The sequence below is a fragment of the Phalacrocorax carbo genome, chromosome 6, assembly GCF_963921805.1.
Source record: "Phalacrocorax carbo chromosome 6, bPhaCar2.1, whole genome shotgun sequence".
Classification (NCBI taxonomy): Eukaryota; Metazoa; Chordata; class Aves; order Suliformes; family Phalacrocoracidae; genus Phalacrocorax; species Phalacrocorax carbo.
This window is the reverse complement of record NC_087518.1, coordinates 57,183,205-57,307,443: the sequence shown is the minus strand read 5'-3', so window position 1 is coordinate 57,307,443 and position 124,239 is coordinate 57,183,205. Positions and strand designations below refer to the sequence as shown.

The following is a 124,239-nucleotide window of genomic DNA, read 5'->3' as shown; positions in this document are numbered from 1 at the left end:
CAACTTTATGCTTGCTGTGGAGGTTAACACACTAAAAAACAGAAATCCTCCAGTAGGAAACTACTTACTGTGTTGTTTTATGCAATCACTGTTGACTTACTCCTTAGGCCACAGATGTGGAGCCTTGATTTCAACTGAGACAGCCCAAGAGGGTCATCCCCTCCAAATAACTGTCTGTTGCTGATTATAGTCCCCAGCTGTTTTTTCACCAGAAATTGCTGTTCCCTCAGAACTGCAGTCTGGTTTATGTGCGATGTCGCTCCCCAGTTTGGTGACACCAAAATTAACCTGATCAGTTTAAACACTTTTGGTTACGCAGTTTATTTAGTCTGCATAGTTTTGAAAGACCCAATTTGGGACCAACCAGCATAAGCTCTTTCCCATTTAACTTGCCCTTACAGTAAAGCGGGATCTGCTCTGCACCTTGCAGACTCAGATCCTCAGGGAAGTTGTTAGATCAGAAGATCAAAGGCAATTTGTCTTTCAGCACACTTTCATTCTGGACCTTTTCTTCTCATTCCTTTCAGTCTCCTTTCCAAATGTGTAGCCTGAGGTTTGCCAGTGCTTTATCTAAAAAATTTATTCCCAGTATCCCTCCAGAAGGTGCAAACATCAGCTCTGTACTACTTGTAGCCCCTGCCAGCAAAAATGTCACAGAATCATTTCCTGGTAGCTTGAGGAATCCATAACAAAACCTGCCACTGCTACATCTCAAGCTGAAATTTGCCTTTTGTTTTCTATAGAGCATGGTAAAAATAAGACAAAAAGGTCTGTTATACCAAAGTATATCTATCCAAATTTAATTACAAAGAGGCCACCTCTGGAATTTGTCAGAAAAGACTTCCATTGTCATATCCATTTTCATTATTAATGGCTTGATTCCACAGGGGAAAAAAGCACCAGTTTTGTCTACAAACCATCACAACATAAAAATATATAATTTTTAAAAGAAGTCAAAGATACAGAGACATAACTTAAAATCAGCCTTGGCAGTATGAACAATATCCAAATAAATGAATATTAATTCGTTTATGGATACTGCTAAGGAATGCTAGAGCTATCCACCACCTGCTTCGCTCTGCAGTTGCATTCACATTTCTTAGAGATATACAAAATGTATGAGGTCATTTAAAATTGGAGTGCTCTCAGGCACCTGGTAAGATTAGATCTTTAGGGGCAATAAAGCCCATATAATCTGAACTCCAGGATCAAACTAATTGGGTATGATACCTTTTTTAAAATAGTGCCAAGCACACACAGTAGCTACTATCTGATAAGCAAATCGTTACAGCGCAGCCTAGCAGGCAAAGAGAAGAAGAAGTCATTATTTTTGAATGAGAATCAAAGTAAATAATAAATGCATACAGCACAGCCTCATATGAGGAGTTCCTTGGCACATATTTGGGTTGTTTAATCATAAAAAAATGCAGTTAGACACGAGTCATACAGCTCACCCTAAATGAACTGAAAAGTCTTATGCGTTTGTTTAATACTGCATACTGTGAGTAATATAGGAAATTCTCACTGAGTATTTCCAGCTTCCTCGTCTGCTCTGAGGTGACGCGGCGTGAGTCACACAGAGTGGGAGCAGTCAGGTAGCCACACCCTCTTCCCCCATCCAGATGCTGGTTGGACTCAGCCTTTAGGAATAAAGTCAGGCCTGCCTGTGAGATATTTGGGCTGTATTTCTTCATCGGTATTATCATATATTGTATTTAAGATGGCACACTAATTTCTCAGAATATCTCTTCAATAAATATTTGCAAATGACAAGATTCATACTATTTTTCTTCAACAGGGCTTACAGCCACAACACGGCAGACTGTAAAGTGGCAGCATGGCAATGGGTTGGGGTCTCCCACCTGAGAGACCCCAAATTATCCACGGCTAAGAGGTGTGTGGGTGTCCTGCCCTGGCGTGAGTACAGGTGTGAGTACACTGACCTGCTGCAGACATCAGCGTGTCCTCCTGGGCTTTCTCTTGTAAAGCACGACTGTTAGCACAGCGTAGTTGTGAAGTTCTGAGGAAGAAAAGGAATAGAAAAGTTACTATGAAGAGCATTTGTGAGGAAAGAAATTCTCTGTCTGCTGTCCAGTTGCTTTTGTGATCAGAAACACAGGCTTTCATCCATTTCTTGTTAGTAAACAAGACTGTGTCAAAGACTTTTATGTCCCACCAGTAATTTAATATTTTCCCCTCTTGACAAAAAAATCCTCAGGGCCCTAAATCCAAATAAAAAGGAAATTGCAACACATATGTGCTTTTTTGAACTGCCGCGTGTAAGGTTTTACTTTTATGACTTGCATAACACCACTTTGGAAAGTACTGGCTATATCCCAAGGGAATGCTGATCTAAATTTTATGTTTTTCATCTCTGCTTTGATTTGACCAAGGTACAGGTTCATTAGAGCCTTATCTACTGCAGCTAGGGTAGAAAACTCCAACAGACCAAACAGAGCTGAAGTCAGCTGATTTTCTGTGGACTGTTAATAGCGGGATTTGTGCATCCAAGTTCTGCCAAGTAATTTTCTCCACTTCAACTGAACTGCCTTTCACTAATCTGTTTTGAAGTGTAGAGATTCCTGACTACCATTGCTACTTTGCAAATAACATGCAGCTGGATTATGTTAAAAGAAATTAGCCTAAAAGTACACTAATTCTTACTTTTAATGAAAAAGAACGTGTTAAGCAGTGAGACCAGCCATGCAAGACTTTCATCAAAAATTCAGGATGCATTACTGTGCACTTACAAAATGAGTGAGATGCTTCTAAACTGAGGTTGGGTGCTTAAAAAAAGCCAGAAAAGTTTAATGCGGGTGCTGGAAAACTTACTAATTTTAAATATGGAAGTAAATATTACTTCTAAGTATGAAAAAGAAATCTGGAAGACCTCACCATACCTAAATTTATTACTTTAGCTGAGACCTGGGATTCAGGATGAATCTAATGTTATGGATCATTGAATCATAGAATCATTAAGGTTGGAAAAGACCTCTAGGATCATCAGGTTGAACTGTCAACCCAACACCCCCAGGCCTCCTAAACCATCTCATCTTTTAAGTTGGATCTGTTATATGTTTTTCATATTACTTCAGCTGAAATTTAAACCCAAACTGTTGCACCAGACACTACAGAATTGTAACTAAAAGAGCAGACATTATTGCCATTGCTGTGTTAGTTAAACTGGAGTGAATCCTATTAACTCATGTGCTCACAAGATTCTGTTTTACCAAGAGGAGCCACATAATCAGGTGTCTTGCATGAGATGAAATGAGGGAGCCGGTTGGGGCAGACGAGACACTAAAACCGCCTTTATTCTTCACTGTCTCAGCTGATCTGGTAAACACTGAGCAGCACTTAATGGGGTAAGGACTCAAACAGCGCTTGTTTCATCAGCTGAGGATGAATCAGCAGTCTCTTAACAACATCCCTTCAGCTATCTGTATCATGGTCCTTGAGTAGTGATGTCGCACAGAAGCCCGGAAAATAGAACATTCATGGATTTCCCCACGACGTCTGCTTTGTATTCTGTGAAAAATATGGGCATCAATGTGATGAACGGAGGCTAAAGTTTTTTGGCTTTTTTTCCTTTTGAACAGCTCTGTGACGTGGCAAGGTTTGGGATCTGCTGCCCTCCGGTGGATGCCTGGAGAGGTCCTCTTTGCCTGCAGGAGCACCGTGTTTGAGGCCACGAGAATTCTCCAAAAGCATGACAGAAAAAAGGCAGAAAGTGTTAAGTTCTTCGTGCATCTTATTTAGGATCAAAAATAATAGCTGGGACTTATTTCTTAATTTTGCTGTTTTGTTCTGGTTTTGTCCGAGTATTTCTACATCCAAGTAGAGATGTTCTAGTTCGCTCTATGACACTGGCTCTCTTCAATCAGCTTTCACTCTTTCGTTTTATATGAACATATCTAATCGTCACATATATAACACAACACATTCAGTAACGATATTCAAGTAGTAGATGTATCTATCACTTTTGATAATAACTGCATTCTGCATGCTAATCCATCTCTGTATTATTGATACACTAGACCTCTTTCTAGCACCAACATTTAAAAAAACAATGAAGACTTGCTATAGAAAGTGTTTTCTTATTGTCTTGTAAAGTTCTTTTTAAACTATTTACCTGTATTACTGGACATTTTAGAACATGAAATGCATTTGACATGTAACGTCATGCCGGGCCCCTGTAAAAATCAGATTTGTGAGGTTCTTTCAGCTCTACAGTGGTCTGAAATACTGGATGTCGAGATCACTATGTTACTTAGAATACAAAATCAACTGGAGTTATACAACCTCTCTCTCTCTCTTAAAGCTCTGAACAGTGATGTTGATAGTAAGGCAAACTGTTTTTGTAAGGATTTACAAAAAGCAGCAAAAATAGATTGCAAAGACACTTCAAATAGATTTTTTTTCTCCTAACTGAATAATAAAATTTAGTGATGATGAGGTGCTGATTAAAGGGAACTTTTTCATTTTCAAATGGAGACAGTCTCTGCTTGTCCTGGTTGTGAAGAGAACCTTAGAAATGCAAATCCTGTGACTTTGTGGAATATCTTAAGGAATCTGGAAAACCCCATTCTTTTCCTGATAAGGGGTTAACTTAAGTATGAGATGATTGTTAGTGATTTGGACACTTCATTCCTTCCAGAAAGACAGACCTGAGAAGGTAACTCGTTAGGCCAGTTTACACTGAGTGCCATTTTTTATGTTGCTTGGGAGATGCTACATCTATGTGTGCGTGTAGCTCCATATCAAGAAGTATATGAGCACGAAGAGATGAGAAAAAATTCAAAAACTCCACCAGAACTTGAAAAGCAGGAGACATTTCTAAAACGTCCAGCCAAGTTGCTGTGCCTTGCTTTGCAAGCAGACCTCTCACCTAGCGCAGCCTTTCGCCCACATTGGCAAGACCTCTGTGCGGTGCCACCTCCGTCACCTGCCTTGGCATGATGGCCAACGCTGGGCTTTGGCGGATCACCTTCCCCTCGGGAGCGAGGCCTGACAGCCCATGGCAGGGTGCGCTGCCTTCCTGCCACGTTTTCCAGGCCGTACCCACCGATGCCATCGCCTCCGTCCCGCTCCTCGCTCCCCTGGCGGCTCTGGGGCACCTGCAGGAAACCCGCCATGGACAGCAGGCTCCCACCCGTCCTCCTGCTCCCGATGGGGGCCAGACTTCATGGAGTCATAGGATGCCCTGAGCTGGAAGGGACCTGCAAGGATCATTGAGTCTCACTCCCGCCCCTGCACAGGACAGCCCCAAATTCACACCATGTCTCTGATGGTGTTGTCCAAGTGCTTCCTGAATATCGCCAGGCTGGTGCCGCGATGCCTCCCTGGGGAGCCTGTTCCAGGGCTCCACCGCCCTCTGGGGGAAGAGCCTTTCCCTAATACCCAACCTAACCCTCCCCTGGCATATCTTACTGCCATTCCCTCGGATCCACTTATGGCCACGCAGTTTTACACTCTCTTCAGCCGCTCACCGCCCTGTCGGCGCCCTGCCCTGGCCGGGCTATGAGGGAAGGGCCCTCTCAGCCCCACTGGGGCCGCCATTTCCCTGAGGGCCTTCCCGCCCTTTCCCCTGAGGCAGAGGGGCGCCTGCTGCCCCCTCAGAGAGGCGGGGGAGGCGGGCACTGAGCTCCGCCCTGGCGGCTCCACGCCTCCCTCCGCGGGCGGGAGCGCGGCGGCCGGTAGAGGCGGCGCCGGGGCGGTGAGTCGCGGTGGTGCGGGCAGGGGCTGGAGGCCGCGCCCGCGGGGCCTGTCTCCGCCGGGGGGAAGCGGCCGCGGGGCGGGCTGGGCCTCGCCAGCACCTCCGCCTGAGCCCGGGGGCGGCGAGTGGCCGCCGGTGGTGGCCCTCAGAGCGGCCGGGGGCCGGCGCCGCCGGACCGGGGAGTGCCGAGCGGTGCCGGGCCTGGGGGAGCCGCCGGCGGCGGGGTCCCTCCCCTCCGTCGACCGCGGCGCCTCTCGGCGAGGGAGGGGGCTTTGGGCGTCCCCGGCAATCTCTGGCCTTAAAAACTTTGTGCTGCAAACGCGGAGTTGCCTCAGGTTGAAAATATGCGTGGGTAGAGGGCGACAGTGAAAGTGTAAGTGCAATGCGAAGTGGCTCCATGGCAAAGCTGCTATGAGAAGGGAAAAAAGTAAGAAAAAACCTCACAACCTCATCCCTTTCCTCATTCCATACTGTAAAATTTATTTCTCTGCTCGATTTTCTCCATTCTATGTAGGTTATGGGAGAAGAAATGACAACGTGTTGACTCCTACGACAATCCTTCACATAGAGCTGCTTTTAAAGTTCAGCTTTTTAAGTTCAGTGCCCTTAACAAGAACACCCAGCTTCCCTGAGTCCAGCAATTTTAGTAACAGTTCTCTTGGCTTGACATGTCATTTATTACTTTTAGATGGTAGGAGAAAATGCTTTGGAGAGGCCTCAGTGGGATGGCACCCTTTCTTTCGCTAAAGCTTTCATCCTCTAGACACATACAAAAAGAAAGTCTTTCAGAGGTGTCACAAACTTTGGCTGAGGTGTACCATTTTCCACGTTTGCATATCCAACAAGTATTAAACAACACAAATGTAACAGAGATTATATTTTCATTTTTGTGGTGGCTTGCAGTGTTTCTAGTAACACACTTGTCACTGAGGCTGCACAGTAAAATGAGGCTACTTGTTACTTGGAAAAATTGCAGCAGTTTAAGGGGTCAGACTATAAGTCAAGCTCAAAGCCATTGTTTTTATAGAGGTGGTATAACTGAAGCTCAAAATGAAGAAGCAGCAGCATTTAGCTTCAAAAGGAAAAAAAGCAATTCATTACAAATATGTATATCTTCTTATAAAATGCCCCGATGGTACAGCAGCATCTGAGGTCAGAGATGACCAGGAGGCTGGGCAGCTGCTGTGAAGGGACCAGAAGAGCCTGCAGCTCAGGGGTTGTGTCTGTTCCGGGGTGATTATAGAGCACAGTCTGAGCTAAATGATCATTAGTACACAGATGTATTCACAGAGTTCCTGTGACAAAGTCTAATGATATCTTCCAGTCTAGTTTAAATCACCAAATCTGAGTTTAAACCAGATTATCAGCCATGAAGTGTCTTCCTCCCAGCCCCACTAAAAAACATTTACTGTGTTAACCTTTCTGGTAGCCTTCCTTGCTTCTCACTCCCCTAAAAAACCCAGGAAACTCTTGTCCTTTTTTCCCCTAACATGTCCTTTTTCCTGTTTTCTTTATGAGTATGCAAACCTGAATTCCAGGAGGACTGACTATGAGTTAAAGCGTGAATGCTTCAGAGCACTGAAAAATTGGAATGGGATGAAAAGTATTCCTCACTGTTAATTTCTGGCTTAACAGACACAACTCTTGGCCAAAAAGGCACTGTCTGGCTCCAGGACTGAAAAAAGAGACTTTAGTAAGACTAAGAAAGGAAAAAATTAATACCTTTTCATTCTTCCACAAAGACCAGTGCGTTTTCTGTGTTTGAAGAACCTTACAAATTTTTTGAAGATACTTGAAACAGGGTTTGCAATACCCCTGTAACTGCCAAGTGCTATGTAACTCCCCTGAGCTGGAAGAAACTTTCTATCTTGATGAAAAAAACTTACCATGTTATAAAACATGTCATTGATGTCTTACACATTCTCGGTCATTGCCAAAACACATACAGAGGTAATAATGAAGCATGTGCTCATCCTAAAAGTAACAGTATATAATTATCTTGAGCCTGTGATATGTCTTAATATGTCATATACAATTATAGTGGGAATGTGTGCGTTTGGAAGAAAACCCCAAACCGTAGGTCTTGCTTTATTTTGGGATCCACGTGGGAGAGTATCTGGTTATATAAAAGAGGCCTTTGCCTTTACTTCCTAGAGCAGCTTAAATGGAAGCATTTCGTGATGCAGAAGACAGAAGAGGAATTTTTATAAACAAAAAGTCATTAAAGTATTTTATAGGAGGCTTTCCCATTTAGTCTGAACAAATGCTGTTCAGCATTCGCTGGAAAAGCATCACAAAGATTGAAATGGATTGGGACAAATGTTACATGCCAGTGCCTTCACTTTCCTTACTGCGGCTGTTCATCAAAGTCTTGTTTCCATTATGTTCCTCATACAGTTTTCACAGTATCTACATTTCCGTGGTGTTAAAGGCAGATATCATTTTTTAATTCAGGTAATTCAGGTAGTTGCAGAGATTGACCACGCCACAGTGATACAGCTCCTTATGCTGTGTTGTGGTTTGGTATGACTGCCTTGTGTCAAATACATACCACACTGTGTTTCAGTGCAGCTGCTAGAAATATTTACACCTGTTAATAATTTTTCTTACAGAAGTTGCAAGTTAGTTTTGCATATAAGGGTTGCAAGTTTTTAATTTCATTTTGCTGCTCCTCAATACAAAACGAAACGGGAAGATGTGCATGTTTGTCCCTCTGTGCTAGGTACTGCAAGTATTCGCAGTGTCCTGCAAGAGCAATCCCGTCTCTGGTCTGCCCCTGGGAGAACAGCACATATTGTCACAGACACATTTTAAGATAGTATCAGAATATTACATTAGTAGTTTTTGTAAATGTACAGGAGGATAGAAATAGAGGCCTTCACAATCTTTTTTGATTTCACGTAGTTATGAAAATTATGTCAAATAGGCTGTACTGTTAGTAAAAAGTAACTTAAAATTTATTTACATGTCTTTTTAAACAGATACGTTTATTTTGTATCTTTCAGAGTATCTGCTGACTAGTGTCAAGGATTTAGTTGTTTATTTTTGCTAGTCCTCAGGCCAGCAGAGTTGAGGAAATGGCCGGTGTTTCTTCTTGTAAAAGAAGTGTCAATGAATTCTATACCGGCAGGTTGCTAAATGTGATGGGATTACATGGGTGTAACTGAGTTAGCTACAACTCGGTCGGTACTGTGTGAGAAGGACCCTAATTTCAGAATTGAGACTGAGTTTGAGGCACTGGAATAAGAGAAAGGCAAAATCAACATGCTTTTAAAACGGAGCTCATTCAATGAGACATCCTTAAAAGGGAGTATTGGTTGACCTTTTCTATTACTTTACATTGAAAGTGTAAAGAAAACTTTCTTATTGGACTAAATCAATTCTTAATGAAAAAAATTCATAGATTACTTTGATTGAATTACCTTCTCTACTTATATCTGCAAGACTTGCATGGTATTGTATTTACAGGCATTCCTTTGTTTCTAATAAAAATAGTATATTTTTTTCTTTGTTTTTTTGTTTTCTTCCCCTTTTCAGGTAGCAAAGTCTGGGGGAAAGCAGGGGTTATCTATTCTTTAATGAGTAAACTATGGAAAACAAAGTTAATAATTATACTGCTGTGGCTACTGTGTTTCTGATATAGGCCTGTGGTTTACATGTTTTTCTCTTACACATAGCAGTCATTTTGACGATATCATCCAGTATAAATATTTTAAAATACATTCTGGAAGTAGCTGCCTGAAGTACCAGCTCTTATGCCTTTTTTATAGTTTTTGATTAACAGGGCTTGTTTTCTCTAGTCAGTAAATGATCTGTTACTCTACACAGAACGTCCTTTCTAGCTGTGTGGTTTCTGCTGCACTGGATATTTAATCTTTGCCAGGCCACTGTGGCAAAACTTGGTACAGTTAAATGAAGTGTGTAGGCCTGCCTCTCTGGTGTGACTGGTGACCTTAATTATCTGTTTCAGAATAACTGATTTGAAACACTTGAAAATGAAGGCCAGTTTTAAAGCTGTGTGCCTTTTAAAAAATTGGGCACTTTTTCTATTCTGTCTAAACTGGCAATTGTAATAGTAACTTTTATTACACAAATTCATTTTCACAGCAATTTTGGAGTGACTTTGAACCTTGAATTGCATTTAGTCTTAACTGTCATTCAAGGAAAGGAAGATCAGTGCTGCCAAATAGAGGAAACCTTCCTTCTAGACGTCAGTCAGAAACGTTTTGCAGCCCTGTCAGTTAAAGTTTCATATTCTGTGCTTACAAATGTGATAAGGTAATAATTTACTTGAACTTATTTCAATGAAACAAAATCACTGAAGGGAGGAGAAGCGGATCTTATCTTTTAAAATTGCTTAGTGATGTGTAGAAACTCATTCCTGGGATCTGTAAGTTTTTTTTTCAGGTCACTTATTTATTAGGCAGGCATGCTTTTTGCTTCACAAAGCTTCTGTTGCCTTGGCGTTAGAACATACCAACTACGAAGAGCTTTGATTTCCAGATCCATCACACTTTCAGCCTCTGCAGTAAGTATTCCCTTCAGCTTCATAGATAAAACTATTTCGTGCAATATTTTGGAGATGTGCTAATTTTCCAGTGTTGCCAGCATATATGCGTTAGCTGTGTTTCCTTTATTTCTTGTTACATTGACCCAAACATTAAGTATCAAGAACAAAATAAGATATTTGAATCAGTCAAATATTTAACCATGCTACCATAACAGAATTTGGCGACTATTGCTTTGGGTATCCTTTTCAGTCTTTAAAGCCACATCTAGCACACATCAGGCCAGAAGAATTGCCTAGTTGTTAGGGCACTAGAGCTTGAGGTACAGGAGGCAGGTTCAATCCCAGATTTATTGCAGAATTTTGGAAAGTCAATTAATTTCTTTGCATCTCAGTTTTCCTTTAATGAAATGTGAGTAGCGGTGCTTCTTGATGCTGCAATAACAATGGGTATATAAGTACCTCACGCTTAATTTTATACAGAATCTTCTCAGTTTCCCATCTTAACTGCTTATGAGATTGAGTAACTTCATTTTAAGTCTTCCAGTTTTGTTGAGAGAAAACAGAGGTTTGGAACACGGGGACTGGAAGTCAGGCTCTGCATTGCATGTAGAGCACTGGAATGTAAATTGTGTTCCCAGGTCAGAACAGGAGTTTATGTAGTCAGCAGCTTGGGTCAACCAAGGCAAATGTCAGATCCTTCAAAACAGATGCGCAAACCATTATACTGGACAGCTGAGACATATTTTGCCCGTATGAGAAGTTCTTTTAGCGTGCAAGTCACTCTGAAGGTCAGCTTTTGCCTAAGTCAGTTTTTCGTACGCTGTAAGTATTTGTATTTATTTAATGGAGCTCGATATTCCCACTAAATGTGCTGAAAACTAATGCTGTTTTGTTGTGAATCTTCCTTAGATCTTGGCTTCAGTTGTAGTTTTTTGTCCTGGTTTCAGCTGTGTTAGAGTTAATTTTCCTCCTACTAGCTGGTTTCACTGTGGTTTGGATTTAGTATGAGAACTGATGTTTTAGTTGCTCCTAGGCAGTGCTTACACTAGTCAAAGACTTTTTCATAGAATCATTAAGGTTGGAAAAGACCTCCAAGACCTTTAAGTAACTAGGGAGAAAAGACCAATCCCCACCTCGCTATAGCTTGCTTTTGAGTAGTTGCAGAGAGCAATGAGGTCTCCACTCAGCCTCCTCTTTTCCAGACTAAACAACTCCAGCTCCCTCAGCTGCTCTTCGTAAGACTTGTTCTCCAGACCCTTCACCAGCTTTGTTGCCCTTCTCTGGACACGATCCAGCACCTCAGTGTCCTTTCAGCTTCCCATGCTCTGCCGGGTGTGCAAGGATATATTGTGCATCACTTGCTTTGTATATTATTACAAATTGTATATTATTATTACTACTGCTACTACTACTATTTTTCTTTATTTCGATTGTTAATCTCAACCCATGGGCTTTCTCACTTTTCCTCTTCCAATTCTCTCCCCCCTCCCACCGCGGGAAGTGAAAGACTGGCTGGGTAGTGCTTAGTTGCTGGCTAGGGTTAAACCATGACACTTATGACATTGAATTCCTCAGTTTAATTTTGCACTATGTAAAAGTATTTACTTCTATCATTATTAAACATATTGCCATTCAATTTAATCAGAATTTTCTTTGTATTAGGAAGAAAGACAAATACGAGCAGCAGCTGGCTCTCTATCAGGTGCTTTCCATGATAGAAAGTGTTAGGGAAAACAGGAGGTCAAAGTTAGAGCTGGTGAGGACATACCTCTCCCGCTTAACACTGATCTTAAACTCATGGAAATCCTAGCCCTGCACCTAGAAATGGCTTGAAGATTATCAAGTGGTGTTATAACTGGGCTAAAACAAAAAAAGAGTCTTAATTTTCATGACCTTCGGGGAAAAATGCTACTTAAGGTATCCTTAAAAACATCATTTAATTGGTTGGCTTTCTCAAAGTAATAAGGTGGACCTGAACCCCACTGTAGGCTGAAACTGTGAAAACCTGAAAACTAATGCAGGTCCAGCTATTCTGTTTTACAGCTAGTTTCAAGGCACAAGAAAAAATAATTAGGAAGACTTGAATCATTAAATATTTAAATTTAAAATAGTATGAGACCTGTAAGGTGTAGGCTTATTTTACTTGTCAGTACATTTTTAGCTAGGGAAGGTTACTTAATGCGGTTAAGATTTACATTATAGTTAATTATAGAAGTCCTGCAGTTGGTAAGCGTTTAGCTTTTAGCAAATTGAAACCATTTCGAGAAGAGATGATCAAAGGAACAATTTTACTGATGGCAGTGTACAGAATTCTCATTATTAACTGGTGAGACTTCTTACTCCTTGTAGTATGAGAAGTAGTCTAGCATGTGAAAAAAGATGTGTGAGGGGCTCAGTCTAAGTAGTACCTGTGTTATTTGTATTTATGTAGTACAGCCAAATATTAATCACATTTGCCAAGACATACACTGTAAAATCGGATTAATCTGCTAAACCATATGTGTGTTTTTAAATAGATGCAGTACAGTTCACCTAGTCAGAACTCTTTCTTAACTATGGTGTATGTTCTGTGTCAAGAAGTACAACTTCACCTGCCTAGTTGCCTTAGAGGTTTTCTTCCTGAGGACAAATAGAAGGTGTCCTGTGCTTGATTCCTCTGGTGTTTGTGTCTCATAGATGAGGTCAGCATCAGATCTGTAGAGCAGAGAAACATCTATTTAATTTTATAGCTTCCCATTCTTAAAATCATTATTTCATGTGGTAGCTTCATTACTGTAAACAGGTTGAGTGCAAACATGTTCCTACATAATATCTCTACTATGAATCGTTCCTATTGGTTCAAAGTTGAAACTTGGAGTGTAATGGTAACACAGGTATTTTCTTCTCAGAGGATGGTAGCTAGAGTATGTTTTTTGAATCTTTCAGACAATAACAATAGCTAGCGGTGGTAGAAGTCACTAAAATCAATAGTCTGACTCAAATTGGAGTGTCTGGAGTACTGAGGGACTATGTCATTCCTATGTAATTTTGTTCCAGTATCAAGCTGGTTTACAAAGACAGAAATGGGCTTGCACTTTTTTTGTTTGCACATAGAAAATATTTTTTCCCCCTAACTTTCTTTTCTCTTTTTAGCTTAAAAATACCACAGCTATCAATAAGTTTTTCTCTGCCTTCATAGAGAGTGGTCATTGAAAGTCTATTCTAAAGCAATTTTATCAAACCTTAACTGAAGTTCCGAATATACAGCAAAACCATGTTCTAATGTGGTTTTGCTCTGTTGTAAGTAAATACTTCAAAGTTTTAAAAGTCTGAATGAAAATAGGAAATGTCTTTGCTATTATCCTCTTATCCATCAATTTAACAAATAAAAGTACACAGAAAATGCACACTTTCCAAACTGGATTGAGCAGGAATTGGGCTAGAAATAACACAGTCTTTAAGTTGTTAGTATATCATAGAAAAGAAAAAGAATGCCTGTACCCTATTTTTTTCTTTTTAGGTCATCTTTTAAAGCTATTGAGCTAAATTCTGCCCCTGCTCCATCCCTGCTGAAAGTTCAGAGGCTTTAGATAATGACAAATAAGAATTTAGGACATTTTTGTGTATTTTATTCTTAGTCTGAATTCAAGCTATTATAGAAGCTTTAATGAAAGAACATGTCTATAATTTTGTCTAACTACTGAATTCAGCTGGCAATGGTGTATTTGAGAAGCATGAAGGAGGGTTTGTCGTGCAGAATCCAACAATATAGTACTTTGTCTTTCTTAACAAAATCCTTCTGTCTGTATGTTTTGGTCTTGCAGACAATGGCCTTCAGACACAAAAACACAAGACGAATTGAAGGCCTCGATAGCAATGTGTGGTAAGTAAAAGGAAAATATCTGTAGGTTTCAGAAAATGTCTTTGGCCAATATATTTTCTTTCCAAATTGATAATTCTTGCCAATAAGAAGGCACACAGCATTTGCTATCTCTGCTCAGATGTATTTGGCACTTGCTTAGAAGCAATGAAACAAATTCCATTAAAGGTGTGAATTAATTCTCATCCTTGAGCTTTAAATATTTGGCTTGGGCTTCTCTTCATCTAGTAAATCACAGAAGACAAGTATAACTCTTGGGCATGGTAGTATAGCTGGCTTTGAAATTTAAATGTTAATTTTGTTGAGTAATGTATTCCAGTTACACTTGATTTGTGTTTACCAGATGAGTCAGATTTCTTTTTAAAGCCTTTATACTTGTCTTTATAATTTAGCTCATTAGTTTTAATACACTTTTTTTCTAGGTATTAAATTGGTCTCAAAGCAATATTGCCATCACTGGTAAATATGGGGTTTTGTTAGTTGGTGAAAACACTATTTTGGGCTTACATTAGTTGTACGTATATATGTATATTTATATACACAAGGTGTTTTGGTCATTCAGCCTCAAACTAATTTTTAGCAATTTGTATTAATTTTTGACAGAACTGTGATGCTATGTGGCGTTTTTTTAGCATTTGGCATTGTTGTTTGGTTTTTGGTTTTTTGTTTGTTTTTAAATCTCGTTAACATTTGGGTAGTGAGGAAAGGGTAAAATGCAAAGCTTACCTGTGAAGGGAAGAAAAGAAAAATTGTTCAAGAATCCTAACGTTCATATCTGGCAGGCTACTAGGAACAGTTAACGAACAGCCTGGAACAGTCTGCTGCCTAAAATCACACAAAAAAATTCATAGCATTCTGAGGTGACTGGATAGTTTAAATGACGCCTTCACTTGACAGAAATTAGCCTTTAAATCATTAATGTGCCTGTTCTAATTAGGTCTACTTCATTTTGCAAGGAGGGTAGTGTTCCATTTCTGCCCATATCCAGAGTTACTGTGCGTTCGTGTGTGCGCACATCTGAGCACGGTTTCTGCTGGCAGAAAAGTTATTCAGTGGATGCAGAAAGCCAACCTTTCTTGGGTTCCCTCTGACCCCTGTGGTTACTTACAGTCATCCCAGCCCCCACCTCTGCATGTGAGCCCTCTACTTAAACCTGTTCCCACTGCTGTGAATTTGGCAAAGTGAAATACATTTTTTGCCTTTCAGTGCTAATGAAGGAAGAGATAATTTTATCTGGTATGTTAACTTCAAGATGTTTTTTCCTTTTAGGGTTGAATTTACAAAGGTGGCAGCAGATCCCTCAATTGTTAATCTTGGCCAAGGCCTTCCTGATATATCCCCTCCAAGCTATGTTAAAGAAGAGCTGGCAAAGGCAGCGGCAGTTGACAGACTGAACCAGTACACACGAGGCTTTGTAAGTACTGTGGAACCGGAGGACCCAAGTTCAGTGGAGAACATGCTACAGGGAAAAAATTACTTTGCCTGAAATTAGTTTTATCTGTAGGTCACACTGTTATGTCCCAAATTTAATTAGTCTGGAAGCCTTATCTGTTACTAATGGACATCCTCTGTTTGCGCTTCTTCGAGGCAAAATCTTTCAGCAAGAACAAAATGGTAAAGCGCATGTGGGATGGATTGTCTCTGAAGAGTCAATACACAGTTTAAAGAGTGTAAAGTACACATTTATCTCTGATTTTGGTCAGTGTAAACATGAATCAGATAGGATAACGGCAGAATTAAATACTTGATACCAGTGGAGACAGTGCCTCTAGGATCAATAAAAGATTCACCCATAACATTCAGTAGATTTCGGTGGAGATTAGGAAGTGATGAAAACAGTAAGTTTTTGCCCCTGGAAGATAGTCACTATCCATTCTGTAAGTTGGTTTGCAGAGTTTGCGTCTTACTTTCTGTAAGTTACGCAGAGCTGCGTGTGAGTGATGGCATTTATCACTGTCCAAGGCAGGATATTTTAGTATGACCGCTTCCTTGTTTGGTTTGTCCTTCTTATATTTTGTGGTAAAGATAATCCATATTGCGCAACGGAGAATCATGTGTCAGGATTGCCACAAGACCCTAAGGAGTCTATCTAATATTTTTCTAGATGACTGTGTTATGCAGCAGCGATAGAAAAACATTAGATAAACTGGTAGGCCAGCAATTGCTTTGGTAGTTGTGGCATCGTTGTGTATATATTCCGACATAACTTCTTTCCTATTCTCTGAGAATCTGCATGCATTAGAACTGACTGGGAGAAACGGGCCAGCAGCTCCCTAAAGAAGAAGCTACTGCAGCGAGCAGGGCAAGGGCCCTGTCTTGTGGTACCTGAGGAAGGCAGGCTCAGAGATGGTGGCTGAGGTCAGCCCAGATCACCAGGCAAGCTTGCAGTGGTGAGGTGGGCCTGAGGTCAAGCCAGGAAGTCAATCCACAGGTCGGGCCTGGCAATGCTAACCACGGTTAGACATAACCCAGTGATCACTGGGCGGGTCCTGGGTGACAAGGCAGGTCTAAGGTCAAGCCACAGAATCAGTCTACAGGTAGGGACTGGGATCAACGGGGCCTATGGCCAGGTACAGGCATGGCTGTAACTGAATTGCAGACCAGCGACCCTACAGCATAGCACTTACAGGGAGCCCCTAGACCAGGGGTGCAGCTCTGGGTAGAGGCCCCAGTGAGGCTGGTCAGGGCCATTAAGGCCTACAGGGGACTCAGGGCCCCAGCAAGAACAGAAACAATTAGAAAAAAATAAATCCCCAGTGAATGTAGCCTCATTGCCATCCTTCTTTGGGTCACTTTAATCACCTTTAGTTGTGTGCAGAGTCTCTGCAAGTCAAGTATGTGTATATATGTTTAACTTGAAGGTATAAAGCAATTGTTTAGTGGCAGACACACACCAAAGATGGGTGGGAATTAGTGAACTTCTGAGCATTAGTATGTTCATCAGCCACAATAAGGTACCTGAAAAGTCATTGCTTACCAGGCAGGAGAGGTTTTGGAGGAGCTTTGGCGCAGGGGGAAGGCTACAGGAGGATGGGCTACAGTCTACTTTCCAAGAAGTATTCACAGACAGATTCTCTAAAATAATTTGCAAATCAAGCATCAATATAATTTTCCCAATGCATGCAATTATTCAGTATTTACTTATTTCACTTTGTTCTTTATTTCCAAATTGTTTGGTAATTCCTGTGATAACTATGAATGTTTGCAGGTATATTTTACTCATAGTAATTGAAGAGGCATTTTTACCAATATTGCCATTTTCAGCCTTTGCACTTCCTCTACAAACTTCTGCACTTCTAAGGTTTTTGAGCACAAATATTTGTGGTAGCGAACGGGGGAGGGATGAGTATGAGTGATGCACATCCATCTGATAATTGAGACGCTGTCTCAGCTCTCTGCAGCGCTTGGACCTCTCCTTGACTGTAGGGCTGTGGCCTGCAGAGTGAGTAACCTAACGTGACTTGGGTGGTGCAGCATTCCTGCGTAGCTAACGCACTCATGGCTAGAAATGGCTGTCATTTGAATCAACAATGACTTGTAAGCCTTTATTTATGGTAATGTTCTTGTTTACAGGAGGGTTCATGTTTCTGTGCCTTCTGTGTAGAGGTACAATGTCCAGTATTTTGGAGAAGGATTTTTCTTACATAGCTGCATTTTCTCACGGAGCTGTTTTATATTTCTACCAAGTATCCAAAGAGAAAAAAGATTTTCACGGCAGGAAACCTCTAGTCTTCCTGAGTAAAGAGAATTGTGCCTTCTTATTTCCGTATTGTATATGATCTTTGTTGCATGCTTGTTTTCTTGTTCTTTGCACATTTTGAGAAGAGTACATTAACTCCCATGTCCCCGTAGGAGCCACAAATGGTGAATGGCGCTCTGGGATTTGGGATATGTCTATATGAATCATCAATCTGATCACAGGTGCTGTTTATCAGCAGTATATAAACAGAATAAAAAGATTTCCCTTGCACCAAGTAATTGTTAGTTGAAAGATAAGGAAAGAAGCAGAAGGAGCTTCAGACCGACATATGAGCAGGTGGGAAAGAGGCTCTGAAGAGGGTGAGGATGAATTGGTGTCAGAGTATTCCCTTCTCTCCTCCTGTCTCTTGTCCTAGAGCTCCTACAGGCTACCTGGAGCTATCTGAGATGTGATAATAAGATAGAAGTTAAAAAGCGTCAGAGATACATAAAGAATTTCCTAGCAGATACGAATAAATTGAAAACACTTTTCTTCCCTAATGTGCAAAAACTTTAAACCAGGCTACCTGTTAACAGCCATTAACACTGAGGGCTCATCTTGTCATTTTCTATTTTGAAATGTGTTACATAGATATATGTGGAAGCCCCCCAAACATAGGCTTTGTATGTTGTCAGGAATCAGCTGCCTTTGTTTGCTTTAAACAGGGACATCCGTCGCTGGTGAAAGCCTTGTCTCAAGTGTATGAGAGAGTTTGTGGAAGAAAGATTGATCCTCTCACAGATATCCTGGTGACCGTGGGAGCTTATGGATCTCTCTTTAGTGCAATACAGGCATTAATTGAAGAGGGAGATGAAGTAAGTTTTTATTTGAAATATTCACACATACTTGAATGAGAATTTGCCTGGTTTTTATTCATCCACTTTTAAATAGAAGTTAATTTTGGGGCTTCTTTTTTGATCTCCATTAATTTAGTTTGTTACAGCTGTACATCTGAATTACAGTTTCAGAAGCTGTGAACAGTTGACTATCCTTTGGATGTCTTCCTATCATCACCAACTTACAAACCCCTTTCTTTCATAGTTATGGTACCTGTAGCAGTTTCTTTATCACTATTACCATTAGGTGACAAAATACACACCGGTCCCTTATTTGAGAAAACTTGTGGGCTGTCGTCTGCAACTGAAGACTAAGGGTGGCGCCAAGTATTGTTGGTGTTTGAATAATCATTGTGTATCAAGTTCTGTTTTGGACCATTGCATGGTAGCAGGAAAGCAAAAAAGTCCTTTAAAGGATTGTTCATTTACTGTACTAGCTGTGATGATTCATCCCCTCACTTCCCTTTTTGACAATGATATTAAAAGTCATTTGGGGGATATTTGTTTATATCTGTAGTGGACAAGAACTTCATGTTGTCACACATTTTTCTTTCAGTGTTATGTTGCTTTCACTTGTATAATGTATTCTCATTTGTATCTTTTCTTCCTTTTCTGTTGCTCCGATATTCACTTGTCTTTTTTTTCTAACAGTTCTCTGCCTGTGGGGTTTGTGGTTATTTTTAGAATCATAGAATGTTTTAGGTTGGAAGGGACCTTTAGAGCCCATCCAGTCCAACCCCCCAGCCATGAGCAGGGACATCTGCAACTAGATCAGGTTGTTCAGAGACCCGTCCAACCTGACCCTGAATGTTTCCAGGAATGGCGCCTCTACAACCTCTCTGGGCAACCCGTTCCACTGTTTCACCACCCTTACTGTAAAAAATCTCTTCCTTAAATCCAGTCTAAATCTCCCCTCCTTTACTTTAAAACCATCACCCCTTTTCCTGTCACAACAGGCCTTGCTAAAGAGGTTGCCCCCTTCCTTCCTATAGTCCCCCTTTAAGTACTGGAAGGCTGCAATAAGATCTCCCTGCAGCCTTCTCTTCTCCAGGCTGAACAGCCCCAACTCTCTCAGCCTGGCCTCAAAGCAGAGGTGCTCCAACCCTCGGATCATTTCTGTGCTCTCCTCTGGACCTGCTCCAGCAGGTCCATGTCCTTCCTGTGCTGAGGGCTCCAGAGCTGGACGTAGCACTGCAGGTGGGGTCTTACCACAGCAGAGCAGAGTGGCAGAATTTTCCCCCTATTATCTAGCCACTATGCAATTTTCCTTAAATTTGTCCTCTTTTTCTACCTGAAAATTTTCTTCTGATAAAACCTGAGCACTTAAGCCATTGTTCTTGGCGTGGAAATCCTGGAATTTCATTGACAGAATCAGGGCAGCTGTGCTGTGGGTCAACAATTTCCTGTTGCTATCTCCCATCTTTGCCTTCCACCTTCAAATCTGTGTGCAGGACCAAAGATTTGTAACATTATATCTTGTATGTGTAACTATAGAAGAACAGCCTGTGTGTGTTGTCAAAAATGAGTAGTGCTTATCATGCTTAGACTGAGGACATTGTTATATCATGTTCTAAAAGGAGGAATGTTCTGCAATATTAAATCAGGATGGAATGCTAGAGGCATTATCAAGTTATACCACCAAAGTAAATCTGTGACTATGATGGTATCATGCACAGTAAATTCTCTGTTTCTAATACTGATGATTGTAATTTCAGGTAATAATAATAGAGCCATTTTATGATTGTTATGAACCAATGGTAAAGATGGCGGGTGCAAAGCCTGTTTTTATCCCACTGAGATATGTGAGTAGCTTTTTAAAAACTATTTATCATATGAAGTTTTTCATCCAAACTCAATACAGTTCAATGAACATCTTCCAGGCAATGTTTTTCTGTATAGTTTTTCATAATATCCAATTATATAAAAACTGAGATAAGATTGCTAAAGTGTAAGTCTGACAAAATGATAATCCAGAGCAGATAGAATATTTTATTAGCACTGGAGAAGGTGGGAAGATGTTTCTCATCTACTTCAATTTGTGCATTCTGAAAGCTGATCAAAATTCCTTTTTTGGATGTCATCAGAGAATATTTTCAGTGCAAATAAGGGAAGGAGGATCACTTATCAGTGCAATTTCTCTATCTGCTGGTTTTCAAGAGATTTTGTTTCTGATCCCTTCAGCAGCTCGTACAATGACAGAATAGAATTTCTTTTCCAAAATCTGCTTACTAAATAAGGAGCGATCACACAGCAGACGTATTTGCTATACCTATGAACACATTATTGTTTCCTTTACTGGTAAAAGGAGTTATTTGGGTATGGGTTAATTTTCAGATTGGTACTGTTGGGATTAGGCTGGCAGCTTCCAAGGATTGTTCTGGATGCAAAGTGTTCGTGCTGTTCCTGTTGCCTTGGGTGATGGGCAACCTTGCTCGGGGGGGCTGAGGGGCTCTTTAGGCAGGACCTTTGCAAGAACACCATGAATCAGAACAACACAGAGTGACAAAACCTCCAGTACTGCAGTGGGAGTAGGTAAAACTGTTCCTCTGGGTGCCCTCCTTCTAAGGACATTTTGAATGACAGGGTTCCTCTTAAGTATTTTCTGTTTCACACCCTTGTTTTTAGTCTGTCCCCCTCCCAGTAACGTGCAGGTGTCAGAAAGTTAGTGTGGCCATGCTCTTCGTTCTCTGTAGTATCTGGCCCAAATACCTCAGCAACTCCAAAGCTTCATTGGTGCAGATTTTTAACTCTTTGGCCATTTTCATATGCACAAGAAGGAGGAAAAGACCTTGAATCTCTCCAGTGTTGATCAGTCTTTCCAGCCAAGCATGCACACGCTTGTTCTAGTGTCTGGGAAGGCCATAAACTCTCCTGCCATGTGACTGGGCTTCCTGCATTACATACTGTTATACTCAGCATGTGTGTAACCATATCCTGGAAACCGGTTCCTGGGGAGGCTTTAAGACAGACAGTGGCCAGGAGCGGACAGACACTGTCACAAGAGTTTATCGTGCTCTTAGCCTCCCTGTATGTTCCTAGAATTGACTTCTCCCAGGAGAGCAGGACAGATTGGAGAGGTTGTCAAGGACAGTTATGAAAGTGTCTGAGGGTGATAAGCTGGGCATCTCTGCTTAGGATATAACATGTTGTATTCAAGTAATGCATAAATGTCTTGGGGTTTGTTTTTTTTTAGAAGAATGATGGAAACTCTGCATCTAGTGCTGATTGGGTCTTAGATCCTGCTGAACTTGCAAATAAATTTAATTCCAAAACAAAAGCAATTATTCTGAATACACCTCACAACCCTATAGGCAAGGTAAGAGTCCTGCTTTAACACTACTGTAATTCCAGAGTATGCCTTAAATACTATGATTAATGCATTATCCCTTACTTTCTTGTGTCCCAGGTGTTTACCAGAGAAGAGCTCCAAGTAATAGCTGATCTCTGTATTAAACATGATACCCTGTGCATCAGCGATGAGGTGTATGAATGGCTGGTGTACAAAGGAAACAAACACATTAAAATAGGTACTGATTTTTTGTGGCATCTTAGAATTGGTTGTGGAATGATGTTGTAAACGTGCCTCTCGGAGATAATGGTTGGTGGAAAGAGCTCAGACTTCAAGCTTTGACTATTTTACAATGTTTAGACTCTAAGGAGGAATCCCCCTTCCTTTTCTGAAAAGTATTTTAAGGAATAATTTCTAAGTATAATTTCCAAAAGCTCTTAAGTGACTTTGGAGCAGATACCCATAGAAACCAGCCACAGGACTGATGCTCATAAATCAGTTATGGTCATCTGAATATCCCGTCCTTATTCAGGTACTTTGTTGGCCATGACAAGTGTAACTGCTGTTCGGGTATGTATATTGGACTGTGCTTTGCTGAAGAACTAATAGAAGGAACAGAGATTAGGACTTTGTTCTCAAAGCATTGTAGAGATAAGCAATGAGGGAAATGCATAATAAGGAATACAATTATTTTTGCTCCACTACTTGTAAAAAGGGAAAAAAGAAGCCTAAAGGTTCGTGTGGAGATAGTGCATGCACACTGTCCCTCCAAAGTGCAGAGACAGTGTCACATAATGGACGCTGAATTCAATGAAGTAAGTTGCTGCACGGGCAGTGTGAAAGCATGCTAAAGTCTTCAGGTCTTCCTGATGTTACGTCCCTGTCCCTCTCCTTTTACTTTTCAATCCAAGTTTCCCTGAAGTTAGTGGAATCACTCTCGCTGTCTCAGAACAAGTGAATGTAGTACAGGTTACTCAACTCCTTCCCCAATCCTATACTGCTACAGCTAAGCATTTATGGAAAAGTTTCTAGTGTGGTGGTCTTGGTTTGGATCTGCTGATGCATTTGAGCTGGCTAAAGTCCAAAACATCCTCTTTATATGTACAGATATTTTGTTCCTGATGGTAGCGTCTTGCATGAACTCTCTGTTATGATGGAATTATTGTCATAATGAAGGCATGTCAGTCGTGTGCAATAGGGACATCCAGTTGAGATTAAACAGTGAAATCAAGAGACGTAAATATAACTTACACGTGAAAAACTTAATTTTTCCTGGCTTTACAACAGGTTGAGTGCTGAATAACTTTGCTTCTATTCTTTGATTCCATATATGTAGAGTGGCAATAAAAGAAACTTTCAATTAGTGGAGGCTACACTGTTGTAAGAACTGAATCTTATAAAAAGGAAATTAGATCTAAAGAACCTTGCAATACTTATTAGCTCAACTACACACAGTTGCTGATCATACAGCTGCAGTACATGGATTGTACTGGCCATGCATAGGCTATGAGTCTGTTTTGAAAGTGGCCTAATTTCATGGAAGCTGTGGTACCTTGACAGTGATACCTTCTGGAACACCTTCAGACATGGAAGAAGGGGAACATTTTGTGTACATTGATGTGATAGTAATCTGAGTCAGTGCATCCTAACAAGTTACCAGAGTAAGTGGTCATGTGTGGTTTATCATGTCCCAATTGCAAAGTAGAATGAGTGGAATTAAAGCTTTCCTCATGGGCTTAGCAGGTGGTTCACGGAAATAGCTGTCCTCAGAACCAAAATTTCTGTGGGTGACGTAAGGTAATCTGTTTTCCTTTGCAATAGCAGCAGGTCTGGACACTTGCCCTTAGTGAACAGGTGGTGAATTCTTAAGACACAGTAACTCTACTGTTTGTTAGTATCAATATTGTCATTTTAATGCTTCAAAGCAAACATTTCTAGTTGAACAAAAGGCAATCTGTAGTTTAGCATAAAATGCAAAAGTACCATGTAATGATAATTCAAGTTAAAGCCTGGACAGTTAGTCAGCTAGGCTTGGGTACATATTCTTGAACAGATCCCATGATAGCATCTTTAATGTTAGTGTTAAAAGGACTATAAAACCTTCAGGGTAACACTGTAAACAATAACATCATTTTGATAGAAGAAACAGTATCTGCTCTTTTTAACTTAAGTTTCTTAGATTTTTTTTTTAAGTCTACACAAGATAATACAAGAAAAAATGAATGTGTTATTTCACTATGTAAAAATTCCTGTGTTTCTGTATTAACCTCTACATATTCCATCAAATGCAGTGACCCTTTTTTTGGTGAGAGATGCAAAATGGAAATTGCATCAATTTACAGGGTCTGATGGTGGTACCTTAATACAATTTAACAGAGGTTGCTAGACACAGATCATAAGATCAGTACAGCCTTTGTGCTGTCACTGAAGCAGTTTTCCATAGCGTAGAGCACTTCATCATGTTTCTCATCATTACCTGACTTCCCTAAAACTGTGGATCTCCTCCAAGTAATGATTAGGGTTGCACTGGCAGATTTAGAGATTGCATCTCATAACTGAGGGCTCTGAACAAGCCTCTCAACAAGCTGAGTGCCATCCCAGGTAACAGGCTTATTATATGTCTTAGCTTGCACCTCATTAGTTTTTAAATTGTTGTTGGACTTGGTTACAGTGACATATAATGATGTTGCCATATGGCCTGGAGGAATTTCCCTCTCTATTTAAAACTTTCTGCTTGTCAAAGCAGTGGAGCTGCTTCTCCCCCTGTGCCCTTTTGCTGCTGCTGCTGTTTGAAATGTTGTTACATTCCATCTCCAAGGTTGAATTCCTGTGACTGTGTGGCAAAACAGTCTCGCTAGAGGGTATTAGCTTTGAAATTCAATTCTTTTTGCAGTCTGTGAGAGCTGGTTTGGTTACCTTTAGGAAGTGATCTATACTCTTGACCTAGCTAGCTAGAAGATGCATCTGTTTAAAGTGCCCTTTTGTTTTCAAGGTCACAGAGGAGTTGAAGGAATATGGGTGGGCTAATAGGAATATGAGTCTCTTTCCTGCTGTTTTGTTTCTCTTCTTGTCAAGTGTGCTCAAAAAAAAAAACAATATGTGTTTTCAGATAACTGCAAAGACTTATACCATGTAGATAACTGCTGCAAAAACTTCCTTGTGAAATTCAGCAGTTTTATTTGGAAAATCTTTGTTCATTGGTCTCCCCGGAGGGGATTTAACAATTGACAGATTCATTGGTAGAGGCTCTAGCGTACAAGTGAGGTGGGGCCGATGTTGTTGACCCCTGCAGTTGCAGCAGTGGTATGACCTTGTCTACCTTTGTGTCTCAGACTTAAGCATGTCTTGATTTATCTGGGTTCTTTTTGAAAATTAATGAAGTTCAAGAGTCCAAATAGAGCTCCCCTGAAGCAGTGTACAGAAAAAAAATTGCAAACTACAGGAAGAGACCTTTGTTCTGTCATCTTCTTGGAAAGGAAACAAAGGATTTTGGTCGCCAACCAGATACAGACAGAGAAACAGAGATAGGCCTCCATGCACGCCGCAGTCCTGGCCGGTCTCCGTAGCTAGATGCTATTGTCAGTTGGTCCCAGGCCTGTTCAAATTACATAACAAAACATAATTTATTTACTCACTCTGCTAGTTTTCTGATCCTTATGGTGTTTGGTTCTGGGTTAGAAGTCTTTGTAATTCTTTTCTTTTTCTGATGTCTGAGACAGCCAGTGACACTGAACTGGACAATTCTATTAAGGTGACTTGCAGTGCCGGAGTTAATATTGTATATGGTGCTATTATCTGGCATCAGAAATAATGCTGTCTTGAGATGAATGGGTAGCCACTTCTTAGATCGTATCTTTCTTACGAATAATTATGCATTTTAGCTGAGGATAACTAACGTGTAGTTTGCACAAACTGTGCCTCTCATTTTCTGCCTCCTCTTTCTCCTTTCATTAATCCTTACCTTCTTTTCATGCCAAAAAGCGTTGGCCCGTATATCCTTTCTCATTTGTTACAATTGCTGTAATTTTAGAATAGTCTCATTGCTTGCTTAATATGCTGCAATGGTGTATCAACATATAGCTCTGAGCTAGGGGCAGTACGGTTTTTCTAACTACATGGAATATGTGAGTGCACCTGTACCCAATTAATTTTATTTTATATACAGCTACACTGCCAGGTATGTGGGAAAGAACAATAACTATAGGAAGTGCTGGAAAAACATACAGTGTAACTGGCTGGAAGGTAAGAAGAATCAATATAAAAGAGTTCAGTTATATAAATAACAGAATGCATTTATTACACTAAAATAGTCTTTTTTTTACAACCTGTCTTTTGAAAGCTTCTGGCAAATCTCTGTGTCTCCAAAACATGAAGATAGCATTCAGTTGGAGCAATTACCTATCTTGAACACCCATGTTTTAATTCTTTTCTTGTCTGTTGATTAAAAAGCTCTTGTGAGAAAATGATACTAACAGCATAAACACAGTATGACTAGTTCAAAACCAGCCAAGATTCTTGGAGAAAACATGGATATTATCATATTTTAACTTTCCAGTTTTGTGGTGATATTTTCAGATTGTGATAATGGTATGTTTGGAATGGCTTGTATTTCTGTAAAATACTTAATGATAATATTTTGCTTGTCTTTAAAATACATATCAGAAAGTAAACAAAAATATGTAACCATTTGGCAACTAAAGTCTTTCTTCACCTGGGCTCAAACTGAACCATGACATATATGATCCGGTAGCGAGCTTTTGTTTTATGCTCAAACCACATTTGACACAGGAGCTTATGAGATGGAAAGGTTCTAAAACAATTAGGAATAACATTCCTAATAAATGCTGTTTGATTTTTAACCCTTGTTGTATGAAGGGTTAAAAGTTTGCACAGTACCCTATGAGCGACAGGGATAAGTGAAACTACAACTGTTGTCTCAAATCTAGAATTTTTTTAATGGCATCATTCAGTAAACTTCGTGTAAACAACCTCTTTTCTTAATTCCTTATCAAAACAAATTCACTACCAATTCTTAAAATAGGAAAACTTGAGATATTGGCTAGTTTTAATTCTTTGTTAATTTTTAGTAACACCACTGCTGTCAGGATAACACGTGCGTGCTTTCTTCCCTTAGCTTGGTTGGTCTATTGGCCCCCAGAACCTGATCAAGCATTTGCAAGTTGTTCACCAAAATACACTCTATACTTGCCCAACTCCATTACAGGTAGGTACAGATGGAGCAGAGGAGCTTATTTTCTGGTGTAGCGAAACTGTAGTCCTCACTGTAATAAAACAATAATCACAACAGTGAATTTTTAATTGTCAAAATGCATATTCTGGGGTGCAAGAAGAGGAGACAAATGTGATCAGCTCACCAGACATTTTTTTTTTAAAAAAAAGTCAGTCTTGCAGATTCTTTCTTCTTTCACCTACAGACTGCTTCTTGCATAAAACATGATAACCTTAGTGGTTTCCTAGCAAATACAAATACGAGTTGTTGTGGTAAGGTCTTGTTTGACTGAGTATTATCTCTGTCCACTAGTCTCTAGTATTCCCTGATACACTCCTATCAATAATTTAAACTTAGCTTCAATTCAGATTGTAAAGCCTTGTGTCAAGGACTGTGACTTCTGTATACGATTAGTCCCTAGCAAATGATTGGGTGCTGTGGGTGTTGCCACAGCACAAAGTAACAAACAAATTACATGCTTGGATGTAGCCTGTGTAATTTGTATAGGCTGATTTGCTTAATAAGGGCCAGAATTGAAGAAAAACCCACGTGATTTCAGTAGGAAGTGTGCGAATGTGTGACTTTACTGACTGTCCATGAATAGTTTGAACATTGATTATGTTTCCAGGAGGCTTTGGCACAAGCATTTTGGATAGACTATAAACGCATGGATGACCCAGACTGCTATTTTTACTCACTGTCTCGAGAGCTGGAAAGCAAGCGTGATCGGATGGCTGAGCTACTTCAAGAAGCTGGACTAAAGCCTGTCGTTCCAGATGGAGGATACTTTATGATTGTTGATGTTTCTACATTAAGTTAGTATAAAGTTTATTAAGAAGGGTGTGGAAAGCAAATACTAATCTGAAAATGCACCTTTCATTTTGAACTACGTTCGCCTTTCATGTTTGCATAATGTTGTCAGAAGTACTAACTGGGACTGAAATTTTCTGTTTGACCTTAGCCTGGGAGGTAGATTTTTTAAGCTTCAGCAAAGCTTTTGTTTGTGATCCTAACTACTGTCCGTGTTTCGCAAAGCTTTGGCAAGGTTTTAGGGAGGATAAAGGAGGTAGATAAAAAATTTCTATTTTCAGAAGGTCTGTGATTATGAAAAAGTTTGAGAGCCAAGCACCTGGCTTAATATCCTGGTTTGTACCATGTGTACTTTCCCCTTCCTGTTTGGTTTGTTTGTTTTTCTTAATCTGAAGTCATACCCTGCAGGCTCTTTGAGGCATTCTGATTTCTGAACACTAAAATGCTACAAAACCTTTTGGAAATTCAGGTTATGGTAACTTTGGAGGAAGAATTCCCACAGGGGTACATTTTCTAGTTCCACATTTTTCACTGAGTGGTCCTAATGGCACTTGTCATTCACACAGAAATGTTTAAACACAGCTGGACCTCGCCGTGCTACCACGCATCAGAAAGTTTTAGATACCCCAGTTTCACAGATGAGAAAACTGCAGTTGCAGCAATTATTGCTGTCCATGCAAAAAATACACTCTTCAGTACCCTCCATAGTCCTGATCCCTCAATAAGCCAGATCTGAGGACTTCTTAGAGTACTGCATGGCTTTCTTCCAAGCTACATGTCTAAATTTGCCTTGAATGGAAAGCAAGTGCTCAGGTCAGAACGGAAGGGTTTCAATCTGTTGGCCTATTTTAATTGTTATAGTATAATTTTATATTTTAAAAGAAAAAAGCATACATCTTTATTCTTAAGTATTAACTATAATAAAGTGCTGTTAATGAATGCCTTCTCAATGGAGTCTAGGAAATATTACAACATATTTGTTTTAAATTTAATTTTTTAGATGTGGATCTCTCTGATGTATATGAGAAACAACCTTATGATTATAAATTTGTCAAATGGATGATAACATCTAAGGTAAGGTGTCTTAGTCATACTCTAGTTTCAGAAATGCTTTTCTATTGAAAGCAAGAGCAGTGCACCTGTACTTATTAAATAATGTAGTAGAGAGATTCCATTCAAAATATTGGTGTTTGTAGTAACTGCTGGTAATGTGGCGAAAATATTGCTAAATATGCTGAAAATGTACCCTGTAGGTTTGTGTTTCGTCCCCGCACTTTTCTTTCAGCGTGCTTAAATGCTAGTTGTATAAAAGTACCTTTGAAGTGTTTTGCCTAAGAAAAGTAATTTGAATTTAGTTAAGCCTAGCTAGTGAATACAACCAACCAAACCTTGTCTTTCCCTCACGTGTTGGGAGGGAGAGTTCTAGAAATGGCATAGTAAAACTATCATGCTTAAACCAGATTTTTTAATACATATATCAAATAAGCAAATAATATTTCTGTTTTATGTTTCAGAAGCTGTCAGCAATTCCTCTTTCAGCATTCTGTGGTCCTCAGACAAAAAGGCAGTTTGAAAAATATATACGGTTTTGCTTCATTAAGGTAAATTTGTGTCCTGGGAAGCCTTAAGACTCCTAAAAATCAATGCAGTGCAGAAATCTGCAAGAGACTGATTGTTACATTGTGCCCAGGAGGTGGGCATCTCCTGAGTTGGATGCTTTTAGGAACAGAAAGTTAGCTTGGTGTAAAATTTGGCACAAGTAGCTTCAACTGTCTTTTTGCTGAGGGGCTTTAAACTGTAAACGCAGGTGGCATGGCTAAGACAGACAGCTGGTGGAAAACAGCTGGGTGGGTAGGTCTTTTTTAGCTTACTCTATTGATTTCTAAAAATATTCTTGACCAGTGGTGACAGTGAAAATGAATGACACAGATACGCTATCAATTAGGGCGAAATCTGTAATCCGGAGCAGAGAATAATTGTGTAACAGAGTGGTATACCCCATGCCCATTCAGCTTCCAACAGCACAAACAGTGAAGAGGTCACCTTCAAGTTCAGCTCACTTGCTGGAAAATAGATAGGGCTTCACACGAGCTCCAAATTACAAAAGCAAGCAAAGACACAGGAAGTTTCTTACATGTTTTTTGTGAATTGGCAGACTTCTGCTGTTTTGTGAGCACCTCCTTTTCACATATTCTTCCTCCTGTTGAATCTGTTCCTGAAAAGACTGAAAGACTTTGGGGACAGTTACATAAGGTTTGACAAACCTGCAGCCCTAAGATGTTTCCCAGTTGTTCTGTAACAGAGTCAGCATAATGGAACACGTGCAACTCTCTAAGGATTGGAGGAGCCTTAGCTTGAACCAGTAATGAAGGGGAGTTTCTGCTTGTGTTACTTAGCTCTTTTGATGAGGTATAAAAAGTATGATACAAACTGAGCTGGTAACAACTGGGATGAAACTTGCTGGTTGTACGTGTGGCTTGGCCAGGATGAACAGCGCTAATCGTATCAACTTAAAGACTACTTGTACGGCTCACCAGGTTGTAGCCAAGCCGCACAACTGGCCAGTGGATAGATTACCCATATTTAGAGGGTTTATGTTTAAGTAGTTCCCAGCATAACTTGGTTGCGTAGAGATTTAAAAATCCCAACTGTACCCATAAAGATTAGGAAATTATGCTAGCATGCTTCCAATATAAAGCTGCCAAGTACAGCACTGCATAAATGCCAGGCATTTATATAAGAAGTATTGCTTTCATTAAATTTGATAGTATGAATGCTGAGAAAACATGTCATCCTTTAAATATACCTAATAAATATTTGCAAGGAATCAGCATTGAATTCTTTGGGTAGTCTAGATTTGTAGCGATAACTGTTAATGAGAAACTGACTGACATATTTACAGGAGGCAAGTGAAACTGCCAAATATTGATTTGGGATGATGCAATCATTACTGTTACTCTTTTTTCAAGATCTCCATATTTGCAGTAACAGCGATATATCTTATTTTGCAGAAAGACAGCACGTTAGATGCAGCTGAAGTGATCCTGAAGAACTGGAGTAAACAGACAGCCTGATATTTCTTATTAACTCTTCCATCCGGTATAATTATCTAATAGTAGGGGGTTTTATTGCAAATTTAAGAACAAATTACTTAATACAGCACAGAATTAATATGACATTGTAAATAACTTTGTGCTGCCACCTGCTGAGGAGTTAAACCAATGATTCATTGAAATATTTGTAATGCAACTCAGAGGTTATTTTCAGTCTTTTCAAAATCATTTACTTTTTTTCCTAAAAAAAATTAAAATCTAGGGAATTCACTTCTTTTACTGAAAGGCAAAAATCTGTAGGACTTTGTGCAAAACAAATAGATGATATAGGTATTTTAAAACTTACAAGAAGGAAGTGGGAGGTGCTTCTGGTGTGAGATAGCATAGGAACTAGGGGTGAGACTTAAAACATCACGGTTTGTGAGACCCAATTCCCTGCAGTGGAGGAAAATTAAGATATCACAGAATCACAGTCACAGGTTGGAAGGGACCTCAGGGATCATCTAGTCCAACCTTAATATGCCTCATATTAGATAATGGCAGTGACTTTCTACATGCCTACCTACCCACCTACCCTGCCCATGCACGAATGGCATCAGTTTAAATAAAGTAATTGAGGTAAACCAATACAGTGTTTATACTGTAGGCTTGATTGAAGAGTTATAAGTTGCACAATTAATATTTTATTTTCCTACAATAGTCATATGTGCTGTTCAGTCCTCAATAAAATTATTGAAGTGGCATCTAGAATAGGAATTCTATTTACTCATGTCTACCTATTTATTTATTTATTACATGGATGAATCGACAAAGCGAAATAGAAGGCTTTGCTTTAGAGGCTCCTTCACAATCAGATGCAGAGTGGCAATTAAGCCCGTCATCCCTTTTCTTACCATGTTCACAACATTGGTAACTTCACACCAAACTTATTTCAAACTCTTTAGATCTAGGGGGAACATGGAGATGGGCCTAATGTTGTGCTGTGGAGCTCAACTAACTTTGTTTCAAGCTCAGCTGATAAAGGACTGTTTCAAGAGAGATCAATACAGAGAATTCCATTTTAGCTGTCTCCTATTTCGCTTCTCTCTGCGATCTTTCCATCTGTGGATGGGTTTCCCATTAGCAGAAGCAATCCAGGTAGGTAACCTTTCAAGGCTGTGTGTTACATTCTCTACGTTGTTTCCCTATTCTTCTCACAGGCCGTACGGCGGAAAGCCTGAACAAATTAAGTAACTAGTTTTGCAAATATTTGACTCATTCTGCGATCACACAGCTGGAATCTTAACTGAATTCCGTCAGAGCCGTGGCTGGGGCTTGGCCTTGGGCTTTTGGGACTCCATAGCTGGGACTTCTGTAGTCTTTGTCCCTCTCTTGCACTGCCGTTCCTTGAATCTCACCAGAAGGTGGTTTGCTGGTATTTTTAAGGTGGCGTGTAGGCTTTGTGTAGAAAAATCAATTCAGTAATTAAATGACTTAACTGAAATTTCAGCATGAATTTCATGTGGAAATTCCTACACTAAATTCCAGGAGGAACTATTTTTTTAAGATATTAAATTTCTGTGAAATCCACGCTCTATTTTACAAGGTGTTTAAAATCTGTTTATGTAAGTTGTACTGGGGAGCTGTGCTGTTGTAGGAACTAAGAGGGCGGTGCAACTGTCTGTTGAGCTGCTTGATTCTTCGGGAAATGAAATTGTAAAATGGTGTGCTGCTTTAATAGAAAAATAAATTTTTATAAAAATAAGCAATTTTTTCTAGCATAAATACATTGTAAAAACATGGGCTTCTATGAAATGTTTGTATGATTATGAGAATCAAAATCTTCTAATTTCTTTAGTCTCTGAAATGATACAAAATAATGAAATACATGAATTTTGGTTTCTTGTCCTTGAAACAGGTGCTTCTCAATGCAATTAAACTGTACCCAAGTAATATTATTTTACTCATTGTTATATAGAAAAAGTTTTAAAGATCATTGCATCGTGCTTCTCTTGAAGATGACAGCAACAGAGCACAATTCTGTCGGTATTTTTAACGCCCTATTTCTACAGTCTAAGATTTCTCTGAGATAGTTGGGCTGTTGGCATGTGAGCACATACATGCTCGGGTTATGTAGCCTCACAACAGTAGTGAGGTATTGAGGGTTCTTCCATGCACCTCTCTTTACAGTGTTTTCATGTTCCGTTAAAAAACCCAAGCACCTCAGTGCTTCTGAAAGACTTGATGTGAGACACACTCATTACTGTCATCGGCAAATGGGAGCGCTGCATTGTGTTTTGGTGCAGAGTCTTACTCATCCGTGCTGGTTTTGTCTGGGACAGAGTTAATTTTTTCCATAGTAGCCTGTACAGGGCTAAGGTTTGGGTTTGTGCTGGAAACAGTGCTGATAACGCAGGGATGTTTTCATTCCTGCTGAGCAGGGCTTGCACAGAGCTAAGGCCTTTTCTGCTCACCCCACCCCACCCTTGAGCATCACTTGTCTTGCTTGGCTTATTTTCCTCTCTGATATTTTTTCTCTTTCCCTTACAATTTAAAAAATTATTTCTTTTTAATTACTAAACTGTTTTTATCTCAACCCAAGAGTTTCCTTCCCACTTTCACCCTTCCAGTACTCCCCCCATCCCACCGGGGAGGGTGGAGTGAGCGAGCACCTGCAGTTGAACTGCCTGCTGGGGTTAAACACGACCCTCATGGTATAGCACCCACCGTATTAGGCTTGAGTAGTTGAAATCTTTTTCTTCCTATTTTGTCCAGGTACTGTGATGAGGTAATCTTTCTGTTCCATCAAATGGCTGAACACATAAGGTGCAGCACAGAGACGAATTAACATACCAAGTATAATTCAGCCGCTCTGGCTATTTATTGTTTCCTTTATTTGCTCCTTTGAGGCATTTGAGTGACATCTGCTATTTTAATAAAATGACCGTTGGCTAAATCAACAAACCATTACAAAGGACCTTTAAACGTACGAGTACGAACCAGTGACTTGTTTTCATTAATGTGCTGTTCATTGTGTTTGCAAAGGCATCTGACTATCCCATCACATTACCATTGGAGTGACGCTGGTAATATTAGCAATGTTAAGAATTTCAATTTAATTTCACACTTTATTACTGACAGTAGCTAGCATGAGATACTTCGGGTGAAATTTTAAGAAGCTCCAGAATGACCAATTAAGTGAGTTTTAAAATAGGTTTATTGTTGTAACTCCAGTGATGGGAAAGAACAGAGAGAGACTGTTAATAGCAGCATTCCCATCTGCCACATCAACCACTCTTTTTTTTCTGTGGTGTGTGGACAAAGCACTTGAAAAATTGCTGCAGACATGGAACAAAGACATGACCTATCATTTTTTGCAACATTTCTGAAAATGATTGTCTTTCTGTGGTAGAAATTAAACTCTTTCCATTCGAGTTAATGAGAATAGGGTCAGGAGGGACCCGCTGTTGACAGTGATTGCCAACAGAAGATCTTTTTCATAGAACAGATTATACGAGAAGCCAGGACAAACCTGGAAAGCTTGATGGGACTGGTGATGCTGATGGGGCACATCTGTGGCAGACACTGCTACATAGACATTGCAGAGGTAATGGGGAAACTTAATATCGCATGCTGTACTTGCGTTGACAGTTACAGTGGGGTTTTTTTCATTTCATCTTTAGGGTTTATTAAGCATTTGTGATAAAGGTCACAAATGGTGGAAAAAGAGAAGCTTTAAATTTATATCTTTGCATCTGTATCTTCTAATAGTTCAGCTTCCTTTTATCCCAAACAGTATGTATTTTTTAAAAAATCTAAGGAGTGTGTTGGCAAGTTCAAACTAGCTCATTTTTAACCAGCACGCAACATTTTAGTCAGCAGAAAAGTGTTTAGAAGTTGTGTGATAATGAATTTGAATCAGTATTAGCAAGTATTAAGGGAACCTTTCAACCCCGCTGAATTTCCTTCTTTGAGGTAGCAAATTGAAAAATATTCATGTTATATAGTGGAGACGTGGCCTTAAGTGACGTGAACAGGCATTTATATCTGGTCGACAGCCAATTTGCAACTGTTCAGACTTCAATACTCATCACTTTTAAGCATTGATGTAACGGCACTTTCCAAAATCTGTAGACCCTGCTGTCCTATTCATCCCTCTCTTTAGCAGTGAGGAGAGGCTCATACCAAAGGAATAGGGTTTTACCCACTGTTTTACAGCTTGGGCTTGAAAACCTGTTGTTGCTGCTCAATGTACAGACTGATTTTGCATATGGATAATTTGTTGGGGAATTAAGAGTCTGGAGTCCCGTGCTGGAGGGCTTTGGTTTTGCAAGAGTTCTTGTGGGTTTCTCCTTCTCCTTGGCCTGACGTTTGCTGCCAAGGTTGGGAGGCGAGAAGGGGAGCTGCTCATGCCATGCAGGAGGGCGGAGGGGAACGAAGGGAACCCACACTACCCAGCAGGCATGCGTGTGTGCGTCTGCTTGAGTCAGGCTGCGCGTCTGTGCAGGGCCCGTTTGCCAGGGGCCCCCATGAGTCACAGCCGCGCTGCCTGAGGACGCTGCGGGTCCTGCGGGAGGGCCAGGTTTTGCTCATGGTTGAAATCAGCTGAGTGGCAAAGCAGAACAGCTGTAGCAGATGATGTCAGTAAAGGGAAACTAAACTTTTGTCTTTTCTTCCCCTTTCTGGGAATTGGTCTATGCGTGGCCTCAGCTGCAGAGCCAAGAACGTTTTGTGTCCCAGACACTTCTGTGCAAACTCCAACAGCTTCACTTAAACTCATTTTCTGTGCTATTTCACCAAACCGCTGCAGTTTGCACAGGAACAGCTGAACCGGAGGCACATCCCAGGGGCCGCTCTGCTTTGGCGCAGCAGCGGCAGGGGTTTTCCACAGGGAGGTCTGTCGGCTCTGCTCCTCCTGCTCCTGCTCGGGCGCTGGGTCTGGCTTGCCGAAGGGGGAAGGCTCCCGCTCAGCACCCCAGCATCGTGTGATTTATTAGAACAAGATTTTGGTCCCTTGGCTGCCCTCAATGCCAGGCGGTGCAGGCCGGCTCCCTGCCCTCGCCATGCCCTTGGGTGGCAAAGCCCTGCTATAAGCAAGCCGGGGCGGCCTGGGGCCTTCAGCTGGACGCTGGGCTCGGCCCAGAAAAGCCGGGATGCGATAAACAACCAGCCCTGCTTACAGGCCGGCCCTACCCGCCTGCGCCTTCGCGCCCGTTTGTCCCTCCGCGGGCCCCGTAGCGAGCGCCGGCGCGCCCCGCCCCCCGCGGCCGCTATATAAGGGCAGGCCCGGGAGCGGCCCGGCGGCACACGGCGCTGCGGCGGGCGGAGCCGACATGGCCTCCACGAGCCGGTACGGGGCGGCGGGCGCTCGGCGCGGGGGGGGCCGGGAGGCGGGAGGGGCCCCGCCATCGCCCCCCGGCCCACCGCGCGGGAGGGAAAATGGCCGCGCTGCCCCTTGCTGCCGCCCTCGCGGGGGGGGGAACCGGCGGCCATCGCCCCCTGCCCGCCCTCCGGTGCCCCCGGCGTAGCGCCGGTCGCTCGGTGCGCGGCGGGCCCGGACCCGCTCCGGTGTCCCGTGTTTCGGGGCCGCCCCTGTGTGCGGCTCCCGGGGCGGGCCGCGGGGCCTCCCTGCGCCGCTCGGTGCGGGCCCGGCCGGGTCGGGCGGCCTCTGAGGGGCGGCTGGGGGTGGGGGGGGCCGCGCCCGCCGGTGGGGGCGGGTGGGGGCTCGCCGCTTCGTCTCGTCGTTAGTCGGAGCCGCTCCGAGAGGAACGCCAGCGTTTTAGGAGGTTTCGTGGCGATTTGCGGCTTGGTTCCGTGGCCCCTCGTTAAGCCGAGCTCGGTAGCGCCGGCCCTTTTTCTTGCAGGGCCGAGCTTAAGCTCCGTGCCGCTGAGCGCGGCTCTGGGGTCCTGCAGACACGCGTTTAGGCTCTCGCCCTGACCCCCTGCCGGCACTGGTCAGCGGCCAGGCGGGTCTCGGGCTCCGAGTCAGTCTTCTTCCCCTTGTAGATGTGTCGAGGTTGGATCCCCCCCGCGGGTCAGGACCGAGGGCAGGCCCGCGGAGCGCGCTGCGGGTGACTGTGCCTCCCGCTGAGCCTGCCCCGGGCCCGCGGGAGCGCTTCCCGCTGGCCGCGGCGCGGCGCGGGAGCCGGGCGGCCCCGCACGCGCCTGCCGTGCGTTCTCCTTCGGCGCGGCTGGCTTAGCGTATCGGGCCCGCGTGTGGCGGGGCGCGGGGTGTGTACCTGGATGAAGGAGTTAAAATCGGGATAGGAAGGCAAAGCCTGAAACAAAACGCTCTTGGTGCTCTCTCAGGCTTCTGGGTTTTATTTTTTCTCTTTTGCTTAGCGTGTCGCCAGCCTTTTGCGTAACGCCAAATGTCAGATGATTGCACATGCTTCGTCAACAGTTTTGTCTTGTCATATGAAACTGCTGGCTGGGAGCAGTGGGAAGGAAAGTAGTTTAAAGAGCTTTTTTGTAGTATTTTGAACGTAATTTACATCTGAAGGTCGTGTGTGCACATGTTCTTTCTGGAGGGTTTAATATTCATAGTGATGTTGATTTTCAATTTTGGTTTCAAGTCTTAGATATTTTTCTGAACCGTCACTGGATCAAAATGCTTAGTGGTTTTTTTGTACTTTTAGGTAGAAATACCTAAAAAATAAAAATTAAGATGGGAAATATAGATTAGGCTGGAAGAATGGACTAGTGGGAAAGGGGGGATCTTGGATTAATTTAACTTTTAGTGGGATATTTTCTACAATTGAAAGGATTAGAAGTTGTTTTTTGGCCCAGTGGGACTGAGGTTGGTGGGTACTCATGATGAATTTTTTTTATGATCAGCTTTCGTACCTTCTGCTTTCTGGTTCGAGCAAAATGGCTTGGAAGACACAGACCCCAATTATATCTATTCATTGTTCCAATTTTGAGACGATTGGTTGTAATAGAATTACTGACGGTCACTGGTAGCTTTAATGAGATTTTTACTTTTAAAGCGTTTGGTTAGAAGCAATTGGTTGTTATTCCAGTCAGTAACTAAAAGCTGTTGTGTTAAATAGTGCTAATGCGTTATAGGAAGTGCTTTATATCTGGTGAAGCTCTTGCGGGGGCGTGGGTGTGCGAGGCAGAGCCCTGTCAGCGGGAGCAGCTGTCACACAATCCCCTTCGTGAGCCGCTTGGTTTTTATTAAGATCTCACAATGAAGGAGTTGCTTAATTTAAAATGGGACTTTTTCTTCAGACACTTGAAAACAATGAAACAGTGGTAGAACCGGCTGTTTTCTAAAAATGTATATTGTGTGCGTGCTCCTTCCTGAACTGAGGCCCTGGTAAGCCGTGCTGGTCTGATTAGGATGAGAGCGCGCTCGTTTGGAGGGAAGCAATCGCTGCTAACTTCTTGGGGAAGTTCCTTCGGAGCTAGACTGTGAGTACACTTAACCAGGGCTCTTATTTAGCGTTGCAGCATTTAAATAAAAAGCGAAGTTCAGATGTTTAGGTTAGTATCTTGTCATTCAGTAGCTGTAAGTTCTGTGTTACTAAAGCGTCTTTTCAGCAAGGAACTCGCATACTTTTGGGTGTGCAGCCTGCTTGATTAAAAGTAATTAAACCTGATTTTTTTTTTTCTTAGTTTGGATGTACTTCCGCGAGTCACTTGCCCAAATCATCCAGATTCCATTTTAGTAGAGGATTACAGAGCTGGTGATATGATTTGTTCTGAGTGTGGACTAGTAGTAGGTAAGTAGCTATTTGTATTTTCATGAATTACCATATATAACTTAAATTGTGTGTGTAGATTTGTTTTCCCACAAAACTGGTATATGATAATTTGAGTATGAAAAAGTTTTTTCCTGATGCCTAAATATTTTCTTTTATGATACTCTGTTTGCTAAAAGCTTACTGTTTTGAATAGTCTGTCTTCTGGTAACTTCCTGCATTATGAAAAGAATAAAACTCTCTTTAAAGATTGGAAATTTAAAATATGTTGTAACACTGAATTGGAATATTGTATTGTCTGGTCCAGTATTCTGTCTTTAATCATGGCTGTTGTTTTAGCCGGGAAAGTATAGGAGATGTAATAAAAGCTCTTTGTCAAATAACTTGCTTATAAAAAAACAAGAAGTCTGTTTCCCATTAGATAGAGTTATCTTCTGCCCGGAAGGATTTCTCTTTATATCCTTGCCAGCACCTGTTTTTGTTAATTACTTCTCCTAAGGCCTTTAACACTATCCAAAGTTTCCTCTGGAATTTTGCTGAGCTCTTACTTGGTTCGTGTGGCAATAACTTCCACGGGCTAAGCTGTATTGCTAAGTATAATGGAATATTTAAAATGAGAGGCCTTTTAGGTACTGTCTTTGTTTGAATGAGAGAGGGAGAGAGAGAATCACGTTGTCTCAGAACATGCTGCATATTCATTTTTATGTATCTTCTAGGATCAGCATCTTATTGTGCATCATCTTGTCGTTAATCCTTTTGCATGGGAAACTTCTCACGCTCGTGTTATGATTATTATTTAAATCTCATTTATTTCTGTTACGTATGTTTTTTTAGATACATCATGACCAGAAGGAAATCCTCTGTTTTGAGGATTTGTTCAGTGGTGCTAAATATTTTGGATGGTTTTATATCCCTCCTAGACTGTGGTAATTTTGTTTTGGCTCTTGACTTGCACTGAATTAAAAATTTTTGTATAGCTGTTAACATAAAGCTAAAATTTTAATAAGTTGCAGCAAAAGTAGTACTAATTTAACTAGGTGTCTAAAATAATTGTCTTTTGTTCATGCAAAAAGCAAACTTCCGTGTATCTTATTAAAGTAAATGCTAAAATATTTAAACTTGAGTACCAGTTTCTTTTAAAATTACGAAACCATTTAAAAGGCTCGGAGGGGGGGAGGGAATTGTTATTTGATTTGTTAAAAGAAGGGCTGGTTTAAATTGCATAAATTCTGATAAAGAGAAAAGAAACATAATAAATTTGGTGGTTTAAAAAAAATCAATATTTCAATCAAAAAAGCAATATTTCCTCTTGAAATATGGCAATAGGCTTCTAAGTTACTGCATAAAAAAATAGTTTGGTCCATGTTCAGCTCTTTGCGTGGCTGCTGTAGAAGTTGAACCAAAGTTGAGAAAAGCCCATCTTGAGGTGTTCATAACTTTGGAAATAATCCTGGCTTTAGAAGAGGGAAAAGTTTTGCTTGATACGTTTCATTTTTAGAAGCTTGGGAGTTTACCAGAAATGTCACTTCATGTACCTTCTGTTACCCTGTCACAAGGTATTCTTGCTTTAGAGATTTACCTGGTCGCTTCTGAATCAGTAGCACTGGAGATTTTAGGTTGAGGTGTCAGCATTTTTGTTGGGCAGAATTCTTAAAATAGTAATGCAGACTTTTGCTGAGTCAAATTTTTACAATGTGTTTAAAATGGTCTCGGTCCTCTTTACAGCCAACATTACTGGTAGGGTAAAAAGTGTTTTTTCTTTAAGCTGCAATGTTTTTAAGTAGGCCTTTCTATGGATTTATCACTAAAAGGCTTTGACATTCACTTTTGTCGTGCTGATTGTTCCCATTCTGTCTTGCCTTCCTTCAGCAATTTAGTTTACCTGCATATATCCAATTCATTAGCTAGGGTATCTAGCAGCAAGTCTGGAAAACGAATTAAATCAGATGAAGATAAATAATTGAAGAGTGCATGACCAAAGAGATGTGGGAACATTCAATGTTTTTTCTTCTGGTGTGGTAAGGAATTTAGAGGAGGGGAAAACCAGATCCACTTCCTGATGCCTGTTTCCTGGAGATGCCTGAGAAGTAGGGATGTTTTAAAGGAGTGAAGACAATATTTTGTTGCGAAACAATAAAACTTATGTATTTGTGGCAGATTCCGTGATACATGTTCCCCTTAAGGGAGTAGTGCTTTCATTTCCTGTTTTTGCATAGAAAAGTTGTGGATTTGTGTTTCAAGGCTTACGTAGGCCATGGTGGGTAGCTGATGTGAAGAGGGCCCACCGAGAATACGTTTTGAGGTGGACTGAAAGTTAGCAAGATCTGTCACTGAAGGGAATCAACTGGAACAGTTAAAACCCAAAAGACTCAATATACTACATAGCCAAAGACGTGTTACAGGTTTACCCAAAAATGTTGTGATTTTGGTGTTTGCAGAGCACTGCTGGTGTACGTGAGGCAGAACGGGAAATGCTGAAGTTGTGCATTTATTTTGCTGTTCTAAAGTACATAGTGATGTGACTTCACTGATTTATTTTTTCTCAATTTGTACAATTTCTTAAATTGTACTACTTAAAAGTGCGATTTGGCTGAAATCAGAGTAAAGAGTCTTTGACTAAGTTAAATGTGTTTCCGCTTGATGTTTTCCTTCATTGCTATGGCACAGTACTGAAGTTCACATTTGTGGAAAAAGTGTTAAATGTAAAATTAAACATTGTTAAATGTAAAACCGTGTCATAGGATCAAATAGCTGGTGCAGGGATAATTTTGAGGTTTTGTAATTAATCTTCTGGGAATATGAGATGAAATTGGTGGTGTTAGTATTACGACTGAGGCTGCATTTGTCAGGTCTGTAGCCATAAGGGTGAAGCAATGGAGGAGCTGGTCTCTTCAACAGGTGAATTCCATGCCTTAGGCAGAGCTGTGTATTGAAAGTACTGCTTTTTAAGGGATTTTTGAGAAAGACATTTTAATCAAAGTTGTTTTGTACTCATAGACGGTGTTCTTAGTGTCTCAAGAAGATTGGAATTTTAGGTTAAATCCAGTATGCTGCTTTTCCTTTGCACATCATTTGTCACTTGCTCTATTAAGAAACTGTGTTTTGTTGCCGTGCACTATTAAAACAATTAAATCTTGTCATGGCAGTATGGCTGAAGCTGGTGGCGGTTTTATTATTGCTTCAAAATAGAGCTTCGGTCCTCTAGAAACTCTCATCTGCCTTCTCACTGTTACCTTTCCTGGGTTAGCCTGTGTTCCCTCTCTTCATGGTAACTGTTTCCAACTTGTTAACTTTTTCCTCCTGCTTATCGCCTTTCGAATGAAGGGCAGTTGGGGACCTAAACTGCAGTTTTCCATGGAATTTTTATATTAATCTGCATCTGAAACTTTACAAGTTTATGTCCGAGTTTATCTGCTGTCATAAGTCTTGTGTTTTGCTATACCTACTTTTCTCAAATCATTCCAGGATACGTGGCATGGTAAGTGTCCATGTGCTCGCTTGAGAATTCTTAGGGTTTGGAAAAGCAGTTAGTTCCGTGCTCATTTAAAATGTTGACCATGTCTCGTTCTTCAGACAGACTTGGTGGGGTGAGAAGCATTTTGTTCAAGAACACAAGGCCAGTAAATCCTCTTTCTGGACAAGTAAATATTTTGCTTACTACCTTGTAGGCAGTAAACCAGGCTGGAAGTTAGCCAATGTGCCAGAAAGGGTTGAAGAAAGCAGAATTGAAATGGAATATGAAGCACTGAATTTTCTTGATGTAGCAAGGCCTGAATTTCAGAGGGGCGTAAGAGTGAGTTTCGTGGCTCGTACAGCTGTGTAGCATCTCAGCTAGGTAGGAATACCTTTCTGATCTAAGACTTTTCTTAAACTTCTGGATAGCTTCATTAAATGTTATATTAGCATGCAGGAGTTGGAGTGGTGAGGAGCTTATTTTCAGCATTTAGTAAGTGTGTTTTCTCTAACTGGTTAGCTCTGTCTGACACGTGTCAACCTGTTAAAGCTTTGAATCAGATTATGGCCTATATTCAGGTGTACACAGAACATGGAGTAAACATCTGAGTGTTCACTTAAAGAATTTTGGGGAGAGATGTTTATTGGCTTGTGGTCAGCAGTAAGGCTGTTATAAAATTCTGTCAGAATATTCGCTTGGCTAAAGCTTCTGAATTGTCGGAGATCTAAATGGTGCATCTTAAATTCAGGTATGGTCTATGAAGAATAGGTAAGATTTAACTATACTGCAGATATTTTTTTCCTCTATGACATAAAGAACAAGTAGGAAGGAGTTTCACGATTGCCTCTCTGCTGGCCAGCCCATTACTCAGGGTGTCTGTCATTAGGGATAAGATTAATTGCGTCTATATGTAGATGCTTGTTTTCTGAAAACCAAAGAAACCTTTCTTTTTTTTCAGCTGTTGGTAATATCCTGCAAGTGGAGGAGGTGCTTAAGTACTCCTGACTTGGATCCAGTAGAGGGCAGTTGTCTATTCTAGCATCCTTATACCTCCAAATGGTGAAAAATGTTTTCATATTTGGGTGTATGTTCATGGTTACTTCTTTCTGTGAGTATTATCAACATTTAAAACTGAAATGTGAAATCTCAATTTAAAGTATTACTTAAATAAATAGGCCAGAACCTTCAGATATGGATGTGTATCGGTACCTTAGATCTGGTTACTGCTTCTGCGCTTGGTGTCCAGAGCACTAAAAAGTCCCTGACAAAACCTAGGCCTCGCAAGTAGAACTCTGCATCCACAGGAAAGCTAATTATTAAGGATGCTGATACTTAAAGACATTCTGAATAGCTGACTTCTGCATGAGCATTCGTGGGGAATTTGTAATCTGAAGAAAGCCATTTGCTAGCTTTTTTAAGTCAGCGTTTCAAATAGTCTCTGTTTTAAGCCTAACCTATTTCAGCTTTGAAGATAAGGGTGATAGTTTTAGCTGTTTCAGCAATAAAGCTTGTAAAAGGGAAAACTTAGACTTTAGATGTCAAAAGTCAGCATCTTTTGTCAGGCTTCGTAATAATAAGCACTGCTCTTAGCAGGGTATTTCCTGGAGATTTTCCAGTTAGTGGGTTCTAGGCTGGGAACCAGAGGTGATTGAGAGCTGCTATGAAGAATGCTTCCATTAGTTGAAGCACTAGATTTATCTAGTGGAAAAACAGTAATTTTTTGAATGTTCCCCTATTAAGGAAGCAAATAAAAAAATATATTCCCTAATCAGATTGACAAAGTGATTTAGGGCAAATAAGGGCTAGAAATTATCTGAACTCCTCTGATGGAAGAAGAGTCCAAAGGCTCTTAAAAGGCATACTTTTTTTCATTGAGATTCTGTAGTTTGGGACATCCTTCACAAATACTTGAACTGGTTGTCTTTTAAAGGCCACAAGTCCCTAGAGAGGTGTAACTTCAACTGACCAGACTTGTCCACTGGATTTCTTTAAACATTTCTACTCTCACTTGCTTCCTCCAAAATTATTATAGACTGATGGCTTAGGAAGCCCCGAAGTCCTTTATAATGTGTCATTTTGTTGTGCAGGAGCTGCTAAGCCTTTGTTCCTTTAACAGTCACTTGCCTGCAGTGCTGTAGTGCCCGTTTCAATCCATAGCTGCCTACAGGTACTGGTATGATGCTGGCTCTTGATGTCTGGAAACTAGTCAAAATATTGTGGGTTTTTTTGTTCCCCCTTTGTCCCCCCCAACATCTCAAAGCCTGCTCTGGTTCTGTTTGGTTCTTCAGCTGAGCCTTGTGAATAGGCTGGTGTTGCTGTTGGTGGTGATGCATTTGTGGTGTTTACAGTTTAATGAAAACAAGATAACTTTTTGCAAAGAATAACGCTAGCATATGAAAGGCTGGAAGTTTTGTAGAAAAAGCTGTGACTGTAAAATGGCGGGGTTTTTTTATCCCAAGAGTATTCTTTGGTAATATTTGATACATCTGGTCTTAATTAGAAGCTCTAAAGCTGAAAACTGAAAAAATAAAAAAGGTTGAGTTTATATTTTGGAAGCTCTAAAGTTGTGCTGCTGTGTTGGGGCAGTGTGTAAACTAATAAATAGAATGTGGAGGAGTAGATATCTGGAGTACCGTGTCTAACTCTGGGCTCCTCGGTACAGGAAGGAGAGGGACTTGCTGGACCAAGTCCTGGGGGAGGCTGCAGAAGTGATTTAGGGACTGGAGCATCTTCTGTGCAAGAAGAAGCTGAGACTCGTAGCCTGGAAAAGAGAAGGCTCAGTTCAGCCTGGCTCTGTGCGGTCACATGTCTTCACGATTCTCCTCAGCTCAGTCTGCTACCTGTTGTTTGTCTGCACTGCAGTTTGTCCCAGCACTTCAGTACTCTGGTTAATAAGGAGTTGACTGAAATTAATTGTAATCCTCTATATACTTTTTTAAATTTGGCATTGTAAAATGCTTTTAATTAGAAGTATAATATATGTGCTCACTAGATGGCAGCAGATTCCTTAACTAACTGTAAGAATTAAACATTCTGTAGAAAGAATTGGTATTTTGGTACTTTAAAGTGCAAATAAACTTTACCATATTTATGTTAAGATTAAAATATTAGTTGTTAGTACATAGAACTTGACGCATTGTACAGCTAACACTAGAGCTCCTTGAAAAAGAACATACCTTCTCGGAACTGTTTCCAATACTGGATATGGAATATAACATGACTTGTGGCTTGAATTTCATCCTGTTTCTTGTTATGATTGAACACATTCAATTTGCAGCGATCTTGCCTTCATAGACAATACCAATTGCAAAAAGAGAATAAAATACCTTTGTATTCTGAGTTATTGCAAGCGGAGTGCAACATTAAAATAGCTGGTAATATTTCTCAATACATACAGAATTGCAAATTCAGGGCTTGTTGAAAGAAAATATTTCCCGTTGAGAAATCCCTTTCTGTCTTTTATGGGAGGACTAAACACATTATTTGTGATGTGTAGATGTTTTAAGCCATTAAAAAAAAAAACAAACCCTATTCAAAAGGATATTTTAATTTTTGATACTGACCTGAGCTTACTCCTCGCCTCTCTGTAGCGCATGCTCTTTGCGTTTGGCAGTTGTGAAGAAAAGTAACCTTGGTCTGAGGTTTTCCGTTCCGAATAACAGTTCTGCATTTTACTAAATGAGCTTTTCAGATGGTGGGTAACGCGAGTCAGAGAAGTTTGCAGTGTGTATTTCCACTAGAGCCTGCGTGTTAGTCTGTTGAACTCTATTTTAAAGCGTACCTGAATACTGGAAGAATGGTTTATGAAATGGGGCAATGGAGGAAAAACTGGTATGATCAGAAAGATGCTTCAGGGTATCAGTCTGGAGATGGGTTCCACAAAGATTTGGTCATGTAAACTACGCGGTTTTTTTTATATGTACTTCGGAGGAGGAAGCTGAGGAGCTGAACTCATCTGTTTGATGAAAATTAAATAAAGGAGTGTCTAAAGTAACCATATCTAGTGAAGCTTATGTTTGCTCAAAAGGACTGCATCAAAAGGAAGTAGTAGAGGGAAAATGCAGCCACTCCCATACTTATCACAGCTTGATGCTCTTGCCAAAACCAATATAATGAAATCGTCTCTGCTTTCTGATATTATAAGGGATTTATTGGGAGCTTTTGTTACTCTGGCGTTTGACTGACAGACCCATTTTCTGGGTGTTTCAGGAAAGCTAATCAGTAGCGTATAACCAGCAGACTCTGTTTAGCACTTGAAATGTTAACTCGGGACCAGTCTCCAAGGCTGAATTCCTGACGCCGCTTTTTGTAAGACTGGCTTTAGTATTTTATGGATTTGCTTTGATCACTTACGGTGGGGCTTAACTGCATCAGTACTAACAGCACAGTTCCAAAGTGTTTTTCGTGTTTTGAAGAGTTAAAAATCATAAGTGCTGTGCTTTTTTGTAGAATGGGATAATTAGCTGCTTGTAGCTGAGTATATTTTTCCATCTTTGTAAACCTTTTGGCCTATTTGTTTCGTTTTCATTAGTATTTCTAGTTCGTGTCACACTTTTATAGAGGGCCTTTTGGAAGGTGGAATGCACTTCTAGGACCTCTGTATATTTTAAGTAAGACACCGAGAATATACAGGAAAACTTTTTTTGGCAATAGCAGATTTCTTGGCAAAGTAAAGGTATTTGCATACTGAATCTTAACTACGCAAATGCTTTATAGTCAGCGATTTGTTCTACTTAATCTTTTCTCACTCTGAAATAGTAGTCTCAATCCTCTGTTTGTAACATGTTTGCCAAAGCAGGCAGTGATATAACACTTTTTTGTTAGAGCAGGAATGGTTCATAACTCACAAGAGGCAGATCCCTGAGTGAGTCATTTAGGTCATTCCCACTTGTATGGAAAAAATATTACATCATTGCCCTGTACTCAGTGTTCTATTTATACCATGCCAGAATTTTAAGTACATTTTGCTTTTTTTAGATGCTGTAAACAGTATTGGGGGGTTGTCTTAAAGTAAAGTTACTGCTAGGCCATAGAAGGAGCATTACTGAATCAAATATTTACAGAGTCCAGGAGCTAGAGAAGCATGCTGTCAGCTAATTTAAGCTTGCGGGGCGGGTGGGGGGGAGGAGGTGTGTGGGGTGTGAGACCTTTGCAGCAGAAAGAGCGGATCTGTGCCGCCTTCTAGGCTGCTGTATTCTTAAACTAATAGTTTTCAATGCCTACTCTTTTTTTTCCCCCTCCCCCTCTTGGTTTTCATTAGAGCAGTAAATAAAGGTGGGGCACAGCGGTGAGCATGTCTGACACCTGTTGGTGAGAACACCTCTAGCCTAAATTGATTCTTTTTGGTTGTGGTGATTTCTTACGGTTCATTCACAGCTTTCAATTTCAAGCATATTCCTTGCACAATTTTATGTTAAGAATAAAGTTCTTAATTCAGAGTAGATTCCCCCCTCCCCCCAAGTAATTGTGCAGTTGCACCACTCTGTCCATTGCTCCTGCATTTTTTTTCTAGCTTCATATCTTGTATTACCATTGTTTCGAGAGCGCTTTTGAATATCTGCTTATGTTTTCACCAGGTTAAATCAGCCTCTGTGGTTTCATGCTAAGACTTCCATACCGGAAATTCTTCTTGCAGTTGATGCTACTTATTTTTTGCAGACATTTCTTTCACAACACACTTAAACACTGATAAAGGTACTGAATTTTCCCTCGGGTTTAGCAAAGCAGGGTGACAATTGAAGCTTCTTCTGCTGTCCTACACAGAGCTGTAATCTGCTTGACTGCGAAACACTGTGAAAAATGCTCATTTTGTGCTTCTCTGTACATGTATTCTTAAAAATTCTGTACTGTTGCTCTCGAGGCAACACCTTTGAGACACAGCTTTTGCCAGGCCTGGGAATAGTATGAAGTACACTGCCAGCAGCTGGGGGGGTGCAGGTTTTTTTTTCCCTTGGGTTGTTTGTTTGTGTGTTTTGGTGTGTATTTGTGTTCTGTGTGGTTGGGTGGGTTTTTTGTGGGTGGGGTGTTTGGTTTTGTGCTTGCCTTTTTTTTTTGTTAAAGATTGCATCGTTGTGATTACTGTAGGGCTTTTCCCTGTATCAGAACGCTGGTTAGAGTTATTTCTCAATCTGAAAAGATGCTGTAGGGAAGGTTTAGATGAACAGAAGACCGTAAGGAAAGTTGTTTCGTTCAGAGCTTTTTCTACTTACGCTGAATCTGTATTTAAACTCTTCCAGGTATAACAGGGTAGACTGAGTTTAAGAAGAAATAGTTGTGTTTATATATTATATGTTGATCCTGTCAAGCATCAGGAATGAAATGGAGTTGGGCAGGGTCAGACCTCCCTTCAAGAACAAGAATTGAGCTGCAAAATGTCGTTATGATGGGTTAGAAGGTGGCACATTCAGAGTACCAAGGACCTGGAGCTCATGCACAGAAGTAATCTACTACACACAGGTTAATGAGCTAGCGCATGATGGTTCATTCACATGTGCGCTTTGAACACATGGCAAATGTGAGAGGACTTGTTAAGTTACAGTAACTTCCTCAGTTGTCTAAGCACTGAGAACATCCGTAGGCAACCACGACTCCAGCTTGAAATCAAGGTCTTGATCCCTTTTGTGTGTTGAAAATCCCATGATACTCTTTAAGGATAACTGTATTCTGGATGCATTTCTCTGTTTTCTGTGCAGCTCTAGTTGTATCTTTTTTTTTTCAGTTGCCTTCAACTGAACTTGTAAATCCTAATACTTTGGCATGTTGTCCTGCAAGTTAACTGTTCCTTTTGGGAATGCCAGTGGACTGTCCTCTTAAAATGGAGAGCTCAGATGTGTAACTTAATGTTTCATGAAATATTTCAAAACATTATATTGATGCAGACTGTTGCTTTCTGTGAACTCAGGTGACCGGGTCATAGACGTAGGGTCAGAGTGGAGAACTTTCAGCAATGACAAAGCAACAAAAGACCCGTCTCGAGTTGGGGATACCCAGAATCCTTTGCTGAGCGATGGCGACTTGAGCACAATGATTGGCAAGGTAACACTTAAAATGCAAAATTTTACTAAGTTTGAGCGTTTTTATGCCAAGTATGTATTTGTATGTCCATACAGAAACTATGCAGAGAATGTACTTACAATGAGATTTTGTCTAACCTGAACTCTTACATTTCAGTGGTGTGTAAAATGTGGCTCTTTCCTTGGGCGTAGCAGGAAAGGGCTGACCGCTTCAACAAAAGAAGAGTTTGCAGCGCTTTGGGGTTACTTACCACTACTTTGGTGTACCGCTATAAATAGAAGAGGTGATGTTGCAATTTTAAAAGAAACACTTTGACTAGGCACATGTATTTGAGGTGATTCTGAAATAATTGGTACTTAGTTTTGAGGCCTCAATAGCTAGTCCTGCCCAACTTAAACTTATTATTTCTTATAACAAAATCTGTATCAGAGTCATATTGGACACCTGGAGATCTACATACATGTTGTACATGTTCTTCTAGTTAATGTTAAAGCACTAAATGTAGACTTCTTTCATGGTGTGAGTGCTCCAGAATAAAGTATTTGGTATATATTTGAGTTGAAATTTAGTGGTACAGCCATATCCTGCCGTTTCCCATGAGAGAGCGAGCAAGATTAGTTGCGCAAATGAGATCCCTGTAATGAAGTAGCGACGCAGGCAAGTTTACATTGTTGTACTTACGTTATATTTTCGACTGCGAGATTCAAATTGATACTTGTGGATTTCTTGAATGCTTTGTGAAAGGAGGTCAGGTTGCTGATAAGTAACTATTGAAAAATGTCTTGCTGCTTTGCACGTTGTGGTACATCCACACCAGGATTTCTCAGAAGTTTTTGTTCCAGTGGTGTTGCTAGGATGAAGAAGCAGACCTACCTAAATATCTGTGGATAAGTATAGGGGAGTGTGCACCATACTCGTCAACCAAAAATTCTTTAGAGGGCTGAAGACAACTAATAAATTCTGATATGGACAGCTAATCTTGAAGCGCCATTGGTGGAGAAGAAACCTTCTGTTCAAAGGATTGTCTAAGTAGTTGCTTGTTTTGGACAACTCCAAGCATCACTGCCCCACAGATTTTAGGATGCCTTATGGTGGCTTTTGGAATCCGTTCAGGCAAACAAATTTCTGCACTCTTCCATTTAAGAAGTCGGCGTTGCTAAATAGCTCTGTGAAGCAGTGCTGTAGAAGTCTCTGGAGTTCTAATGTTACGTGTATAGGTCTAGAAAGATTGTGGTTCTCAGGGCTTGGATTTCTGTCACTGATTTGGTCAGCTGGGATCAGAGTACGCCTTCACAGAGAGATGGAGAAATGGGCTGTTTGCTGCAGGCTCACACTGCTGTCTTGTTTAGGGACTGTGTAAATATAGGCTTTTGTTTCGGGGAACTCAGTTGGATTCAGTAGGTAGGATGACTTTCTGAGCTCTTCTAGAACCTGCGTGTTGGAAAAGACAAAAGATACTTCAGCTGAAGACAGAATTTGTATCCAGGTGAACAGTGGCTTGTGCTGCTAACCTTCTCTCTGGAGGTTCGGGTCCCCATTTAGAACAAGAGGGATAGCAGCCTCCATGAGAGAATTAAAGACGTAAAGAAATGTCCGTTTTGTTTCTCATTGAAAAAATTTTCAGAGATGGACATTCATCTAATGAAACAGTTCAGCTGTTAACCAGAGCATCCCAGAACAGGCATGACTGGCCGTGTGGCATCATTTAACCCATGAGTAAAAAATGTCCAAGTACTGGAACCGCAGGATCATGCGGGAGAATGTAGAAGGGGCAGTCTGTCCTACTGTGGGTGCTCTGTTTGCAGAGAGAGGACTTGCAGAAGAGACACATTATTTTCTACAGGAAATTGGGAATCTCTTTGACAAACCAGGATGTGCTCTGGACAAGAGTTCCTGTGTTTGTCTTGCCAGTGAGCAGGGGCTCTGGGGTGTCAGCTTATGGATGTGAACTCTGTATCAGGAGCTGCATTTTTCCTCAGTCATTTGGAAGGAAGAGAATGGCTTATGTCAGAAGATGCTGAAGAAATTTCCTATGAGTGCAGAAAGGGCATGAATTTTGCAGCAAAAAAATAACTAAACCAAGGAAGTAGTAAGTTTCTCAAGCAGTCTTCTGAAGTCACTGCCAGCAGTAGGCCGGGATGAGGTTTGACCTAGATATGCATAGTGGTTGAACAAGGGTGAAATTGGTGTAGTCGTAAGGAAGATAAGTACTATCTGACAGAGAGCAAAGCAGGATAAGACTGTATTTTCTCAATTAACAGTAATTCCTAGAATGGCTTGGAGTGGACCCCAGATTTGTGTGCCAGAGATTGCTTTATCCTTTCGCATGGGACAGGGAACAGAGGTATTCCTCTCTGTTTGAGGTAGGACTGCAGATAATAGAATCTTTAAAAGAAAAAACTGCCCCCCCCCCCCCCCCCCCCCGCCAAAGAAAAGGCCGAAACACAACCTGTGTGTGGAAAACCCAAAGGAGGAGGAGGACACTGACAATTCTCATGGCATGTCATATTAGAGACCTACTGTAAACTGGGAACGCAGGTGGAATCGGAATCCAAACAACTTGCCAGTTACAACAGTAAAGTTCTGGTGACTGGCTGTTGCCTTGAAATATCAAAGGAAGGGGCCAGCTCTGCTTCACAGAATGGTTTGTTTGCTCCTTCCTCTTTGAAACCAGGAGGTGCTGCTTCAGGACCCCTTTCTACTGGGGGTACCTGGTCTGCTAGCAGCGAGAGAGGCTGTTTTGCCCATGCAAAGGGATTAGTTCCTAATTGGCTTTAGTCCTTAAGGGACCCATCTGTCTGAGGCAGCAACAGCCTGCGTCGGAAGACAGATTAATTTGTCTGTGAAGAGGAGGATGAATAGCATATTTGGCTGTGGTGGAAGTGGTTTGCATTCTTCAGGCAGATCTTTAGGATATTGGCACAGAACTGTATCTCTGTGAAAGCAGATACTGTGTGCTGCAGTTGACCTGATGACAATGCAGATCAATTGGAGAGGTGATGAAGTCTGGCATTAGTTGTGACTTGATTGCCAGAATATTATAGTTATTTCTAAAATCATCACGTAAAATTCAAGAAAAACAACCAAACAAGCAGCTTCTAGATCTGCCTTGCTATAAAGAGCCCTTCTCTATGAATCTAAAGGAAAACTTCAAGTTTTGCTACCTGTCATGTGGAAAAAGTTGTCTCTTGTGGCCCTCTGTATTTAGCTAAGCTATTGCTTTTTGTTGTGACTGCAACTACAAGAGAATGTAGGTTGGTCGAACAAGGAACTAGTGCAATCTCTTGATGTAGAACTCCTATCCTTTGATCGGATGCCTCTGAAAGGAAGCTGGCTGTGTTGTCAGGCTGCAGGGCCTGGATCTAAAAGTGCTATACTGATAAGCAGTGACAAGATATCAAGGGCTGATGATTGAAAAAGAAGAAAGGATCCATCAGAGTATAATGAGCTGGTTGTACTGGGCAAGACGACTGACGGATCTGGGGACATTCCCTGGCGCCGTGGGTAACCTCAAGTCAATGCTGTGGATGATGGTGGAGATACTTCTACTTTCTGCTGTTAAAGGGAATATACTGGGGTACAAAGCCGTTGGCTGCCAGCACCATAACTGAACTTCCATTGAGCCTCTTCAGACATTACCACTGTTTTCTGGACTGTGTTTTCTCACTCTGGCTCTTTGAGGCTGTTTCCAGGATTGTATCCATGAGGTTTCTGCTCTGTTTGAAAGCCAAACAGGTGGAACTCTAGCCTTTGACAGGTAACTTTCTGGCTGAGGTGGGAAAGATATGAGTAGATGTCTCAAAGGCCACGACAGTGAAACACACAATTCTTAGTCTGTTTGATTTCAGTTAAAACTGTACAGCTTCTGTTTTTTTTTTTCCATGAAGGGAAAGGGATTTCTAACATGGTTGTCAAGGGCTGAAGCTAACAAAGCATTGTCTCTCAACTGAAGGCTCCAGAAGGAGAGTAGATGGTGCATTTACATAGCAAATGCAGGGAGAATTGCTGTGGTTTATTTAAGCAGCTGAGATGGGAGAGTATTTTCCAACCCTTTTATAGTTGTGAGCCATATATATTGGGTATGGCTCTTGGACAGCGCTCGTACCGACAGGGGAAAACCCTTTGGCTAACAGCGCTTGCGTAAACCTGTGTTGGTAGCTTCAATATACACAAGCAACCGTTCAGAGGAAAAGGTAACCGTAAGTACCAGCGAGAAAGTAAAAAATGAGGGGTTAAGGAGAACCGTTACCAAAACAAACAAAATCTTTTGGGTGCTGTATAGTGGACGGGGGCCAATCCCTGAGGTGAAGGGGAGTACTTGATCGCTCTAGGACAGAGCAGCATTCCCTGGTAAAACGCTCTTTGGCACGAAGCCTGACTAGGCAAGGACTGGGGACTTGCTGTCAGGGTTGATAGGCCTTTGTCCGCGGTCACTCCTCTGGCCACCTACAAGGTTTTGAGCACATTCAGTTCCTGTAAGCATTTGTGCGTAGCACTAGTCCAGGAGGCTGTGATGCACACGAATGTTGTAATGCATTGCAGGGAGCAGGGGTATGAGAGATGGCGGGGAAGGAGCCTTCTGACCTGAGGCTTGTGTATGTTTTGGGCCAAGGATAGTTGTTCTGGCACCACTCCTGAAAGGCAGGTGTTGCAGATAGGTTTGTAATGCTCTGTGCGGCCTGGAGTCTGTTGTGCTTGATTCTTGCTCTTTGTTTATCTTTACACCTTACTGGGAACCTTTAGATGGTTGGAGGTGATCATCCAGTCAAGGAAGTAGGATTGCCTTTGGAGCATCCCATTTCTGGGTGATTCTTTCATCTGAAAGAATGTTTGAAGGAGTAGAAAAAACCCAAAACGGTCTTGGAATCTGGTGTCTGTCATAAATGGCCTATTTGGGGAACTGGGGGAGCTCGTGAGGGAGGGTTCTGTGCCGGAGTCCTCGGTCTCCACAGCAGCATCAAAGTATGTGCGCACCACAGACACGGGTCTCAGCATTTAGAGGTATCCACTGAGCTCATCAATAATGGGGTGTAACTGGAGTCCTTGGGTGTAGGGAAGTGGAACGGTGTAAGTGAATGGTCAAGGGTGAGCGTTATTAGTGTCAGCCAAAGAACATATATTAAATGCACCAGGGAGAGTGTAAGCCTTACAGTTAGAGGCTGTTTTAAAACGGAAGGGCAGTTCCCAAGAACATGTAAAGGAGAGAAGAAACGAGCTCTGTCTCCATCTGGGCAGCTCGGAGGGGTAAGGTGGTGCCAGGGCGTGCTCTGCCCTCTGTTCCGTGTGGCCTGGCCCCCTTTGTACCACCTGGGGGTCCCGATACATTGCTGAGTCTTCAACCTGAGAACCCTGTGTGCAAGTGCAGGGTGTGAACAGGCAGGCTAGCAGTTCAGAGATCAAGATCGGCTTCATGGTTACTGTTTTTGACAAAACAGAACAGTGTGGTAGTCTGTGTCTGTGCAGCGGCCACCATGTCAGCTTTCTTAAATGACCAAATCTGTCTGCGGAGAAAGTTAAATCTGCAAGGAAAGTTGGATGCCCCTGCCCAGCTAAGTTGTTTGAAGATGCCAGCCAGGAATAAATACTGGCTGATTCGGGGAATCCAGGTTTCCACTCAGATGTGGAATTGTTATGAAGAAGCTTTTTCCACCTGAGAGAGCTTGTGGACCCACAGTGTGAGAGCAAACACGTAAGAAGACTATATAAATCATGGACGTTGCTCTTCTGAACTTACAGGCCACGTTGTTGTCGTCAGCTATTACCGGTCTGACATGGCATTATTAAAGACATGTTTCAGCCTGATGGCTAATTGAAGCCCTTAAACGTTTTAGACCCTCTTAATTAGGCAAAATTGATCGTATACTTAATAGTACAAATCGCATACTTCTATCAGTTGTAAGGTACCAAGAAAAAAGCATGATGGAAGCTTGTTTTGAAGTTGCCAGGTTGAGTTGGTGGCTCTTGCTCCTCCTGAGACATAAAGCTTTTCTTCTAAGAGGTCCGTGGGTTTCGTGTAAAGGCAGATTATATGGATATTTACATCTTGCCATAACAAAGTCTCGCAGCTGCTAGCAGGCATAGTATTAAATTGGTTTTGTATAGGTCATTGGTTTGGATGTTCTCTTTGCCCATGCCTTCATTTCCATATTTTGCGTTGTCAGTGTAACAGCTGGTCTCCAGTTGGCCATAAAATTTTGTTGTTCTGACTCGCCAGTCTGCCACAGTGCAGATGCAGCCCAAATGACATATGGGGTGCATAAAATCTCATCTTGGACCTCACCTCAGCTTTGGTGACGGGAGTATTGAGACACGCACGCTGGCTACGTATTATTCATTGTATCCTTTTAACTATCGCTACATTGAGAAGGCAAAATCCCTGCAAAATCTGTGGTCCTTGGAAATAAATAAACGATTTGAGAGTTGTGGAAACCTGATGTTTGGAACAATGCTCGATTGTATGATTTACTTCGGTGATGTTCATTTTCCCAACTGTTCGAACTGAACGCCTTGAATTAAGATGTATACAACTGGAGGATGTTTGCTCTTGAAATGAGGAGGAAGTTGCCTGTGTTATAGTGATAATAACAATTTTTCTTTTCAGGGCACGGGTGCGGCAAGTTTTGATGAATTTGGGAATTCAAAGTACCAAAATCGCAGAACTATGAGCAGCTCTGATCGTGCAATGATGAATGCTTTTAAAGAAATAACGAACATGGCAGACAGAATCAACCTCCCTCGAAATATAGTTGTAAGTTCATGTCTTCCTTCCCGAAATTGTTCTGGCATTGACTTAGTTAGCATAATATAATGAGCACATGAATTTTTGATATTGCTGCTAATTAAATGGCCTAGAGCTAATTAAATTTAGTCTTCTTGCTTTGAAGGATCGAACAAATAATTTATTCAAGCAAGTGTATGAGCAAAAAAGCCTGAAGGGAAGGAGTAATGATGCTATTGCTTCTGCTTGTCTCTACATAGCCTGTAGGCAAGAGGGTGTTCCAAGAACATTTAAAGGTAAGTTTTCAGTGATACAGATTCAATTTTGCTATGAAGTAAAGGTCTTAGGTGCTGTCACTGCAGGAGGCTGGTTTTCTCATTCCTGGACTTGGCTGAATTGGTTTTTCTTGGCCATGGCCCGCCTTTGGAGGGGAGGGTAGGAGGGAGGCTGGAATTACATTCGTGAGGTGAGTGGGCTCTCAGGCATAGCATTTTTGGTCAAAATACATCAAAATTTAGCATTTGAAAGTCATTCAGAGTATTGGCGAAACTTAAAGTATTGTGTTGATTGGAGGGTGATGGGGACTGTTGTAACTATTTGAACGAACAGTTCTGCAGTAAATACGTGCAACTTTTTCCTCACAGCGATACAACCTTTCTTGGCATTGAGTACCAAATTTCTCTTAGTAAGCAAGCTGTGTTAATTAGCTCCTTACAAGAAACATGCCCTGAGTGAAGGGATTTGGAAGTTTCACAAACATGTGGAGCTTATTTAGTGATGGTGGCCTTCATGACACTGGCTCTCTTTGTGGGGCTTAATATAATGAGAATCAAACTAGATTATTTTGGGGGAGCAAATGCTGTCAAGCCTCAAGTTTAATTTTTACTCTTTGTTTAGAAATTTGTGCAGTGTCCAGGATTTCAAAGAAGGAAATAGGCCGGTGTTTTAAACTGATTTTGAAAGCTCTCGAAACCAGTGTCGATCTGATTACTACTGGAGACTTCATGTCAAGGTTCTGCTCCAATCTGGGTCTTCCCAAACAAGTACAAATGGCGGCAACGCATATTGCTCGTAAAGCTGTGGAATTAGATTTGGTTCCTGGGAGAAGCCCTATCTCTGTAGCAGCTGCAGCTATTTACATGGCATCACAAGCTTCTGCAGAGAAAAGGACACAAAAAGGTGAAACTTCACTTTTTCTTCTATTTTTCTCTTCCCCTGTGTCTCGTTGCTTGAAAGAGAATTCAGTGTCATGGTGAAACTCGGGTGAGGTCTGTGCAAGCAGTGATAAGCTGCTGTTCTGATTGCCTACAGCAAGGACCACGCCAGGATCTCCCACTCCCCAAAATGAAAATCGAGTAATTGGCTATGCTCAATGTGAACTGAGTTCAGTTTCTTCCGGCACTGGGAGTTGGGTTCTTGAATGCAGTAGACCAGTGCATTCAAATGAGCATAATTTTAACTTCACCCATGGTAATATTTGCATGTGTACATTCTGCTGCTCTAAAATACTCCCGATGCAAACTTGGGGGCAGCCGCAGGGAGCGTTACGGCTTTAGATTACATTGAGTCTTTAATCATTCTAGCAGCCAGGGGTGGGTAGGTGTTCCTCAACTTGTTGTGAGCCTGTGATAGAGCAGTGGGAGAGCAGGCTGGGCCGTAGCTCACCTTTGGCATTACTGTCTTCTGGTAGGGGAGCCCTCAGGAAGCCAGTGAAGAGTTTTGAGGGCTGTTACAGACTTCAGAGCGGTGGGGATCAGCCTCTGGGGCTCAAGAGAATCAGGCCGATGTGGTGGAAGGGAGCTAAGGCTGCGGTGGTTACAACTGGGTGTGACAAATGCATCCAAGTGCTGGCGGCTGTGGAAGCTCTGATGTGTTTAGTCCACAGTTCAGATCAGAAATGTTTAAAAATCCAGCAATTTTTTAGTGGAGAGCTGCTTTTAGGTAAAGAATTGCCTTTATCTGTCAGGTTGCGATGCTTTGTTCTGCATCAGTCACTGCTCGTTCTGTCCCTGGAGCTGTCATCGTGTTGGCAGTTTCCTGGGCGTGTGAGTGACGTAGAGCCCAAGCAGTACGGTGCCTTCATCCTTGCTCCTCTTGAGCTATGGGGTTATGCCTCTTAAGAGCGATTGCTAAAACAAAAGACAGCTGCCTGCCATGGATCCAGACACGACTGCATACTCCTTCAGGGTCCTCAGACAATGCGGGAGGCTTTCGTGCACTTCAAGGTTTAGATTCCAAACTTGGTTAAATCTTGAATAAGTTCAAGTTTCTGTGCATCTCAAACAAGTGCTTCCTTTGCTCATTAAACAGTGCTCCGGGCCTCTGACTTATTTCTCTGTGCATTTTGTATTCCATGCTTAGCTGAAGGTGTTGCTTTTTTGTCTATGCCTAAGTGCTTTGCTTTTATGCAATTAAAGCATAAAAATCAAGATCCTGATGCTGCTGCTGATTTACGAGAGTGTTGCTGGGCACGTGTAGAGTTTGCAGTAGATGTTTCTAATGACTCCTGCACTCTTGGCCCTCTGCCAATTTGCAACCGATACTATTCCATGAGGGATATAGTAACTTGGATTATGCCATGTGAGAAGACAGACTTACGTATGCGAAATAACAACCACCGCAGTTAAAACCATTTTTTTCCAGGCGTTTGGGAGCATTTTGAATTGAGTGAAGTGTGTGATGCTTCTTGATAAACTACACTTGCTGGTTTCTTCAGTACAAATGGCAAAAGTGAAAACTAATCATTTCTCTGCTTTTTTTGTCTTAGAAATTGGTGATATTGCTGGTGTGGCTGATGTTACGATTAGACAGTCGTACAGGCTGATCTATCCTCGCGCTCCAGATCTCTTCCCAGCAGACTTCAAGTTTGATACCCCAGTAGATAAACTACCACAGCTGTGAAATTGCAGAGGGTTACTCTTAATTTCTATTTTAAACAAAAGCCCCAACAAGAAACTTCTGATTTTTGCCTATAATAAAGGATGTACAAAGTGTTAATATTGAGTCTTCATGTTGTGGAACTGGAGGATATGGAGATGGAGCGTAACTGCTGGAACGCAGCACACATTCCAAGGGTAAACAAGCTCCTTGTGTGGCATTCTGTATGTATATATTAGTGGAAGTAAATATTTAATGACTGTTGCAACAAACTTAATTTCATATTGTTGTACTTATTTAGATTTCTTTTGTAGGGATCTAGTAAGATGTATTTTGGAAAATTTAAAGTATTCTGTAATTCCCAAAATAAACTGTTTTCCAAAAACACTTAACACCTTGTGAATATGCCTGCAACCTGCCACGCACGTCCCCTTCCCCACGCTGAGAACTGGGACGCAGCCCTCGGAAGGGCAGAGTGAGCTTCGTCCTTAGGGCCGTGGTCACGAGGCTGCGTAAATGCTCGCTTTCTTGACAGTTTTTAATCTCTAGGGTGGCTTTGGGATTTGTAGACACTTGCGCTGTAGAGTGTGGATGACCGACCCCGGAATGCAAACAGTCGCTGACAACTGCTTCGAGTATTTGCACAACTGCTGCCGAAAGATCTCCAGATTTGCTGTGAAAGGATTAGTCACATCCTTGGCGCGGTCGCCCTGATTTTTCACTGGTGTCTTGCTGCTTGGCTTCTGTGAATCTGCCATAATGACAAAGCAGCTAAAGAGAAATGTAAGGACTGTTACTTTAGTTGAATTGCTGGCGCCTTTGTGATGCTTGGGACTGTACAGAGGAAGGCAAAAGATATGTTCTGCCCTGTCCGTCCACCCTGCAGCCTGGCTGGCCAGGGGTTAAGCTTTGGCGCTGGTGTCTGAGTGAGCACTTGCTCGTTTGAAATGATGCACCAGGTGCTGAGCAGTGAAGGCCAGAAGTTATTCAGCCCTCCCTGAACTAACAGCTCTGAAAAGTAGCTGTCCCCTGACAGACGCGTCCCTCTGTGTGTAAAGCAACATGTGCACTTGACTGGGAGTCTTCTGGTTCTTGAGATTTTTTTTTTATCACAGGTGCAAATTCATTTTAATTACCAAAACGAACAGCTGAGGGGTCAGCCTGCTGCATGCCTGGTCCCAAGCCCGCTGGAGGGGAGGCTGCGTGTCCAAGGCTAACAGTGCTCATTGTCAATAGCCCTCACTGTTTTCTTGCTGGTTTAGTTTTAATCCTCTTCTGCCCGTCGAGACTATTGAACTGTGGCAGCTCAACACTTTTTTTTCCTGTAAACAACTAACAAAGGCTGCACAGTTTGGTGGCACCCCTGAAGCTGGGGCTTGCAGTCACGACAAGTTTTGGGGTGGATGTTGAAGGTGGTGGCCTGGGTAGGGTTGAGGGGTGGTGGTCAAGTGTCTGATGTATTTCCTTAAACTTTGTTGCAATGTTTTCTATTACCCGGGCTCTCCCCTTCTTGCTCTGAGCTGCTCTGTCTGCTGCCTCCGTGGCAGGTGTGATGCTTTAATAGGCAGGGCCTGACCCTTAATGGACTTAGAGGTTGGAAGGGCAAAGGTCAAAGTTCTTTTACTGCAAGTGTACTTTCTGGTGTAGATCAGTATGTTAAATCTAGTACAAGCAGGCTAAAAATGGCTGAAACCTACATTTACCATAATGCTCTTATTTGAAATGCTTTCAGGCATTAAGCACAAGCACTGGACACATCAGGGGTGAGTGTTTGCAGTTGAAATTGTTACCTGCTGCAGAAGGTGTCTGGATGGAGCTTTAAATCCATCATCGGTGCAAAGCTCAGGAGTGGAGCCATTTGATCCTGGCTTGCCCCTGCCTCTTCATGCAGTTCCCTGAGCAGCTCCTCTGCCTCCCTTGGTGGGGAGAGGGTGCTAACCCTGCGGCCCAAAGAGGCAGAACCAGGAATATGCTTGAAGGGGCCATTTAGTGTGAAAAAACAGTTACTACTGGTCCCAGTAGACTACCATTAATGTGAAGCATTCCAGGAAAATAAAACCAGTGTGACTCTGAATTCAGTTCTAGGCAGTTCTGACCCCTTTAGTAAGCTGCTTTGACAAAGCTAAAGAACGTGGCTTCTCTTACAGAAGCTGCTCATTCAGAAATGAGCTCTGCCGGCTGGCTGGAGGGCTTCTCGGCAGCGGGGGGACGCCTGTGCGCGGCCGTGAGGGTGGTGCACCAGTGCTCCCTCCTCGGGGCTGGCACACCGGTGCTCCTCAGGGTTACAGCGAGGGGCGTGGGTTGCTGCAGCTCTGCAGCCGCTTTCCGCTCATTACCACCTTGGGTTACCCAAGTGAGTGACGAGGATATACCCAAGTGTATGACGAGTAGGGCCTAAAGTGCCAGCAAGGAGACCGGCCGCAGTTCAGGTGGTTGTAGGCTTTGGGTTCTTTGCTGAGGCCTGTGTGTCGTTGCCTGGGAGAAGAGGGGAGCGCTGGAGGATTGCTGTCCCCACACACAGCACGGGCAGTGCAGCCGAGATGGCTGAAACTCTCTTCATGTGGAGCCAGCCCTTTCTGGAAGGGTTGCTTAGCTATCGAAGTGGCTCCAGGCAGTGGTCTCACATGAAACGCTAGTTTGGTCTGAAGGGTATAAAGATTTCTTTCCTAAATGCACTTGGGAACACAAGCTTCAATCTCTGCTTAAAAGAACAAGCTCACTGGGCCTTGGGTGTAAGTTTTAGTTTGTTCACAGAGCTTTCCTGTACCGCGGTGGGGAGGAAGGAGACTATAATGAAGAAATACCCGGGAGGGGGAGTGGGTGGTGTCACCCCCGGCCCTCAAAGGAAGCCTGTGAAGGGAGAGTGATGATTCTGGTCTTCTGCTCCCTTCAGAAGGGCTGCTCGCCCCAGCAAGAGGAGGCTGCTTTCCTTCAGCCTCAGGAAGGAATAGCGCTTGCAGGTAATTATTTATTGTGATTTAAAAAGAAAGAATGGAAGTACAGCGAGCTACCACTGAGAGATTGGGTTTCTGTAAGTCCCCTCCTGATCGCAAGTTCTTTTCTGAAGTTACCTGTGGAAAAAACATGACAAGTCACTTCAAGAAACAGCAAAATCATGTTTGGGACACAATTTACAAATTACTCTATTTAAAACTTTAATTTGTGATATTAATGACTGCAAAACACTTAGAATAACATTTGTTAAAGGCACATTTCATTTTAATGCATAGTGTACCATTCTAAAATATCCTAATTTCCTTACAAAGTGCTTGAGCAGCCACATACAGATAAAGTATAGCAAAATATATTTACAATCTAGGGTTTAAAATCTTATTCTGCCTAAAAATATTTAAAACACTACGAAGATAAAATTAGTGCTTTCTTTCAGCTTAACTGGGTGAACATACCCTGCCCTCTAATTTTTTTAAATTTTTTTTTTTTTTAGTGATTTACTTAGATTAAAAAAAGATTTCTGTACAAGTTGCTGTAGTTAGGAAAGTATTCTTAGAAATACCTTTTAAGTGTTAAGCACCCGGTTAGATGCTCAAATATATATTTTTGGGAACCAAAAAGCTGACTGTACCTCAAAAGTACTGGTTTCAGCTGGATCTAGGAACATAATTTCTTTCTTATTAGAATCTGGAAACAAGATAATGCTGAAACAGTGACTCACTCTGCCAAACGTGGTGTGTAGAGCTGGTAAGGGTGCCTTCCTCGCTCCTGCAGGGGAGGTGCCAGATTTAGACCTATTAACCATTTGTTTTTCTGCTCCCGAAGCCTCTCCCCTGCCTGACCCTGCAGGTCTGTCCAGCAGCATGATTTTCATCAACCACCTTAGCCTTGCGCACTCACGTGGTTCATCTTTCTTCTTTGAACGAATAAAATGGCAAGTTTTGAATTCATTCAAGCGCTGATTCTCACTGTCTTAGCCCGTGAACAGCACACTCCTGGCTGGGATGAACCTGTGGGATTACCTCTGCAGTCAGCTCCGAGGGGGGCCAGAGCTGAGGCCCACGTGGGGAATTTATTGTCCGAGAATTAACACTTGCCCACCGAACACCAGATGCCAAAAAGAGGTCTTGGTTTACAAGTATGCACAGTGTCTGGTCTAAATTATTTCTCAGCTTTTGAGGTACAGCTCTTAGTGTTAAGGGGTTTATAAAATATACACTGTTTTTATAAAAAATATTTATACATTCTGTTACAACGTATTGCTTTTACTCTCAGTAACTGCCAATCTAGGTTCTGGAGTTCAGTGGCCCATAGGTACACAGATATTTTTATCACTCAGTTCAATGTTGTTCACTCAGCCACTGTGCAAAATTCATGAAGTACAATTAAATTACGTGCCTGGACATAAGAATACATTACAACTTCCAAATATACATGTTCAGGGCATGTATACATTGAAAATCCTTATGTTTTCTAAAAGTGATATGATATTCTACAGCAGATACAGGATGATCTAGGTGGTTAGATACAGACAGGTTAATTTATCTGCCCACTCCGGGAGTGGGAGAGGCAAGCGAGGACAGAAGTGGGTGGGCTTGGGCAACGCGTGTGCTTTGCTCGCTGTGGTTAGACCGAGCAACATCCTTGGGACATTCTTCACCTCAGCCAGGGTTTTAAGCCGTGCTTAAAAAGCTTGAAGGCAAAACTGTTTGGCAAGTGGCTTTGGTAAACTTTCTGGATTTTTTTTCTGGATTTTTTTTCTTTGTAATGGAAGCACTTACACTGTTGTTATCTCAAAGGCAAGGCGTTTAACATTTTTTTTCCCTAATAAATACCATAGAAAATTTACAAAACAAGGCATATCTGTTCTCAATACCATTATTTTAAGAACACAAGATGAAGGTGTACATAGAAATGTGTAGTTTTATAGACTGCACAAGATACTATTTAACTGAAATCATTTGCCTTCTCTAGCTAGAACCATGTTCTGTGCGAGTGTCATCAGTATCCCAACCTCCTATTTCAGCATGGCGGAGTAGAGATAAGTGATTACCTAACTCAAAGTCTGCTCTTCCCACTTAAGGCAGATACTTTAAAACGTGATGTTATCTGCTGTAGAAGAGTGAGAGGGACAGTAGAGCTCCACCTGTGCCCGTGTGTGGGAAGCTTAGTACAGCCTGGGTTCACCAACTCAGGTGAAGAACTCCATAGACCTGTTTTCCAGTGCTTAGATTAAAAAAAACCCAACGTATAAAGAGGCCACTCTTCAGAAGAGTGTTAAAACAGTACTTAAAAGGATCTTCATGTGATTTTTTTAAAAAACCAGAAGCTACAGGTGGCACAGAGAGCAATTGAAGGGTCGGTATTCTTCCGAGAGAGGCATTCTTGTGAGCCAGTCAGCTGGGGTTTCACAGTGTCTCGAAGTTAACACCAATCAGCAATGTAATCAAAATCTCTGAACATTTCCTGCTCTTCTTCTGAAAGTATCCTTGGTTCCCGAGGCGGAGTGAGGATGGGTGCTTCAGAGGTAAATTCGTCATCAAAATTACTAACATCTTCTCGTCCTCTAATGGTGGGTACAAAAGGCGGCTTCACTTTCTTGGCCAGTAAAGCGTTCCAATCTATTAGCTGTAAAACAAACCAACTGCTGTTCAGTTTGCTCTCTCTACTCCTTAGCGTCCTTAGAAACAATACTACTTTGTACTCACCCTGAAGAAGTGATGCTTTTTCACATCCTCAGCATCTTTCTCTCCAGCTCCAAGACGCCGCTCCGGGTTTCTTCGTAGCAGCTGACAAAACATGTGAGGATTCAGTGCAAAAATTTGGCGGGGGGGGCGGGAGGGGGGTGGGACAAGGGAGGACAGAGCTAGTGTGTAAGAGCCAGCAGCAAGGTTGGGCGGACAGTGAAATTCACACTGCCTGACCTACAGGAAGTTCTTGGCCTCAGAGAAAGGGAAAAGCAGAACTTCAGACATACAGAGCCAGAGCTCGCAGTGCTCTTTTAGAGATGCCTGAACCTGTCGGCACAATTCCACTGGCAGCCTGGCTCTGTTCGCAGAGAGAGGAGGCTAACCCGCCTCGCTGCAGGCCTGTGATACCGTGTCTTGGTACCAGAGGTGATTTGTGGGGCCAGTTGGGCACAGAGGTGCTGAAAAGCATGCTTTTTGCTGGAGAGGATACAGGATTTACATAAGCTCCTATTTCTTGCTTCGCTCAGAAGAGCGACTGCGCCGCTGTCTCCCATGCCCAGCTATTTCACAGCAGTTGATTTACCAAGAGAGGGTTCAATGCTGCTTTATGCACCCAGCCAGATAAAAGGGATTTCTCCATAACACCAGCAGTCAGGTGCTCCCACCTGTGAATCGTGCTGCTGGGAGCAGCCCCTGTTCCAGGCAGGGCACCCAGCATCGGGGAGGGGGTTTGATGCATTCATGGTGCAGCCGTCAAAAAGTAAATAATGTCCGCTACATTGGGTAAGAACTTCTCAGATGGGAACGGTGCGTGCACGGCGACAACTAGCGAACTGCAAGCACAAGGTTCGCAGTACACGTGCTCTGGGGGCAGTGGAACAAGTCCCCTGTGGATAGCCACATGATAATCTTCTCAGTAAAAATACCCTCCCCAGGTCCTGCCTTCAAACTATATTCTTCCTGCTTTCTCTAGGCAAACGCTCTCCCTCCCTGGAGGTAAGTGATCGTTTTAAGCTATAGAATATTTATGCTATTACTTAAATATTTATGTCGCAGTAGGTACTGTGACATGCTTTAACTTGCGCTGCAGCATGTTGCTGAACTGGGTGCTAGACTGATGCTCGGTGTCAGACATTTAAGTGGAGAGGCTGCCTCCAAAGGCTTTGAGTCACCTCCAGGAGCTGCCTTTCCATCAACTGCGATAAGCTTCTAACTTAGACAGGTTCAAGCATCTTCTTGAGGTAAGCGACGGCATTACACTAAGGAATAGCGCCAATAACAACTGTAAACAAAATCAGCTGTTCTTTGCCAAGAACGGGACTGCAGATGCCACGTGTACGGTGTTCCCTGCCCCAGCTGGAATGAAACCAAAGAGATTTAGAAGTCTCCGAGTTCAAATATTCATGTGACAATGCTAATCTACCAAGCAGGTCAATACAGCAGTGTTCTGCTAGGAAACAAGAGCTGAACTTCTCTAGTTAGGTACAACTAGGAAACTTCAATCAGGGAAAAAATAGAGCCTCTAGTGTTTTACATTTGAAAAAGAAAAACTTGCTCCTGATTACAGTGGAATGGCACTGACAATTTTCATTTAAGGTGACAGGCAGCATGGCACAGCGTAAATGAAGCAAGTCTGAAATCTAATTGTAGAACAAAATAGCAAGCGTAGGTTCTTGAATTATTTTGTTCTTCACAAAATTAATTAATTTCCTTAATGTTGGAGAGGAAACAGGTAAGAGCGGGATGCTGTAATAGTATTATGCTCTTACCCGTCTCATTATAGAGATGGCTTCCGTAGACAGAAATCGTGGATATCTCACTTCATCATTTACAATACTGTCAAACACCTCTTCTTCATCGTCTCCAGGGAAGGGAGACTATAGTGAAAATAAAAAAAATACTATTAAACAGGCTTAGAAATCACCTACAATTGAAAACAACATCTGTTCAGCTGACAGTTTGGAATTAGACACCCTGAAACAAAGTCGCCCTTTTCCCCAGGAACAGATATGGTAGTTTTCCATAAGGAAGAGAGAAAAGGCAAGTTGGTATTATCCCATAATTCTTACTGAAGGGGTGTGCTTTTAGAAGCAGAAACACCTAAAACTGGGACCTTCTTTGAACTCTGGCACAAGATTCCATATTCCCTGTGTAAGTATGTATCATCTCTTCTTTGAGACAGCCACCGCTCACTAGTAACATGGTCAAGGCTAATTTGTTTCTGTAATATCTTTAGCACGTTACAGCTTGAGGTTTTCCAAACTGATTCGAAGTGGCCTGACAGATGCAGGCAACACCCTACAAGCTTTCTGTCCTTTTTTACCTGAAAGAAAGTTAAAGTTGAATGATCATCTTTTTCCAAAAAAAAAAAAAAAAAAAAAAAAAAGAAGAGAACAAAATGATGAGCAAATCTATAGTTTTTCTCCAGTTTTTGCCTTCAGTGGGAGACACTGTAACAAAATGGACCAGAAGGCAAAGCAATATACGCAGTGGTAAATAACTAGTCTGTAGTAATTTATTTATACCATCTCATTTACATGGAATTAGGGCAGTCTATTTTAGTGCCTGTGTAACTCAAATGGTAAACAGCATTGCGTTTGGCGTTATCTTTCGCTACTATCCAGTTCTATGCATTAAAGCTCACTTCCATACGAGCTACAGGAGTTAAGGAGTTTATTTTCTCCTCAAAAGCACTTGAAAACAGAAGACTGCTATAGCTGCACCCATCCAAATTTGACGATAATAGATGTGCGCTGGAAACTGAGCTCCTCAAAACCAGACGTGCTGTGTTGTTGCTTAGAGACACTGATATTAACGTGCCATCGCTGTAATTCGATTTAAGGCATAATGACGTAATCGTAAGTAGCTGCTCAGTATTTCGTACTACTTTTTCTTGATGAAACACATTAAGGCGCTCACTGTAAAACTAGGTATGCCTACACATACTGTACATGCAAGCACTGACACAACTGTGCCAGGTAGGGCATATTAAATGTTGGCAGGCCGGTATCTTTGAGTTTTGTAACCTTTTTAACATACAGCAGTTTCATGACTCCGTTGTATCTTACTAGAACTTACCTCACCCACCAGCATCTCATAGATAAGGACACCAAGACCCCACCAGTCTACAGCTCTTGTATAGGAAGTTTCTGTCAGCACCTCTGGAGCAAGAAATTCCGGTGTGCCACAGAACGTGCTTGTTCTGTCTCCAAATCCCATTCCTGAAAAGTTACAGTTAATGAAAAGCAAGCAGTGCTTTCTGCCACTCTACAACCTACTCCTCCAGCAAGAAAAGCCTCTCTCTAGAGCAACTTCAGACGTAGCCCTGAAGGCTCAGGCCAGTGAGGTAAAAAAAACATTCCCCCATTCTTCACTCCCACACCCTTCTTCCATGTATGCTTCGGTATAAGTTTTTATTACCCCAAACTATATGCAATGAGCCAAATTAAGCTTCAAGATACGCCTTTGTCACCCAGCTATCTTTGCTTGGAAAGATACAGTCAATCTTACGCTATATATCTACTAGCTACTAGAAGAAAACGTGGTGCACTAGTTTAGTCAAACATCCCTACGGTGGATGCTTCTCTAGTGGCAAAACTAGATGTAGTGAAGTAAAACATGGCGTGTAGGGAGACGACTTTGAGCAAAAGAACCCCCGTGCGTTTGCAAGAGGGGCATGGTTTGGGGTGTCAGCAGCACAAGGACCGGTGTGACACTACAAGTGGAGGTGCTGCAGAAAGCTGAGAAAACCATTTATTGTGGTAGTCAGTAAACCAAAGAGCTTTTCCTTGTCCTTGTTTCCTTTTGTCATTTATGGAACTTGTTTGCAGCTAAAGTCACAGGACCTGCCCTATTAAAAGACATATTAAATACAATAGTGATGTCTGAACGCCTACTGGATTTACTTCGTTCCCTCTTAGGCTACCTAAAAGGAAAAGCTATGGCGGGCAGGCTATAGAAACCGGAGAAGGAAATGGACGTGTACAGATCTTCCCCCGCACTGGGGTTTGAGAAAGACTCTACAATTTGAGTTGCTACTTCTATTTTATATCTTATTTGAAAGGTAGCTGCCAGTAGTGGGATGCTTGAAAGTAACTTTCTAGTATCTAGGCTTCCCTTTTGGGATAAATTTCTCTATTTTAGCTATAGTATACTCTGCATGTCATTCCCATATACTTAGAGTTGAGGCTGTTTCAGAGATTAAAAGAATAGACAATGAGTTTGTAAAAAATTAAGAGTGAGGTATGGATTATAATGGTACTTGATTTCATTGTACAGTGTCAACATGTTTAGAATGAGGAAAAACACCTACTGTTTTTCCTGCTAACTTGTAAAATGCAGCAGAGTGCCTTATTAACAAGCAGAGATATGAATCAGAATAGGTGATGCTCACAACTGAAAAACAAAGAAAATAGGGCTGTGCTGAGATGCTCCTGACATTTCCCTGCAGAGGAACTTCCTCCCATCTCCACATTTGTACAGCCAGAGATGTATTTTTTCCTTCAAATGATAGAGGGTAAGTATGTGCTATACACATTTGCTGGTCCAACAGTCTCAAGGAACAGCCAAGAATAAGACAGATTATGAAAGTCCCCTCGAAAGAGAATTTAAGGGCCGTTACCTTCTTTGCAAAGACCAAAGTCAGCGATTTTCACGAAGCCTTCTGTGTCCAGCAATAAGTTATCCAACTTCAAATCTCTAAATGAACATTTGAGAACAAAATTGCATCACTGATGTTTCCTCTGCACTCTTCAGAAGAGACGAAATTCATCTCTTGGAAATGGGTCAACGGCTACTTACCTATATACTATTTTGTGTTCGTGTAAATACTGAAGCCCAAGAACCACACATGCAGCATAGAATCTGTTGAAAAAAGTTGAAGTTTCAATGGATTTTAGTCTTGCTTTTCAGAACGTGAAGTCCATTATTATTGATCTTTTTTATTAACCATCCTCTGAAGATTACCGATTGTTTTTTTTTGGGTACAGATTAGTTTTATACAAGGTCAGAGTTTTAAAGCCAGATGGCAAAAATGCTTAAACTTGCAGCTTTCAAGCTGTAGTATGTTTGCTTGGCCTGGAGAATAAATTTTCTGTAGCGTCCACTGCCATGGCATTGAAGCCAAATTAGAAATCCTCCTTCTTTCCTTTTTTAGCCTTGTCTGCTATCTTAACTTTCCATTTAGCCTTTTTGTGTAATCCTCAAAAAAGTATTATAAACATTAAATATTTGTATATATTTTTTTAATTCAGTGTAGATTCAGGCACATCAAACCAGCATGTGTCTTTTTTCTAGACAAATCAGTTAGAATCTCTGACCCTTTTCAAAACTTAAACAGTATTTACCGAAATGACATAATGCAGAGCCATGTGGTGATAAAGATCTTAGTTCTTATCCGCTGAACAAAATGCCCTTCACTTAATGCCACAAAGAGGGATGGATACTCACACTGCTCTCGGTTCAGAGAAGACATCAGTATGAATGTGCATCATCAGATCCCCACCAGCAGCATATTCCATTACAAAGCAAACGTGATCTTTGGTTTGGAAACAAGCAAAAAGGTTCACCAAGAAGGGGTGTCTTACGCTATTCACAGTTTCGAATATTCGCTTTTCACACATCAAGCTGCAAACAGACAAATCAGTAAAAATTTAAAGCTGAATCCTGAATCATAATTTTTCAACTTTCAGAAGCTATTGGTAAGTTATACCTTATAGTTTTTTTTCCTCAATTCCTCAGGATAAGATAAGAATATTTTTGTTTCAAGAGAGTGTAATAGTTGCACACACTTTAAGTTGATTTCCACAAATTTACATTAAGCTTTCACATGTGAAAGAAAAACCTCAGCAGTCCGTGAAAATTGTACCCTGCCAATTTTCCATCCAAGTACTCGGACTCCCATTAAGTATCCATTATGTGACATTAGCTTCAATCAATTTTTATTTTAATTGCACACAATACATAAAGTGGAAAACCAGTAACAATATTATAGACAACTGTCCATAATAATCCCAGGTTTCTTCTCTTGAAGCCAAGTGGTTAATCTGTAGCTTATTCTTAATACAGTTACCTTTCTTCCTGCAAGTCGAATGAACGCAGTCACTGTTAAACAGTTGTAAAAGCACCTTCTTGCACTAAAACTAGACGGTCTTGAAACTGCCACTTCACTTCTAAGCAAAGAAATATCTGATTTTTGGGGCAAAAAGGTTAAAAAAAAACCCCTCAAACAGTGAAGCATACACAGGACTTAAGGAAAAATAGGATGGACAAAGTATGACAGTATGCTAGAGGATGAGCAATACCATCATAGGTGTTTCTGCCAGTAAACAAAACAGTCACTGTCCACCTGAAATGTGATGGAAGGCTACAGAACAAGCAATTAGAATAAATAAATGCAAGAGAACCTAAATAAAAAAATCTAGGATCAGCTTTAAGTCAGAGCTGTAGTACAGGCATGGTAAGAGGGGCACTAAAACGAATCAGTATTCCTGGGCTACACTGCTCCCTCCTTGCCCCAGAAGAGACAGCACATCTGCGGCAGTCAGCTGAGCAAGGAGATGACAACTCGGTTTGCTCTTTCACTGAATTTAACCACTCTCTGGTAGAGCTTACAATTGTGTTGCAAGCAGAAAGCAACGATTTATGGAATCCATGTGTTATATTTTACAAACTGACCTGTCTACTTCATCACGAGCGACGATATCTCCTTTTTTTAAGGCTTTAATAGCAAACATCTCGTTTGTGTTTTTGTACTCTGCCAACAGCACCTACAACAGAAGATAAGTGATTAACTTAGGAGCTGTATCTAGTTTTTGATACAGCCTTGACACTTGATACAGCCTTTTGAAATTTACCTTTCCAAAATGTCCTCTGCCCAGTACAGCGCAACATCTGAAATCCTTCAGGTTGAACTGAAATCTTTGTTGTGATCTATGTAAATAAAAACCAGTCAAAAATCTTCCAGTTTGTTAACTTTAAGAAACGCTACTCAGATCAACAGCAAACCCACTGCATTTTTACCTTCTATCTTCAGGCTCTCGGGTGTTGGTGTACTTTATGTCTGAACGGGGAGCATCAGGCTCACAGATTATTTCGGGCTGGAGTTTTGGGACAATACTATTTCTGCCATTTTCAAAATCAAAAGCTGTTACTTCACCCTGTGAGGAAAAAGAAGTCTGAAAATTTAAAACTGATTGCAAAGGCAAACACATGCAGAAATTTTAGTATAAAGCACATGAAATCCTTAACACAAGAATTATCTAAGCTAAAAATGGTATACTTTAAGGTGATAAAGATAAGCAAGCTTTTAACAGATGAATGACTGGGGCAATAGGTTTCATCCTACACTCTGTTAATAAACCAATTTTTCCTGAATAAGATTTTAGGCTTTTGTTTTTTTCTGTGCTGGAACCAATGACGTGGAGAGTTAAATACACCAACCATGGAAACAGTTTGCCACCAAGAGTAATCGGAGCATTCTGTTGCAACAATTCTGTATGTGTAAGTGAAGGGACTATTTGCTGAAATGTAAGGGAGGAAATCCATCATAAAGATGCCAACATTACCACCTCGTTCAACTGTATAGCTCAAAATTCTTGAAGTTACTTGCCTGAGATGGCACATCAGGCGCCTTTATCTCAGAGGCAGATTCACATATTTCCCCAAGGGAAGATGCACGGGGTGGAGCAGGTGGAGGCTCAGGCTCAAGTTCAAAGTCCAATTTGGCTACAGGAGAGTCACTGGCAAGAAAACAAATAACTCCTCAGTGTAGAGCAGAGACTGTTTTAATACTGTTTACACCAACTTAAAACCGCACGTTATGCAGATTTCTCCGAAAACAGATCTTGTGTGCGTAGATCTGTCTACAAAATGGAAGCCCAAAATTAAAACACTGAGAGGTCTGCAGTCTTGCAGAACAAACAGATTTGACATACATTACGTACATTAGGGCGTAAGCATCTCGCTGTTACTCTTGCTCTTAAGAGTACTTAGAAACTGAAGATATCACCTACCCGGCTGGCAGAGTTAGCTCAGGAATGTGTGCATCGACCACTGGCCCGGTAGCTGGCACTGCTGCTTGAGGGCTGAAGGTGCCAGAGTGATTTACTGTAGGAATAGCTCTTCTTACCAGCCTTCCCCAAGTGGCGATATTAATATTCATTTGAGGAGCTCTGAGAAATGTTTTGCCTGTGGATATTGTGAAAAAAGAAATAGAGTGCAAGTAATTTCCTTACTTATTACCAAAAGCTATAATTAAAAAAAAATTCATATTAATCAGTTTACAGTTTATGAAGAACAAACTGAATTTGTCATATTCCATAGCAATTCCTAATTATTCACTATTAAATGCTAATGCATAATAAGGAATTCTAAATCAAAACATTTCTACATGCAATGCCCAATCCTTCATTATCAACAGCTTTACTCAAAGGCAAATATTAGGTCCCTGTATAAAAATTATCACAGATCTGTACAATTTTTATGCTTTACATGTTTAAATTAAACAATCACCTTGCTGTTTTGAAAAAATTTTCTTCTGCCTCTGGAGTTTTGGTCTTCTTTCAATAACTGGATTAAAAAACGTAACCTGCAGTTCAAATAATGTGTGTTATAAGTCAAGTTTTAGAAGAAAATGTGTTCTTAAAAGTCTAAGAAAAGCTTCTTAAACTATTCTGCAATGTAGCACTTGCAAGTATGCTCAAGTGCTTCAAAGAAACATTCTTACCTCTGCAAACAGAGTGCCCTGGGGTTCGAGATAGAGACACATGCCATGCCGTTGGTTATCCAGGAAGTCTTCCAACCTCAGAAACTTTACTGCACACAAAGATCTCCAGTCACGCCAATAAACCGAGATTTCTAATTCACGTGACTACGACAGGAAACATATACACAGGAAATCTCTTATTAGTAAGTGCTCTGCAGGAGTTAGCTCTGTACAAGCAGAAGATCTAGCAACTCAAGGATGCAGAGCTGCTACTTTAAAAGAGCGCCAGGGCTAAGAAGCCAGACTGAGCAAGCTCTCACTAGGATGGTCGTCGCATCTCACTTCAGTTCAGACGTGATCACCAGCGTCCAAATAAAAGCATGAGTGTAAAATTCCCCCAGGAGCAGGAGAGTCAAACAGTCACCAGACTTTTTGAGCCAGTCTAACAGTGCTAGTTCAAGATATTTTAGCCCAAGCTCTGACAAGAAATTTTTACCTCTGTTTAAGAAACTTCAACTTCACTTGTTTTCCATGTTATTTACAAGTATCAACTGCATTTCATGGCTGCATAGTGACATACTAGTACCTGCACACCCATTGTGATGGAAGACTTCATACAGTATCTCTAAAAATACATACGGTTTTTGTGACATGGTTGCGAAGAGGGGCCAAAAGTTTTAAACTAAAAAGAACCACTGGTATATCTTGCCAGTGGGACTTAGGCATAAGACACCCTAAGAATGTATGTTACAAAACATGAAGAATCCTGCAATACCATGTAACAGCAGCATTGTATGTTACTAAGTTCAGTTAGCATAGTTTAATTCCATCATGATGCAGCAATTTACTGTCTCTATATGACAGCTGTAGGTTTAAGAGCTAAGCAGCAGCAACAGATAAAAAAAAAGATGGGGTTTGGAACATGCATTTCAAATAGGGAGGATGCGTGGTCATGCCCAGCAGAAGCAAGGTCCTTTTCTGGCACCAAAAAGCATCTTACACTGAGTTCTTACACAGTGAACATGACGCATACTAGGCCGTCAGCAGCAGCTACTAAACTTTGATTAGTCCTAGTCTTAATCTGAGAATAATCAAGGCTTGAGGTCTCCACAGCTGCTAGTTTTGTTCTGCACTGCTAACTGGAACCTGAATTTTTCTACCTGCAGATCTAAAACTGCATCCTTCCTAGATGGCGGGATCTGGTTTGGGGCTCGGAGCGGTGGGGCGAGTTGGGAGAGAGCAAAAACAGGAAGGTGCCTTTTTTTTTCTCTCCCTCATTTGATTGAAATATATGCTGGAGGTGACATTTAGGCTTCTAAAATATAGCTTATTTTTCAGTCTATTTTAAACACCGATGAAAAAAAATTCCTTGTACCTTAAAATACTACCACGTATCTGAAAAACCAAATGCTTGATTAAAACTGTTATAACAAATGCTCTTCAAAAGGTGTGAGGAAAGAAACATTAAGTATAATTTTGATACTTGTGTCCTCCAAGTAACGTTAAAGGTTCTAGGAATGAACTATTAGTGAGTTTATTTATTACTCCTAAAGAATTGATTAGCTTCACGTGAGAACACTTCTACAGAAGCACTGTAAAAAATCTAGGACATAGCTTTCCAAAATACCCGAACTGTATCTGATACTAGAATTTTGATAAATAATGGGAAGTTGATGATCCTAATACAAATTTAAGCACCATCTCACAGGCTAAAAAAGAGGCCAGGTGTTAGATCTTGGATAAAACTATTACATCAGTTTGTAGGCCAGAAAAGGTAAAATTTCTAGACTGCCAGACCAGCATAACAGCTGAACCCCAGCGAGCTCTCTCTGTTAAGGATGGGAACGCTTGCACCTATGAAATTGGAACATCATCACAGAAGGAAGAGGAGAAATAAAGCAACGTGAAATTAATCTAAGGAATCGACAATAGCTGTCAGTGAAGTAAGACCGCATTTTTACCCTGTCTAGTTCCAGTGTAAATTTCTGATCCCATGACTGATTGGAAATAGGCTTCCAGCTAGTTTGGCCAACCACAGTGTTATCCAGCTTCAGTACAGCACAGACTTCATCTGTAAGTAAAGTACACAAACTCAGCTTAAATCTTTAAGAGGATTTTCCACAAACAAAAAAATCTTCAGTGAGTTTCCCTTAAAAATGTAATCTCATATTTAATTGGTTCTTACGGGCATAATAGCGTGGTTGTTTGTGTTTTTGGTGGGTTTTGTTTCTTTAACTAACTTGACAGATGAAGAAGTACATAGGTTTAAATCTCAAATCAATTTAGTATTTTAAATTACAGAACACGGCATGCACATTAAAACATAAATAAAAGATACGCATAAAAATAAGAGCAGTAAGAATATACTGAACTGGACAAGTCATCTGTTTTCAGAAGGTTTCTACTACTCCCACTTTTATTTTTACTGGTTCTGCTCATGAAAGATGATCTGGGTTCATTTGGACTCCAAGCAGGTAGCGTAATCGATGTGGCTTTTGATCGACCAGGGACATTCTCCAAAATATCTTGGCAGCCCATTAGCCTAACTTCCAGGGTACCTAGAATAAGACAGACAATGATTTATTAAAGCTTTCTGTTCTTAAGTAAACAAAGTGAATGACTAGTGATTGATTTATGGCAATAGCTCACGTTCTGACCCCCGCAGGGTAGAACAGAGATATCAGATGGAGTCAAAAGACAGATCTCAGACAGAAAAATATTCTGAAAATAAGCATTAAAAGTAAATGTGTGGGATTCAACCCTCTAGAAGGAGCAACAGTTCACCAAAATAATGCAAAATTATTTTTTGTTCCGTGTATCAGAAGCATCTTTGTTTTCTTCACTTGAAAACTAACTGCCTTGGGTTCAGGTTGTAAGCAATATCATTTTTTTTTAAGATTATGAATCCTAAGTTTCTTATTAAAACGATGGACCTTGCAGATGAAACAATAACAATTTTTCATGAGTTTTATACAACCAATTAATATTGAATCCATCGCTTTGGTAATAAAAATGAAGACATTGATTATTGAAACTGGAAAGCTGCTCAAGATACATTCAGAAATCACATTTGCCTGCTGCATGCTGAAGCCAAATTTGAGTCAGTACCTGATTTAAAAGTCAAATTGTTCCAACTTGACTGAATTTGGATTTGTAAAAGCTGAGACAAGAAGCTACTCTTCGAAATCTTTTAAGTCTTTAATGAAATGAGGTACAGAGGCTGCCGTTCTAATTTAAGAGAATTTCCTCCAGCAGCACACAAACATCTGAATACCACAGATGGTTATGAGAACGGTAGGCTTACCTCATCCTGTACAAGATAGGATCTGTAAAACTGTGACACCACTGATACTAACAAAACTAACTATTAGAAGTGGTAAAATTAGCCAGTTCATAGTCACACTACCAGCTAGAAACGCCACACTTAAACATGGTGTTCTTTTGACAGCAAATGTATTTAAATGTGAAACTTAAAAGTACTCTTTTGTAACAGGAACTTAAGTCAGACTTGACATAAAAATGGTCTGGCAACATTATAGACCACAGAAGGCACCAAGGAACCAGTGTGAGGAGAAGTCCCCACCCTTTAGGGAACTAAGAGCCATAAGCAACAGCTAACCATTAGGCTATAAAGACAAAGAGATGCTATTGGCTCCTGAAACAGGTAAAAAGGTAGAAGAACACTCATTCCCAAACTCTGTTTAGAAAAAAAGAAATTAGTAAGCGGAAAGGCTATAATCTTGCATAAGGACTGGATGCGTATCAGAAAGTTCTACTGAGGCACTTTAACAAGTATGACAGTAGCACTGATTTATTTGTCAAAGTGTTAGAGGCAAAACAGAAAGACACCGTTCATTTAAATCCAATTTGACACAAAAGCTCTTTGTGTAGCCAATATGAAAGTGAAACTATTAAGAACTTCACAAGCATGTAGCTCTGTTTGATAATTCCTATTAGAAACTGTTCACATGTATCAGTAAATGATGTTTAAAGAGGAATTATTTGGCACTATAATGGATCTGACTCATGATTATGTATTACAGGAAAAGAATAAAAAAATGAAGCTGTTTTAAAACCAACGCGCGATACTTCCTGCCCATGGTCACTGATTATTTGAAATTCCATAAGATGAAAAAAACGTTCCCCATACCACTCGACAACTTTACAAGGGCTCTTGGCTGAGGTCCTGATGTTTTTTACCCTTTGCTATGTGTCTTATTCAACCAAAATGGAAGTAGACTCGCCCCATTTTATTATTATTATTGCAGCTCAGCAGAAGAGTTCCTCTTTTTGTTTTAAAACACAACCCCACAGTACTTGAAAACTAAATTCTGGTTTCAGTTATACATGTATAACTAGAGTAACATTTGAATTACAGGGAGTTTTTGTAATAAACCTACTCTGTTAATAGTTACATGTAAAATGGTTTTGTTTTTTTTTTTGCTTTGTTTCCTAACCCATCTGTACTAATAATTCTTACACGACCGCTTATTAAGTAAATTTAGTAAAGCAACATAATGCCAAGTAGTCAGAAGTGTTTGCTTTTCTTTAAGAACAGTGGGAGGCAAATGTTTAAGAGCTTTGTTAAAGTATGGCTCATCTCTTGAAACAGTTTATTCCAATGAAGGACAACAATTCCAGGTGAACCCGAACTATGGGAAGTTCCTACACCTTATATTTATCTATAAATGTATTGTTCCCTCATAGTAGGCTACATCTCTTAAAACATCTCCATATTTAATTGCAAGGAAAACAATTCACACCAACGAACAGAGGCTTCAATAGTTCCATTCACATTTGTGAGGGTCTCCCCCTTTGGTTTAGAAATATAACGCATGTCTTGTAGCATAAATCCCACCTTCTAGGAAGCCAGTGTGGTCCAGTGGGTAAGACAGGGATGGGTAGAAAAGCTGGATGCCTATCTCCAGCTCTGCCACTGACTTGTGGTATGACCAGGGCAAGTCACTTAACCCTTCTGCACCTCAGTTTCCCCATCTGTAAAATGGGGATAATGATACTTACCCACCTTTTAAAGTGCTTGATAATCTAAAGATGAAAGGCATTAGGTAAACACTAGGGATATCATTCTCCAGTGACCTACCTTAAGGCCAAAACTTCACTTTTTCAATAGGATTATAAGAAGTTCAATAAATAAATCAAAGAAACTTATCTGCATTTTTTGGGTGAATAGACACTTGGAAATTCTAAATGCCTTCGTCTAGGAAAAAAACAACAATGAAACACATCCAGAAAGAAATAAAGTTGGCATTAAGGACGTGTTTTAAACTATTTAATGAAATAAAATAAAAACAAAAAGCTCCACAAGTCATACCTGTTAAAGCTGCTGGTTTGGACAGTGTACTATACTGGTTTTGAGTAGATATTACACTTTGACGAGGACTTAATGTGGGTGAAGAGACTGACGAAAGCTCCTCTATAATAATACTGCTTTTGGGATGGTTTTTCGGAAGTTCATTCAATCTCTGTTCCAGTGAATACTTCAAAAGGTCCAGCTTCTGGCTTGACTCATTAAATCTTGCTTGAGCCTTTTCAAAATGAGAAAAAAAAAAAAGGGAATATTTCAAATATTTTTTCTTGAAAGAACATTTAAAATAATTTATCAGAAATTGCAATGATGTAAATTACTTCTGAAAGTGCCTTTCTGTCGGTAACTTTCCCAGATCCAAGTAGTTTCATCACATTTTTTGCACCTTCTGCTACAGCATACTCTATCCTAAAATGATGGCGTAATTCTTCCATTCGGAGTTCAAGAGGGCTTATCACAGGTTTTGCTGCAAAGAGATATAAACAAACAATCTTCATTGAAGACCATGCCCATGTTTAACTTCTTTAATATTAACCCGTCCCCCATCTAAACAGAGGGGAGGGGAGGAAAAAAAAAGAAAAAAGTTTTTAAAAAAGTGAGATATGCAGATTTGGTCCAAAGAAAAGCCTGAAGCATGTCAGGAAAGCACCAGTGAAAATTTTAAGCATCTGCAATTGAAAGAAGGAATAATTAGGGCCTCAATCCAATGAACGAGTCCTACTTCTTGAGGAGCTATAACTGCTAGAGGATGTGAGAAAAAGAACATGTCTTCAGGGAAGTTAAGGAATAAAAGCCAGATCTCCCAAACATCAGTCAGCTGGCAAGAAGGAGATTTTGAGACTTTCATATTTCTGAACCATGCTCTGAGGATTTATCTTTCAAACTACTCTGCAGCTAAGTAGATCCCTGATTGGTTTCTGATAATTCTCCTGCTTCATACAAAATCCCAGGGCATCTGGCTTCTGCCAGCACAGAGCATGGAAGAGGTCCCATACACTGCCTTCCCCAAATACTTTGGGTTAGCCATTCTAGTGTCCACTTCTTACAGTGTTTAGATTTCCTAAACAGAATTAGAAAGTTCCCTGGATATATTCCTTTCTGTTTAAAGCTCTAAGAGTAGTAAGAACACAAAAAGAGGAATTTCAAAGCCCTTTCTCACTTGAAAACCTTTTTCTTCTGTGCAAATGATACGCATAAATCCATGTGCTAAGATGGGGTGTAGAAAAAGCCAGTAGTGTCACAAATGCAGAGACAAAGAAAACCAACCTCCCCACCCCACAAAACAAAACACACACAAGTTTTTCATTATCTAGGATACATCCAGACCCTGATTACGAGCATTGTCATACAACTCCAATACTCAGAAATGCATATGAATAAGGTTCAAGACTTAGAGACGTACCAATATGCCCACAGTTTTATAGCACACTCGTGCTATTATTGCTCAGGGGTAATTTTTTTTTTAAATTAATGATTTCCAAAGAAATGCAAGTTTAAAACTACTTCTGAAATGCAGCATGAGTATTTCAAGTCATGCCATTTTAAAAACACTGCGTTTAGTTCAAAATAGTTGTTTGCTACTCAATCTAGCCTAAATACCCATAAAGGTAGCAAAAATTCGCCTCCATCTGTGCTCCCATTAGTAATAATAAGGTCAATCTATTTAAACATGATGAGCAGGCTTTGTATATGCATCAGATTATTTTTTTAGGATAGTGAAAAGATTGCACGCTTTAAAAGAAAATTACTAGTTATTGTTAAGACAAAAGAAAGCATGCATGAAGGGAGAATGAAGACCACAAAGCAAAAATGGACTGCGTAAGGTATAAAGAGGGCAATGAAGAGAGATTGTATTTCTCGATATTAAGCTTAAGGTGTTTTGCTTCAAGTCAGATGTATTTGGCATCCTAACACATGCAATGGTATGCCTAGTCTCCAATTATTTTTGGTTCATGCAAGCTTTGGCTAACATTCCTACTATAAATTTATGACAACTCTGTGTGCATATGGGTACATATCTACACGGCATTCTGACATTAACAATTCATATTTCCTTTCTGCTCCATCACCATTATCAAAAGCCAATTCATTGGTCTGGACTGCCTGAAGAATCTGCATCCTTATAACTTCTATTTTTGTCTTGCTGTCCTGGAGCATCTGCTGGGCTGTGGCAAGAAGTTTTCTATCCTGTTAAAACAATCAAACAAACAAGAAGTTAAAATCGTAAACTCTTCATGAAAACACAACACATTGAAAGCTTCAAAACCCACTTGCTTTAGGAACAAGAACTAAATCTATGTAGTTCATTGGGTATAGCAGACCAGTTCAACTAACCACGTTAGGATATTAGTAGAAATTAAGTTAGGACAGAGGCATGTTCTGGTTGATTAAAGACTACAAGCCACTCCCATGGAAACAGTATCTGTTTAAAGCTGAATGAAGGAGGCATGATCTACCAACATTACATGTGTAGATTAATGTTTTGTAAGCTGATACTAAAGAAAGGACAAGATATTAAATGCAAAATACCTCCACCCTATGTAGAATGACTCGAATTTACTGTGAGTATGATGAGAACTCTTCTAATAGACAAATTTGTTGGACTAAATCTATATAAAAATCATTGTACTAATTCACTTGAGCTGATTTTCTTGAAATTAGAAATATGAAGGTAGCTTACATAGGACACTGTAAATAAGTCTGCAGAATGTTTTTTCCTGAACAGATCAAAGCTGAAGTTTTCTTGCATTAATAAGTACATCATATACAAGGGTTACTTCATCAGCTATTTCATCAGCAACTTAAAGTACAGTACTTTTCATCTAAATAAACTAAGCTAACCAACGTTTATTTTCAAAAGCAGTAACAGAAGAAGCAGTTTAGAAGAGAACATTTCTGAAGATGAACCTTCCAACTAACTGATAACACCGTTTCATTGTCAGGAGCACATCCAGCCATACACACATTTCTCAGGTACACCATTTTTTTGTCCTCCAGCTACTGGAGATGTGACTTGCAATGGATTATCAAATGCTTCTTGGATGTGGAACTGTGCGTGTGTTTCCATGGCTGCTGCATGGCTCACTCTATATGTTCTGGGAATTACCAGATAACTTAAAGGTGATCTGACTTGCAGTAAGAACAAAAAAGGGGTATAAGAAAGTTTAAGGCAGTCTATTTGTCCTGTCTGTGCCGTACCAATCAATCACAGTAACAGTACTCAGTGTAGATGAGTATCAGACTTGTTATAGCCCAAAGGGTATTTTGGTTAACTCACTTTATAGCCACTCTATAACCTCATTAATAAGTTACTTTCCCATGGACATGGTTTATACTTATTTAATTTTATAATGAAGCTATCAATTATTTAATAAGTTAAAGAAATCAAATTCTTCCCCTTACCACAACCAAGACAAAGAACTGCAGTGTAGCACAGATACCCAGAGCTAGAAATACTGGCACCATGAAGCAAACCGTGAGAAAAATCAGTATGCTGAGAAGAGAGAAATTTACTTTCACAGAGCTCCTCTATGACCTTGCACCTAATGTATTACTCACTTGGATATTTTAGTGCCACCCTATGTCTTGCAGGGTAGATACACCAAGGTAGACACATAAAAAGGCTTCGGCTGGATGGGGAGAAACTGTGTCCCCCACTGCATACCATAGTCTCAGAACTCCTGGTTTTAAGTGGTAGTATTAACCAACATTTCAGAGATACTAGTTTCTGTGCTTTAAGATTCCATGTTTGCTATCCAATTATTTAATGAGTACACTGAATTTCCTAAATAAATGGCTTCTCAAATACAAACGTCAACTTTTGAAACAACCACTGTCTACAGCAGAGCACGGGATCTAAGTAACAGATTACAAGCAACTCTAGAATCCGGTATTAAACCTTGTCCCATGCATCATTCTGATGTACAAATATGCTACAAGAGTTTCTTCGTCTGTATCTTCACTTTTATCTTATTTTTGATCTTGCTGCTCTTGATTGTCCCTCATATCCTCTTACTGCAATCGATTTCCTTGCTCAGGGGCAACACCAGCCCTTCAATGTCGTAGACTGGAGGTAATTCAGGATTATAGAGATATCCTTATGTTTTCAAGAGACAGAAGATCCCATCTTCAGAATCAAAATGGATGTGTTACACTCAGCAGCTCTTTCAGTGTCGGAGGCTGAATACAAAGTATTTCAAGGCATCTCCTGAGTACGGAAGAACTGACAGTGCCTGCAAAACTGATCTGCAGAGCTGTCATGGGGTCTCAGAGAATCCACACAAGTCCAAGTAAAGATGATCAATATCTCAGAAGCACTTAAGTCTGAATAGGATGAGCTGAATGTTACTGAAGCAAGTACAATAAGTACAAAGGGAAAACCCTCCCATGAGATGATGGGTTTATTACTGTTAACAGACTGCTTTTTCATTTTTAAGAAACAAATGATGGCCTCCCTCCATTAAATTTAGGTCTGAAAAAATCATACAACAAATTTGAAATTAGATCATACGGCACTTGTATACAGGACACAAAAGAGTTTAATTTTTTTTAAAGAGGGTCCTGTGACTACTTTTTAAAGAACTACTAGATCACCGGGGTTGAATTCAAACTGGGAATTTTCTGCCCCTTTTGCCCACCTCATCCAAACACTTGAGTTGTTTTAAGCTCTGCTTTTTCAAACATAATCACCATGCTCAAACCTACAGTTTAAACCTGCCAAATCAACACACTACTGAGCATTAAGAACATGAGAGAACAAATACGCACCATTTCCATCCTGTTTGTCGAAGCAGCTGGCGATGCCCTTGTGTTTTCCACCTTGCTCTCCCCAGCCCAGTTACTATATACACCCAGTCTGGTAGGCTGATTTAAGCATTTCCAATTGCAAATACGAGATTCAATCATCAATTTTAATTACATGCCTCAATCATAAAGCAAGCCAGAATTTATCCTTTCTACCTAGCCTGATCAAAGCCTGCTAACAATGTCTAATAGTATAGCCTGAGCGTTTAGTTAAGTTTTTTCAGGCTGTTATAAGGTTGCTTACTGAGGGTTTATGAGGAACATAACTCATGCATGTCTTTTGATCCTCTTGGGTCAGCTGATCATTATTTTTAAGTGTACCTGATGTTAAGTACATGGCCCCAGAGGATGTAGACTCCAGGGTTTCCAGGAGCTGAGGGACTGTGGTGCATGGACAGCATTCCCAGGCCCTTAGTCATAAGGTGCACTCCAGATATTTCTTCCATCTGCCCCAGGCTAGTAGGTTACAGGTCGCTTTCAGATAAGGCTACCAAAGCGCCAGCTGGTTCAACAGAAGTGTCGCCGGGACAGAATGAGCCTGCTGGCACCTATGGTCCATCCAGTCTAAAGTAATATTCTGGGAGTCAGCAGCATTTGCTGTAATTATTTTGAGGTACAAGAAAGTCATCCAGGAGGCAGGTACAAAGGGATCTGCCTCTCCACCAGCCCCTAGCAGCAATTCACTCAGAAACATGAAGTTCGTTTCCAACACCTTCTGGTTAGTATATTATATTATAATATATATATATATATTATAAGGGGTAGCAACACAATTCACAGATGTCTACTCTTCAAGTCAAACACTTTCATTAAATTCACAGACCAAGCCAAATGTTGGCTCAGTCAGTCAAGAACTTAAAGCTTTTTAATTTTATTTACTATTATCTGGACACAGAAACATCTAACCAAGCTACTACATACTATTTGTTAGGTCTATGCCTGTGTTTTCCCGTGGTTTGGAAATTCATCTCCTTAATGATTTAGTAAAAGTAAATGGAAAGAACAGGTAATGAGTAACTAACGATGGGTGAAGGGGCAGGTAAGTAGAGGACACACCCCCACCCCCCCACCCTGCGTTTTTGTCATTTGAGAAATATGACTCCCTTATACTCATAAAACATTTTTAGCTTTGGCTTTTTTTGTTGTTGTTTAGTTTTTGGGTTTGGGTTTGTTTCGTTTTTTCTCCCTTCATTTAAAAGGTTTGGCTTGACTTTCAGTTGAGTTAAAGGATTCTTAGTGTATGATGAATTTGATTACATAGGTAGGACTATGTAGGAAGACAAATCCATTTAGGGGTTAAGCAACCCCCTGCCCCTTGGAGAACTTCTGATGCTATCAAGAGAGTGAGTGCAAGTGCGCATGTATTTAAAATTCAGACCTAGAAATAACTGCGGCTTTATTTTTAATTTCAGTTTGACGTTATCAGATGCTACCTCTAGACTACCACGCTTGTGTTACGAAAAAGAGCGTTTTAATGTGTATTTTATGTGCATGCATACTAATGCAGATTTTAACAACTCCATCAGAATACTATGCACATCTTATTAAAACAAACCTTTTTACTGCCAACTAAAACTAGATGACCATTTCAGAAGCATGCTTGGCAATGCTGCCTTTTGTGTAATTATCACGCACATTAGAACTTTAAACTAGTGGATTTTTTTTTTCCTAGTGGAGCTGGGAAAAGCATCAGACACCAGTCAGTGCCATATCAAGCTTTGCTGCTGAGTGAATCACACATGATCAAAGATTACTAGATGTACTAAATTTAGTAAGCCGGATTTGTTATTTAGGTTGAACTGCATGTGGACAAATTGATAAAACAATCACTTGTATCAGACCACAACAAAAAATGGGATAGAAAATTGTAGCAGATTTGACATAACTACTTAAAAAATACATCCCAAACTAATAACACTGAAATTGCACACTGTTTCTACACTGTACATTCACACCACAGAAATATGAAAATCCACCATCATTTCATGTTCTTTAAGCATTCCAAAGCCTTACCTTTGAAGAGCCATTGGAGTACATCTGTATCATATTTTCTGCTCCCTGTTTTACCTTCAGTTCTATATCCAATTGCTTCTGTAAGGCCATCAATCTGTTAGTAGAAAAACGAGGATCGCTGTTTGGAGTATCAGGAGTCCTAGGACAATCTGTGAATTAAAAGGTAAGATGTAATGTATGCAGAAAAAAAAAAAGGAAAAAAAAACACCTGCAAAAAAGCAAAACACATCCCCAAAACACCCTAATCCTCTCTATTCTGTTAAGTTATAGATCAAACAAAGCTGGAACATCATACTTAAGTATTAAGACTGACACTCCTCTCCGGAGCTACTTTGCAACAGCGCTGCAAATGCGCCTTAACATGGAAAGCCTCACGAAAGCCTAGTGACTCCTACACATGTCCTAATTCACATGAATCACTTCCGGGAGTGGCAAAATAGGCAGGTTTGCAACTAGGTCTATTTTCGTTTCAAAGGAGATTTATTTCTTCTGGAATGTCTTGAGTCAATTAAAAAAAAAATTGAGTTTTCCATTAAGTTTTCCTACACTCCTGATTTTAAATCAAAGCATTTTAAAAACAAACTTGGACAATAATATTCAATACTAATGAGCATGGTCTAAATACAGATATTAAGTAGCTCATTGATTCTTGTGTGGGCACTGCAGACACGGTTTGTGCCAAAATGAAGAATAGATAAAACGAGCCTTTTCCTTAGGTGTAAAGCTGAACTATTTTGGCTCTGGAATCAGAAACCTGGGATACTGGCTATATAGGCAGACAGGTTATTGAACAACCGATCTTGGGGAGGGATAAAGCTTTTTCGTTTGACAATATCACTGTGTTTAAATATCCATCTTGCTGGATTAACTGAATGGAATGCAAGTTAGTTTTATCAATCACATTATATAGTCAAACTCCTTAACTTTTCTATCCTCCTCCAGGAAAGTTTATGTCACCATTTCATATTTCAGCTTCTGCAACATGAACTGGTAGCGCACTGACAAGTAAGTGGCCACTGGACTACTTCCTCATAACTATTTCCAACACAGCTGTGCTTTCGGCCAACTATCTTCCCTAACAGTCCCAATGGCCTCTCTTTCAAACTTTTTGCAAAAGAGGATAAATTATGTCCACTGTAATGCTGGGTTTTTTGTTGTTGTTGATTTCTTCTCCCCTAACAGCTAAGAGAATACCTTCTCTATGGGCAAATGACTTTAGCTGGTCTCCTGGAAGATAATATTTGCTCAATACCAAGAGTACAGGCTTTTTTCCCCCTAATTTTAATTAATGTTCCTTGAATAAAAACTAGGATGATGTATCAGGTTCCTGAAACCCTCAATTATTAGAAAACACAGGCACTGCACAAGTAACTGACAAATTATTAATTATGAGGTGTCGTGGGGAGGAGATGTCTTATCTGCCATTTCATATTTCTTCTACAGAAGCTTCCGATAGCTAGTTTTGGAGATTTAATACATTTTACTTTCAAGTTTGCTATGTAATTTCCTCCTAAATTGCAATTTTTGCTGTGGCTACATACAGATTTCACGTAAGGAGTTTTAATTTCCTCTGCTGCTAATTCACTCTTTACTTCAAGCCACTTCAAGACTCTTACTGCATCCTCATTACTTAAAGGTAGTACAGAAAATACCAGATGTTTAAAAGTAAAAAAAAAAAAAAATAATTCTGTGTTATTCCTCATCTGTTTTGTCATTCATCCTGTCCTCAATGTTTTTGGCTTGGTTTCTCTGTGAAACTGTACTTTAACAGCTTTACCTTAAATCTGTTACTAATAAAACGAAGATTAACAACATGCTTTCCTCTCACTTATGTCTTCACATTCAACTAATCCCCACCTAATGATCTACTCAAAATTAGAACAAGCGTAAAACTTGAAAGTCAGTGTCAAGTCTCCTTGTAAAGTAGATTAATCATATAAATGAATATTTACCAACTTTAGATTTATGATGCAGGCCTCTACCACTTAAAGATCCCAGCCCTCTGATGATCCTTGGGAAGGCTGTGGGACTCCTGAAGTCTGTTTTCACAGCTTTTAAAGATGCATGCAAGCACTCTTCCTTTGCATTAAAACACCACTCGAGTTGCAAGTCAAGGACTAATTAGAGATACCACAGTTCAGGTTGCCCAGGCAGCTGTTATTATCTCCCTTTGCGTGTCTGCACTGTGAAGGTGTAACCACGTCACTTACATGGGTCATCAAGAGTTGTTGGTCTGCACTTGTGGACTGAAACTACCCTCCACCATTTAGTTTAAATGGTTCTACTATATGCTGTGTTAGTAACCAGCAGCAAAGGAAACTTTTCCGCAGTATGGACTAATTGCTAGGAAGAAAGTATTTGTTGCCCTCAGGCACAAGAGCTGCTCACTAACCTCCCAAACGTGGAATAATATGGTTTCTTAACAAAGATTTTTTTTTTTCTTTTAAAGAAAAAATAAATTTACCAACAGCTTTTCAGAAATCGCTTCCAAGTGACTCCTTCTCCCTCTGGACCCCATTACCATTCAGTAAGCAGCCTGAGGCAGCTTCTTGTAGAAGAATTCAGATTAAAGTTTTAAAACAGCCAGACAAACTGGTCCTATTATGGAAAGCATTGACAATCTTAGCAGCAGCATTACAAGCTACATCTCTATTTGCTGCTCCCCTCTCTCTCTGTAATGTCTACTGAGGTGTAATCAGTTCAGTACGGCTAGTTATCTCCGATCTATTTGTGTAAAGCACTATACAGAGGGGTTCAAATCCGATCGGGAGACATTTAGTCATCTTCGTAATACAAATAAGTAATAAATTCATCCAGCTATTTGCAATCAATGGTATTTATGTACATGCTTTAAGTTAAACAAGAGTTAAGTACTCATACCAAATTGATATTTTGCTTAAGTAGATAAGTAGGCACTGGGGAAAACCAGAGATTCTCCAGTTTGCCACGTCTGCTTCTCAGTAAGGGCAGCACAAGGCTTGCCATTTTAGATGCATTCAAGCCCAGCTTTGCATAGGACAGCAAGAGCTTTGCTGGGGTATGGATTAGTGTCCCTAGGCATTTTCTTCTTGATAGTGAATATCAAGTGAAGAAACAGATGTATTTCAAGTGAACTTGACTTCGTTTCAAGTAACTAGCATGTTATTTTTGCTGAACAGCTATGAATGTTGTTGCTTAACACTAATGAGTTTTGTGCTGCTTGTTAGCACACATCCAGGCTGCTGGAAGAGCTGCAGTACTGCTTCTCCAGCACCTGCAATATCCTGTTTTCATGAAAATATGCTCATATGACTTAAAATAAGTTAATAGTGATGGTTTAACTGATTTTTTTTTTAAATGTCTGGATTGCATCAGACAATGGCAGTTTTCAGTCTGAAATGTTTATCTTAACCATAATCTTTGCTCTTCTGAAAATCTTTTCAGTTTGAGTCTTTGCACAGCACTCACTAGCAAAAACTTCTTGCTTCTGAACTGCCTTTTACTAGCACTCCCATCTAAATTATATTTATTGGAGTGGCGACACAACTCCACTCTTCTGAGACTGCTGCTCATTCCTTTGGGGAGTCTTCCCCAGCTGCTAGGTATGCTGTTTCTTCAATAAGCCCAGCATGAAATCTAGGATCCCATGTAACTTCATGAATTTGGGCTCCCAGATGGTACTGCAGCATGCTGCTAAGCTACTCAATTAGCAGCAAGTGCCCTTTGGTAAATAGTTAATTTTAATCTTATTTGAGGATATTTAATTGCAGTTAGCCTCATCAGTGTCATACCCAACAGAAATACCTGTGATGCGTGTTTAGGCTTTGCTGGAGGGGGAAGAAAGAGGCATCATGAGGCTTTTCTCAGGGAGTCAGATGGTTGCATCAGCACTTGGACTGAGCCACCAGTAAGTCCAAGGCAGCAGGGGACATTCTGCACTCAGAGAGCATCCAGCACTGACCTCCTGGAAACTTTTGAAGTTCAATTCAGTTTTCAATTCAGTAACAGCTAATTTGAACTACTAAACAAGTGACAGGAGACACTTTCAAATTGTTTCAATAATGTCAGTCGGCATTAATGTTCCCAAAATTTACCATGAAATTCCTATGGCTATGAGCCTTGTAGGTGGAGCCTGCTCTCTAAAAAGTCACTACCTCTACCAGTTTGGCTGCTACCTGTACCAGTTTCCAGTAATTGGTCTTATACGGACATTTTGGTGTCTGACACATTAACCTGGTCAGTTGTAGGGACAAAGAAATCCCCCCCAAACAGTCTCTCTCACTCCCCTGTAAGCTAGTCATGCTCTTCAACAAAATAATTTATTTTGTGACCCCTACAGCCAAGTTTAATGTAAAGTTGATAGCTTGGAAGTTAGGAGAATGGAAGAAGAGGCATGAACTTGCCTTTTTGATTTCATGTTCTCCACGTTTTTACTCAGCCTCCTCAATTCCCTCAAGGTTTTTTTTATCATCTCACCTCCCTATCCACCTTTACTTCAGCTCTATGGAACAGATTAATTTCCCAATTTTTATATATATATCCTGTGTATCAGCTATACGCCCAATTAAACCACAGTGCCTTGCTGTAGGTAAGCTATTTCAATCTTACACCTCACCAATTCATATTAAAAACCACAATCTCTAGTGCTACTTTTTAGACACATGAAAAGAATATCAATGTAATCTGTGCTACTGTGTAGAAGTGTCTTTGCAAGATACAACATTTCTTCATCTCTAAGACTGAAGTAATCATCCCCAAGTTACACATTAAGATAAATCTCTCAGATATTTCAGCAGTAATGGTCACTAGGCTTGCCCTACTCGTTTTGTATTGCTGCATTCTACTTCACATTTAAGTGCTGACCTACAAATTTTAAAACTCCATGTCCTAGGATGACTAATACACTGCATGATAAGGGCAGACCCGGGTACAAAGTCCCACCTCTAAAACAAATCTAGATTTACCAGCAACCCCACAACGTAAAGTAAACCTATATTATGCTAAAAGTTGTTTCTGAATCATACATCCCCTGCTAAATCTACCCTTATGTTCAGTGATACAGCTTTTTGGCAAACTGCATGTTTTGGTTAAGGTTTAATATCGATTCTTCAAATAGTTGTGAAAATAATTTCCTATGGCATTAGAACATGGAAAGCTTAAAGCTTTCAGCTCTAGGCAAACTCCCATCAAAACAACTTGCTTGAAATGAAATGTTATTATAACAAATTTTTCTACAGTAATTTCATTAAAACTACATTTAATGGTTTTAACATATATCGATTGCACTGTGCTGATTACAAAGAAGTTACACTACAAACTAGTTGTTTGTTAGAAAAAGTTACATAAGTCACTGCTTGATGCCATAACCAACTGTAAGAGTCACAACAGCTTGCACAGCACTTTTCAGCTCTAAATGGGGATCACTTTGCAGATACGTGTTCACACCCACTTTTCAGATAGAGGAACAAGGAAAGGTTAAATGACTTTTCCAAGTTACCACAATGACCTTTCAACCAGTCAACAGAAACAGTGCAAAACAATCTTCAGAATTCAGGCCTGACAGGTCAAAGGGATCATCATCTTACAGGCAATTACTCTCTCAGTGTTACTTCTCCACAGATCTCAGTCCTGACTTTGCTACTTAGAACCTGCAAAAGCCTACACGGTATACTCTAGAAGACAGGCAAGAACACAGGGCCAAACCCCCCAAAAATGTTAAAGTACATAAAGAGAACACAGACCTTCACTCCCACAGCTCTTGAACCCTCTTTACCATACTTTCAGCGTTCATGGTCTGCACAGTCTAAAGATTTCCCATATATTTCCTTCTCTCCTTGAAATCATTTGTCACTTACTGACCAGAAAAAGGGTCAAACATCAGCTTATTCTAAGTCAGAGCTTCTCACTTTAGCTAACCTCTGGAAACAGTGCACTTATTTTGGGAGCTCCCATATTCATCAGTAAATGGTTTTTAAATTCACTGTTGATCCTGAGCAAAAGCAAGAATTCCCAAACTGAGATGGTATTTGTGACCTCTCCACAGAGGCATCTCCTGTCCGATGGCAGTGTTTAAGGCTATGTGTCCATGTATTTGCTGAATATTGTGTGTGTATACATATACACACCCACACAAACACCCACACAGTTGATGTGTCATAAGTTTTATATTACCAACCTTATTTTGCGAAAGCCAAGCTCACTAATACCTGAAGTCAAACCGAAGACTTCAGTATTAAAAACTAGAGTATCACCTAGATGACTTGCACCTATCAGTCTCAAAACAGACAGAATGGTTACCGGTAGTGCTCCCCCTCAATGAATTAGTGACCATGAATGAGGAAGGAGACAGACAATTAAATTACAAGGCAAAGAGTATGAAAAACCTCAAGTATTTCAATTTTGGAGGGTGGGTACATATAGATATGTGATCTAAAAAGAGATATTAAAAGAAATAAAGACTACTTTTTTCAGAAGGTTATGTAACATATTCTATTAAAATGGGTCTTACGTAGGAATACCTGATGTGACACTATACAGAGAATATAAAGATCGACAGAATTACTAGGTTTTTTTCCTTGTATATTTCAATAATTAAAGCTGTAAAAGCTATCTTCCAGCAAGACTTTGAACAGAATGAGTTAAAAACATAATACTGAGAGGTTTAGCATTCATCAAAAGCAGGTAGGAGCACATAAGTTTATAAACTTTGACCTTTTATCCCTTCAGCCTTTCATGAGGTCTCTGGTATTTGAAACAAGGCAAGATGAGTCTGGCTGCTAACAGTTATTCACAAAAGCAACGGGCACTGCTGGCCTTTTCAGAAATGTAGTGAGGATCTGAATGACATTATTTAGATCTTTGCACCCAAACAGTCTCTTTAGAACAAGTAAATGCTTTCTAGGGTTTACTGCATCTCCTGAGCCACACATGAGGACAATATTGCTCAGTAACGCATTGTGATGAGGGTTTTGAAGTGCTACACTGGGAGGGTGCATTCCAACAAGAGCATTCTGTGCTCATCCACTTTCTACTACTTAGATGAGCCTCACAAACTTATGCCCACACAAATTTTTATATTCAGTCTATACATAGTTGATATACAATTCCCTTTCTGTTTACTCTTCCCATTCCTTTAAAAGTTGCAGTACTGTCAACACTGAAGTGGATTTTCATAAACCTTAGCCTATATGTGACAGAATGCTTCATGCCTACTTAAAACCCAATCTATCTGTGAACCATACATTACTGCATTCATTCCCATTTCATGCTGCAGCAACCACTTTGCCTCACTAGTTGCAGCTGTTCCCCCCCTCTGCCCCTTGTATCCTGGAGATCAAAAGCAAAAAAAGCAGAGAATAAAGAGACTACCGTGCAGGCCGCCACACACACTTCAACACTTCTGCAGCACGTCACTGGGCAGACAGTATGAGCTGCTGACATCACCTACCACTGTTTTCCTAAATTCTCACCGTAACCAACCCTTCTTCACAAGGATGAGGCGGTCTTCTATTCTACTGCCTAAGCTTCTTAAGGCTTGGCATTCACTTCAGAAAACACCTTCAATGGCTTGTGCACATTTATTAATGTTTTGCCAAAAAGAATCTGTGCAATGTGAAATCACCAGGCTGGCAATATCTCCCAAGTCATTCCACAAAGCTGAAAAAAGGCTGTTTACTTTCACAACATTCCATCCTAAAATACCAAGCCTGGTATTTTTAAAAAACACATTCAAAATTAGTATTGACTCACTGCCATGCCACAGAAAATACTAATTAAAACCATTATTTACAACCATTCTGTGAAAACAATCTCAAATTGTCTTTAAAATGGTAGCTTCATTGTGGAAAAGCCTGAAGAATTAACAAATCATTGCCACAGTAAGAAATGTTTCAGAAGTTAGTCAGATAAACAGTATAACAGAAAAAGTTTAAGAGTTAGATTTAAGCTAAAAAAGACCAAAACAAAAAACCCACAAACCAAACAAAACTTTAAAGTAAAAATATTATAATTTTTTTCCCCCATAAAAAGGTGTCAATACCGATGCCTACAGTGTAACTCAGAGAAAGTCACTGGAAGAGCTACTAAAATTTCTTTTCATACAGTGAAAAGCTATTAGGAAACATTAGAAGTATTTTAATATAGTAATAACTGAAAGTGAAGAACTGGTACATGTTAAGTTAGTCTTTAGAGCATCATCAAACAGTCCATGAAATGCAGCATTCCCCAGAAAACAATTTAAAACTCAGGGGGACTGGACACTTACTTGTGAATCAAAACAAACAGGCATACATAATTAACAAACTTGCCAGCTACAGATTTGCTCATTCCCAGAGCAATTTTTTCAAGTGAAATGGGATACAGCTTATTTAAGCCAAGAGGAAAAACTGATTTCACAATAACGTATGGTACCTGCAACATCTTCTGGATCCGTTACAACGATGTGTGCATTTAACTCCTGTAACTTATGATGCAAGTCTTCTAACTTCTTATTCGATTTTTTCAAAATGTTGTCCACATATGCCAAGTTCTTTTTATCTGTCGTGACCTTCCTGAGGTTCTCCGCTCCCTCCTTGATTTTAAGTTCCTTCCTTATTTCCCGCTTGATTTGGTCCTTTATTTCATCCAGCTTCTGCTGTACCATTGTATCTGAAAAGTCCAACTTTTGGCCAGTGCTCACATTCTCAGAGGCTAGAAGACTTTTGGCATCCCCCTAGAGAAAAAAAAACAGTAATATAACTACGAGGAAACACTGTTTCTTGACAATATATGCTGCACACTTAAAATGACCAGGCTTTAGGCCTCTGTACATTAAAATATTCGCTTTGTAATACCATTTACTCACCGTGGGCCTACATTCATGTTGCCCTACAGCAACAACCTCACAAGACATTACATGTAAAACATAACTGGAGTTAACATTTTACAACAGATTTACTTTAAATTTAGTGACAACTTTACTATGCCTATTTTTAACACCAAGAGATTTAAATACTTCTGGATTTGTCATGGCTGCTTGCCCAGCAGTTATATGCCTCAGAGCTAGCGACTCACATTTGTAATTTTCTAGATTTACATGTGTGTTTTAATAGACCAAACTGATACACGAAATAAGACTAACTTCTAACAATTACTGTCTACAATGAGTTTTTATGCATTTGTTAGAATAGATTCCTTTCAAAGACTGCAAAACAAAAGTTAAAAACAACTTAGTGATGTTTGCAAATGTTTGGAGAAATACTGGCATCTTTATAAAGAACTGTCAAGATGTTACTGGAAAATAAGTTTGGTAGATTAAAAAAAATCCCTCAAGTAAAGACTTTCACTTAAAAAAATCTATTTTTTAAAATCTTTCTTGTGCAGGCAAGCTAGGCTGAGATGAAGGGAAAAGTAAAAAGCTGCAGTGATGAACAGGAGGTGGTGTAGTAAGGAGGCAGGGGGTGAAAAGTCTTCAGACCACCAGTATATACGAGGCCACGCTTGTGCCTAGTATATGCTTAAGTGTCATTGAGAAGTAAGAATACAAAGGGCTTATTATACAACCTACATCAATAAAGTACAATTAAGTACATACGTAACTAACACTTCCTGTGTTTCTTATATGTGGACCCTGTACAATGAGCAGACACTAGGCCCTACCCAAGAAGTCTTAGCCAAGTGAGTGAAGATCAAAGGAGGGCTCTCCTGAACTTAGAATCTGATCCAGCCGTAATTCAGGATATATTTAGTAAATATGTGGCCTTATCTGTCCATAACCACCCCAAAGACCAACACTAAATTTTCTTAAACACAATGAAGAAAATGCCTGGACAGCAAGGTATTTGAAGGGATGATTAAGAAGTTGAAAGTCTTGGGTGTAAAATTAATTGTCATCACTATTTGCTCTTGGAAACACGAACAATACAGCACAGGGAACAGCAGAACACCACATTCAGGAGGGAGTTCAAGCATAGCATCAGGCTAATGAGCTGTCAGAACATCCCAGAACACATGATCTCTAGATATAGTCCACAGTGACTTGTTTGTTTCCAAAAGAATTTGGGGAAATAAGGATCATGAAGGTTGTGCCTGGGCCATACGTATCAACAGATAAAGCTGGTCAAACAATTTCAATCTGTGCACATTCCAGTGATACTGCCTTCTATAAGCAAGATCCAATCTACTAGTCCTCAACTATCATTTTACAGGTTTAAGAAATCATCTTTAAACTGCTCTTATTAAAACATTTCTATCCATAGCTGCTACTTTTAGCAAAAGAAGTTAGCAACTTAAAGATTCTTAAATACTAAAAGTAGTCGGAATCGCTATCTTGCCACAGAATTTGTCTGTCAGTGAAAAAGACAATAAGCAATGCAGAAGTGACGAACAGAGAAAGAAAGGAAAGGGGAAAATCATGCAAGTTTTTACTCAAAGTGCACTTGTGATTCCTGTAAGTACGCTTCTCGTAGTGCAGATTAAAATAAATAATTTATTATGCATATGTGGAGAGGCTATTAATAGTTGTACTAAGAAATACATGACATTGTTTCCATATATAGGCACATAAAAAGAATAAACTTCTTAAAAAATAATAATCAATAGTGATGAGCAACCAGTACGAAGGTTCATATTTTTAATGAAGGAAACCAACTACCACGTGCTGAGTGGTGTTTTGAGAGACAACTGAATTTGAAAATAAATTCATATAGCAGCTCTACTGCAAACTATTTAAGTAAAAAGTAAATCTGAATCTAGTTTGGATATTTGATTTCCCTGTTTGTCTAACACATAACAAGTGAGGATGTTAAAAAAGAGCTTCAAGATTAGTATACTACTATTTAAGCTTTAAAAACACAGATCAAAACAGTGTTTGTAAAAAAAGTGTGTATTTTTAAACCATAATCCTTTGCACTTGTTCTGCAAGCTTCCTACAGATAAACTCATCATCTACCTCCCTCAAAGCATGATATTACACTCCTTCAAAGTTTGCAGAAAAAAGACAAGTGGTAAAATGTAAAAAACAAAGCACAAACAAAAAAACACAACAACCACCACACAAAAAACCCCACCAAAACACAACCCCCCCAAACCAAAACCAAACCAAATGATCCCAAAACAAAAAGAAAAACTTTATTCCTTACTCCAATAGCACCTGAAGTATGTTAAAGTTATGCCAAGAATGTACACTTCTCAAACAGAACAGTATAATTAAAATATAAATAATTCAGAAATATTCTCGACCAGGGTTTCCCAAAGAGACTTCAGTTAATTGTTTATCTATTGAACAACAACATATTTTGTTACAGGGAGATTTTTATCCTCCTACAAGCCCCATATCCCACCTGTTAAAGGAATGTTATGTTCTTCCATAAACAGGTTTTTGGAGTCCTTGTTCCAGATAGTGAGTCTCTAACAAGTCTTCAATTAAATTAAATCTCCATGATCATTAGTAATTTGCATTCCAAATTTCCAGTAATTAAGTTAAAGTTCTCCTCGGCTTGAGCAGTCTCAGCAGCATCTCTGTCCCTGGACTTAAGGGGTTCAGGATACAGGGTCTTCTTCAATCTGCTTCTGAGACAGCTCAGAGTTCAACAGTGTGCATGCTAATGCTGCAAGCTGGTCACATCGCCTATGCAGTTATGCACTCGTCTTTAAATCCTGCCAAAAGCCACAGGTGATACTCCTGCCTCTCTTGTCATCCAGAGTTAATTATACTTTTGAACTAAAAGTATCCTGTCACCTAGATGTGTCACCTGGCACAAAGGTCACTGTGAAATCGTCTTCCAAGGAGGCAGCTGGGCACTCGGTGACCCTGAAGGTCGCTGTGAATGCAGAGCGAGAGCGTGTTCTGCAAGCAAAGTCGCTCTGCTCCTGCACCGACGTGTTTTGCTGCTGGGATGCAACGAAGGTTTGAGACAGATCCTCATGCCAGAGAGATGAGCAGCCTCAGCAATGTTCCATCTTAAAATGGAGATAATGCCAAGATGGACACAACTGGACAGAGCGTCCAATAGTTGAGTAAGAGAAGTGAGGTAGGATTTCTTCTTTAAAAAAGCACCTCCCAAAACACCAAACTCAAACTCTACTTTTAAACGAGCAGTGATTTAAAACACAGGATATTCCAGCTTTATTTGATGACAACCTATTAAAATCTCTTGTTAGAGCTGAATATTCTTTCAAAAAATTATTTTCCCCATTTGGATAAACTCCCTCCCAGGTTGAGCCTCACATCCATTAGGATGTAGGTGTTCTGTCCCCTCAACCTGAAAATTAAGTATGTCAAAAGAAACAACAGTTGGAGGCGGGGCTCAGGACCTTTCCTTTGCTCTGCTCAAGCAGGCAGGGTGCAAAGGCAGACGAAATCGCCCACGTTCTCTATGCCAAGAAACCATCGATGGATTTTGCACAGCCACTTCCTTTGCTCCCCCTCCCAGAATCATTTAACATAAAGTATCTTAAGAGAGTGGAAATGCTCTGAAGCAGATAATGACTAAACCACTCCTGCTGGCAAAACAGAGAACAGGCCCCACTGCTTTAAAAAATCCAGGACAAAAGAATGGGCAGGCAGTTATTGATTCTCAGTTTCTATTTTTTAAATTCCGGTAGTGTTTTGACTTTCTGGTTAAAAGAGATGAGCCAACCTTTGCTGGGCGGTCCCAGGACTGGGCCACTCAGCCGAGCAACTTTCTCTCCCCAGCACCACAGCAGCCTGCTGGTGACCCAGTTCTTTGCCCCGGCAGCAGCAAAGGGCAGCAGGCACCCGGTGCTGCTCGTAACAACCTGCTTCTGGGCTGTATGGAAAGCAATTAGAGGCAGTGGTGCATACTTCTTTGCAATGGGAAAATACATGTTTGTGAGCCAGACTGGAGACTTCTGAAACGTTTCAGCATGTAATGAAACTGAAGCCATGTTTACCACAATAAACTATCAAGGACCACAAATTAGATACTACTGCTTAAAAAAAGAGGAAAAAAAAGAAAAAGGAACCGACATATATAGCTTTCCTACTGCAATGGCCTAATGACTCAACCTCGCTTTGATTGCTGGCTCAAAGACTATCTATTTACACAGATGAATTCAAGATGCCAGCCTTCAATTTCTGTACTCCTGGGAAATGTTTTAAGTATAGTTGCTGAAAATAATGGGTAGTGGTCTGAGCGTGTCTTTTAATAATACATGGAGTCTATTCTGGTTGATGTGGTAGAAGAGTAGTAATGTTGTTTATGAAAACCATGGGGACCCCTGCACTTTTTCTTTAGGTCAATTCTGAACCAAATAAATCGGTATGAAGCAGGTGCCTTGCCAAACTGCATTTACCACCCAAACTCCCATTTAAGAACAGAAATTGCAGAACGATGGAAATGGTACGGCTGAATAGAAGAGAGTACCATGAAGCTGAACATATCAGAGAATCTGCTTAAGTCGTGTAAACTGAATGACTTCCAATTCAAAATGAGATTCTCAAATTGCCACCTCTTGGAAGAAAAAGATAAGGCTAAAATCCTGGGCGTTAATAACTCCCAAAGATTTGCTCCTAAGAACACAGTATAGCTGCACTGTGTTATACCATGTATTCACCATGGAGAATATTGAATAGGGCAAGAACTCCAATTGCTGACTTCCAGAAGGAATTGTTATAAAAAGGTAAGTGGAACCTTAAACTACAGCATGCTTAACAACTGATTAGTACTCATGCATAATATTATTTGCACTTCATATTGACTCAACCTGCCTTTAGGGAGTAGGGAAATAAAAAAGACCATATCAAAATTCACAGTAAAATTGTGTATATTTTTTCTTAAAACTATTAGCATTCATTTTTATGTGCTCTTGAATTTTAGTAACCACTTCAATAGACAATAATAGACAATTAAACAATAAGAAAACCTGTTTGACAAGTATAGTAAAAATGCTTGGCTGTTTAATGTAAGCATACTCATATCAAATATAAAAATAGGATTTTCATCCCATGTATGATTTAAAAGATATCATAATCCAGAAAGACTAAATGTTTATTAATTTTTCATTTCATTTTGAAGAGCTGGAAGTACAGATTCAAAACTATTAGGTCTCAGTATAATTTTCTGAATAATCTTTTAGAAAGGAAAAAAAAAAAAAGAGAAGAAAAAAAGTTGTTTTTCTGAACTAACTGCCAAGGTCCCTGAAGCTCACTATAGTAATTCCTGAAACTACAGTAGTCTTTGATTTTAAGAACAATGTTAATCAATTGCAAACTTCCCTTCCCCCCCGAAGTCATTCATAAAACCAGATGTGACGGCTTGTCTGGATTACTGGAACTACATGGACTATTTCCTCCTGCCCAGAAGCAAATGTGATTGTGGTCAAGATCTCAGCGCTCACCCAACGTCAAGAACAAAAAAAACCTTGGAGGCTTAATAGATTTTGGCATTAGTTTGCTGTGCTAACATGCCGCAAATCAGGATTTAAATTTAATCTAAGTCACAGCTCTCTGCTTTGTAACGAGAGGCTGTTTAAGGCACAAATATCCATAGTGCATTGCATCATATGTGGATGAATTCAAGTAGGACGCTGATTAAATGGGGTTCAATTCCCGCATGCAAACAGCGAGTGCCTGGATGAATCTGTAAAAGATGAAATAGATTAAGGAACACCTTATTTTTTTTAAATAAGGATGTCCAACCTACAGTCCTCAATCAGCTGGTCCCCTCTGCCCCTCTCGAAGTTTGAGCTGTTGTCCTGATGAACACTTCAGGAGGAATGTTTGCTTTTAATCACGCGGTAGCTGCTGGGCTGCAGCACTCAGTCCTACAACACCTGTATGAAAAGCTGCGTGCCTTGCCTCAGCCAGAGCATCGCACCTAAACAGGTAATAAAATTCCCTGGGGATTCCTTGCTAACAACCCCGATTTGGCCCGCTTTTATTAACGCAAAAAGCATGCTCCTGAAAAGGCGCTCCTAGAGCCACACAGACTCGCTTACAGAACTGGAGCTGTGTCTGTGCTGTGCCAACATCGATTCTAGAAAGGGGCATAAGAGAGATTTGCTTGCTGTGGAAGAGAAGAAAAACGTTTGAAGAAATGCTTCCTTTGGCTGCTTCTTATTGTAGCAGCTCCCAATGGTTTTATTCTAAGAGGAGGACCTGCAAGGAGGCTTACAAAGAAATACCACATTGAAAGAAAATCCCCACAATCACTTTTCCCATGGTTGCGAGGACTCGGAGGCTATGGCACGGCACTAGCTGTGAGCACCCGAATCTGAAATCGGCGGATGGCTACAGCATCCAAGAAGCGTGACTAGATATTCCAGCAACAGGTGTGGTACAGACACTTCTGCAATCTGCAAGCTTTCATCTATAACTTCAACTTCCTACTATCAGCCAAAAAATTCCAGTGGAAACAAACCTTACCCTCTCCAGTTTCGGATGTGCAAAAGAAACAGCACGAATCCCCGTTACGACGAATGGGGCCTGCTGTCACAACTTTTATTTACACATGCCCAGTAACAACATCAGCATTAATACTACGCCTATAACACCACCACTCCTCCACTCTCTGAGAGACCTTGATGTCTTCGTTTTAATTTATCTTCTAATTTTTAAGTGCATGCGAAGTACCAATGATGATCAGTGGTGCTACAGAAACTGAGTTAGTATAACAAGATAAACAAGCAGAATACATATTCAGAAGAAAACTGCATTCTACATAATTAATATGGTTCCAAGCAGACCACACACAGTAGTAGAAGCTCTATTAAATGCCAAAATACAAACGAGCTCTTTCAAGATACAGGGAAAAAGATTTTATGAACTGTTAATACCATACTGCATGCTGGAACTATCTCCAATAATGATGTATCATAGAACTGTGCCAAGAAGACTGAAGTAATTCTCCCTAAAACACAGCCTCACCTAGATGCATGCAGTAGAAGCACTGAAATGATAATTTCTCACCTAATTCCTGTAACATTATCATAGGATGTATCCATAATGCAATAAACACACACGCACACCTGTTTAAAAGATATGGAAAACCAGGTGGACTAAACTACAGTTCAAAAAAATGAAAGAGAAGCAAGTTCAAAGCAGCACAATGTGGTTTTAGAAAAGAAGTCCCTTAGTCACAGATTCTGAACTGGAGCTGAACTTTTAACGTACTGGAGTGGGCAGCGAAAATGGACATGCATGTGTGTCATATCTCCTCCTGCCAACGCAGGAATTCCATCCACAAACTTATTTGGCATTTTCTGAATTTAATTTGGAAAATTTAGTCTTCTTTTGAGACACACTTTGGGGAAAAATTCTTAAGATCCCGTTACACAAATAAAAATGTGAGGACTGGTAAATAGCAGAGAAATTACTATTTTTGTATGTTTGACAGTCTGAGGCTGCTTTGAAAAAAGCCTTAAATTTTTGAATTGATAGCAAAAATTAGCACTGAAACGGATCTAGGTTCTGGGGTTGGTTTGTTCATTTGTTATTTTAAACACTTTCAAATAAACACGGAGTTATTGTTTTCTTCAAGGTAACATCTGTAATTTTCTGTTCCACGTAAATATATGAACAACTTCATCCTAATGGTCTAGAATTATTTCTTGAATATATACAGTATGTACTTTTTAAAAAATGTATATTTTAATATTCTTGCCAAACACTACATATGGGTATGCACGGTATCCATGCCTTTTAGAAATTAATACACTCATTTCGAATTACTGCTAGGGACTAAACCAAGGTTTTTTTGAGAGAAATTCGTATCACCAGACTTGGCTCAGTTTGACTTGATTGATTTCTCTGTAGTTACATTATGCTCAAGTTTGGTGCAAGCAGTTGTTTTACTGCTCTGAAACGCTTCAAGTCCAACATAACTTACTGAAGAGAGAGAACTATTTAAGATAAAGCTAAGGTCATGCAAATGTGTGGTGAATTTGCCTCTATGTACTAGTAATACAGGAATTAGTAATCTCTTCACAAGAGAGAAACACTCTCCCCCTTTCCCAAATAAAACATAACCAGTAAGGTATCTGAAGTGTGCGTTAAAGCAAACACCTAAAATAAAGCACTTCTGCTGCTACAGAAAGTATACTGCAGCAGTATACTGGGGCTGTCACCCCAGTATAAATAGTTTTATTGTTCCTTTTCTCACATAAAAGACTTACCTAGTTTTGTCTAACATTCTGAGCAGAATATTACACATATAGCTCAACATGTTGGAAAAGATACTGCTACTCTTATCCAAGCTACAGGATATGATATTTAATTTGGTAGAAGAGATTTTCAAAGGTAAAAAGGTCAGTCAACAGACATGAGTCACAGTCGTGCCTTATGACTTTGATAACTCCCCCTCAAACACAATGCACACTGTACAAAGGTGACAGTTTCTTAGGCATGCATCCAAAAAATATACTTACCTTAAAGTTGACATTTTAACATAGCTATACATTTTCAACAGCTGTAATGTTAACATTAAGATAAACATGTGTGGTGAAATTCCTGCTTGTGAAGAAGTTTTAATCACTATGCAGAAATATTAAAATAAAACCCCAAGGAACTCAAACCCCAGTTATTAATACTTAACGACAAACAGGTCCACTCCCATTTGTAAGGTGGTTTTCTTCTATAGTAATAAAAATGAATTAGATAATAGCTACTGTTACCTAATCAAAAGGTATTATTTTCTATCTCAGATAATGCAACAGGTTGACCTTTCTGTTCATCCACAGATCACAATATCGGCTATTGCCACATCTGTAAGTGGTGCTACATAGAGTGTTACGCATTCTAACTAAACTCCAGGAGAATGCTACAAAAACAAGTAAGTACAATTTGGGACTTCTCTGTTCTTCCACTGCAAGTTAAAATCTTAAATCACTGAAATGACATAAAAGAAATTTTCAGGTAGCAAACAGGAATTTCACTATAATACATACAAGTGCCAGGACACTGTTAAAGAACAACACACTGGTTTCTCTAATCTGAAAAGCACAAAGTGATCCATGTACGAGAATCTCCGCTTCTGGGATGGATAATTATGTTTTTGGGGAAAAAAATATAAATCTCTGTTTCTGGGAATTCCACTTTCAGCACAGACAACTAATACGTTAGCCCATTTAACTTTACTATATTTTACAGGAGCTATTTTTAGCCATTGCAAGACTAATGGAAGAGCTGAGTCTACATTCCACTCTAATTAAGCCATCGTCTTCAGCAGCCAACTATTTTGCACATTATAAATGCAGCAATACATATCAGAGATACTACTAACATCTGTTTTATGAGGCAACAGGCCAAGTGGCTAAATGCTAGATCTTGGTGAAGGAACCAGATTTTTTTTTTTTTTGCTTTCTAGGACTGTGCAAGGGTGCCTTCACCACAGGTTATGGGTTCCCCAGCTTGGTAGCTGAATCTGTTACTGCAGGAAAGGGATGTATGTTTGTATTTGTACCAAGGAGCTATTTCTTTATAGTCTACAAGAGAGACCTCTCTCACAGTAGTTTTGGCTATTATATCTGAAGTTAGTTAAGTTCATACCCTACACCCCAACCATCTGGAAATGCTGCTCCTGTTTTCGCCTCCAGCAGTAAAAGAAGGATGGAAAAGCCACCTTAAATCCCTTCCTCATCTTTACAGGTGGTCAGTAGAAAAGATCACTTTTCACTGTTGTGGATCAGTATTGCCACACCCAAAATTCCGCTTGCAGAGATGCAGGCAACTCATTCCATGCCTTTCCAGTAAAAGTTTATGGATGAACACAGAGTTATTTATAGAAGCATTACTTCACATCCCCATTTGTCTGAGACTTTTACAGAGCATCACTGATGCATGCTGTGATACATTTGAATAGTGTTTTTGCAACCCTTCTTTCTCTGCCCCTTAAAACATGGTAGGAAACTTCTCACTGGGCCTTACTGCCCATTTGCTATTTAAGAATTCCCTAGGTATTCGAGAAGTCATGAAGAAACAGAGCCTGTCTTAACCTATAACACAAGCAAAAAGAAAAATTCCTGACTTAATGGCTTGATATGCAATAGCGATAAAAAAGAGGCCGGTGGTTTCACTTACTGATTTTGTGGACTACAAAAAATTCTTGATGCATCTACATTTCAAAATACAAATCTGCCTGAAGTTTTGGTTTTAAAAACTTCCTACATTTTCTTAGTTATTTTACGAGCTCTGATCCCCCACTGACATGTGGTAGAGTAATCCAAATCTACCTTCTTACAACCCAAAAACGAACCTCTGACATTTATATGAAGTTGAGAGTGAGAAGAGCTGAAAAAGCCTAGGATTTTAGCTCAACGATTTCTTAATGCTCATTTAGTAAGTTTTACTCTTTATGTTCTCTCTCAGTACCATCTCCCAAGTAAGCTGTTTCCTGTTTTGCATACATACTTGTGTAGGACTCTTCCATCTAGCTCTAGTTACCAGCACAGTTTCAATATCAGCTAAATTGAAAATGGGAAGCATCAGTTTCAAAATAACCAATAACCAATGAGCCCTGTAACATAACAGAAATAAAGCAGCATAAACCATCAGCTTTTCAATGCATCATGTATAGATGGGCCTATAAAAGTAGATCTTAAAGGATATGCTATAGACCCAAGTTTACATAAGAACAGTAGAAAGTTTGCACCTTACAACTGCATTAAACTAGGGGAATGCTATGTTGCTTTTTACACCGCTGAGTATTCAGAAAGCCCACAATGAGGCATACTTGTTAGTGCTTTCAAAGTCCTTCCTTTTTCAGAGTGGGTAAGATTACACATGCATTCTATGTGTTTTCCAGCACCAGTCATGTGAATGGAAACTTGAACGTGGTATTTAACCTCTGTTTATCCTAAATTGATCCATTTTTTTAATGTTAAAAGCCTCACCCTATTTTATAGGGCATATATACACAATAGCTTTCACACACACAATTTAAAAAAAAAGTTCTAGGAATATTTGTTGCCAATATTCCAGTGTAACTGACTCTGATATGTTCATAACTTTCAAGACATTCTTCAAGGCTAGAAGTTTTCCACTTCATTCCAGTTCAGAAGCATTTTAGTTAGCAGCCTGAGAAAAACCTTTAGTAATCGAAACTGTAGCATGAAAAATATGTTAAAAGAAGAAGTAGAATATTCTGCTTTATTAATAACCATGAGCTAAAAAAATACTCTAGATATGACATTCAGCAAAACCTTCATGAAGAAGTCCTTTAAGCTAAAGAAAGAAATCACTGCAGTCAGAAGCTATTTATGGTTGAAGTTTAACCTGTTGCATTCCCAGGAGTACCTACCATGTATTCCTCTATAATGAGCTACCTAATCTAAAGCATGTCATCTTTAGGAGAGAAAAAATATACAAACTAACTTTTGACTGAAACATGCTAGCAGGAGGACTTCTACTTGATCAAAGAGACCAGCATATTCTGACAGAAACTTAAGTTTTAGGAGGTGGTGGCTATTTCCCAGCGGTATTTGAAAGGGGGCAGGGTTGGTTTGTATGTGTGGGTGTGTGTTTTTTAAGGCTCTCTCAAGCATTCTATTAAAGATGTCAAGAGACACAGGAGAAAAATAAAAAGTCATCTCTAAAATAAAAAAGAAAGTAAGCCACACAAAAATAAAGTTCAGTCTCAATCTGTCTACACCATCTTCCAAAATAAGATACTATATTTAGCTCAGGCTAGCATCCTCTCAACTGTATGTTTCTCTGACCTCTCTGAGCATTACTGGTTTCTTTTTCACACCCTTCCCACTGTTTTACCTAGCCAGGATGCAATGAACTGGCATTATTGCAAACATTCTGGGGTACAGCCAATGCTTCTGCCTAGACACAGGTTCTCCCCGTTTTCTGAAGATGCCAGAACCACAGCCAGCCCATCCCTTCTCCTTTTGCTAACCCTGAGGGAGGCAGTGGCACATCTGATCATTCCCAGTATGTGCCACCAAAATGGTCATTGCTCAGTAGACGTACTTGACTACGTACTAAGCTTCAAGTATATTCACTGCAGTAAGGAAACCCTTAAATACTTCAGGACAGCAGACAGATGATTTTATAACAGTGGAAAAATTAATACAAGTAATCACAAACATCTTCATTTTCAACATACATGGTTGGCAAAGTGCAAGACAGAAATTAGTGAAGGAAGTCTGCAGAGAATATTACAGCTAGATGGAAGTCAAGAAGAAAATAAATCAACAGCATAGTTTAGAAATTTAGAATACGGATACCTGTAGTTAAGTTTTAAAAATCTGTTTACTTCCAGTACTGTATAGACCTTAAATTGACAGTAAATTAATTCAAGTAAATGCAACAGACAGGAGGGCAGGCAAATGCTAAAGAAATTAAATGTTACTTTTGAGCCCATAAAACAGTATTGCCTATTATAGAAAGGAAAGAGCTACAAAAATGGGAGACCACTCACAGAACTTGTATCTCCCTTGCTTTTCTTTCATACCCAAGGTCATCTGGTTCAAGAATCAAATTGGAGTTAAAGAAACCAATTCCCATGTGTACAGCAGCCGCTGCCCTGACTATGTCACTGAGTTACTCCCATCAAAAAGAAACACTTCAAAAAAGAACACTTTAATATTGGTGCTGGTTCCTAACCTGAAAAATAGAAGACAATACTACTCTACAGCAGACAGATGTTCTTTCTCCTCCTGCACTTAAGAAACTACTAAGGATTTTTAAAATTCTGTTAGAATTAAAGCTTGAGAATACATTCACTGGCACTCTTGTACAGAATCCTAATATAGGTGAACACCAATTCCTAAAGCATTTAGATTAACAATCATAAGTTGTTTCTGTGTTTTGCAGTATGTTACAACGAAAGGCAGAATTCAAGGAAGGCGTTTGCCCCCAAAACAGAAATGAGCTGCTGCTGAATGCCACGTGCTTTGCCATAGATACTCATTTTATTTGAAAAGTGCACATACAAAATGAAAAAAGTCAGATTTAGATACCAGTCTGTGAAGTGGCTTATGTGATGAGGAACTGTATTTGAGCCAACTTGATAAAGATGAGTCGTTAAAACTGATGACATTTTTCCTCCCATACTTGACAAATACTTAGTTTGACTCAGATTAACTGGTATAAATAAAGGTGTAGAGAACAACAATTAGAAACCCTCTCAAATAAGTGATTTTGTTCTAATATTAAAGTACTACCTGTTTTACATTTCAAAATATCACATTTCCATCTCTTCAGGAGAGGAGAGACTGAAGACAAATCCTAGCAATTTGTAGAAAAATCATTAAATAATGGGTTAAGTTTCAAGAATAAAATTTAAATAATCTTCCTGAGGATCTCTAATCATACAGATATTATAGATTGCAAATGATAACTTTTTAACATCCAGTCATTCTCAGCCTAAAACACCAGCTTCATACGAGCTTATAAATAAGCAATAAACAAACTCAAATATTGAAGAAAACATGCTTCCATTAAAGGAGATTGCCGAGTCCTAAATGGGCAGCAGTTCAAGAATGCTACACTAGTAGTCAGGCATGTACGATTTACAGTACTTTTACTTTTCTACTGCTGCCACTAAGTTTAGAACATGTCCTACAAAAAGGCCTTGCTGATCTTAAAATGTTCTGTAGATCTGTAGTATGCTTATTTTGGTACTTTTCAATACAAGCCTTTGAAACCCTGCCTTGAGTCTGACTCTGTCTTCTACAACCTTTTGCTAGCATCTAGTTTCCTGTATTCCCTCTCCCCACCCCATTACACCCGGGTAGTTCCCACGTGCTCCGGACAGGTTGTCAGTAGCACACACCCTTACAACTTTAGATGTTAGTAAGGTACTTTTGCCTTTTATTTTTAAGAAAATCTGACACTTCTTTGTCATCATTTGTCTTACAATTTTAGCCAACAAAATCTGAGAATCAGGAAAGAAATAATCTTGTCATGTCATATGCAGATCTGTCTATAAAAGGAACATCCTCTTAAAACACATTCCACTTAATTGTTTTGCAACATCTTCCTGTATAAATAAACACATGAAGTAGAACAGCAGTGGATGGTTTTACATATTAGGCTTGTAAAAAGCAAAAGGCCACACAGTCAATTTGCATTCCTCCTAAATTCTTAATAATAGCTTTGGAGGCTTTTGGACTTACGTTACTTAGAAATCCAAGTGATAAGATAACATGCATCACAACGATGAAAGAGGAATTTCACTCTCGTATCTAATAACCTAAGTGGCGTAAACAGTGTAAGCCCTAGAGCCTATCATAAAAGGGGTTATGTTCCTCTTACTGCAGAAGAGGAGAACTAAGCAAGTTTTTTCCATTTATCTAAGGACTGGCATAAAGTTTCTTGCCCACATTAAACAAACAAGCCAGTTGTTAGTAGAGAGCTTTGGAACATCTGGAATCACCAAAACCACTCTCCTTGTTTATTCTAAAGATAATCCTTCACCCCAACAGCGCAAATTTAAAAACAAAACAAAACAAACTTCCAATATTCTAATGGCATAGCTGAGTTATGATAACAACACACCCAGAGTTAGTAAATGGGTGGAAGGAGAAAGAATTGATAATTCTGAAAATTAATCCAATACCATGAGAACTTTGAAAACATTTAATCACTTTGTTACCTCAAATTTGTTATTTCTGCACCGTATTTTCAGGCCTTTTTCCCCCAAAATTTGGCTAGGCCTCTGAAACACAGCATCAGTCTCGTACACAGTAGTTCAAAGTCCTCTAAGTGGTGCTTTAACTGATGCTCATGTGACCATTAGGAGGCATTCTGTTGTTGCAAACGTTTAACTCATTGTTTGGGGCTTTTTCCTACTAAATATTCAAGTGGTTCACAGTTATGGAACTATTCAGCAACTGACAAATGTATTAATACCAAACTGTAATACCTCACACTATTATCTTTATGGACAGTAATTTTATATTATTATTGGCACCATAAGTTGTCTTCCCTCCAAAACACGATCCCATCTGTTTCAATTGTATGCTGACTTTTTCTTTCACTTAAGTTAGAGAAACAGCAAAAAGACTCAAGATGTTTCAAAACCACTCCTTGCCTCGAGTGTATAAAAGGTTTAAAAGCAACTTGTGAGCGCTAACAAATAAAGTTGTGGTCACATCCCCACATTCGCCTAGCACGCTACCACAAAACCATAACACTGTTCTCAACCTTCAACATCAAACTAAATGAAACTACATCTTCTGTCCATGCATCATGTCCAAAACAATTCTATTTTCAATGCTTTTTTCAGAGAAGCAGTTTTTTTTCGGGTCACAGGCAGCATATTGTGAGACCTTGCACTCGGAGAATGCGAAGCTAGAAAATTGCCATACACAGTGCAGGGACTGTTCATTATCTGTATATTCATCTGCAGCAGAACTGGGCTCTCTTCACAGTCCCTAGCTCTAAGCCACACACAGGAGAGTAAATCTCAGCCTGTAATCTGATAAACATTTTACTGCATAAACCAGCATTGCAGGCAAAAAAAGCACCCTGAAGAACCGGCAGTCCTAACCTCCCCTAACACTTTGTTCCTGCCCCAGACCATTTGCTATCAGCTATGCCAGTACAAACCTTTATATGGCCACACAGTGAACCGGACTGTGAATGTGATCTGGCTGAAAACTGATTTAGGGGGGAAAAACCCCCCAGCAAACCAAAACTAACAACAACAGCTGTTCACCTTAGAGCTGTCTGCAAAAGCAAAGCAACCCAACATGACACACGCCTGTTTTCAGCGGCCGTACCAGCGGATGAAGTCTGACACTTCCTTTGAACAACAGCCTCAAGTCAGTTCAGGCAAAGCTTCCGGTTCCAGCACACAGAGCGGTCAATGAACCAACTAGAACTTTTCTATCCTAGATCTACGTCACAAACCTGCCTTGTGTCTTAGTGATCTGCAACAAAAAGCCCAGACTGCGTATACTTTTTGACAGTTTTCAAAAACACGTGTGTTAAAGTTCCTTAGCTCATAAGCAAAGCATAGTGCCAGCAATATACTAAGCTGTATCATTAATATTATTTCCTGTTCAATTAGGTGGTTTGTGTTTGGGACTTTTTTAAGAAAAAAGACTTTTCTGCCTCTTTTAATCACCAACTCTCAGTTTCTCCTCAAAAGTTACATGAAGTTTATACATGAAAAAAATTTATATACATACATACAGATGGATAGAAAAATATTTTCAGAACAGCTAAGCACCACAATTATTTGCAAGTACTGTTTCCAAATCAGGTAAATAACAATTACACTTACTATTAGCTCTTGTTCCTTTTAATAGCCTATTTATTTCAATACTCTAACATATGTGAGCACACAGAAGGATGTTACATATGTACTTATGAAGTTTATGTGCATGTATTTTATTTTTAAATTTCATAAAGAAATTGTACATTACAGTGACCTTTAAGCCCTTTCAGTATTAACTTTTATGAGATAACAAAAAAAGGTGTATCAGCCCTTACATTCCAAGAGTTGAGCAATATTCTCCGGGTTGAAGGCCCAGCACTAAGAAAACTACTACTGTTGTAGTAATCCACGTGAGAATTTCTCCTTTCTGACATGATCTGCTTGCAAGCGTTTCTATCACACTGACAGACAGAGCCCCACGTTATCCCTGTGATTTATCTCAGAACTCTGATACAATCTATTAGCACCTTGGTATTGCAGACTTAATTATGCCTTCTCCTGGCTATAGATCTGCCACCTATTATACTTTGTGACACTCTAATAACAGTTGTGGAAAGTTAGTGGAAAGCTGTGCCCCTGGTTCTTCTCAACAGAAATAGCACTGGTTCTGCTACTTTCATTTTTCAGGTTAACACGTGCTTGTGTTTAATGGAAACTTAAAATCCATGAGCCCTGCTACCCTGTTGCAGGATAGTAAGTGTTTGAAAAAACCTCAGCAGAAAACCCAGTTTGCTTCAGCACCAGACAACCATACATAACATGACAGACATGAAACAGATACTATAAGCTTTTGATTAAAGCTCTCCAGTCTGTAGTTATTTAGAGAACAAGTCAGAAATTCTCTGTCATTTAAAAACCAATACATCTCCAGTGAAGAAAATCAGGCTTAAAGAAATCCACAGGAATTGGAGCCAGAAAAAAAACTAATTTAGTCATGTCCACATTAAGGTTTTTACCAACCTAGCCCAACTTCCCTGATTCACATAATGGGCCAGAGCAAACCCTCCCTGGGTCCTGCCATGTACCAACCTTTCTTTATAGCACCAAAAAAGAAAAGGAAAATTGGCATATATTAACCTTTTATAGCCCAGCCCTTCCCAGTCAATCATGTCTTATTTGGTACCTGATAGCTACCTAGATATCTATAATAAATAACAAAGGACAGATGTAGTGTCCTAGCAAAACTACACTTATGCTAACGTTCCTGTTTTTCCCCCTGGCCCAGGAGAAGCGACACTACGCTGACGAGAGCAGAGTCTTGCCACCATGGTGCATCCACTCCAGAAGCGCTCTGTACTTCTGTACAGTTCCTGTAGCAGCAAACAGGAACTACAGCCAAAGCAGGCATCATGTCGGTACACAGTATAGGAACCTGCATCTGTACCTAATATCAAGAAAAATAGGTGTGGCCTACTCTTAAAAAACCATCAGATCACCACTTCCTACAGCTGGTGGGCCCGCAGCTGAGCCAGAGTAACTGATCCTGTGAATTCTCTAACTCACCCTTTTTGTGAAGTTAAATCCATTAGCCTGAATAGATTGATTTCAGCCTCTTCTATTACCCACAATACAACAGCAGCAGAATTCCCAGCAGAGCTGGTCCATTTAGCTGAACACCAGCCTACAACTGCACGCTACTCTCCTGTTCATAGCACTGCCTGCTCACTGCAGAGCTCAGCTCCTCGCCAGCTGCCAGAAGTTGCGCCGGCAAAGTTGACGGATGCCACAGAACTGCATTAGTTTGACACGCGGTCACAGAATTCCTGAAGGTCTGGGAAAGCACGAAGCGCAGTGACAAAACCCACAGAGCAGAACTTTGCTCCGTAGGACGGACACCCAGACTGCCATGCGAGTAGTTCAGTTCACTGGTGAGCTGTCAAACATAGTAAGTAATCACTAACTGTAAAATGGCAGTCAGAAAAAAACCGGTGTGGACTTGTGTCATTGTGACACAATTCTATTGCTGCAGTTCAAATAAACAAACTAATCAGATATAATGTTACTATAAGGACAGGCCCAAAGGATTTTGTTACCCAATGGCACTACTAGTTTCTGTTTCAGCGTAGTACTTCCGAATTGTACCTCAAAGTAACAGAAGTCATGGACTGGATCCTAAAACATGAATATCCTTTCTTTAAAGAACAAAGGTTACCCCCCCACCCCCATCCCCCCCCCAAAAACCAAACCCAAAGAACTAGCAAAGAAGCTATTCTGCTTGGGCTGGGAATCGCAGACCAAACATTAATAATTACAGCTTCAAAGTACCATACAAATGCCTTGCCCATGCTACAGAGCAATGCCTCACGAGAGATGCTTCAGCTCACTCCTGAACCCATTCACTTACTGGATCCACACAGAGAAAACAAACAAAAAGCCTACCACCAACCAATTTGTACCAGTTGTACAAGTGGTTTCTAGAAAAAAGCAAACCCAAAAAGCGGACCGAGACCCTCGCGCTGCAGCACCACAAGGCTTTGTTCCTCTGATTCTAAGTAGAGGCCGTGTAACGTTTTAGTCTCCAATTCAGCAAAGCACTGAGACATTGACGAAGAGATTCTTAATCCCATGATTAAGCCCTTAAACCACTGTTTCCCAATGTAAAGGACATGTTTATCCAGTTATTCTACTACAGATTTTAGGTTCCATAGTAATGAATGAGCATTCATAATGTACAAAACTGTTCCAGCAGAGCTGTTACACATACTGTAACTAAATATACTTTTCTCTATAGCCATCGCTAATAATCTATCTTGTGTTAGAATAACAGATCTAGGCCTTAGAAAGATATCTGCTCTGATAAAATCCAGTCAAACATATACAAGTCTACATCATGTGTAAGTTCCCATATTAACAGGCAGACTGACAGAATTCAGAAGATGGAAAAAAAACCCAAACCAAAACAAAAGCAAAACCCCCATCTGTGCACCCACCTAAAGGTATTTTAAGGACTGTTTATGTTCCACTGAGAACAGGATGTATATTTTACTAATACAAATTTTGAACAGAGTACTGTTTAAAAAGTAATATATATCCACAAATGGAAAAAAAGGTGAAGTGCTTCCCTAAATTCACCAGCTCTGGAAGCGTTTGTAGGGACCTGAGAAGTCCCAGGCAGCTGTACACACATTTTCATGTTTAAACTGCAGTAGACTAGTAGAGATATTTTCACTTTAATGTGACATTTTTCTGAAGAAACAAGAGTAATTCAAAATTATTTGAGGCTAATCTGTCCTAGCTGAATAGTATTTGAAGGCAGTCTTACTGCTGAGTGTTCAGCCTAATTACAATGGCTGTTCAAAACAGATTAATTAGGTTACTCGTACCTTTTTACGGGGTCCTTAGGCACTTGACCACAGCTAATAATAAATACCCAGTACTTTTTATCTCTAAAAAAGCAAGCATCATTACCTCTATTCTAAAGCTGGGGAAACTGAGACATAAGTAAGCAAAGTCATCTGCCTAATGTCACCTCGCTGAGAGCAGAGCGGCCAGGAACGAAATGCAGGTCTTTGGAGTCCCGACTAGTAGTTTAACCCAACATGGCAGGGTACATTTGCTGATTTTATATACATTGGTACATAAAACAAAGTCTTGTAATCTAGGACTCAACTGTCCAACCTATATCATGCAAACTAACAAAAGACTGAGCATTTTTAAATCATATTCATTTTAAGAATACTCTCGCCCCAGATACAAAATGGAAAAATAAACTAAAAACTATACCGGATGTGCCATCGTGTAAGCATAATTTACATGTATTTCAGTTGTGGTACTGTTCATCACTGCTTTAAAGAAGTTACCATACACCCTTAAACATGATTCTGTCATGAATTTTATGCTTCAAGATTCCCAAGTACAGCATCTCAGAAAATTACATGACCAGGGCTTCACTGAAACAAAAGATCCATTAAAAAAAATCCCTTTATTCTGACCAATACAGAAATAAAAACATTTTTGCCAGTGTTTTGTAATTTTAGAAATATGTATTACGGCCGAGTTCCAAAAACTCATCCCAGGTAAAGCCTTTAACACTTCCATTTGAAGCAGATGAGGGTCTGTTACATGCTTATTTACTTTGGGGCATAGCCCAAGTTCTCTATCTTGACCAAACAATTTCATTCAAGCAAAACAAACCAAGTAATAAAGTAATATACTTTTTTTTTTTCCTGGCCCTAAACAGATATTGTTTTGGAGGCACAATTCTGAGTGAACTAAGAATTTTCCTGACATAAACCCCATAACATTAGCAAGAGAAGTCTAAAGTTTAAAACATTTATGTTACTGTCTTGAAAAGAAGCGATACAGAACACCCAGAAGTACAAAAGTGCAATCACTTTGCATACACAATAGCTTCATTTAAATACTCTTAATAATTTGTTACCCCAGCCATGACAACTTACTATGCTGACTGACGTCTGTCATCACTGGCAAGAAAGCGCACATCTTTGGAAATATACACAACCTCACAAAAAGTTGCCTTTTTTTAATAACAATAAAAAGATGACTTTTTAAATATAAAACTTAAGGTTTTATTTAATGGATGCCTTAACAGCCTACTACATCATAAGTTAAAGGGTAATTTTATGAGGAAACAAAGTTGTTACTTGTACCAGGAAGCAAAGCGTTAAAGGCTGTGCGATTAACCTGAAAGCACTGGAGAGGCTAGTTTACCTGCCGGACAAAGTTCTAAAAGGATGCAAACTCAGAGGAGGACAGCAGAATTTTGGAAGGGAAGGCAACATCAGCAATAGTGGTTCTTACCCAAGCTCCTTCCCCCTCCTACAAAAGAGCCTGTACTGGAGATAAAAAGGAGGTAAAAAGGTAAGCTGGCTTTATGCAATCTTTCAATCTTTGGTAATCAGGTAATTTTGCTGGTGAAGCTACAAAACAGAACTAAAAAAGAGGACTTGCTTACTGCCAAGTTTTATTTCGCACTATGCATTTGGTAACTACTGATGAATAAGTGTTGCAGTTTTCACCTTGAACAAACTTACCTGAAAACTTTCTTAGAAGCAAGAGATAACTTTCCACATCCTATTAACTATTTGTGAAATGTTTAAAGCAAGATAAGGAAGAATGGAGAAAAGATTTTGTAGGAAAGGCAGGACAAAAATGTCTAGTGGATGTTTGCTAGCAGAGGTTTTTAAGAAACTGCCCTATCAGATACCGAGGCACTTTTTTAAAGTATGAAACTGTCACTGTGAGAAGTGTGATCTAAGGCCTACTTAAGGCCTGTTTAATTAAACCCCATCCACATGCCACATCTATGTTTTACTGCTTTCTTCTTAGCAGTTAGTTATTTTGTCCTTTTGTTCTTCATGTTGTCTCAGAACCCACCTCACATCCTGTTAGTCAGTGGTTGTGAAAGTTTGCCAATCTTTATATCAGGAGAGTTGAATTGATTCACGACTACTGATCTACTTTTATTAACTGTTCAATTTGGATGAAATTTTGCATGAAATTAACTACTTGTGGCACGTTGGAGCGTCCAGGGTTGTCATAACCAAGTCCATGCAGAACGTACAATACCAATAAGCAATGTGATATATTGATCACTGACTGATTGGCACTTTAGATCCACTTCAGGATCAAGCTTGGGGTTAACGCTGGGTTTAGTTTTCAGTAGGTTTTCACGAGTATTAGCAAGATACCTAAACCATACCAGAGCAAGCCAGCTATGTGACGCTTTCGACCTTTACTGTAGCCATGCATTCTATGACTTCCTCATCTCTCTGCACAAGATTGCAATGTGCAAGTAAAAGGCCGTTTTATATATAAGCACTTTCTAAGTCAGGGTTCCTTAGATTGAGGAAGTTTCCTCCTGAGGAAACACGAGTGAAATGGCGTATCTTGCACTTCACTGTAGTTCCCTTTACCTTGGGAACATGCCACTAAACTAGTTTTTATGCACAGGTATATGAAGAGTAATTTGAAGGATTCCCAAGAAAAATGATACTGATGCCTTCACATTCCACTGCGAACAAAGCACCCCCCCACCTTTAAAGTGGTTCTTCCTAATATGGAAGTTCCTCTTAAAAATGCCTAAAAGTTAGCAGTTTACAAAGCTTAAACCTGACTGGGATTTCCATGTTAACTTTGTAACCTTTCTGCCTTGCCAGAAGAACTGTATTTAATCGATACAAAAGTTACCACATATAACAAAAGAGACAGTGCAACCAAAGGATCCAATCCACCCCTTTTTGCCCACTGTTTTTTTTTAAGTTAATATCACTAGCAGTCTCATCTTCCAAGGAAAAAAGAAAAACCCAAACCATGTAAAACCAATCCCTCCCCCCCCCAAGCCAAATCCCCTTCTAGTTTCTGTTTAAATTAATCCAAACCCCACTCTCAGTACTTCTACTGAAATTCTGCTTCCATTTGGCTTACCTGTAACGCTACCAGTTACTTATTCACACAGCTCACCACTTCAAACAGGTTTACCAGCTTATATATCATCATATCAAGTTTGTATTAACATAGCGATTCTTCCTAGACACTTACGAGCCACTGATTAAAGTTCAGCGATTTAGATGGATTCTTAGCCTTCAGCCATCTCATGTGCTACAATATTAAGTAGACTGCTACAACTCTTTTGCGCCTTCTTTTCCTTTGTTACTCAAGCAAGCGCATCACTAACATTTAAAATTAGAGAATTTAATAGCATTTGGAAAACAAAATTTCTCCTTTTTGAAGTGTGCCTTTCTAATTTCCATTCGAACGTTAAATTCAATGCCATCCATTTATGGACTTCTTTCTTTGGCTAACTGTCCAACTAAGAAACTAAGAGACACATTCTCTGCCTGGTTAACCATAAAAGCCTGCATGGATTTAGCAGTGTGTATTTAAAAGAAAAAAAAAAAAGGGGGGGGGGGGGGGGGGAGGAAAAAAAGTAAGCTTTCTTTTGGGCAAGGAAGCGGAAGAGCTAGCAGGTTGAGCTGACATTTAAAGATAAGAGCACAAAAGTGAAGCTCCCGAATTGCATCTAACCCTGCGGCTGACAAGCAGAAAAGTTAACAGTTGCACAGGCAACCAAAACTGGTCAAACTACAGGGATGGCAACAACCAACCCTTGGGTTTTCAGGACTTTTTACAGTGCTGGGTGGGGGGTTTGGAGTGACAAGAACCCTCGCCGTGTGACAAACAGCGTCGGTCGGACCATTTTCTTCTCTTCACCGGCTCCGAGCTCCAGGCCTGCATAAAGGAAGCTGCTGCGGCTCCGGCGCGGTGCGATGCGCGGGGGGGAGGCTCTGTGCTCCGCCGAGGCGGGCGGAGCGGCGGGGGTGGCTGCCCGGAGCCCCTCCGGCCGGGCCCCCCGAGGGCAGTGCCCGGGCGGCGGCGGGAGCGGGGGGCGCTCCCCAGCCGGCGGGGCCGCGGCCGGGGCCGCGGCAGGCCCTGCCGGAGGCTCGGCGGGGGGAAGGAGGGAGCCGAGAGCAGACAAAAGCGGGTCGCGGCCGGCAGCGGGGTGGGGCCGTGCCCGGGCGGCGGCGCCTCGGCTCCCGGGGGAGAGCGGCGGGAAGAGGCCTGGGGCGGGCAGGGGCTTCCGCCGCCTCCCGGGCCCGGCCGCGGGGTGGGGTGGGGTGGGCGCTCCGCTCCGCGCCGAGCGGCGGGCAGGGGGCGGCGGGGCGCGGCGGGGCCGGCAGCGGCAGCTCCTCCATCCTCCCGCCCGGCGGGGAGCGGGGCTGGGGCGGTGCCCGCTGGGACGCCACCGCTTACCTGGAGCTCGGTGAAGAGGATCTCCCTCTCGGCCGCGTTGGACGCCATTGCGCTGGGGTTTGAAGTCCGCACCTGGACGTTGCTGCTCTGCTGCTGCCGCCGCCGCCGCCGGCGGGGAGGGGAGCGAGGGAGGCGGGTCCGGGGCCGGGACTAAGGGCGCATCGGGGGGCGGGGGGAGCGCTCCCTGCTCAGGGGGGGGACTCTGCTGCCGCTGCCCCCCCTCCTCCTCCTCTCATGGGGGTCGCGGTGCGGTGCCGACCCCGCCGGGCCGCCCTGCGCTCCCCCGCCCAGGCGCGGCGCTCGGCCCTGGCAGCGATCGGCAGCGGCCGCCGCGGCTGCTCCTGCTGCTGCTGCTCCTCCGGCCGCCGCGGATGTCGCACCATTTGGCTGTCACCCTGTCGCAAAAGCGTCGTTGCTTTGCGGCTCCAGGAACACGTGACGGTGCGCATTAAGCGCGGGGGGGGGAGGAAAAGTGGGGCTGCCTGGAGGGCGGCCGGAGGCCTGACCACGCCCTCACACGGGCGAGGCGGCGCGAGCCTCTGGGCGCGGGATGGGCGCGAGGGCGTGCGCGCGCCTCGGTCCCCTCAGCCCCCTCAGGTCTCTCCAGTCCCCTCAGCCCCTCTCAGCTTCCCTCTCGGTCCCCCCTCAGGTCCTCTCGGTCCCCCCTCAGCTTCATCCTCAGGTCCTCTCGGTCTCCTCCCGCGCCAGCAGCGTTTCTCCCTTCCATAAACCTCCAGCCCTGACACCCGTGTGGTTTCCTCCCATGGTGGCGGGGAGGGGGAGGGGATGTGTGGCATATCCCTGGTGTTGGGGGGCGCTGGGGCTCGGCTCCGCCAGGCCTAGGGGACAAGTAAAACCTCCTGGCCGGTTCATTTTTTTTTTTTTAGCAAAAGCAGCTAGCTCAGGAAGGAGAGGTCATGCTTGCCTCAAGTGCCCGGAGAAAGGGCAGCCACCTGCCGCCCTGGGGACCTGGAGCAGTGGCCCAGGAGGTTGTGGTGAGTGGGGGTTGTTAATGGGGTTCTTATTAAAGGGTTAAACATTGTACTTGGGGTGCTTGGTGAGTTTTGGGAGGGTTGGCATTGTTCCGTTAGCCTGAAGAGTAATAACCTTCCGAGAGCTTCAAAGTCAGTTTGAGTGTCTGGGAGGAAATGGTTTCTCTTCCCTCTTGGCAGCATGTGACACTAGCATTTATTCTCAGTTTCCTGCCTGTGTTGGTTTTTTTTTTTCCACCTGTCCATAAACACATAATTTCTGTCTACTAGTCTGTACACGCACGTGCATTCTCATTCCACCTTAATATTGGATGTTATGTTAGGCTAATTGAACTCATGCAAAACGCTGTGCGGAAGCAATTAAAACTGGTTTTTATCTGTGCAGTTCATGTCAAACTCTCATAAGCTGAGGCGTTTTTGATACGTTCATGCAAGCATCAGCATTTGTCCTGTTTATACTAGTGCATCTCTGTATGGCTACAGGCCAATAGCAGTCTGTTTCCGCTAGAACTGCATGTTAAATTTTGGAGGGTTGAGTTGGTGGGGGTTTTGGAGGTTTTTTTTGTTGGCTTCTTTTTTTTTAAGGAAAAAGGGAATGGGAGAAGTAAACATCAAACTACCACTATTGTTTCTAGCAAATCTGAAACATTTTAAGTGTTCTTATACTTCCACCATCAAGCACCAAACAAACCAATCTGAAGTACTGTCTATCATGCACTACAAAAGAAGCTTATGAGCATATGCACTCAGTTAATTTCCCGTAAAAGAAATATTAAGATAGTTCTACAGTAACAATGCACATCTATGCATTAGATGTGCATTAGACTCTTTCACTGACTTATGCCTAAGTAATTGCGTTGATATAGTTAATAATCTTGCATGTACACAAATCTACGTTACACTTAGTCGACTTGAAGCCAATGGCTTAATGTCTGTTCTGTGTGGCCAGACAGTTACAGGATGGGGGGAAAATGGGAAAGTAGAGAGGAGGAAAACTTCACTTGCCAGTTCTCTAACAGTCACTATTTTAAAAAGAATAATGGATGTTCATAAATCTGGGGTTAACAGAGTTTAAATGCAAAATTTTAATTACTCTTCACTGCTGAATTGGTACATGACAGTAACCAGTGACGAAAACATATCTTAAATATCACAAAGGAATATACAACGTCTAGGGCTAAACTGTAAATTGTGTTAAATTGTATCAGGAACTGGCTTAGCAGTTGGATAACATTTCTGAAGCGTACACCTCCTGTGGAGAATGTAAATTCCTCAAATGCAGTTTGGGTTCTGGAGTAACTTTTTTTTTAACCTACTGTGCAATTTTAAACTACTCGAAGCATGCTAACATGGGAGGTCATGCAGGTTGCTTTTCTGAGCCTGGGCATAAGGTAAACATCTTTATATGACCAAGAGCCACAAGGTACATAACTCATACCTTAGTTACAAAGAAGGAGAATTTCAGAATTTATTTGTATGACTCAATTGTGAAAAAGGCTGTGTGTGGGAATCCTAGTTATTCTTCACCAGCATTCCTGGCCCAATTTTTCCCATAGCCAACGTTTCACATTATCCAGTAAAATCTGTGCTAGCACAGCTTTGCTGTCAGTTGTATGAAGCAGTCTTAGTTTAGCAGTCACACGTCAAAAGGCATGAACTGGCTTTACTTGTGGAGCATGGAGCAGTTTTGGGCATATTGTAGGTGAAGGGGGTGCAAAGAAAGACGTTTCTACAATGATTTCTCACTTCTTAAAGCATGATAGAATGACACCAAACTATTTAAAATTCATTTGAACTGGTTTTGAGAACAGGTGTTTATGGATACATAGAAATAATCATAAATGACTGGATTAACATGACATAGTGACTTCATGTACTTGTCATTGTGTACGTGGTCCGTTACTGCAGCTCATCTACTACCCTGCTCCCGTTGCAAGGGAGGAGGAGTCAATGTCCTAGCGTGTGTATTCTACACAATGTGGTCAGAGGGAAACACAGATTGTGCCCCGAAGAAAATTCATAGATATATGAGTGGGTGTCAACAAAGTTAGTGAAGCTTTGAGATTGTGTCTAAAACAGGCAGCTGACTTTAGTTCATGCTTAACCTAGCCTGCTTATTGAGTGTAGCCTAAAACATATTGTTGTCCCTGTAAAGACAGGCCTATAATCTTTTTCATATTCCCAATGTTATTTACACAACTTGGAAGGACAAAGTCTTGGAGTCTTTGGTAGAAGTGTAGTGGTACAGGAATCAAAAGAGGAACTGGTTCAAAAAACACATTAGCTTAGCTAAATTTCTGATACTTAATCATTCTTCCTCCAGAGTCTGGAAAGCACAGGCAGTGCTGGACAACTGTAGTTCTACATTTAAGTACTGTGATAGTGAATTACTGAGGAAGAGAGAACATTCCGAGTGAGTCCCAGAATAGAAGGCAGTTAAGTACCTAAGTCCAAGAATTTAGCATTATATGGAATCCTGAGTTCAGCCTGTGCCTTAAAATATCTGAATGCTATTTCTTCAGCCACTATTCTGTTAGCTCATTCCCTACACTCAATTAACCTGCTAGAAAAGCAAGTTGAATGGAAGGGATGTCAGTACCATTGGCTAATCGTTTTAATTATTTCTTTTCTTCAGGTCGTGTTATTAAATTCTTTGTCCCAGAGACCTGGAAAAGTAAATAGCTGAGACTTAGTGTTCCAGGTGATGCAAAGCACACCTTGTGAACCCTTGAGCATAGTACAGAACTCTTTAGAAAAATATCCAGTCTACTGTAAGCAAAATCTAGGGTAGTTTTTAGAATAGGTCTAACTAGTCCTATATATCATCTAAGGAAGAGCTTACCTTCTTTTGGTGATGCATATAGGAATGAGGATTGAGGGTATGTGAAGAAGACAAGATAGGTATTATTGTATTATTATACTTACTTCCAGCAAGACTCTACCAGTAAAAGGTAAGTTTTTATTTAAGTTTCTGTTTAATCTTGCTTGCTTAAATTAGTGATGTGTTCTAGAGGGACAACAATCTAGAGATGTGCTTGGGCATGGGCTAAATTAAACTCCTTGTACGGAAGAAATTGGATACCATTTTACACTCACTGTGTTAGTAGGTGAGTGGGGGGCAGAGCAATACTAGGCCAGCCCACCACCATTCAGGCACAGAACAAGCTCTAGGAATTAGCGCCATTTTTTGATGCGGTGGGGTAAAGATTATTTAATTTTGCAAGTAACATTGATACCTGTTAAAGGAAATCCTCTCATAAAGTGGGAATGCTAAAATTCACAGTTCAAGTCTACTTTAGGATAGCATTTTCTTTAAGTTGTTTTGCTTAGGAATAAAGACAAGTATGTAAAAGAAATGTAGTCCCAACATTAGTTTAAAGAAAAAAAACTCACAACAGATTTTTAATAATGTAACCGTTTGTTCTCCCTGACTTCTAGACATAGCAGTGTTGTCTTGTATTTCCATAGTTGTCCTAGGTTAGATCCTCTGAAAATCTTATGAAATCCTGGAGCTATGAGACACAGGAAAAATGAGATGGGAGAATGTATGTGTCTTTGCCTTCTTTCTTTGTTTACTTCAGCATGAAGATGTTGAAAAAATAGTTAATGAAGGATAGTACTTCTTGCCTTCCCGGTTTGCTTCTCAAATCATTGTGGGAATAGGAGAAAGCTTTGCTTTAAAGAGCTTTCAGTAATAAGTCTTGCAATAGATTTAGAAAGAAATGTGTCTAGATCAGGTTAAACTTTGAGATAAAAAAGAAATTATTATCATAATCTTTATTAGACTGGTAACTTGCTGATGTTTGTTAAAGAAAATGCCGAACAGGAGGAAAAAAATCAAAGGTGTGGATAATTTTAAAGTGTTTAGCCTGAGAATGCTGTTTCCTTTCTTGAAAACTCACTTCTTTTATAGTATTTCTTAGAAGTTAATTACCTGCCATTCATTCAGATTTCTTAAAGTCATGTAAGAAAAGGCTCTGAGAGAGAGCATGAGAGCTCTCCGAGGCTCTTACTGCTGTACCACTGACAGTGAGGAGGACAAGATGACGACATGTCATAAACAGAAAACTAAAATGAATATGTAAGTTTGTTCATCACTTGTGGTGCTTGCAAATTTTGCATATTCTTAAACTATTCCTTTATTACTCTTTTAATTACACAGCTAATCTTACAACTTTTGAGTGGACTACTGTGATGTAATCACAACCCTGCTAGCAGTTGCTGCACACTTTGTAGCTGAAATTCATCTTCTGTGTTTACAGGCTATTACCCAGGGCTGGGTGCAAGCATATCGTCACCTAGCCAAGTAGGCTGATGCTATGAGGAGGAGTGCAACAAACCTTATCTTACTATCTGTTTTATTAATTCTGGACCCTAGGAAGGCTTTCAGTCAGTGAGAAAAGAGTGCTCCAGGGGAAGGAAGTTCATTCCTGTTATTGCCTCCTGTTTTTCTTTTCCCTCCTTCTCTTGCAAAGGAAAATCTGCCTTATGCCAGGTAGTGTCAGTAGAGAGGAAGTGTCCTACCTATACGTAACCAGCTGTAAGATCAGGCCTTATTTCTTTAAAGGAGATCAACTTGGATTATTTGAAGTAATAACAAAATGCTTTATGCCTTTACATTAAGGCTATGGTTCTACAAGTGGATCAACGTGATGGATCTTTATACCTATGCTAAGTCCCAGTGGCTCTAATTAAACTCGATTATAGGATCAAGCTTAACATCCTCAGTGTTGTTTCTGCAATGAGCTCTGCACAGATGGACTCTTGTGCTTTTGTTGAATCCACTGAAGTGAGTATGGCCTGGTGCAGCACTGGTAACATCAGGGCCTTGTTTTCTAGGAATGTAGATAAAAGATCAGTGCAAGCAAGGTAACTGTACCTTTGGCTAGTTCCCGGACTCATTGCTTTATTTCTGTTAATTGCATGCACATTAATTCAAATGGTGGTCGATCTAAAGTACCTTAGTTAGTTACAAAACCAAGGCAAGTTGCATTCAAGAGTGATTCAAAATACATTATCCTGTTATGAAGAAGACTGACTTTCTGAAGAAATGTATGTGGCTGTGCCCTAAAGTTACTATGAATAGACATTAGAAAATTGGGGCTTTGGAGATAACGGGAGCATTTTCACATGGAGCTTTAAGGTGTGCAACTTCCCATAATCCTAAG

General features: G+C 40.5%; 3 protein-coding genes across 10 annotated transcripts; 2 read left to right on the top strand and 1 right to left on the bottom strand.

Annotated features, from left to right (window-relative positions):
* Positions 1 to 5,628: 5,628 nt before the first annotated feature.
* KYAT3 (kynurenine aminotransferase 3) lies at positions 5,629 to 32,821 on the top strand. 6 transcript variants are annotated; one of them, XM_064455459.1, is made up of 14 exons: positions 5,629 to 5,716; positions 10,124 to 10,246; positions 14,023 to 14,088; positions 15,355 to 15,499; positions 18,490 to 18,639; positions 20,376 to 20,462; positions 21,854 to 21,976; positions 22,067 to 22,187; positions 26,115 to 26,191; positions 27,084 to 27,173; positions 27,808 to 27,994; positions 28,990 to 29,063; positions 29,504 to 29,590; positions 31,001 to 32,786. In XM_064455459.1, the coding sequence occupies exons 2-14, from the start codon at positions 10,146 to 10,148 to the stop codon at positions 31,061 to 31,063; spliced, it is 1,371 nt and encodes a 456-aa protein (XP_064311529.1). In that variant the 5' UTR covers positions 5,629 to 5,716; positions 10,124 to 10,145; the 3' UTR covers positions 31,064 to 32,786. The 6 variants fall into 6 exon arrangements, with proteins under 6 accessions (XP_064311529.1, XP_064311528.1, XP_064311530.1 ...); XM_064455458.1 differs by having other exon boundaries at positions 5,645 to 5,716; positions 10,112 to 10,246; XM_064455460.1 differs by lacking the exon at positions 5,629 to 5,716 and adding an exon at positions 5,723 to 6,143.
* Positions 32,822 to 36,156: 3,335 nt separating this feature from the next.
* Positions 36,157 to 59,182, top strand: GTF2B (general transcription factor IIB). 3 transcript variants are annotated; one of them, XM_064455463.1, is made up of 7 exons: positions 36,157 to 36,371; positions 38,642 to 38,748; positions 49,083 to 49,216; positions 55,797 to 55,943; positions 56,080 to 56,209; positions 56,811 to 57,092; positions 58,681 to 59,182. In XM_064455463.1, exons 1-7 carry the CDS (start codon positions 36,355 to 36,357, stop codon positions 58,812 to 58,814), a joined length of 951 nt encoding a protein of 316 aa, XP_064311533.1. In that variant the 5' UTR covers positions 36,157 to 36,354; the 3' UTR covers positions 58,815 to 59,182. The 3 variants fall into 3 exon arrangements, with proteins under 3 accessions (XP_064311533.1, XP_064311532.1, XP_064311534.1); XM_064455462.1 differs by lacking the exon at positions 36,157 to 36,371 and adding an exon at positions 37,743 to 38,437; XM_064455464.1 differs by lacking the exon at positions 36,157 to 36,371 and adding an exon at positions 43,140 to 43,289.
* Positions 59,183 to 61,928: 2,746 nt separating this feature from the next.
* On the bottom strand, positions 61,929 to 118,472 carry PKN2 (protein kinase N2). The gene is made up of 22 exons (XM_064455456.1): positions 118,080 to 118,472; positions 93,667 to 93,967; positions 85,279 to 85,427; positions 80,532 to 80,649; positions 78,783 to 78,928; positions 78,469 to 78,682; positions 75,509 to 75,694; positions 75,098 to 75,207; positions 73,158 to 73,301; positions 72,944 to 73,019; positions 72,445 to 72,619; positions 72,042 to 72,171; positions 71,453 to 71,589; positions 71,287 to 71,362; positions 71,108 to 71,199; positions 69,881 to 70,057; positions 69,233 to 69,295; positions 69,054 to 69,130; positions 67,511 to 67,653; positions 66,202 to 66,309; positions 64,451 to 64,531; positions 61,929 to 64,370 (listed from the first exon to the last, which is right to left on the bottom strand). The coding sequence occupies exons 1-22, from the start codon at positions 118,125 to 118,127 to the stop codon at positions 64,167 to 64,169; spliced, it is 2,955 nt and encodes a 984-aa protein (XP_064311526.1). The 5' UTR covers positions 118,128 to 118,472; the 3' UTR covers positions 61,929 to 64,166.
* Positions 118,473 to 124,239: the final 5,767 nt, after the last annotated feature.

Excerpts from the sequence above, each read along its gene's own strand:
- KYAT3 (XM_064455459.1), top strand. The coding sequence starts at position 10,146 with ATGCTTTTTGCTTCACAAAGCTTCTGTTGCCTTGGCGTTAGAACATAC. Across the intron at positions 14,089-15,354 it reads GGCCTCGATAGCAATGTGTG|GGTTGAATTTACAAAGGTGG; the intron begins GTAAGTAAAAGG and ends TTTTCCTTTTAG. Across the intron at positions 26,192-27,083 it reads ACAGTGTAACTGGCTGGAAG|CTTGGTTGGTCTATTGGCCC; the intron begins GTAAGAAGAATC and ends TTCTTCCCTTAG.
- GTF2B (XM_064455462.1), top strand. The coding sequence starts at position 38,367 with ATGAGAGCGCGCTCGTTTGGAGGGAAGCAATCGCTGCTAACTTCTTGG. Across the intron at positions 55,944-56,079 it reads ACCTCCCTCGAAATATAGTT|GATCGAACAAATAATTTATT; the intron begins GTAAGTTCATGT and ends CTTGCTTTGAAG. Across the intron at positions 56,210-56,810 it reads TGTTCCAAGAACATTTAAAG|AAATTTGTGCAGTGTCCAGG; the intron begins GTAAGTTTTCAG and ends CTCTTTGTTTAG.
- PKN2 (XM_064455456.1), bottom strand. The coding sequence starts at position 118,127 with ATGGCGTCCAACGCGGCCGAGAGGGAGATCCTCTTCACCGAGCTCCAG. Across the intron at positions 75,695-78,468 it reads CAAACCAGCAGCTTTAACAG|GTACCCTGGAAGTTAGGCTA; the intron begins GTATGACTTGTG and ends GTCTTATTCTAG. Across the intron at positions 70,058-71,107 it reads GCTCGTGATGAAGTAGACAG|CTTGATGTGTGAAAAGCGAA; the intron begins GTCAGTTTGTAA and ends GTCTGTTTGCAG.